The sequence below is a fragment of the Dendrobates tinctorius genome, unplaced genomic scaffold (genome assembly GCF_039654945.1).
Source record: "Dendrobates tinctorius isolate UK_male_01 unplaced genomic scaffold, ASM3965494v1 ptg000208l, whole genome shotgun sequence".
NCBI lineage: Eukaryota > Metazoa > Chordata > Amphibia > Anura > Dendrobatidae > Dendrobates > Dendrobates tinctorius.
Window position 1 is genome coordinate 4,840,251 of NW_027361875.1, and position 121,896 is coordinate 4,962,146.

General features: G+C 46.3%; 1 protein-coding gene across 1 annotated transcript; it reads left to right on the forward strand.

The window, feature by feature from the left end:
- The first annotated feature begins 48,245 nt into the window (after positions 1-48,245).
- LOC141058032 (carbohydrate sulfotransferase 9-like) lies at positions 48,246-114,196 on the forward strand. The gene is made up of 3 exons (XM_073554173.1): positions 48,246-48,373; positions 65,180-65,322; positions 106,272-114,196. The coding sequence occupies exons 1-3, from the start codon at positions 48,360-48,362 to the stop codon at positions 107,114-107,116; spliced, it is 1,002 nt and encodes a 333-aa protein (XP_073410274.1). The 5' UTR covers positions 48,246-48,359; the 3' UTR covers positions 107,117-114,196.
- Positions 114,197-121,896: the final 7,700 nt, after the last annotated feature.

Below are 121,896 nucleotides of genomic sequence, written 5' to 3' on the forward strand. Positions count from 1 at the left end.
AAAAAAATGCATTTGAAAACAAAATGAAAAAACTTAAGTAACCTAATTTACCGTACTTAATAGATGCAGAAATCCTGCAACATCAAAAACTCACCAAAAGCTCATAATGGAAACGCAGCCCAAGGCCAGTGTCACACTACCGTACAATACAGCCAAGTGCTATACGAAAAAATATCACATAGCACTCGGCCCAGTGTTACTCTATAGGGAAGCTCAGATCAGCATATTTTTTCTCAGGTGTATTTGGCGTGTGTACGTGTATATTTTCAGAGATTCGCCAGTGCAAGTCAATGGGTGCGAGAAAAAAAAATTAAAAATTGCACAGCACTCGGACCATGCGAATGCTTTCAGATTTTTACACACCGATGTCCTTTGAAAAAATGGCAATTCATCTACCGTGTTCAGTATAATCACAGCGTGACAGGTTTAAAAATCGCATTGCAGTCTGATGTAAATTGGATGCTAGATGTGAAAAATTGGATTGTACTCGCTTAAAAACCGTGTGACACTTGCATTACACTCGCGCGACTCTCGACAGTGACAATCGGACAGATTTTTTTTTTATACATTTAGTGTGAATTCAGCCTAAGGGGCAAACACATTAGTAAATTTGCCCTGATATTCCTTGATATTTTCACATTTCATTCTTGAATGCATTCTTCTGTTTCACACCTAAGACCAGACGTGATGTATGTCCACAGAAAAAAGTTTATTCCCTGAATGGAAAGTTTGACACATGCACATTTGTAAATGTTTTCCTTCATGCAGGGAATATCCAGTGTTTGCTGCTGCTGCTGCTATAACTTTCCCTTAACTAATGGTGACATGGTGATCTCTGATCTAGTTTGTTAAATACTGTTTGATCAATCGCAAAAATAAAAATCAGCATTTTGCACCATTTTTAAACATTCCTTTCTTACCTTGTGATCCAGGAATATAACTTAGAGCAGATATCAATTCCTTTCACATTAGTGCTGTCAGGACATCGAACAGTCCTTTAAATAATTACATCAATTCATCTGTCCTAGAGGTGTGGTTCTACCTGGAGATATACCCTAGCTGCACTAGGTGGAGAACAGCAGAGGACTGCCATCATTTCTGCTGTACAGGTAAACAAGCCTTTACATCAACGAACAGGCTCTGCTAAAGAAGGTGAGCAATAATATACATACTATAGTACACAGGCTTTTGTTAAAATTTGTTTTGTTTTATTTTTATTTTTCATTTAACACAGTTTGTAATATTAAGTAGTACAAGTGTGATTTTATCAGTTGGAAGTTATTATTGATATTTTATTATATCACCAATGTCAATCTATAAGGGTCTATTCACACTTAAGTGTATATTTTATACATTCATCATGGGGGGGTGGAATACATTCCCACAATGAATTTTTGATGTTGCAGAATTTCTATACCTGTTTTTTTAAATTGGGTTACTTGTGATTTTTCATAGTGTTTTTGTGTGCGTTTTTTAAAATGCATTTTTATCATGTTTTTTGTCTTTTTAGTGTGTCATACTTTAAACACTAGAACTACCGGAGGGGTCATTTTGACCCTTTTGCTATTTCTTTTTCCTATAATTTCTAAAATTTTAACAAATGAGTTCTGACTTTTTGTGACTTTTATTTATTCATGGTAGTGTATTGTAATGGGGTCTACCAAGCTGGGGTACCTCTTTCAGTACCACTCTGTGTTTTCGGAGGTCCGCTCTGCGTTGACTGGAGTCTGAATTAATGACACTGGCTGGAATTCCTTGGTTACATGGGCGCATATCATTGCTTCTCCACGTATTTCCAGTCTGACAACACTTTACTCACAGGACACAGAATATATCACACAGATAAAGAGGGCCGGCCAATAGAAAAGCGGCAGGCCAGACATGCATTACAATAGCCGCAGGTGGTCGGAGTCTGCTGATGTTTACTGTGGAAATTACAAAGGTGGGGGGAGGGCGGACAAAAGGAGAATATCGTGTCCCCTCTGCCCAGGGGTGCAGCTTGTGAACTGATGCATTAGGGACATGCATCTCACATGGAACCTATTATACATACATATAACTGCACAACATATTCTAGGTGCTGAGTGGTTCTGTAACACGTAACACGGTTCCCCCTTTTCAGCGACGCGATCGGCATACACAGTCTGATCCTCAACGGATCGGTTTGGGGATGACCGAAGTTTATGGGGTTGGTACAAGTTCCGTTTGTCGACTTAGTCCATCGGCGTTACCGTTTTGTTTGCCGGGTCTGTGGTAGATGGTGAAGTCCAGAGGTTGTAGGGCTAAACTCCACCGCAGCAATCTGGCGTTGTCTCCGGAGACCCGATTAAGCCAGACTAGGGGATTATGGTCCGTTAGGAGGGAAAACTGTCGTCCATACAAATATGGTTGCAACTTCTTGAGTGCCCATACTACCGCCAGGCACTCCTTCTCGATGGCCGCATAGCTTACTTCACGGGGCAGTAGTTTCCGACTCAGGTAAGCTACCGGGTGTTCTTGGCCGTCCGGCCCGACTTGGCTCAGTAGTGCCCCCAATCCAAACATAGAAGCGTCTGTGTGAACAAGGAAACGTTTAGTTGGGTCGGGTGCGGCCAATACAGGGGTATTGGTGAGGGCGTCCTTTAGTTGGCGGAAGGCTTCCTCACACTCTGATGTCCAGGTTATCTGGCGGGGTTGGTTCTTACGGGTCAGATCAGTGAGGGGCTTGGCTACGCTGCTGTAATTGGGAACAAATTTCCTGTAATACGCCGCTGTCCCTAGAAACGCCATGACCTGGGTTTTAGTGCGTGGGATGGGGCATTTGGCTATGGCCTCAATCTTGGCTGGTTCTGGTCGCTGTTTCTCACTTCCCACCCAATGCCCTAAATACTGAACCTCTGCTTTGCCCACGTGACACTTGTTTGGGTTCAGGGTGATTCCGGCCTGGTGGATCTTGTCCAATACTGTCTCTAGGTGATTTAGATGCTCTTCCCATGTCGCACTGTAGATGGTGATGTCGTCCAGGTAGGCACAAGCAAAGTCCTGGAGACCATTCAGAAGCCGGTCAGCCAGCCTTTGGAAAGTCGCCTGGGCATTCTTCATCCTGAATGGCATAACTCGAAACTGGAATAAGCCAAACAGGGTAACAAATGCCGACTTGGGAATAGCGTCAGGACTAAGGGGAATCTGCCAGTAGCCTTTTCATAGATCGATGGTGGTCAAATACATTGCCCCTGCCAGCCGGTATAACAACTCATCCACACGCGGCATGGGGTATGCATCCGTCACTGTTTTCTCATTGAGCCTATGATAGTCTACACAAAACCGTGTAGGTCCATCCTTCTTGGGCACTAACACTACGGGAGATGCCCAGGGACTATCTGACTCTTCAGTGACCCCTAAACGCAGCATCTCTTGCATCTCTTGTCGCATCCCCTCTCGTACAGACTCAGGGATGCAGAAGGGGTTTTGTCGCAGGGGGGTCTGATCCTGGGTTTCAACCTTCTGCTGTGCCAGTTGGGTGTACCCTGGTCTCCCCGAAAACATCCTCTGTCGCTGCCTCAACAACTCTTCCGCCTGCTGTCTCTCCCGGGGGACTAGGTCTTCACCCAAGTGTACCTGGTCCCATGTTTTAGACTGAGTCCTTTCCCCTAAGACATCCGGCAAGGGAAGTCCGGCTAAATCCTCTGCTTCAGGTGCAAAGATGGCCACTACCTCTTCAGGGCGCTCCCGGTAGGGCTTCAGCATATTCACGTGGAACATGCAGATAACCCTGGGGTCGTCACAATCGGCGACATTATAGGTTGTGTCGGCTATTTTCCCCATTACCTGGTAGGGCCCCTGCCATGCAGCTTGAAACATATTCTGCTTAGTGGGCTCTAACACCAGGACCTTCTGTCCTATTTCCAAAGTGCGCTCTCTGGCCCTCCGATCGTACCATATGCGCTGGTGCTGCTGGGTCGCCTGCATGTTCTCATGTACAGCCTGAGTCAGCTCCTGTAGGCGGTCCCGGAATTCCAGCACATAGGGTACAATAGGTACCCCTTCTATGAGGCCCTCCCCTTCCCAGTGTTCCAGCACTAAGTCTAGGGGTCCCCTTACCCATCTCCCGTATACCAGCTCGAACGGGGAGAACCCCGTGGATTCTTGGGGCACCTCCCGATAGGCAAACAGGAGGTGTGGCAAGAATTTCTCCCAGTCCCTGTATGTCCTGGTAAAAGTCCCAATGAGCTGTTTTAATGTCCCGTTAAAGCGTTCACACAACCCGTTGGTTTGCGGGTGGTACGGGGAGCTTCTAATGGACATTACGCCGCACAGCTTCCACAGTTGGTTGGTCATCTCTGCTGTAAACTGGGTACCCTGGTCCGAGATAATCTCCCGGGGAAATCCAACCCGTGAGAACACCTGGAGCAGGGCGGCCGTCTCTGCCAGTATGTTAGGTAACGCAACCACCTCTGGATACTGTGTGGCATAATCTATCACTCTCAATATATACTTTTCCCTGATGGACTGGGTTTGGCTAACGGCCCTATCAGATTGACCGCTACTCGGCTAAATGGTTCCTCCACAATGGGGAGGGGGCGTAATTTGGCCTTGCATCGATCCCCCCTAGTGTTGAGCGACTTTTGTTTTTTTAGGGTCGAGTTTCGTTTCATGAAACCCGATGTTTTCAAAAGTCGGGTCGAGCAAAATCGGCTGACTATAGGAAAAAGTCGGGGGTCGTCCTGAAACACGAAACCCAATGTAAGTCAATGGAGAATTAAAGTCGGCAGTGAGAGGAGGACAGGAAACACAACAACAGTGCCCATTTGAATGCCAAAAGCATAAATTCTTGTTACTGAAGCTTGTCAACCTTAATTAACTTCATAATACTAGTTACGCACTGAAAAATGGGGGTTATTTGGCTACAGTTGTGGGGGGGGAGGGCTGGCTCCAGGTTTTCGTGGGCCCAGGGCCAAAGAGCGCCCCTTTAACACATACCACAACTCATGATGCTCCGATACGGCAGAGAAATAGCAGTATAGTACAATGAAAAATACTTGACTTCTTACATCTCACGACTGATATCCATTTTAAATTCTCCAATACCTCCAAAAACGGACAGTATATAACTCCATACAGTATTATGGCCAGCGCTTAGTGCGCTATACAGAGTAATGAGGCCCATATATTTCTCCATACGGAATCATTATTCCCATATAATGTTTCAAACCATATATGATGAGCTCCACATAATGCTACAGTATATGTTGGTCCCAATGGATGAAGCACCACTGTCTTATGGGCCCAAATAATGCTCCATATATAATGGGCCCCATTTCTACTGCTCTAGTGTATAATGGGCCCTGTAAATGCTGCTCCAGTGTCTGATGTCCACCTTTGGAATGCTCCAGTGTATGGTGGACCCCATATATCATTCACCAGAGTATAGTGCTCCCCAAAAATTGCTGTCCCAACATTGAAAACAATTACATGTCTCCTTGCTAGGGAATCCCTGCACTACTCTGAACTCCTTGTCGTCACCATCTTCCATCTCACTGCACTTGGCTGTTTAGGCCCTCCCACCGGCAGAGACACTGTTTCGTACTATGCGGTGCCCTGTGCCAGTGCCATCGCCCATGAGTATGCCCCCCCACCTGCTCAAGGAACCTGCACTTTCATCTGCACCTTCCTCTTTGTCACCGTGTAAGGTGGTATAGTATGCGGGAAGGGGAACCTGAGTTTCCTCTGGGTCAGATTCTGGCTGTGTAGAGTGCGAGGGGAATATAGTGGTCTGGGTCAATGTACCAGCAGCATCATCCAGCAGTGACTGGGCCTCAGTGCACTTGTGGCGTCCCCAAGAGTACGGTCGCCACAGTGGCATTGCCTTCCTCCTAGGGAGTGTGTTGTCAAGCTTGGGAGCAACGAAGGATCTCTCTAGCAGTGAAACCAACACACAACACATTTCCCACTCCAGGCCAGCAGGGAGACCTCTGAAACTGACTGCTGAGGAGCTGCTCTCTGTGGTTGGGAGGAGGTAAGTTAGGGCACTCTGTGCAGGGAAGGGGAAGTGTGTGGACGTGAGAAGGGGAGCTGGAGGATGAGCAGAGTTAAGGCTCACTCCTAGCTGGAGTGCATGGTTCGGATTCCGGTCTCCGAGTTTGTAGGGACACTGACGTTCCTGCAGCAGAAACCGGGGGGAAGTAGCAGCTATAAATGCTCTGTACCCAACTAAGGCTCGGAGGCCCCAGGATCGACGTGTGCGAGGCAGAAGGAAAAGGCTACAGCTGTCTGCCATACAAGTAAAGTCTGAGAAACATCTGTTAGACAGGAGGCGTTTCAGTGAACCACGGTCCTATGAGTGCTTCCCCCACAAGCGCTATAAAGGAGTCGTTCAGGAAGGTACATGTTGGCGGAGTGTTGGAAGGGAGCTTTCCATTCTGGTCCCGGAGGTTGGCAGAGGTCCTGACCTGGAGGACACAGCACGGAGGCAGGCATCTGTGTAACCTGCAGACTGTGAGTAAAGCTTTGGAACTGCACGCTCTGGTGTCCTACAGTTATTCCAGCACCGCTACATCTGGGTACCAGCACCTACACCGCCTGTGCCTTTCCCCCATCACTACATCTACACTTCCCTGGGACTCCAGCTCCACCTGTGGGGAGCTTCACCCTCTTTGCTGCACAACACCATCAGTCCCAGAGGATCTGCATGCAGCGTCGGCCTAACATCTATGTTGCCGAACACCACAGGTGGCGTCAAACTATCTACATAAACTCTTTACCATTATACCATGCCATTTACATGGGTGCCCAGGGCCACCGTCTGGGTCACCGCTGCTGTGACACATCCCACTGACACCGGCCCGGTACCGAGTACCCCACAGCCCTGGGAGGGCAACCCATATGCCGACTGCTGATCGGGTGGCGTTATTCCCACGAACCTCCAAACAGCGTCCCTGAAGGCAAAGTTTTTGGTTTCCGGGGGCAGTATGATTGCAAAGCTGAACCTTAAAGGAATGTCCAAAAGGGCACCACCAGGAGTGGAGCCTGTGGCTTAATTGGACTGTACCCGGGAAACCACTACCATACAAGCTACAGAAAAGATGGACAGATTGCAAGCTTTGTCGATTCTGTGTGTGGTGTGGTATGTCCGTTTGTAGTTGTGCTAGCGATTTCTCAGCTTTATTCCGTTAACGACCGAGACTCCGGCATGGCCCCGCGGTACGCGTCAAGCTTACTAGAGGGATACGCGAGGCTGTGGCACGTGAGATCGAGCAATAACAGGTCTAGCATTCCACTACATGTCCGGGGCTGCATGCACGCTACACTGAAAGGACCAGCTTTTGTCGCTTACAGGTGCAGATAACCTGCTGAACTCCGTTAGTGATGGGGATCTGGGATTCAGATTATTCCCCGCGAACGATGATTTCCCAGTAAGTTCAGGTCAACCGCAATTCCGGAGTTAGGCCTAACCGTCATTCCTGAAAAAATTACGTGTCCAAACCACAGGTGCTGTAGCTTGCTTAACAGCTCGGCAGCCGTTCTCAGGCCCAGTATGGATTCAACAACATTGTAGAAAGCTGATAAAGGGTACAGTTTCACCGGATAACACGTATATATGTATATATGTAGCCTAGTATACACATTAAAAATATATGTCTATAGATCAGGAGGCAGACTCAGATGTTCTCAGGCCCAGTAAGGATTTGACCAGATTGTACAAAGTTGAGAAAGGGTACTTTATCACTGGATAGCAGGTATATATAGCATAGTTTAAACATGTAAAATCTCCGTGTTCTCAGTATGGATTACACAGCAATCTAAAAAGTGGAAAAAAAGAAATGCATTTGAGGCGTACACAACTATATACTTTTGGTGTTATTTTTAAATCTTCATATATATTTCTGTCTCAGTAATACAGTCCAGCCTCTCCGCAATAGGAAATGAGATGCATACAATTAGTGACATAAAGGCTATTGATTGCAGAAATCTAGGAATTATTATTCATGGGAAAAACTTCCGTCACAATTCTCATAGGCGATGCTGACCCTCAATTAATTTGTGTGTTGAGACAGTGAAAACATTTTTTTGTGAATAAAGTCTTGCTGTATCGCACTTCCGTTGATTCCATCACTGTTACTCATCTCAATCCAATTTTTATCACAGGGAGCGATGTAAACATGGTGCTCACTGGCTATCATGATCTGTCACGTAACTTTTGAGTGCAAAAGACAGAAGCCACAGACCGTAGGCGATTCTATTTGTCATGAGAGGGCACATTTTGAAATGTGCGCCGGAATGTCACACGTTTGTGAGTAGGAAAACTGTGAAAGCTGATGATAAACCACCACTGCATGTAATTGTGAGTCGACGTCCATAAGAAATGGAAGCCACTGATCATCTGGAGCTAGAGCCCGGCCAGCAGGACAGGGAATAGCTACATCTTAACCATCATCTTTCAGTTCAATCAATTTGTAGTGGCAGTCTCAGTGAAGGATTTGACAGCCCAGACTACACAGCGGAGGAGCAGGGAGAGGTAAACATTGCAAATGCTGGGGCCCTGCCCAAGCAAGGGGGGCACACTCGTGGGCATCGGTACTGGCACTGGGCCCCTCATAGTACGGCGGTGTGTCTGACGGCGGGTGTGCACCACCACTGTCAGAGACACTTGATTGCACTATGAGGGACCCTATGCCAGTGCCCGCGCCCAAGAGTCGGCCTACCCACCTGTCCAGTGCAACGGCACTCGCACGGTTTTGTGCGCTAGGTGGTGACCCCAGCCATGGGGGGGGCCGCCCACTTAGGGAGGTTTACAAAGTAGCATATGTAGATGTGGGTCATTCAGCTGCTGCAAAAGGCGAAATAGGTCAAGTTCGCGGAATAGGAGGAGGACCAAAGCAAGCCATTTTTCTGGCAACCTATGTGTCATCAAGGGAAGGTGGGACAAAATCCTTGGAAACCCATGCATGGTTCATTTTAATGAAGGTTAGATCATCCACATTTTGGGTTGACAGACGGGTCCTTTTTTCTGTCAGGATTGATCCAGCTGCACTGAAGACTCTTTCTGATAGCACACTTGCAGCTGGGCAAGCGAGCTCCTGTAAGGCATATTGTGCCAATTCAGGCCAGGTGTCCAGTTTAGCGGCCCAATAGTCAAAGGGGAATGACCTGTGCAGGAGAACATTGATATGGGAGGAAAAGTAGTTGTTAACCATAGTTGACAACTGCTGTCTCCTGTCACTTTCCATCGATGCAGTATTACCAGTTGTGTGAGCAGTACTTGAAAAATCAGTCCACAACATTGTCATGAAACCCCTGTCTCCAATGCCACTTCTGCTGTGTGCACCACAAACACCTCTGCCAAGCTGCCCCCGGCCGGTACGGCTCATGTGAGAACCATCACCGCTGCTGTGTGCTGGGAATGCCCCAACCAACCGGTTAACTAGAGTTGCTTGTTTAGTAGCCAATATTAGGTCAAGGTTCTCCTGTGGCATGATGTTTTGTAATTTGCCTTTATATTGTGGATCCAGGATGCTGGCCAACCAGTAGTCGTCATCGTTCATCATTTTGGCCATGCGTGGGTCCCTTTTTAGGATCTGCAAGGCATAATCTGACATGTGGGCCAATGTTCCCGGTGTCAATGATGCACTGCGAGTGCTGGGTGGAGGAGCACTTTCTGGCAAATCCACATCCCTCCAGTCACGCACAAACCCTGTACCAGACCTTGCCACGCCAAAATTTTCACTTGCCCCACGAGATGCATCCTCCTCCCCTAAGTAATCATCCCCATCATCATCCTCCTCCTCCTCTTCTTCCTCCACCTCGTCCAGGAGAGGTCCCTGAGCAGACAATGGCTGAATGTCATCAAGGATTCCCTCCACCTCTTCCTCCTCGTCAACATTGGCTGCAGACGCCTGCTCCTTAAGGTGCGTCAAAGTTTGCATGAGCAGACGCATAAGTGGGATGCTCATGCTTAGGATGGCGTCGTCTGCGCTTACCAGCCGTGTGCATTCCTCAAAACACTGAAGGACTTTACAGAGGTCTTTCAGCTTCGACCACTGCACACCTGTCAACTCCATGTCTGCTCTCAAAGTGCCTGGCCGTGTATCCTCCCACAAATGCATTATGGCCTGCCTCTGCTCGCACAGCCGCTCAACCATGTGCAGGTTGGAGTCCCACCTTGTTGCAATGTCGATAATGAGGCGGTGGTTGGGAAGGTGGAGCAATCGCTGCAGCTTCTGCATATGAATGGAGTGTACAGGCAAGTGGTGGATGTGCGCGCACAGTCTTCGCACCTTCTGGAGCAGGGCTGTTAACTCTGGATAATTATTGAGGAAGCACTTCACCACCAGGTTCAAGGTGTGAGCCAAGCAAGGTATGTGGCTGAGTTTTGAAAGGGCTATGGCTGCCACAAAATTACAGCCGTTATCACTAACTACCTTGCCTGCCTCAAGATGTACACTGCCCAGCCATGACTCAGTTTGTCGCTGAAAGTACTCAGCCAGCACTTCGGCAGTGTGTCTGTCGCCCAAACACATCATCTGCAACACAGCCTGTTGACGCTTTCCACTAGCTGCTCGATAGGGGGACACCTCGTGTGCAACAGTGGCAGCTGCAGATGGAGTGCTCGTACGACTGCGCTCTGTGGACGAGCTTTCACTTCTGGAGGAGGAGGAGGAGGGTCGAACGCCTACAGCCAACTGTTTCCTATACCGTGGGCTAGGCAGCACTGTCCCACCAATGCTGTCCCCTGTGGAACCTGCATCCACCACATTAACCCAGTGCGCAGTGATGGACACGTAACGGCCCTGGCCATGCCGACTGGACCATGCATCAGTTGTGAGGTGCACCTTTCCACTCACTGACTGCTTGAGTGCATGGACAATGCGGTCTTTCACATGATGGTGGAGGGCTGGGATGGCTTTGCGAGAGAAGAAGTGGCGACTGGGTAGGTCATAGCGTGGTACTGCATAGGCCATGAGTTCGCGGAAAGCTGCGCTTTCCACCAACCGATAGGGCATCATCTCTAACGAGATTAGTTTGGCAATGTGGGCGTTCAAACCCAGTGTACGCGGATGAGAGACTGAGTACTTTCTTGACCTACTCATAGTCTCTGGGAGGGTGAGCTGGACTTGAGAGCTGCATATGGTGGAACTAGCGGTGGACAGGGCGGACTGAGAGAGGGTTGATGATGGTGATGGAGTTGGTGTTCTTTCTGATGGCCTAGATTCAGTCTTTCGTTGATATAACAGTGGGATTCCCTGACTGCTGTGGCCTTGCAACGACACCTCAACATTTGCTGCTGTGCTAACCGGTGGGCTTACAGTGGGGGAAACAATGTAGCGTTGCTGACTACCTTCTTTGTCATCAGTTGCACATGTGGTACTTAAGGTTTGGTGTTGTGTCCATGCTTGCAAGTGCATGCTGGTTAAATGTCTTAGCATGCAACTGGTATTCAAATTTTTCAGATTTTTCCCTCGGCTAAAGGTCTTTGCGCACTTCTTACAGATAACCTTGGCCTGATCATGAGGATTTTGTTCAAAAAAGTGCCACACTGCACTCTTCCTACTTTGGCAGACATTTTGCGGCCTAGCACGCTGTGATATTTTGACCCTCTGGACAAGCTGTCCAGCAACTCTTTTGATTTTTGGACCCTGTCTTTGGAGTGCTTCGGGCCTGCCATATAATAGCTGTTGCGATGTCGATGTCTGCTGTGGATGCTCCTCCTCCTCATCTGAGCTATTGGAAGCAGCACCCTCTTCCCCCAATGGATGCCAATCGGGGTCAACAACTGGGTCATCCATCACCTCCTCTTCAATGTCATGTGCACCTTCCTCTGTGTCACCGTGTATGGTGGTATAGTGTACGGGAAGGGGCACCTGAGTCTCATCAGGGTCAGAATCTGGCTCTGTACACTGCGAGGACAATGTAGTGCTCTGAGTGAATGTACCAGCAGAATCATCTATCAGTGGCTGTGCATCAGTGCACTCCATGTCAAATTCATCTTGGTCTGGGTAATTCACCATTTCACGTCATAATCCAGGCATGGTATGTGAAAACAGCTCCATGGAGTAATCAGTAGTACGGCCTGCATCATCCTTCAATTTTGGTTGGGGTGAAGGACACAAGGAAAGGTGTGGTTCACGAACATGAGCCTCCAATGACGACTCAGTGCTTTTATTTTTTACAACTTCAGAAGAGGAGGCGATAGAGCTGGAGGCTGAGTCAGCAATGTAAGACAAAACTTTTTCCTGAAGCTCTGGCTTTAAAAGCGGTTTGCCAACTCCTAGAAAACTAAGCCTTCAAGGCCTTGTGGAGCCAGATGATGATGCAGGCTCAACACCTCCTGCATTCGGTCCTATTTTGCTTTTGCCACTACCATCAGATCCACCACCAACACCATCATTACCAGCTGCCAACCCCCGCCCAATTCCACAGCCTCTTCCACCAGCCTTCCTCATTTTTGGTAGCAATGTAGACAAAATCCAACAAACTATATAGTAATGTAAAACAAGGTGCAAGGTGTCTATAGGACAGGGGAGATTTTGAATTTCTGCACACACTTGTGGACACTGGACACTTTTGGATTGTGTGAGGCCCACTGAATATCACAGCGCTATGTCACTGGCTCGATGTCGCAGGTGTGAAAAATGTCACTAGAGGATAACGGAAATTTTGAATTTCTGCACAGACTTGTGGACACTGGACACTTTTGGATTGTGTGAGGCCCACTGAATATCACAGCGCTATGTCACAGGCAGAAATTGGCTAGTGTATGACAAACTACAAGGTGTATATAGATTTGAGCAGAATAGGAATCTCCCTAGAGTGTAGGTCTGTAAGAACGGAACAAGTCCTTGACTTATCCTTACAGAGCGACACACAGATAGCTTCACTGTGGCCGTGATAACAGCCGTTACACGGTACTGAGAGAGGAGCGTGCACGTACACGGCTGTCCGGTGTACGTAAAATTGTCAAGCTCCGTGTTTTTTAAGTATACAGACTGACACACGCTGTCTCTCTATAGTTTTGAATGTGATCAAACAGCAAATATATTTAACTGTTTGAAAACTAGACAAAACTAGAAGGTGCAGGTCTGTAAGAACGGAACATGTCCTCGACTTATCCTTACAGAGTGACACACAGATAGCTTCACTGTGGCTGTGATAACAGCCGTTACACGGTACTGTGTGAGGAGTGTGCAACGCTGTATGGTGTGAAAAAATGCACGCTCAGTACCTCACCAGGACAAAAAAAAATGGGATTGCTTTTAAAAAAGCAGTTTGCAGAGCAGTGGGTAAACAGCAATGCAGCCATCAGGAAGCCTTAGAAGGCAGCCTAACAACCAACACCGCTGATCCAGCAAAATATAGCCTCCACTTGCACTGCACACACAGTGACTGGTGTGTTGTACAGGCAAAATCGCTAGCAGCAGAAGCAGTTTTTGGTGTCTTCTTCCCTGCCTAATGCTCTCCCTACAGAATCAGCAGCAGCAGCTCTCCCTATTCTGAGATCAGCATGAGTAACATGGCGGTCGGCGTGCACGCCCTTTTATACCCCCTGTGACGCCCACCAAAGCAAGCCAATCACTTGCAAGCCCTTCTGAAAGATGGTGGTGACCCCTGCCTATGTCATCATGTTGCCCACAGTGTCCGTGGATCCTGATTGGCTGAAAAAGAGCGCAAAACAAACTTTTGAAACACGACTTTGGCGCTTAAGTCGCCGACCTCGTGGCCGACCTCACCCTAGGGTCGGGTTTCGTTTCATGAAACCCGACTTTGCCAAAAGTCGGCGACTTTTGAAATTTTTCGACCAGTTTCGCTCAACTCTAAGCAGAACGCTTCTGATACAGTAACCTTTTTAGCTATTTAGATTCTGGTGTAATCCATAATGAGCCTGTAAACGTCTGTCTGTTACTCCGGCAATATATTTAGAATTTTAAGGCTGTGTGTACATGCTGCGGATTGTGGTGCAGATTCATCCGCGCGGATTTTGTAAAATCCGCAGGTGAAACCGCAGGTCAAAAGACCTGCGGTTTTACCTGCGGATTGCTCTGCGGTTTTGCAATGCGGTTTTTCATCTCCTCAATGGAGGAGATGGCAAACCGCAGCTGAATCCGCAGAAAGAATTGACATGTCAATTCTTTCTGCGGATTGAAAACCGCAGAAAATCCAACCGGAAAATTCCGCACCGTCTGCACTGCGGTTTTTGATTCCCATAGGGAATCATGGTACTGTACACCGCAGCAAAAACTGCCGCGGGTCCGCAGCGGCCAAATCCGCTGCGGAACCGCAGCAAAATCTGCAGCGTGTATAGTATACAGCTGTACGCTTGTGTTACATAACCCATTTACAGCTTTTCATATTCTTGTGTAATCCATACTGGGCCTGAGAGCGTTTGTGTCTGCCTCCTGAAATGTATACGGAGAATCAGAATGTTTACACTATACTATATATACCTTTTATCTGGTGATACTGTACTCTTTTTCAACTTGTTATTTTATTGGGTAATCCATACTGAGCCTGTGAGTGTCTGTGTATGCCTCATGAAATATATATGGAGATTTACTGTTATCCATAGACTGTATAGAGCTGTACGCTTATGATACAGTACCATATATCTGCTGGTATTTTGGGTCCAATTTCAAAAACATGAGGAAGTATGGTGGAAGAGGATGCGGATGTGGGCGTGGAGGGCCACCTGGTACTGATGGTGGTGGTGGTGCATCTGCTGGTAGTGCCAAAAACACTATAGCAGCTAAGGCAGGAGGTGTTGAGCCAGTGTCATGGTGTAGCTCTGGAAGGCCTGTAAGGCTCCCTTTTCTGGGAGTAGGTAGACTGCTTTTACAGCTGGATTATCAGGAACTGTTTGTGGCTTACATTTCTGAAACAGCCTCTAGCTCTATCGCCTCCTATTCTGAAGTTGTAAAAAATGCAAGCACTGAGTCGTAACTGCAGGCTTCTGGTTAGGAGCAACCCCTTTCCTTACGTCCTTCACCCACATTAAAAGTGGAGATTACTCCATGGAGCTCTTTTCTCATACAGTGCCTGGGTTAGTTAAAAATAGGGCCCACATGTACTGGAGCAATGTAAATGGAGCAGATCACACACTGGAGCAGCATCTAAGGGGCACATTATACACTGCAGCATTACAAATGGGGCCCATTATATACGGAGCATTATTAGAGCCCATCATACACTGGAGCATCATCCATGAGGCCCATGATGTACTGGAGCAATGTCAATGGGGCATATCAGACACTGGAGCAGCATCTAAGGGGCAAATTATACACTGGAGCATTACAAATGGGGCCCATTATATATGGAGCATTATTAGGGCCCATGATACACTGGAGCATCATCCATGAATCCATGAGGCCCATCATGTACTGGAGCAATGTGAATGGGGCAGATCAGACACTGGAGCAGCATCTAAGGGGCACATTATACACTGGAGCATTACAAATGGGGCCCATTATATATGGAGCATTATGTGGAGCTCATCAGATACTGTATGGAACATTATATGTGACTAATTATTTGGTATGGAGAAATATTTGGGGCTCATTATTCTGTATGGCGCACAATGTGGTGGCCATAATACTGTATGGAGTAATATACTGTCCTGTTTTTGAGCTATTGTACAATTTAAAATAGATCAGTCATGTCATGTAAGCAGTGAAGTATGTGTCATTGTACTGTACAAATATTTCTGTGGCGTATCGGAGCATCATGAGTTGTGGTATGTGTTAAAGGGGCGCACTGACACTCTTTGGCCCATGGCACACGAAAACCTGGAGCCAGCCCAACCCCCCCCCACAACTTTAGCCAAATAACCCCCAGTTTTCAATGCGTAACTATTATTAGGAAGTAAATTAAGGTTGACAAGCTTCAGTTATAAGAATTGATGTTTTTGGCATTGAAATGGGCACTGTAGGTGTGTTTACTGTCCTCCACTTCCTGCCGACTTTGCTTCTACATTGACTTGCATTGGGTTTCATGTTTCAGTCGGCCTCCGTCTTTTCCCTAAAGTCAGCCGATTTCGTTCGACCCGACTTTTGTGAAAGTCGGGTTTCATGAAACCTGACTCGACCCAAAAAAAGGCAAAGTCGCTCATCTCTACTAAGGGACTGTGTTAGACACAATAAGCGATAATGTCTTCCTCCACCTCCCCATGTTCCATTATAAGTCCCGCTTCCTCTCATCCCAATCCCACACACCCCTCATTGTCCTCCTCCCCCCACATCCCATTAATGTCCTCTCCCCCACCCCATCATTGCCCTCTTCACCACCTCCATAATTGCCTTCTCCTCCACCACTATCTTTGCTTTCTCCTCTACCACTCCCATCATTTCCCATTACACCACCTCCATCATTTCCTCCTCCTCCACCACCCCCATTATTGCCCTTTCCACCCCCACCATCATTTCTTTTTCCTCCACCACCCCATCGTTGCTCTTTCCACCACCTTCATCATTGCCTTCTCCCCTACCACCCCATCATTGCCCTCTCATCACCCCATCATTGCCTTCTCCACTACCACCCATATCAACCCATCATTGCCCTTTCCACCACCTCCATCATTGCCTTCTCCTTTACCACCCCCATCATTGTCTTCTTCGCCACCACTACCATCATTGTCTTTTCCACTACCACCATAATTGCCTTCTCCCCCACCCCCATCATTGCCCTTTCCACCACCTCCATCATTTCCTCCGCCCCTCATTCCCATCCTTGCCCATTTCACCACTTCCATCATTTCCTCCACCACCATCCCCATCACTGCCTTCTCCATCACTGCATCATTGCCTTCTCCCCATCACACCATCATTGCCTTCTCCCCATCACTCCAATCATTGCCTTCGCCCCATCACTGCCTTCTCCTCACTCCCATCATTGCTTTCTCCACCACTCTCATCATTTCCTTCTCCATCACCCCATCATTGCCTTCTCCCCATCACTCCCATCATTGCCTTCTCCCCATCACACTGTCACGCCGTCTCTGTATACTCACTCGGCCATCGCTCCCACGCTGCAGCCCTTCGCCGCCCGACAGCCAAAGCGGTCACCTCTGACAGGCGCGCGGCCAACGGCGTCTTTGCATGCAATGTGCATGCGCCATAGGCCGCGGCCGCGCCTCCCTTCTGCTTCTTGTGCTCCGGCTATGCCCTGACCCGGAAGCACCCCCTGACCAATGGCAGACCAGACAGGGGCATATCAGGCCACTTCCCTCTGAGGGAGGCGCCTGATTGTTGTGTTTCCTAGCACACTGGGCCTCGCTTCATCGTGTGCTCTCTGCAGTCCTGCAGTCCCGTCCTCGTCTGCTCCCTGCAGCAGCCTCTCAGTCCTGTTATCCAAGTTCCCTGCTGTATTTCCCAGTCCTGCCTCCAGTGTTCCATTTCCATCCTGCTCCAGTCCTGCCGTCCTACTCCAGTCCTGCCTCCAGTGTTCCTGTTCCATCCTGCTCCAGTCCTGCCGTCCTACTCCAGTCCTGCCTCCAGTGTTCCTGTTCCATCCTGCTCCAGTCCTGTCGTCCTACTCCTGTCCTGCCTCCGGTGTTCCTGTTCCATCCTGCTCCAGTCCTTCCGTCCTCCTCTAATCCTGTCCCCTGTGTTCCAGCTCTGTCCTGTCATCTACACTTCAGTCCCTCCACGTTCCAGTCTACAGTCTTACTCCACTCCTGTCCCCTGTGTTCCAGCTCTGTCCTGTCATCTACACTTCAGTCCCTCCTCGTTCCAGTCTACAGTCTTACTCCACTCCTGTCCCCTGTGTTCCAGCTCTGTTCTGTCATCTACTCTTCAGTCCCACAATCCTACTCCAGTCCATCCTGAGCCGCCCCTCTCAGTACCGGCTACCGTGGTACTCAAACCCCTGGGCCTGCTTCTAACGGTCCCTGTATAGGGGTCGGTTCCACCTGGCAGCTCGCCCGGGGCCCCTCGGTGCCACGGCCCAGAGGGTCCACTCCTGGAGATTCCAGCTCCAGACCAGCCATGCTAACACACCCCATCATTGCCTTCTCCCCATCATTGCCCTCTCTCCATCACCCCAATCATTGCCTTCTCCCCATCACCCCATCATTGCCTTCTCCCCATCACCCCATCATTGCCTTCTCTCCATCACCCCCATCATTGCCTTCTCCCCATCATTGCCCTCTCCCCATCATTGCCTTCTCTCCATCACCCCCATCATTGCCTTCTCCCCATCACCCCATCATTGCCTTCTCCCCATCACCCCCATCATTGCCTTCTCCCCATCATTGCCTTCTCCCCATCATTGCCTTCTCCCCATCACTCCCATCATTGCCTTCTCCATAACCCCCATCATTGCCTTCTCCTCCACCTACACACACACAGACACACACACAGCACCATTCACCTCTCTGGATATTCCCCCGCAGCGCTACCCATGCCTTCTCCCCATCACCCCATCATTGCCTTCTCCCCATCACCCCCATGATTGCCTTCTCCCCATCACCCCATTATTGTCTTTTCCCATCACCCCATCATTGCCTTGTCCCCATCACTCCCATCACTGCCTTCTACATCACTCCCATCATTGCCTTCCCCATCACTCCCATCATTGCTTTCTCCATCACCCCATTATTGCCTTTTCCCATCACCCCATCATTGCCTTGTCCCCATCACTCCCATCACTGCCTTCTACATCACTCCCATCATTGCCTTCCCCATCACTCCCATCATTGCTTTCTCCATCACCCCATCATTGCTTTCTCCCCATCACTCCCATCCTTGCCTTCTCCACATCATTGCCTTCCCCCATCACCCCATCATTGCCTTCTTCCCATCACCCCATCATTGCCTTCTCCCCATCACCCCCATCATTGCCTTCTCCCCATCACCCCCATCATTGCCTTCTCCCCATCACCCCCATCATTGCCTTCTCCATCACCCCCATCATGGCCTTCTCCTCCACCTACACACACACAGACACACACACAGCACCATTCACCTCTCTGCATATTCCCCCGCAGCGCTACACATGCCTTCTCCCCATCACCCCATCATTGCCTTCTCCCCATCACCCCCATCATTGCCTTCTCCCCATCACCCCATTATTGCCTTTTCCCCATCACCCCATCATTGCCTTGTCCTCATCACCATATCACTGCTTTCTCCTCATCACCCCCATCATTGCCTTCTCCTCATCACTGTCTTCTCCATCACTCTCATCATTGCCTTCCCCATCACTCCCATCATTGCTTTCTCCATCACTCCATCATTGCCTTCTCCCCATCACTCCCATCATTGCCTTCTCCACATCATTGCCTTCCCCCCATCACCGCCTTCTCCCCATCACCCCCATCATTGCCTTCCCCCATCACCCCCATCATTGCCTTCTCCCCATCACTCCCATCATTGCCTTCTCCATCACCCCCATCATGGCCTTCTCCACCTACACACACAGACACACACACACACACAGCACCATTCACCTCTCTGCATATTCCTCCACAGCGCTACACATGCAAGCACGTACACACACACCACCACTCATCTCTACACACACACATACATACAAAACACACACACAGCACTTCTCACCTGTCTGCAGCATTGCCATTGCTGGCTGCTTTGCTTTGGCACAGCGGCCACTGAATAATGATGTCATCCAGCGGTGCTGCTCTCTGTGTCAGAGACAGGAAGCGCGGGTGCCAGGCAGGAAGCAGAACAGATCCTTGCAGCTCCGCTCCTGCTGTTTTCTCTTGCAGGCAGCGGAGCTGCTGGGATCTCTCCCTGCCTGACGCACATGAGGGCAATCTGGCCAGGGACCCCCCGGAGCCTTGGGCCCGGAGAAAACAGCCAGATTGCACTCATTATTAGCCACCCTGCATGGGCCCCCTGGGGCCTCTGGGCCCCGGTGCAGCTCCACTGGTTGAACCGGCAGTATGTCCACCCACTACCTGTACCTGTGCCTGACCCTGTCTGTACTAAGTCCTATACCTTTGTCTGTTTGTATCCCTATCTGTAGCCTTTCCTATTCCCCTGTGTTTCCTTGTGTTCACTCCTTCTGCTCTTTGCTCCACAACCTGCGGTTCTGCTCTTTGCTCCACATCCTGCTGTTCTGCCCTTTGCTTCGCATCCTGCGGTTCTGCTCTTTTCTCTGCACCTTATGGTGCTGCTCTGCTCTTCACTCTGCTGCTCTACTCTTTGCTCTGCACCTTGCGGTTCAGCTCTGCTCTTCGCTCTGCACCTTGTGATGCTGCTCTACTCTTTGCTCTGCACCTTACGGTGCTGCTCTGCTCTTCGCTCTGTACCTTGCGGTGCTGCTGTGCTCCCGCTCTGCTTCCTGTGTATCTTTGTCTGTCCTGTCTGAACTGGTTCCTAATGGTTCCTGTCTCTCCAGTCTGAACAAGTCCCTTCCTGTTCCTATATACCACTCATACCTGTCTGTGTTCCTGTCCCTTCTGAATCAGTTCCTGTCCCTCTAGTCCGAGCCGTGCCCGCCTGCCTGCCACAGTGCCAGCCATGCCCGCATGCCTGCCTGAGTGCCAGCTGTGCCCACCTCCTTGTCAGAGTGCCACCTGCCTGCCAAGAGTGTCAGCTGAACCCGTCTCTACTTGCCTGCACCTGCTATTGGAGTTCAGTCCCTCAGTGGGATCAGCTGCTACAGCCAGATACTGCCCTGGAGTGGTACCTGGCAGCTACCTGCCGCACATGCCTGACCTCACCATCATAGGCTTCAGTGAACACCAAGATAGCTGCTAGGTCACGCACCTTTCAGGGTAGTCAGGTTGTGGTGCATTGGGGCCACAATCCCACACTCGCGCCATTCAGTCTGGGCGCTAGCGTTACAATTTTTTCTGCACTCAGATTGAATACCTGGGTCACGTTGTTTATGCTGAAGGGGTGAATCCATCCTGAGAGAAAATTGCTTTGATTCAGGACTGGTCCACTCCAGAGATGGTGAAGGATGTCCGAGCATTCCTGGGACTGACCGGGTATTACTGCCGTTTTGTGAAGAATTTTGCCTGCTGAGCCAGACCACTGTTGGAGCTGCTGAAAGGAGTGCCCGCAGGCTCAAAGAGCTCGACTATTCTAGACCTGAAGTGGGCATTGATGGAAACCCCTGTGTTGGCTCATGTGGACTTTTCTCAACCGTTTTTTCTCCACACCGACGGGAGTTTGCATGGACTTGGGGCTATGTTGTCACAGATGCAGGACGGGAGAGAGAAAATGATCGCTTCTGCAAGTCGATCCCTTCACGATTCCAAACATAATCCAGACAATCAGCTATGGTGTAAGGTGCTCGCTGCCATACAAAAGACCCTCAGGGGTTTAATATCAACAATAGCTAGGAGGATTCCCCACTTCATAAAACATAACCTTTAATCAATCCTTAAAAACCTGAGACATCACAAAAAACACAGAAACATATATAATAGTGCTCGTGCAGATTAGTGCTCGTTAAAAAATGGTTTGGACTCACCACTAGTCAGGGACATAACATTCCCGGTCTGTTTTCAGATATATTCTGCCGGGTATTGGATCCACACGGTGGAGCAGGACAGCAAACGGGGAAAGGGATATAGGTATACAATGTTCCCTATCCTCGCTGTCGTGCCCAAATTTTGCTCCTGTCCTCACAACGACAGGCAAGTGGACCCTATAGTGTCACCCCCAGTTATGATAAGGGGTACTGGCTCACTATGCGTTTCCTCCCCAATAACGGGGATTCATCAGGGGAGTTAAACAAATAATTAAAAGGGGGGTTATTTTAGATTTGTCCATATATCAAATAAAGGCCCCGCAGTGGCTGAGTGCCTTATCCAGCAGAGTGACTACCCATGTCACAGCCAGAAGATGAGTCCCATGAACAAATGGTGTAGTTCCCTTAAATGGACCCTGTTGCATATAGGCCCCTGCCCCCAGCATCTGACCTGATAGGGGATAGCCCGCTTTGTGGCCAATAAGGGTCGCTCGGCCATGCGCTAGGATACACTGTATTTTCAGACTGTGAGGAGTGAGTTTCGAAATTTTTGACAGTACAATTCTGCAGAATCTCGACCCTGGCTCAATGCCAACAGGGTCTTTTCAGCCTGATCAACAGCATTAGGTTCGTCATACAACAACCCCAAGGCTTGAAAAAATGCGTTCACATTAGTCAGAATAGGATCATCTGGTTTCAAAGAAAACGCCCAATCCTGGGGATCGCCACGCAGCAAAGAGATGACAATTTTAAACCGCTGCGTGGAGCTCCCTGACGAGTTAGGCTTTAAGGCAAAAAATAATTTACAATTATTTTTGAAATTCAAAAATTTAGACCGATCCCCAAAAAACACATCAGGAGTAGGGATCTTTGGTTCAGCAGCATGTGAATGAGCAAGGTAGGCTCCACACGATTAGACAATTGCTTTATCTCCATTTTGAGAGAAAAAAAATTCCCCCTACGGCCTCAGAGATATAGAGGAAAAAATATACACACTTTTTTTTTTTTTTTTTTACAATTCTTTCCTGCTATTGAGTACCCTAGGATCTGCGGTATGGCTGGTGATTCTGTTATGAATGAGTCACCGTAGGAGGCAAAAACGGAAATACTAGCTAAGTCCAGAAAACCAGAGAAGTTGGCAGCTATCGGATTGCAGACCCCTGAACCTATCAACAACAACTAGCAGTAGCGTGGGGGTTCCTACGGTGCCCTAGACCCCTCGATCATAGCCGAAAACTAAATAGCCAAAAGACAGAAAGGGAAATCTAAACTGCTCCAGAGCAGACCCCAAAGCAATAGGCAGCCCCCAACATATAATGACGGTGAAGCAAGATGAAAAAACACTCACACAGATATAAAGAAAGGCTGAGCAAATGATGGGGCCCAAGCTAACTAAGTAGGACAGGATAGAAAAGCTGCTGTCTGCAATCCGCCAAAACCCTATCAAAACAAGAGCCAACAGACTGATAGGGAAAAAAGCCCTGAAGACGCTAGGCTTCAAAAAGACTATATCAGTACTCAGGTATTTTCTGAAGACAGAGCAAAAAGGAATTCAGCTCACCCCAGCAGGGAATGGCAGAAATCTAGAAAAACAAGGCAAAACAAAACCAAAACACAAATGCTAAAAGCAGAGCAGAAAACTTAGCTTTTGAGGAGCAGGAATCAGACTGGTCTCCTAGAATCCCTCTGAGAAATCACCAGCAAGGCAGAAGGGTGTCAGCTGCCTTATATCCAGTCAGCAATTCCAGTCACCCAGTCATCATAATCCTGCTCAGGTGCTTGGTAATCAGCCTCACTTCCTTCCTTCACCAGAAGAGGGAGTTCATCAGACCTCAATGGTGAAGGAGAAAATGAATTCACAACACGACACCTTGCAGGGCTGCTGGTGATCCTTTCTGCTCTGAGCTCTTGCATCCAGCTTAGTTCCTGTCTACTAAAAGCTAAGTTTTTGCCCTGCTCTTATTCCATGAGATTTTGTCTGGTTTCCTTAGTGTTTGTATGCAGCCAGTCCTGGTTGGGACTGGCTGAATTCCATTTTTGTCTCTGATCAGTTGATCTCTTTGCTCTATTTTCAGAACATGCCTGAGTGCTGATATAGTGATTTTGAAGTCTAGCGACTTCAGGGCCTTTTTCCCTATCAAACGGTTGGGACATTTTTGGTAGGGTTTTTTGCGGATTGCAGCCAGCATCTTTTCTGTCCTGTCCTATCTAGTTAGTTGGGCCCCATCGTTTGCTCAGCCTGTCTTTCTGTCTGTGTTTGTGTATTCATCTGTTTTTCACCGACAATACATGTTGGGGGCTGTCTATTGCTTTGGGGTCTGCTCTGGGGCAGTTTAGATTTCCCCTTTCCTTCTTTAGGCTTATGTAGCTCTCCGGCTGTGACGAGGGGTCTAGGGCACCGTAGGAATCCCCCACGGCTACTGTTAGTTGTGGTGTATAGGATCAGGGGTCTGCAATCCAATAGCTACCAACCTCTCCGTTTTTCTGGACTTAGATTGTATTTTTGTTTTCTCCTCCTCCGGTGACTCATTCATAACAATTCCCCTTTTGCATGAGCTTCTTTACTGACAGAAGATTGATTTCAAGGCTGGAAACATCGAGAACATCCTTTACAGGGATCTTTCTGCTTTGTGCTGAGGAAACTGGACTATTGAGGTAGCTGTCTCCTACTCTTTTTGAAGTTATATAGTGACCATTAGCTAAGATGACCTTTTCTGACTTGCTTTCATTAAGGTCAGTGAAGAAATCCTTGTTATTTGTCATATGGTTGCTTGCACCAGAATCTATGCACAAAATATGGTTTGCAGATGTGCCTATACTGGCATTAAATGCAGCTTCAACACATTCAGAATCTTCCTTTACAGCTGTTTTAACCCTTTGGTTACTGTTCTAATTTTTAAGGTGACTCATTCTTGCTTTCCTAATTCTGCAGTCTGCTGTAAGGTGGCCAGGCTTTTTACAGACAAGTCATTCACCAGTTTCTCTTAGATTGCTCTTATATTTAGGGAAATCCTGTGTCTTTAATGCTGTTTCTGCTTTGGATTCATGACTGCTGCTTATATGCTGTGTTTTTCTCTTGAATTCATCCACAAGTTTGCCTTTAATATACTCTAGTGACAGTTCATCATTTGGCTGTGCATCTAGTGCAGTCACGAGTTTCGTAACTCTCTGGAAGACCACTTAATAGAAGTGCAGCAACTTTAAAACCTTTAACTTCTTCTCCAATACCCCTGAGTCACTCCACAATCTCTAGGGTGATTCTTATATAGTCTTGCACATTCTGTCCATCACTTAGCTTAGACTGATACAGCTTTGTCATGAGATAAAGCTTATTGCTGAGATTTGATCTTTCATGCACTTTCTGTAAATCATCCTACATCTCCTTTGCAGTTGCACACTTGCATATATGCACAATCTGATTATCATCTACACTGAGGGAGATTGTGCTTTGTGATTTCTGATCCTTCTCTAGCCAATCATCTGGTAGTGGATGTGGCACTTGTTCCTGAGTATATTTCCATGTACCTTCTCTTATGAGCAGCATCTCCACCTTGAATTTCCAGGACTGGTAGTTCTGGTTAGTGAGGCTTGGCACTGAGAACTTGACAGGATTGCTGCTATTGGACTTCTTCTCTGTTGCTCTGTGCTGCTTTTGCTCTGGTCTTCTGTTGCTGTGTTACTCTGGGGTTCTGTGTCACTCTGGGCCCACAACCTGTTGGCAGCGGATTATTCAGGATACTCTTCAAGCATGTGACAACAGAGCTTCTTTATTCAAAAGCAAACAGGAACAATATATGATAAGCTTAATAGATCAGGAATAAATCATTTGTGTGTATCTGTGCATCATCTACAGCAGGCTGCTTCTCTCATACACAGACATAGGAAAACACAAAATCCAGTCACATGCTCTCCCTATGTGAGCCTTTGAGTTTTTTTCAACACTCATAGACAGTAATGGAGTTGTTGCACCAAACATATTCCAACATAGATCTTATATAGACAGATGTGTGCCTTTACAAATAAAGTCCTATCAGTTTAATTAAACACAGCTGGACTCCAAGGAAGGAGTAGAACCATCTCAAGGAGGATCACAAGGAAATGGACATCACGTGGCTTAAATATGAGTGTCTGAGCAAAGGGTCTGAATACTTATGACCATGTGATATTTCAGTTTTTCTTATTTAAAAAATTTGCAAAAAATTCTACATTTCTGTTTTTTTACAGTCAAGATGGGGTGCAGAGTGTAAATTAAAGAGAAAAAATGAACTTTCTTGAATTTACCAAATGGCTGCAATGAAACAAAGAGTGAAAAAATTAAAGGGGTCTGAATACTTTCCATACCTATTGTTCTGTCTCCGACATTTAATTCAGCATCTGATTTATTATCTGCTTGTTAATGTTTACAGTGTTTTCAGGCTCCATCTAGTGACCAGAGTCATAACTGCAGTGTTATTGTGTGTTTTAGTTTTATTTTCTATTTCCCTCAGTTCACAATGTATTCTGGGAAGGTTGCAAGGCACCCTGGTAAGTTTTGCAAAGTATTATGGTTAGTCCAGCCCCCCATTTTTAGTTCCCCCTGCTCAGCTAGTAGTGCAGATAATGTATGTTATGTATATTATGTATTCCTATGTACCCTGAATTGACTGAGTGTATTTATATGTTTCACTTGTAATTTCACCACTTCAATATACCACTACATTCAATAAAGCACAAATTCAACCTACAGTCTCCTTATTGGACCCCGATATAGCGGTTTAGCTGCCTGTATAAGCTACATGAATTCCGATTCATTTAGTAAGGACAGAACAGTGAAACAGCAGCTCTCCAGCTAGTGGGAATACAGAAAGAAGAGCCTTCCATCTTGCAGGACTGCAGTAAAACAGCGGCTAGCCAGCTAGTGGGAGCTCAGAGATAGAAGATTCTTCCATTCTGCAGAGGCCAGTTACACAGCGCCATCCAGTTAGTGCAACAGCCCTTCATCCAGCTTGCAGGAACTAGTGAAACTGCAGAAATCCATCTATTGAGATTCAAGTCACACAGAGACTAATACAGCTACAGCAATCTATGCACAGCCAAGCATTCCTCCGAGACACCATGTCCCACAAATCACGCAGGACAAAATCTGCTACATCTGTCTCCTCAAAGACTGTATCCATTAGCAGAGTGGTCGCCATTGCCCGCGCAAATGCTGAAGCCGCCAAAATGCGAGCAAGCTATGCTGAAGAAGAGATGCAACTTAAATTAGAGAAAGCACGCCTAGAAGATCAAGAGAGAAAGTCACGCATAGACAGAGAGATGTCACGCTTAGAAAGAGAGGAGCAAGAGAGAAAGTTGCAGCTAGAGAAGGCACGTTTGGATGCCGCCTTAGAGATCCTAGCAGTAAAAAGAGAGGCTGCTGCAGCTTAGGCCAAAGCAGAATCACTAGAAGCCGCGCACAACCCTGAGCTGCATAGCCGTAGCAGTACGTCAAGTCTGAAGTTGCCATTGCAAGATTCACCACAATGCACATCTCAATACGTTAATGAACTTCTTGATCCAAACTATAACCAATAACACGATACATCCAGTGAAGCGAGTGAGAGTAATCAGGCTCAGCTCCAGGAAAACATGGAGCAAAACAACTCTGCTAATGTCTACCTTGCCCCTCGCCAGGTAACCATTGTGAATCACCTTGCTGACACACCGCACGTCAGACCGAAGCAATATGACACCGGCTGGCGCCACCCTAAGGATACTAACAGGTATGAATGCACCTCACATCACTATCATGGTGACCCATCGCTAGTATACTCTGCTGACAACCGGTTCATAACAGAATTTGCTAAGTTCTTCACACGATGTGATCTGGTTGCCAAGGGACTCATGAAATTCCCTGACCACGCTGAAGGTTACAGAGCTTGGAAAGCTTCCTTCCAAAATGTCACTAGAGACTTGGGACTACAACACAGGGAAGAGATAGACCTCCCTCTTAGTCAAATACCTAGGAGAAGAGTCAGTCAAACACGCAGTAAGGATCAGAGACATTAATATAAATCACCCTAAAATTGGCCTCAAAGAGATCTGGAAGAGGCTGGATGAGTGTTACGGCTCAGCAGAGGTAATAGAGAGAGCCTTGTTCAAAAGAATCGATGACTTTCCTAAAATATCTAACAAAGGTCTCCCAAAACTTAGAGAGCTAGGTGACCTGCTAAAGGAGGTCTTAGTTACCAAATGTGAAGGTGACCTACAAGGACTTGCATTCCTTGACACAGCCAAAGGTGTTAACCCTATAGTCCAAAAGTTGCCCTACAATCTACAGGAGAGGTGGCTCACACGTGATTCCACGTACAAATACAAGCACAGTGTTCCATACCCTCCCTTCTCCGTTTTTGTAGAATTTATACACGAATAAGTAACTAACAGAAATGATCCCAGCTTTGATTTTGCAATGTCATATGCCACACCGTCACCGGCTGCAAATCCATGCAGAACATATGTGGCAGTGCACCAGACTTATGTTTCTTCTCCAAGATCCAATTACAGGTCTGCTGGCTGCTCTCAATCAGAGACAAAGGTGCAGGACCCTGACAAGTAGTGCCCACTTCATCAGAAGCCTCATCCTCTCCTGAAATGCAGAGTCTTCAGGGGAAAATCTATGTCAGATCACCAGAAGCTTCCTGAAAGAGAATGGTATCTGCTACAAGTGCTGCTCATCCACAACTCACCTTGCTAAGGATTGTAAGGTCAGTGTAAAATGCACAGAATGAGGCACCACAGATCATAACACTGCCCTACACCCTGGCTCAGCTCCATGGAGTGCACAAAACACGCCATCTGACAGTGAGCATGGCGGGGAGGAAAGGAGCACTGATGCAGCTACGCCAGAGATCACTTCACAATGTACTGAAGCCTGTAAAGGGACAATAGACAGTAGATCCTGTTCAAAAATATGCCTCGTCAGAGTGTACCCAAAGGGTCATAGAGACAAAGCTGTGATACTGTATGCTATCTTGGATGATCAAAGTAATCGATCCCTGGCTAGATAAACATTCTTTGACCAATTCAACATCAAAAGGCCAAGCACCCCCTACTAATTAAAGATATGTGCAGGTACTGTGACAACAGCAGGTAGGAAAGCTACTGACAACCAAATTGAGTCCTTAGACGGACAATTCTGCCTACCACTACCTACAATCATCGAGTGTAACCAGATCCCAGACAATAGGTCTGAAATTCCTACACCAGATGAGGCAATCCATCACGCTCACTTGAAACGCATAGCACACCTTATACCGGAATGCAACCATCAGGCACAGATAATACTGCTGTTGGGAAGAGATATCCTGCAGGTCCATTAAGTGAGAAGTCATATCAATGGACTCCACAATGCTCCCTATGCCCAAAAGCTAGACCTAGGATGGGTCATAATAGGAAATGTGTTGTGAGTTCATTTTCTGGTCTACCAGTTGTGAGTTCTCCTTCCAGGCTCCCTCTGGTGGTAACAGGAGGTAGTGAGGCTGATTTCATCAGTGGAGATCTGCCACCTGATAAGGAGGATGACAATTGGACCTCTGGAATCTCAGACTGGATTTGACAGCCAACGCCCTATTCTGGTGCTGGTGTTTCCGTCTGGATTGTCAGGTCTTGGTTCTCAGCTCTGTTACAGTCAGCTCAAGCTAAGTTTTTCTGCTAATGTTCACAATTGATTTTTTTGGTCTAATCAGTTTTTTGTGTGGTCAGCCAGCCCCGGCTGGGGCTGTGCTGAATTTCCACTCTTATTTTTCTGTATTTGCCAATTTGCTTTTTGTCCCTTATTAGATTGGCCTCTTTTTGCTCTGTCACAGAATATTTCAGAGTGCTGATATAGTGGGAGAAGTCTAGTGACTTCAGGGTTAGTTTTGTTATCAGAAGTGTTGGACATTATTTTTGTAGGGTTTTTGGCAGATTGCAGACAGTGTCTTTCCTTTCCTGTCCTTTCTAGTTAGTTTGGGCCTCATCGTTTGCTCAGCCTATTTTCCTGCCTGTGTTTGTGTTTTCATCTTGTTTCACCGTCAATACATGTGTGGGGGCTGTCTTTCCTTTGGGGTCTGCTCTGGGGCATTTTTCCCCTTTTCTTGCTTTATGCTTATTTAGTCCTCCGGCTGTGACGAAGCATCTAGGTTCATCGTAGGAATGCTCCACAGCTGCTGCTAGTTATGTGGTTAGGATCAGGGATCTGCAATCTGCATAGTTACCAACGTCTCTGTTTTTCTGTGACTTAGCTTGTTTTGTTTTTTCCTCCTCGGTGACCCATTCATAACAGAATCACCAGCCATACCGCAGATACTAGGGTACCCAAAAGCAGGAAAGGGTTGTTAAAAAAGAAGAAAAAAAAAGTGTCAGAATTTTTTTTTTTAATGTATTTTTTCCTCTTTTTTTTCTGGATGGAGATTAAGCAATTGTCTGATCGTGTGGAGCAACTTGCTGCTGAAGTGCAGGCAATTTCCACCTACTTCATTCAGTCACATGCTGCTGAACCTAAGATCCCTACTCCTGATGTGTTTCCTGGGGATCGGTCTAAATTTCTGAATTTTAAGAATAATTGTAAATTATTTCTGGCCTTGAAGCCTAACTCATCGGGGAGCTCTGTGCAGCAGGTTAAAATTGTCATCTCCTTGCTGCGCGGCGATCCCCAGGATTGGGCTTTTTCTCTGACACCTGAAAATCCTATTCTGACTAATGTGGATGCATTTTTTCAAGCCTTGGGGTTGTTGTATGATGAACCTAATGCTGTTGATCAAGCTGAGAGAACCCTGTTGGCATTAAACCAGGGTCAGGATTCTGCAGAGTTATACTGTCAAAATTTCCGAAAGTGGGTGGTCCTTACTACATGGAATGATAGTGCGTTGGCAGCTCTCTTTCGGAAGGGTTTATCACAGACCGTAAAAGATGTTATGGTGGGATTTCCTGTTCCCTCTGGTCTGGATGATTCTATGTCATTAGCCATTCAAGTTGATCGGCGTTTACGTGAACGTAAAACTACACGGGAGGCGCTGCCACCTTTTGAACAAACGTCTGAACCTATGCAATGTGATGGGGTTTTGTCTAGGGCGCAATGTCAGGAGTTTGGAAGGTGTAATAAGCTGTGTTTTTTTTTGTGGAGACACCTCTCATACTATTTCTGTCTTCCCTAAACGAGAGAAACGTTTTGCACACACATTTACTGTGGGCAGTGTACAACCTAAGTTCCTTTTGGCATTTACTCTGATCTGCTCCTTATCCACGTTTTCCATTAAGGCTTTTGTGGATTCAGGAGCAGCGTTGAATCTGATGGATTTGGACTTTGCTAAACGTTGTGGTTTTTCTATGAGGCCTCTGCGGACGTCTATTCCTTTGAGGGGTACTGATGCTACTCCTATGGCAGAGAATAAACCTCTGTTTTGGACCCAGGTGATAATGCGAGTTGCCCCAGACCACCAAGAATATTGTAAATTTTTGGTGCTGCATAATTTGCATGTTACTATTGTTCTGGGTTTTCCCTGGTTGCAAACTCATAATCCAGTTTTGGATTGGAAATCTGGGACTGTGGTGAGTTGGGGTTGTCAGTGTGTTCTTAGGGACGCTCCTGTTTTCTCCACCTCCCCTCAGTCTCATGATATTCCTGATTATCTGGCCGATTTTTCTGATGTATTTAGTGAGAGTAAGTCTGCATCTTTGCCTCCTCATAGGAGTTATGACTGTGCAATTGAGTTGATGCCTGGGTGTAAATTTCCCAAGGGTCGGCTTTTCAACTTATCAGTACCCGAACATGATGCTATGCGATCCTATATTAAGGAGTCGTTGGAGAAGGGTCATATTAGACCATCCTCGTCACCTTTAGGTGCTTGTTTTTTTTTGTGGCCAATAAAGATGGTTCATTAAGACCGTGTGTTGATTATCGTTGCCTTAACAAGATGACGGTTAAATATCAGTACCCGTTACCTCTGATGTCTGATTTATTCTCCAGTGTTAAGAGTGCCTGCTGGTTTACTAAGCTTGACCTCAGGGGGCGTATAATCTTATTCGCATCAAGCACGGGGATGAATGGAAGACGGCGTTTAATTCTCTGGAGGGATATTTTGAGTACCTGGTGATGCCTTTTGGGCTCACTAATGCCCCTTCTGTCTTCCAGTCCTTTATAAATGATATTTTCCATGACTTTGTGGATAAGTTTTTGATCATCTATCTGGATGATAGTTTGATCTTTTCTAGTGATTGGTATTCTCATGTGGAACACGTCCGGACTGTGGTCCAGATTTTGAGGGAGAATTCCCTGTTTGTTAAGGGATCGAAATGCCCCTTTGGTGTACAGAGGATTTCATTTTTGGGATTTATCTTGTCTCCGTCGACTATTGAAATGGACCCGGCCAAGGTACAGGCCATTTATGATTGGGTTCAGCCTACTTGTTTGAAGGCACTCCAGAAGTTTTTGGGTTTTGCTAATTTCTATCGTAAATTTATAGGTAATTTTTCTGGCATTGTCAAACCACTGACTGATCTGACCAAGAAGGGCGCTGATGTGCTGAATTGGTCTCCTGAGGCTGTCTCAGCATTTCAGGAGCTTAAGTGGAGATTTACTTCAGCTCCTGTTTTACGGCAACCTGATGTCTCACTTCCATTTCAGGTGGAGGTAGATGCTTCTGAGATTGGTGCAGGAGCTGTTTTGTCTCAAAAAGACCCTGTGACTTTTAAGATGAATCCCTGTGCCTTCTTTTCTCAAAAGTTCTCCCCATCTGAACGCAACTATGACGTGGGGAATCGGGAATTGTTGGCCATGAAATGGGCATTTGAGGAGTGTAGACATTGGTTGGAGGGAGCTAGACATCAAGTTGTGGTCCTCACCGATCACAAGAATTTGATTTATCTGGAGTCGGCCAAACGCTTGAATCCTAGACAGGCTAGATGGGCCTTGTTTTTCACGCGTTTTAATTTTGGGGTCTCTTTTCTTCCAGGCACTAAGAATGCTAAGGCAGACGCACTTTCTAGGAGTTTCTTTGCCGATTCTCTTAATGTGACCGAGCCTACTACCATCCTAGGAGAGGGGGTAGTTCTTTCTGCCATTTCGCCTGATTTGAGATGCGCCCTGGAGGAATTTCAGGAGGATAAACCTGAGCCTTGCCCTATGGGAAAATTGTATGTTCCTGACCAGTGGAGAAAGAGAGTGATGTCTGAAATTCGTTGCTCCACATTGGCTGGTCATCCAGGTATTTTTGGTACCAGAGATTTGGTGAGTTGGTCTTTTTGGTGGCCCGCCTTATCTCGTGATGTCAGGAATTTTGTACAGTCCTGTGTGACTTGTTCTCGGTCTAAACCCTGTTCTCGTTCTAGTGGGTTGCTGATGCCCCTGACGATGCCCAAGAGGCCATGGACCCATATCTCAATGGATTTTATTTCTGATCTTCCTGTCTCTCAGAGAATGACTGTTATCTGGGTGATTTGTGATAGATTTTCGAAGATGGTCCATCTTGTACCACTCCCAAAGTTGCCATCTTCTGCTGAGTTGGTACCCTTGTTTTTACAACAGGTGGTTCGGTTACACGGGATTCCTGAGAACATTGTGTCCGACAGAGGAGTCCAGTTTGCTTCCAGATTCCGGAAAGCCTTTTGTTCCAATCTGGGAATTCAGTTATCCTTCTCCTCCGCATTTCATCCCCAGACCAATGGAGAGACTGAGAGAACAATCCAGACCTTGGAGTCTTATTTAAAATGTTTTATATCTGCTGATCAGGATGATTGGGTCTCATTTTTGCCCTTGTCCAAATTCTCGCTGAACAATAGAGCTAGTTCTGCCACTTTGATGTCACCCTTTTTCTGTAATTTTGGGTTTCATCCTCGATTCTCTTCAGGGCAAGTGGAATCTTTGTCCTGCCCAGGTGTGGACACTGTGGTTGAGAGAATGCAGCAGATATTGGACCAAGTGGTGGATAAGTTTTCACTCTCTCAGGAAAAGGCCCAGCGATTTTCCAACCGGCATAGGACCATTGGTTCCCGGTTTAAAGTGGGTGATAAGGTTGGGTTGTCATCTAAGAATATTCCTATGAAGGTTGCATCTCCAAAATTTAAGCCAAGCTTTATTGGACCTTATAAGATTTTGGAGATTCTTAATCCTGTTTTTTTTCGATTGGCTCTTCCAGTTACGTTCAAGATCCATAACGTATTTCACTAATCTCTGTTGAAGAGGTTTGTTGAGCCAGTGGTTCCTATGGCAGCACCTCCTGACCCTGTGTTGGTTGAAGGCAATGTGGAATATGAGGTAGAGAAAATATTGGATTCTCGTTTGGTTAGACAGAGACTCCAGTATGTGGTCAAATGGAAGGGTTATGGCCAGGAGGATAATTCTTGGGTCTCTGCCTCTGATATTCATGCCAATAGATTGGTTCGTGCTTTTCACCGGGCCCATCCTGATCGGCCTGGTGGCGTGGATGAGGGTTCGGTGACCCCTCCTCAAGGGGGGGGTACTGTTGTGAGTTCAGTTACTGGTCTACCAGTTGTGAGTTCTCCTTCCAGGCTCCCTCTGGTGGTAACAGGAGCTAGTGAGGCTGATTTAATCAGTGGAGATCTGCCACCTGATAAGGAGGATGACGATTGGACCTCAGGAATCTCAGACTGGATTTAAGACAGCCGACGCCCTATTCTGGTGCTGGTGATTCCTTCTGGCTTGTCAGGTCTTGGTTCTCAGCTCTGTTACAGTCAGCTCAAGCTAAGTTTTTCTGCTAATGTTCACACTTGATTTTGTTGGTCTAATCAGTTTTTTGTGAGGTCAGCCAGCCCCGGCTGGGGCTGTGCTGAATTTCCACTCTTATTTTTCTGTATTTGCCAATTTGCTTTTTGTCCCTTATTAGATTGGCCTCTTTTTGCTCTGTCTGAGAATATTTCAGAGTGCTGATATAGTGGGAGAAGTCTAGTGACTTCAGGGTTAATTTTGTTATCAGAAGTGTTGGACATTATTTTTGTAGGGTTTTTTGGCAGATTGCAGACAGTGTCTTTCCTTTCCTGTCCTTTCTAGTTAGTTTGGGCCCCATCGTTTGCTCAGCCTATTTTCTGCCTGTGTTTGTGTTTTCATCTTGTTTCTCTGTCAATACATGTGTGGGGGCTGTCTTTCCTTTGGGGTCTGCTCTGGGGCAGTTAGTTTTCCCCTTTTCTTGCTTTAGGCTTATTTAGTCCTCCGGCTGTGTCGAAGCATCTAGGTTCATCGTAGGAATGCTCCACGGCTGCTGCTAGTTGTGTGGTTAGGATCAGGGATCTGCAATCTGCATAGTTACCAACGTCTCTGTTTTTCTGTGACTTAGCTTGTTTTGTTTTTTCCTCCTCGGTGACCCATTCATAACAGAAATGTATGCTTGGGACATATGCATGCCCCATCTTCTCTGACAAGTATGCTAACAAATTCATTGGAGAAAGGATGCCAATCTCTGTTTCAACCTTGCAACAACGAGTTCCATGTCAAGGAACTACCACACGGCATCCAACTACCCAATCATTTAATAGACTTTACTCATGACAGCAGTATGGTGTCAGGAAGCTATGAGGATCAGTTGGGGTGCACAGTCTTCCAGAGACTAAGCAACCAAGTAGCAATGTCGGTAGAGGACAAGTTGTTCTTAGAGACCAATAGCTGGGTCGCACCTCTTCTCTTCAAAGCCCACAGACCATGTCTACCAAACAACAGAAATCAAGCATTAAAATGCTTCTCCTCTCTCAAACATAATCCGCAAAAGAAGCCAGAGATGAAAGATCACTTTTTCTCCTTCATGTCAAAGATTTTTGAGAATTGTCATGCAGAACTAGCTCCTACCCTCAAAGACCCTGAAGAATGCTGGTTCCTACCCATGTTTGGCGTATACAACCTTAAGAAACCGAGCCAGATTAGAGTGGTGTTTGACTCCAGTGCTAAGTTTGATGATGTCTCCCTGAATGATGTTCTACTGACAGGACCAGACCTCAATAACAAACTGCTGGTAGTACTTGTGCACTTCCGTAAGGATTCCATTGCTTTCATCGCTGACATCCAGCAAATGTTCCATTGTTTCCTTGTGAGAGAGAGAGACAGGAACTTCCTAAAATTCTTCTGGTACAGAGACAATGATCCTACTAAAGAGGTCACAGAGTACTGCATGAGTGCACATCTTTGGCAATAGTCCTTCTCCTGTAGTCGCCATATATGGTCTCAAATGGTCAGCTCAAGAAGGAGAAACAGAATACGGATCAGATGTTAGACAATTCATAGAAAAAGACTTTTATGTTAATGACTGTCTGAAAGCCATGCCTTCTAATGAGACTGCCATCAGTCTTCTCAAGAGAGCCCAAGAGATGCTTGCTTGCTCTAACCTCAGACTTCACAAAATAGCCTCAAACAGCCAAGAACTCATGGAAGCATTCCCTTCACAAGACTTGTGTAATGGTCTCAGAGACCTGGACCTGGGGTCAGACCCCACACCAATGCAACGCAGCCTCGGGCTTCTCTTGAATATACAGTCAGACACTTTTACCTTTCAGGTCAGCCAGGAAGAAAAGCCTTTCACACGCAGAGGTGTCCTGTCTACCATCAACAGCCTGTACGATCCTTTGGGTTTCGCAGCTCCTGTTACTATACAAGGCAAAGCCTTACTAAGAGACTTAACTAAGGAAACATCTGACTGGGATGTACCTCTACCACCTAAGAGAATCTAGTGGGAAGTATGGAAGAACTCTTTAGCAGTCCTCTCCAACCTGAATGTTCCAAGACCATACACCCCTGTGCCATCTACAGAAATACAAAGCCAAATACTGTATGTATTTACAGATGCTTCTGTCAAAGCAATTGCTACTGTTGCCTACCTCAAAACTGTAGACTCCAAATGACAGAGCCACATTGGATTCGTTATGGGGAAGGCCGAACTTGCTCCACAACCAGAGCACACTATACCAAGGTTAGAGCTCTGTGCTGCAGTCTTAGCCATCGAGCTAGCAGAGTTCATCACATCCGAGATGGACATCGACCTGACACAAGCCAAGTTCTACTCAGACAGCAAAGTAGTCCTGGGATACACACACCTGTTGTGAATTCGCTTTCTGGCCTACCTCTGGTTACTGATAAAGGTGGTGGAGCTGGTCAGGTTGACGGAGGGGTTGCTAGTTCTCTTTCTGTGCTCCCTCTGGTGGTTACTAGAGGTAATGGAGCTGATTAACAGAGGCTTGCCACCTGATAATGATGATGATGATGATTAGAGATCTGGGGTTTCAGACTGGATTTCAGACAGCCGACTCCCTCTATCCCTGCTGGTGATTTTTTCCTGTCTCCTGAGGTCTTAGTTTCCAGCTCAGTCCCTGCATGCTTAGCTAAGTGTTCTTTTGCTTGTTCGTTCACATTTGATCTGGTTTTGTCTATTTCAGTTTTGTGTGGGTCAGCCAGCTCCGGCTGGGGCTGTGCTGAATCACCATCCATATGTTACTGCTTGTGCCAGTAGTTTTTTGTCCCTTATTAGATTGGCCTCTTTTTGCTCTGCTTTCAGAATATACCAGAGTGCTGATATAGTGGGCGAAGTTGTGCAACTTCAGTATTTTTGCATCAGACGTGTTGGACCTTTTTGCAGGGTTTTTTTGTGTGATTGCAGACAGTGTCTTTCCTTTCCTGTCCTGTCTAGTCAGTGTGGGCCCCATAGTTTGCTCAGTCTATTTTCCTACCTGCATTTGTGTTTTCATCTTGTCTCACCGACAATATATGTTTGGGGGCTATCTATTCCTTTGGGGTCTGCTCTGGGGCAGTTTAGATTTCCCCTTTCTTGCTTTAGGCTTAGTTAGTTCTCTAGCTGTGCCAAGGCATCTAGGATCATGGTAGGCACGCTCCACGGCTACTGCTAGTTGTGTGGATAGGATCAGGGGTCTGCAATCCGCTTAGTTACCAACCTCTCTGGTTTTCTGTGGCTTAGCTTGGGCTTGCTCTCCTCCTCGGTGACCCAATCACAACACCCACCATTCAAAACAGTGGCATTACATTTGCACGGACCAAAATCCTGCAGAACACGCAACTAGAGCAGTTGACGCAAGTCGACTATGGAGCACAACATGGCTCTCAAGGCCAAAATTATTGTACACTGAGGAACATTTTCCAGACACCTTTGAGCTAGTGAGAGAGGACTCAGACGGTGAAATCCGCCCTCAGTTGTCTAAACTTCAAACATTGATTCCAGCTACTCTCCTTACCCACAAAACAGGACTATCCAATGCCCCTTCAGGAGGATTTGATGCTAAGGACCTCTACAAGCGCCAATTGAGACAGGTACAAAGTATTACCAATACATTCTGGGACAGGTGGCACAAACGGTATTTGTCTGCCCTGCAGCCACGGACAAAGTGACTATCTACCAGGCCTAATCTGAGGATTGGTGACCTCATCCTTGTGAAAGACTGTCAGGCCCATAGGAACCAGTGGCCACTTGGGCTAGTGACTGCAACATTCCCGAGTAAGGATGGCAACGTCCGCAAAGTCGAACTTAGGATGGCCAGGGGGAATGAACTTAAGACATCCTCCAGACCAGTGACTGAGCTGGTCCTATTGTTGTCTGCGGAGAAAAATAGTGACATCCGTTTGATGCCAGACGGGGAGTGTTCTGTCTCTGACATTTAATTCAACATCTGATTTATTATCTGCTTGTTAATGTTTACAGTGTTTTCTGGCTCCATCTAGTGACCAGAGTCATAACTGCAGTGTTATTGTGTGTTTTAGCTTTATTTTCTATTTCCCTCAGTCCACAATGTATTCTGGGAAGGTTGCAAGGCACCCTGGTAAGTTTTGCAAAGGATTATGGTTAGTCCAGCCCCCCATTCTATGATTCTATGATTCCCCATTTTCCCTCCAGTTCTCCATTTTCTCTCAACCTGCATCCTGAAAGCATCTCATTCCTCTCCTCCCCTTGTGTCAGCATTGTTGGTATGTAAACATGCTTCTTGTATCTAATTCCTGTCTCAGATCAACCTGCTCAGTTAGTTCCCCCTGCGCAGCTAGTAGTGCAGATAATGTATGTTATGTATATTATGTATTCCTATGTACCCTGAATTGACTGAGTGTATTTATATGTTTCACTTGTAGCTTCACCACATCAATATACTACTACGTTCAATAAAGCACAGATTCAACCTACAGTCTCCTTATTGGACACCCGGTATAGCAGTTTAGCTGCCTGTATAAGCTACATGAATTCCGGTTCATTTATTGAGGACAGAACACCCACTGTATGTATGTGTGGCGCTCCTGAGGCTCAGTCGCCACAGAGGTAATGCACCTTCTCCTAAGGTGTGGTGACCCACCATCCAGGTAGGTTGGAGGCTCCTGACCATGCTCCAACACTCGCACCCCACACAATAGAGTAGTTCAGCAAAACCACATTGCGGCTCCTTGCTTAGAGAGAAGAAGGCCCTTGGGTGCACCACGGTCGCAGCGGCTGGCCAGGTCGTGCTAGATTTGGTCTGGGCCCGGGATACCAGTCCCCAGGGGGGAACACCGGAACCCCTGAAGGTGGCGCCGCAGTACCAAACCAGCCTGGATCGGTCCCGGGAGGAGTGGGAGGATGATAACTGGGCTAGTTGTCAAGCTACCATCCGGCAACTGGCAGCTGAACACTGGGAGAGGGAGCAGCGCCAGCAAGCGGTACTAGGCCCAGATTTGGACCGGATGGAGCGGGTCCGTGATGGTCATTATGGTCCCAAAGATGCGGCAGGTTGGGGCCATGTCCTGAACGTGAACCATAAGAGGGGGTTCGGCTTTATCCATGACCCTAGCCGAATCTCCAATCTGTTTTTCAACCGGAGAGACGTGGAACATCAGTTAAGGAAAGGACACCCGCCAGGAACCTAAGCCCGGGAGACCATGTGACCTTCACCAGACATGAAGGTCTGCGAGGCTGGTATGCCATGAACATCAGGTGAGTCCCAGAGGATCTCATCCAGACCTGCAGGCAGAGACCACCTGCTGCCCCCTTGTACCAAGATGTGTCAAAGGTACAGAAAGCCACAGGTTTCACCCCACTGGAAGAAGAGTACCTGAAGACTGCCCATGCGTTTTTTATATCTGGTAGCAGTTCCCAATCAGCAGCTTCCAGAACCCCAGGAGGGGACCAGCACTAGCAACCACTAACTCTCGTTACCAAGGAGGGTTTATTTGAACCATTGTGCCTTTTGTTCTATTTTTGACCATCATGGTTTAGTTTTGTTTTTCCAGAGTTGCCCTGTTTTATTGGCAGCCTTTACATTTGAACTGAGCGATCATGAAGTTGGAGTGATCCAAAAACTTTTGTTTGTAAATAGTTGCACCTCTTTAGGTGCCCTCTCTTGGTTTTACATATAGACAATTTGCGAAGATTACGTCTACCTCATTTGGAGCATGACTCCAATCAAAGGACACTGCAAGAGATCCCGGCTGGGAGCGGTGTCCAGCACTTACAAGAATTATTGAAAAGTTTTAATGTGAAGTATTTGATGATGTGTCTTATAAGAGTATTGGTAAGGCCTCTTTCACACATCAGGTTTTCGGCGTCAGGCGCGATCCGGCGCTTTTGACTAAAACCGGATCCGGCGAAATGCAATGCCGGATCCGGTTTCCCCCCCATTGACTTGCATTAGAGCCGGATCGAGCCGGATGGCCATGCGTTTCATCCGATTTTCGCCGGCAATGTGACGCGATCCGGCGTCTGGAAAAAACGGCTACTGTAACGTTTTTTGTCTCCGGCGAAAAAGCCGGACACGCCGGATCCAGCGTGTCCGGCTTTTTCATACAATGAAAGCCTATGAGCGCCGCAATGCGCCTGATCCGGCGACAGTCGGATCCGGCGGCCGGATCCGGTTTCTTTGGTCTGAGCATGCTCAGTAGCTCTGCCCACAGGACATATATAAAAGCAAGACAATGGGACCCTCAGCCACACCCAACATGCCACCCAAGCCAAGAACCAGGAGCAGGAGAAGGCAGCAGACATCTGCAGCAGCAGCACCATCAGCACCACCCCAAATGGAGCAGCATGCTGAACAACGGGAGGGGAGTCCAGCAGCAGATGAGAGACGGTAATTATCAAATCCCCCATTCCTCCAAACTAGGGCTATTGAATATCAAGATATTCATTGGCCCTTTGTTTCTCTTTATTCAACAGCTGCCCAATAGATGCAGCAGCAGCAGCAATGGCAGCAGCAGAAACACCACCCACAGCCATGGAGTCTGGCCATGAGGAAGACAGCACATCTTCTGGGAGCCCTCCCTCGCATCGTCAGCGTTTGACGGTAAGTTTTTATTTCCAAAATCCATCATCTCTGTAATTTATGTGTATTCATTGCCTTTTATTTCAAAACAGGAATCACAAGATGAAGAGGAGCTCCCAGAAGAAGAAGGAAGGGGTGGACAGACACTTGGAGTGGGCTCACAATTGGTAAGTTTTTTGCATCAAACGCAGAAACACAACATCACACTACACACAACACATAGAAAACAATGTTCTGCAGACCACACACAGCAAACAAATGCCTACATCCAAAGACATAACATTTTTTGTTTTCTTCTCTAGTGTTCCCAATCTGGTGCTCGGCCAAGAGGTCCTCGCAGTGCCTCCCAGGGTCGTCGGCGACAGCAACGCGGCGGTCACCAGCGTGTAAGTATAAATATTTTTGCTTTGTTTTTTTGCACTTTTTATTTCATTTCTTTTGTGGAAGCTAATTATGTTATTTTTGTCTTTTTCTTTAACAGCCTTCACAGCGTGCTCCCGACTCTGACGGTGAGGATGGAGGGATTGATGTGGACCGCCTCATCGATCTCGTCAGAGAAAGGGAGCCGCTCTGGAATATGGCTGACCGCTGCCACGCTGACCTGATCGTTACCCGACGACTCTGGGCGGAAATCTGTTCGCTCCTTGTGGACCGCTGGGAGGACCTCGAAGCTCGGGCCCAGATTAAAGAGCGTAAGTATATACAGTACCGGTTGCTTGATTTAAACCAGTGTTTCCCGAACTCCAGTCCTCGTGGTCCCCACGGATCATGTGTTCAGGATTTCTATTTACTTTGGAAATCCTGAAAACATGACCCCTGGGGACCATGAGGACTGGAGTTTGGGAAACACTGATGTTGTATACTAACCACTTTGTCCTTTCTCGTTTCAGGGGAGAGAATTGTGAAGCGGTGGCGGTCTGTGAGGGATCGTTTCAAGAAGGAGTTCAATAAAGAGATGCGGGCCCCGAGTGGATCTGGAGGACGCAGGAGCAAGTACAAGTACGCACGAGCCCTGTCGTTCCTCCGGGAGACAATGCTCACCAGAAGGTAAATATTACACACCACATGTGACAAAAAAATGTTTACATGTAACTTTTTTTTTTCAGCCAGGGCCATACCATGTCACTATTTTAATTGGTTTTTTTTCTCTTTATTCCACAGCACGGTGAGCAGCACTCGGGAGCCTGCACGATTGGACCCTTCTGAGGCGATCCCTGAGGAGACCGGCACCGAGGGACACTTCGACCGCCCTGGTACATCTGCACCTTCCCAGCCTTCCCACACATTCGACCCATCTGTCCCATCCACCAGCACCAGCACAGGAGCATCGTGGCCGCCTACATTACATGAAGCTGCTGGTGAGGAGATCGCTTTCCCTTTACCCCACCCTTCTGCCCCTGCCACCTCTAGTACACCTGCGGGTACTGGGCGGCAGCGGCAGAGGGGTCAGGAAAAGAGTTATGCTCCAGAGTTCTTGCATCTGAATGCATCTTTCCAGAACTGTCTAAAAGTCTTGTCAGAGCAAATCTCCGCAGACTTTCAGCAGATCAACTCCAGCATTCTGGAGGTGAAGACACTTCTGCAAACCATGCATTCAGAAGCAAGATCTTCGCCAAACCACACCTTTTTCAGGTCTGTTGTGGAGCGCATGGCAACACTATCTCCTACCCAGCAGATGCATGTAATGCATTCGTGCCACGGTGCTCTACAGCAGGTTACCTCCCAACCTCCACCTCCCACCACTGTAGTTCCTCCACCTGCACCCCCTCCAGCCACTTTCCATCCTCCCCCTCCTATTACATCTGCACCCCCTCCAGCCACTTTCCATCCTCCCCCTCCTATTACATCTGCACCCCCTCCAGCCACTTTCCATCCTCCCCCTCCTATTACATACCAGCAACCTCACCAGTACCAGCAACCTTCCCAGTACCAGCAACCTCCCCAGTACCAGACATCTCCCCACTTCCAGCAACCTGCCCCGTACCAAACTCCTTCCCCGTACCAAACTCCTTCCCTGTACCAAACTCCTTCCCCATACAACTTTCCATCAACATCATCTGCTCCTACAGTCCCTGCCCAACCCTCCACTCCACCGCCCACCACCTCTTCTGCCTCCCACATGTCCACCCATTCTGTAGCTTTTTCCACACCATCACCTCTAACTGTTCCTTCCCCACCACGATCCCAGTCCTCTCTCCACACTCCCATTGTCGAAGTGTCCCGCAACCCCTACAGCAGTATTTCCACCCCACACTACACCGAGTTATAATGTTTTTTTTGTAATAAAAATGCCCATTTGGTTGGTTTCAAACCTTTATTAAAAAAGTTTTTTTAACTTTAAAAACAGTTTACACAAAAAAAATATTTTAAATAAAAGTTAAATTATTGTTTACACTGGTTGTCTGTCATTTCTTTCTGCGGCGAAATATGTTTTAAAAAAAGGTTAAATACAGGGTATTTAAAAGGTAAAAAGGTATTCAAAACCAGGTATATAACTGTGGGTAAATTTTAGCTTTTTGCCACAGTTGTGTTCCTGGTTGTGTTTGAAGCAAAGTATTTCACCTAAAAAGTTGTGTTTATTGTTGGTGATTTCCTAACAATGTACACAACTTTTGTTAAAAGGTGAAATACTTTGCATAAAACACAACCAGGTACACACCTGTGGCCTAAAGCTAAAAATAGAGACCATGACAAGATAGCCAACTTTGGTTGGCAAAGGTATATACTGTTGGTACAGAAGGTACACAAGTTTGGTTAGGGCACAAATCTTTCACACTCTGTCATCCTGCCAGTGTACTCTGCCTTGAGGTGACATAAAGTATAGTGCAAAATTGTCCCTCATTACTGAAACCGTCACAGAACTTCTAGTGGTAATGTCATGGTAATCTTGCAAGGTGGTTTCTTCAGAGGTGTCCTCAATGGAAATGGGTTCCTTGCAGATAACAAAATTGTGGAGTACCACGCACGCTTTGATCACCTCGTCCACAGTTTCTGTCTTGAGGTTGATCGCAGTCAATAGGACCCGCCATTTGGCTGTCAGAATACCAAAGGTACATTCAACCATTCTTATTGCTCTTGTGAGGCGGTAATTAAAAATGCGTTTTGGTCTTGTCAATCCTCTGCTAGAGTACGGTTTCAAAAGGTGTTCTGACAGCTGGAAGGCTTCATCCCCTAAACAGACAAATGGCATAGGTGGACCAGATGTTTGCGGCAGCGGTCTAGGTGGTGGGAACTGGAAGGTGTTTCCATACAGTTTACGCCCCATGGCAGACAGTTTGAAAACTTGAGAGTCATTGGAGCGGCCATAGGCCCCAATATCAACCGCAATAAATTTGTATTCCGCGTCAGCGATGGCCATGAGGACAATTGAAAAATATTTCTTGTAATTGAAATATTCCGATCCCGATCCAGCTGGCTTTACAATGCGGATATGTTTCCCGTCCACAGCGCCCAAGCAGTTGGGAAACTGACATATCTGTTGAAACTTGTCAGCAATTTCAATCCACCTCTCTGTTGTGGGCTCTGGTAAAAACTCTTCAGCTAAGGAGTCCCACAGTGCACGGCATGTGTACTTCACAATTCCAGATATGGTGGAAATCCCGAGTCTGTACTGGAAATGCAGTGACGAAAGGGATTCTCCAGTTGCAAAAAATCTGTGGGGAATTAAAAAACAATAAATTAGTTTTAAATCACAGCATTACATACCAAAACTGAGCTATAACACTTGGAGATACAAACTACCACCAACAAGATTGCAGTGAAAGTGTGCTCTGATGCGATCACATCCAATAAATGTGGCTTACCTTAAAGTCACCATCAGACGCTCTGCGGGTGAAACAGAGAAGCGGCAATAGGTGTCCGCTTTTCTTATGATGTGTGCAATGCGATCCACCAAGTAATCAAAATTCTCCATTTTCATCCTAACATATCCAAAAAATTTATCCGGGTTTCGTCGAAGGTCCATGCAGAGTGTAGAATAGACCCCACGCGTCATTCTCTTGGCTGTGATGGGGTGGATCCACAAACGTCGTCTACGATGCCTGATGCGCTGCTGTCTCGCTCTCTCCTTCTCCAGAACAATCACCCTCAAACGATTCGCCTCCGCTATAAAATCCGCCAAATTCTTCAAAATATTTCCAATGACAACATCCATCTTCGCCAATAACTTGCTCTTCTCTCCAACCTGCACTTTCTCCTCTACAACCTGTCAAAGAAGGGCTGTAGGAACATGCTATATATAGTTTTCCAGTAGCCAATCCCGTTCGGAAGGCCACAAGGGTCAATTTTAAAAACCGGATCCGGCGTAATCCGTCGAAAAACGGATAGAAAAACGGATGAACCGGATGAGAAGGATCCGGTTTTGTCTGTCAAGAAAAAGACGGATCCGGCAGAAAACCGGATCCGTCACATCCGGTTTTACTAAACATTTGCCGGATCCGGCGTTCCGGCACGACGCCGGATCGCGCCTGACGCCGAAAACCTGATGTGTGAAAGTAGCCTAACTAGGAAATGGTTTTTATATAGAATTAAGAATGTTTTGATACAGAGATGAGAGATTTGAATAAAGAATTGAAAATGTATATGATGAACCAGGCATCACGGTTATCACTCAGAGTTGAAAGAAAGTAGAAAATGTGCACTAAAGAGAGAAAAGAAATGTGTTGATGAAGAACACTGAAGTGATAGAGAGTAACAGATAATAGCACTTTGAATTAATTAATAACTGTTTGCAACGTTCCAGAACTTTGTTTACTGTGCAGCCCGCGGACGTGCTGTGTTTAATGGGGGGTATGTGGCACCCCTGAGGCTCAGTCGCCACAGAGGTACTGCACTTTCTCCTAAGGTGAGGTGCTCCACCATCCAGGTAGGTTGGAGGCTCCTGACCACGCTCCAACACTCGCACCCCACACAATAGAGTAGTTCAGCAAAACCACATTGCGGCTCCTTGCTTAGAGAGAGGCAGAGCACTGTTGTGAGCTCATTTTCTCATTCACCTTTGATGTCCGATGAACTCCCTCTGCTGGTGAAAGGAGGTGGTGAAACTGATTTAGATGGGAGAAACCTGTCACCTGAACAGGTGGATTGCGATTGGACATCCAGAATCTCTGAGTGGATATAAGGCAGCCGACGCCCTGTAGGGTTGCTGGTGATTTCTCTGCTCTGAGCTCTGGCCTCCAGTTCAGTTCCTGTCTTCTGAAGCTAAGTTTTGCTCTGTTATTGTTCCATGAGATTTCGTCTGATTTGCTTAGTTTTGTGTTCTGCCAGCCCCGGCTGGGGCTCTGCTGAGTTTCCATTTTTGTCCCTGATAGGTTAAATCTCTTTTGCTCTGTCTTCATAATATATTGGAGTGCTGATGTAGGGATTTTAAAGTCTAGTGACTTCAGGGCCGCTTTTCCTATCAGACGTGTTGGGACATTTTTGGTAGGGTTTTTGCGGATTGCAGCCAGCATCTTTTCTGTCCTTTCCTATCTAGTTAGTTTGGCCCCATCGCTTGCTCTGCCTGTCTGTGCTTGTGTTTTCATCTGTTTTCACCGACAATACATGTTGGGGGCTGTCTATTGCTTTGGGGTCTGCTCTGGGGCAGTTTAGATTTCCCCTTTCTTTAGGCTTATTTAGTTCTCCGGCTGTGAAGAGGCGTCAAGGACCACCGTAGGAACGCTCCACGGCTACTGTTAGTTGTTGTGAATAGGATCAGGGGTCTGCAATCCGCTAGCTACCAACCTCTCCGGTTTTCTGGACTTAGCTTGCATTTTTGTTTTTTCCTCCTCCGGTGACTCATTCATAACAGAGCACCTTTGGTGGTTCCCTTCTTGGAACACTAGACGTGCTGGAAGGTGGGTGGAGTTTAGCATACATAAATGAGCGGGATGGTTTAGGATTACAGGTCAGTCGGTCAGGAAGTCAGAAGGAGAGTAGGAGAGAGGAAGCCACTCAGGAGGAGTGGGGATCCCTGGAAGAGGGATGGAGGAAGGAGTGCTGCAGCTGCCTCAGTGACCTGAGCCAGCTGGCAAGGGAAAGGAAAGAAGGTGAAAGACATTGAACTGAAGCCTGAGCTTCCATAGGAGAGAAAGACAAGTACGGAACGTAGGAGTAAAAGGGAACACAGAGGACGTGGGTTAGAGGAAGAACCTTGCCTAAAAGTTCTAAGCACAAGGCCGGGGCCTGGTCCCCGAGGTTGTATGGACACTAATGGTTCTGCAGCAGACACTGGTGGAGTAGTGGGCTGTAAATGCACTACTCCCATCTAAGACTTGAGGGCACAACAGCAGCACAGATAGAGAGCCGGGACTTAGGAGTAGAGAGTCCCCGAAGCAGGCTACAGCTGTCTGCCATGCAAGTAGAGTTCTTGGGAACATCTGACAGGAGGAACTCCAGTGTAACACAGTACTAGGAGATCTTCACACTTAAAGGCGCTATAGAGGAGACGTTCAGGAAAAGCACATAAGTTGGCGGAATGTGGAAGGGAGCATTCCATCTTGCCTGGAGGTTGACTGAGTCCCTGACCCAGAAGACACGGCACAGAAGCGGGCACTACAGACTGTGAGTAAAACTTTGGAACTATAAGCCCTAGTGTCCTCCATTCCTTCCTGCGTCCGTCTGGCTGGCACTGCTACATCCCCTGCGCCGGACACTACACCATCCAAGTGTCTCCACATCTACACTGCCCTGGGATAACAGCCTTGCCTGTGGAGGGCTATACCATCCTTGCTGTAACACACCATCTGTCCCAGAGGATCTGTCTGCAGCGTCGGCTTAACACCTCCCCTGCCGAACACCACAGGTGGCGTCACGAACTATTCATTCAAACCATTACATTCCCCCATTACTTGGGCACCCAGGGCCACGGACTGGGTCCCCGCTGCTGTGACACATCCTGCTGATACCGGCCCGGTACCGAGTACCCCGCAGCCCTGGGAGGGCGACCCATATGTATACACTGCTCTGGCAAAAATGAAGAGACCTCTGCAAAATTTTCAGTTTGTCTGATTTTTCTCTTTGTAGGTAAATTTTTGAGTAAAATGTAAATTGTCTTGTATTATATAAACTACTGACAACATGTCTTCGAATTTCTAAGCACTATATGTTGTGTTTATTTTCAGAAAATGAGAAATGGTCAAGATAACAAAAAAATGCAATGCTTGCAGACCTCAAATAACGCTAAGAAAACAAGTTCATAATCATTTAGAAACAACAATACTAATGTTTTTAACTCGAGAAGAGTTCAGAAATCAATATTTTGTGGAATAACCATGATTTTTAATCACATCTTTCATACGTCTTGGCAAGCTTTCCACCAGTCTTTTACACTGCTTTGGGTGACCTTATGCCACGCCTGGTACAAAAATGTAAGCAGTTCTTCTTTGTTTAATGGCTTGTGATTATCCGCCATCCTCTTGATTACATTCCAGAGGATTTCAGTGGGGTTCAGGCAGTAGCGTAGCTACTGGGGGGGCAGAGGGGGCCATTGCCCCGGGCCCAGTCACATGCAGGGGCCCACTGGGAGACATGGCCAGTATCTGAGGTGTCAGGGAGAGAGAAGCACAATGCCGGCTCCCCTGTCTCACAGACTGCACAGCGGCAGGTTGCAGAGCCTGTCTGTGCAGTGTCACCCAGGAACTCATTCCTGGTCAGAAATTTCTGCCCTGCAGGCTCTAAATGTCTCAGCCACACTGGGTCCTAGTTCCCTCTGTGTGCATACATAGGACACTTCCTGGTCCAGTCTCAGTCGCTGCATGCAAGCTTCATGGTAAGTGGGAATGGAATTTATTAAATTCATTCAGCTTAGGCATGTCATGGTCACTGTGGGGTGAATATGAGAGGATGGGGGTATTAGGAGGCAGAGGGGACAGCACTGGGTGTTGTTAGAGAAAGTCCTGATTTGGAGAGTTGGAAGAGCCGGGAAGAAGGTCTGAGACGATCTCTTATCAAGCTGAGGTCGAAGTTTATTCGGAGATACACGGCAAAACAGAACAGAAAGTCAGAGAAGTTGAAATATGCGGGCAAAAACAGGAATTCAGATGGGCAGAGATTCGCTAGGATGTCTGGCGATGAAAAGGCTCTGTGCCCTGGCCATGGTGAGGTACAGCAGCATGATGGCGATGGAATGGCCCCGAGCAACAGTAGCAGGGGCTTTTTATACATTATGCAAAAAAAAGGAAGCTGTATACATATTATAGCAAAGGGCGTATATGCTTACATCATATCTTTTTGGACAAAGGAAGAAGTGGCACAACATTACATCAGTAATTAACTTTTCACCAAACCATATTAAAAGCCACATAAATCCAATATTATCTCTAACTACTGTCATTAATCTTATTACTGCTCTTAGACTAAACCCATAAATTCATACATTTGACAATTGTAGAAATCTGTTTCCTACTATCACTGTCATAAATACACATATTTACCATATATTCATTGGTTTTATTTTCTCATTGCCCTGAGGCTGATCCTATTTACCTGTATGCACATCTACTAAATTGGTTAATGGACGTGATCTCATTTTACATCCTCCATCTGCTTTTACAGAGTACATCGTATTATTTCTATTGTAAAAGTTGAATATATTCTTTCCTAACTTTCATAAAATGGCTGCCTGGTTGCTCATGGCAGCTCAGTATATTATAGCTGACCATTCTCTTACAGGTGTTAATGTAATGTGGGGGCTAGGGCACTGGGGTTACTGTGAGAGGATGGGGTATTGTGAGGGCTGAAGTAGGGGAGGGGCAATAGGGAACGGAGGGTGAATGTGAGAGGATGGGGGTATTGTGGGGTCAGGGGGACAGATCACTGAGGGATGCATGTGAGAGGATGGGCTTTTTTTACTTGTGAGCTTGTTAATACTTTAATAATATATTAATATTTCAGTATTAGTATAACAAGGTATAACAAGTGCACAGACAGATGGCCGTATAACTCATGCGAGGGTCGCACCGCAATCTTCAGACTGGCTGGTACCGCTCCTGACATGAGTGTGACAGCGTGATGTATTACAATGCAGTTGTCACATTCAGGTGTGGAGAACTGACGGTCAGTCTGAGGATTGAGATGCGATCCTCGCTCGAGAAATACGCCCGTCTGTCTGCCCCCTAATAAGTATAACCATACAGTAACCATGAGCTGCATTCTATGTAATAATTTAATTATAGGCAATTTATTATTATTATTACTATAAAGTTATTACAGGCTCGGGATAATTGTCTGTAGTCACTCTGAGACTACAGACCGCAAAATCATGATGGGGTGCACCCTGACGTCATGAGACACCAAGACCACTGGTGCAATCAGGCGATCATACGACTACGTTTGCTATTTGCATGTTTCGACTAGAAAAGTTTGACTTCACTCAATAGAAGATAATTGGGAGAAGCCAAAAGAGTCATCACATGACCCCCTGCTCACATTAGCCATGCTGGGGCCATTACTACTGTACATTGGGGGACTCAGTTAAATATTCAGTGGGCACTTAAGAAGCATTAACATTTATAGGGGCACCAGTAGGGTAACTACCGGGTGGCAGACGGTTCTGAGGCAGCTGTCAGTCAGTGCCGAGGTGAGGTTACAGCTGCCACTCTCTTTACACAGAGTAGTGACTGAATCCTTGCCAGCGTAACACCTATGACTGGAAGAGCAATGCTGCCGGGAGGAATAAAGTTAATTTCCTCCCTGCAGAAGGGCTCTCAGTGCAGGCGCCGCCCGGTGTCAGAACGCTATTAACTATTATACTGTGCATTGGAGGAGCAGTGGGGACATCATTCTATGTGTAGGGGAAGCCTGGGGGACATCATACTGTATGTACAGGAGCTGCAAGCCCATCATACTGTATGTATGTGAGCTTTGGGCACATCATACTGTATATAAGGGTGCTGTGGGCCTACCATACAGTGTAAAGGGGAGCTGTGGGATCATCACACAGTGTAGAGGGGAGCTGTGGGATCATCATACTGTGTATAGGGGAGCTGAGGGATCACCATTAGTTTTGAGCGATACTTTCCAATATTGGGAAATATCGGATCGGATTGGATCGGACCGATACCCAAAAAGTATCGGGTATCGCTGATTCCGATACCGAAAACCCATGCAAGTTAATGGGACAGAAATGTCGGAATTAAAAAAAACCCTTTCTTTACTTGCACATCCAGTTCGGGAGGGGGGAACAGTGTGGGCGGTGTGTGGGCGGAAACTGTGCATGTCTGTGTGTGCGGGTGGGGTCTGTAGGGCCTCTCGGGGGTCTGTGCGGGCTGCCGGGGGTCTGTGTGGGCTGCCGGGGGTCTGTGCGGGCCTGCCGGGGGTTGTGTGTGGGCTGCCGGGGGTCTGTGCGGGCCTGCCGGGGGGTTGTGTGTGTGTGCAGGCATCGTCCGATGGGGCTACATCATCCGGCTAACGTGTTGAATGTAAAAAAAAAAAAAAAAAAAAAACATACATACTACATACATACTATATTCATACAACATACTACATACATACTTCATATATACTACATTCATACAACATACATACTACATATATACTACATTCATACAACATACATACATACTACATACATACTTCATATATACTACATTCATACAACATACATACATACTACATATATACTACATTCATACAACATACATACATACTACATACATACTTCATATATACTACATTCATACAACATACATACATAGTACATACTAAATATATGCTACATTCATACAACATACTACATACATACTACATGCATACAACATACATATATACTACATACATACTACATATATACTACATTCATATAACATACATACATACTACATATATACTACATTCATACAACATACATACATACTACATACATACTACATATATACTACATTCATACAACATACATACATAGTACATACTACATACATACAACATACATAAAACATGCCACAGACATACAACATACATACTACATACAATACATTCATACATTCATACAATAGATATAGACATACAGTACATATAACATAGAATACATACTCACCGTCACTTTGTTCCCCGAAGCCAGTGTCATCTGTAAAAAATATTAAAATAGCAAACAACCGATATACTCCCTGATCCGCAGAAATCCATGAGTGTCCCACGACGATCTTCTGTGGAGAACAGCAGCATCAGCTGATGCCACCGCTCTCTAGGGGCCCCAGGAATACAATGAAGGGAGGTAGGTATCCTTCCGCACTGTATTCCTCCGCCACTGTAAAAAAATAGTCCCTAGTCTCACTTTTGCAATTGCTGTGTGAGAAAGTTCCCACGCAGCTTTTGCCATAAAGAGAGACCAGTGAACTATAGTAACCTCTCAGTGATGCACTGCAAGAGATCGTCGTGAGACACTCGTGGATTTCTGTGGATCAGGGAGTATATTGGTTGTTTGTTATTTTAATATTTTTTACAGATGACACTGGCTTCGGGTATCAAAGTGACAAGTGATGGTGAGCATGTACTCTATGTTATATGTACTGTATGTCTATATGTATGTATTGTATGAATGTATTGTATGTAGTATGTATGTTGTATGAATGTAGTATATATGTATGTAGTATGTATATATGTTGTATGAATGTAGTAGATATGTAGTATGTATGTATGATGTATGAATGTAGTATGTATGTAGTATGTTGAAAAAATGTAGTATATATTTAGTATGTACTATGTATGTATGTTGTATGAATGTAGTATATATGAAGTATGTATGTGTTAGGGTTCTAGGTAGAAACCCGAGAGTGGACCCTCTGGGTCGTGGCTCCAGAGCCCCCGAGGGCGAGCGGCCCAGGTGATGACCACCCCCTATACAGGGAGTGTTAGGGGCAGGCCCAAAGGGGATGGGACCACGACAGCCGGAACCAAAGGGACGACCCGGGGAGTAAACAGAAGAGCAGATCAGAGAATGAGAGGGTATATGAGGAATTGAGTGGGCCCGGGACAGGAGGAGACAGGCTGCGGGAACTGGGCAGGATCAGGACGGAGCCGGGACCAAAAGCTGGAATGAAAGGACACAAGGAGATTAGGAGACACTGGCCTAGGGGTTCGGGCAGGACACCAGATAGGGGAAGGAAGCGAACTATGCCGGAGACAGACAGTTACTGAGGCAGAGGACCAGGCGGGGAACAGGCACCGGGGAATACAGGATGGCGAAAACAGAGGACCCGGGGAGAGGGGTAGGAGGACAGAATGAAGAGGAAGGCAACAGCAGGGAGAACTGGACAGGGATCCCAGACGGAAAACAGGGCAGAGAGCAGAGCGCAGCAGGGGGTGCGCAGGGACCTGAGAGTCGGGGGTGACGCTGCGCAGGAACGCTAAGAGCCACGGATCATGACAAACAGGCGTCTTACCTGTCAAGGCGCCACGCAGAAATACTCGGTGGGCGCCGCCATGATGGGGCGGAGCCACCGGGTCACGTGCTCCCAGGATGCCCAGCGGTCGGTGACAGGCGAGCGCGCATGCGCGGGCCTCTGACGCGCCGTGACCCTGGAAAGCTAGACAGGGGACGGCGCGAGACCGAAGAGGGAGGGAGCCGGGAGGAGGAGGACCCCAGGTGAGCGTCAGGGAGCGTAACAGTACCCCTTCTCTTACTCCCCTCCTTCAGGCGGGACAAAAACCTTCTCATGATATGAGGAGCATTGATGTTCTCCCGGGGCTCCCATGACCTCTCCTCAGGGCCGAACCCTTTCCAATCAATAAGAAAAAAGGTTCTACCCCTGACAGTCTTCTTTGCCAAGATGTCCTTGACATCAAAGAAGTCTTCAGCGGTGCTAGGTTGAGGAGCATGGGACGAAGCTGGATGAAAGTGATTAAACACTGCAGGTTTGAGGAGCGAGACGTGGAAGGAGTTGGGAATCCGCAGAGAGGCAGGTAGTTTTAGTTTATAGGCCACATCATTGATGCGACTCAAAACCTCAAAGGGACCAATGTAACGCGGGCCCAATTTATAAGAGGTGATCTTAAGTCGGATGAAGCGCGAGGATAGCCAGACCCTATCACCCGGATGATTAGGAGGGGCGTCCAGGCATTTCTTGTCGGCGTACCTCTTCATCCGATCACTAGCTCTCTCAAGGGCCCCTTTCGTCTCCTCCCAAATTTTAGAGAATTCCGAGGACAAGGAGTCCGCCGCCGGCACGCCCGAGGTGGGGGAAACGGGAAGAGGAATGCCCGGGTGTTGCCCAAAAACTACAAAAAAGGGAGATTTGGAGGAGGATTCGTTGGGGCGATTGTTGTGGGCGAATTCCGCCCAGGGAAGCAGCGAGACCCAGTTGCTCTGGTGTGCATTAGAAAAATGCCGAAGATAAGAGGTTAACACTTGATTGATTTGCTCCACTTGGCCGTTGGATTGCGGGTGGTAGGCAGAGGAGAAATCCAGGGCTACCCCCATTGAGCCACAGAGGGCTCTCCAGAAACGAGAGGTGAATTGAACACCACGGTCAGACACGATGAGCTGGGGAAAACCATGAAGTCGGAAAATATGATGCACGAAGATCTTCGCCAACTCGGGCACAGAAGGCAGACCAGGCAGAGGGATAAAATGAGCCATTTTGGAAAAACGATCCACCACCACCAAAATGACAGTGCAGCCGGAAGATGGAGGTAGATCCGTGACAAAATCCATGGCGATGTGGCTCCAGGGGACTGACGGTACCGGCAAGGGATGTAAGAGACCAGAGGGTAACCGTCTTGGAACTTTGTTTCGGGCGCAGGAGGAGCAAGAAGCGGTGAACTCCAAGACATCCTGGTGGAGTGCCCGGCGACCTTAGAGGAGTGTCCCCAACGCAGAACCCTTACTCTGTCATGGTCCAATACCACTGTCTTGCCCGGTGGTGGATTGACCAAACTTAGAGGAGCTAGGGTGACGATCTTTGCTGGATCGATGATGTGGGCGGGGCTCTCCTCTTCATCGGTAGGGAGAAATGACCTTGATAGAGCATCTGCTTTGGTGTTCTTATTACCCGGCCGAAAGTGGAGCTCGAAATCAAAGCGTCCAAAGAATAAGGACCATCTGGCTTGCCGAGGGTTGAGCCTTTGAGCAGACTGAACGTAGGCCAAATTCTTATGGTCAGTAAATATCGTGAAGGGATGGACGGCTCCTTCGAGAAGGTAACGCCATTCTTCTAAGGCCAGTTTAATTGCAAGTAGTTCCTTGTCCCCAATGGAATAATTGCGTTCGGGAGGAGAAAAGGCTTTAGAGAAAAAACCACATGTGACAGTTCGACCAGTGGAAGTTCTTTGCAAGAGAACTGCTCCTACTCCCACGGATGATGCATCGACCTCGAAAATAAAGGGTCTATCGGCATCTGGACGGTGGAGAACAGGCGCTGTAGAGAATTCTTTCTTCAGAGTTTGAAAGGCGTCTTCTGCCTCTGGAGGCCAGAGGCGGGGATTGGCCCCTTTGCGTACGAGAGCAGAGATAGGCTTGGCTATGGTGGAGAAATGAGGAATAAATTGCCTATAATAATTAGCAAAGCCGAGAAAGCGTTGAATGGCTTTGAGACCAAGGGGACGAGGCCAGTCCAGGACAGCGGACACTTTCTCGGGATCCATCCTCAGACCAGACCTCGAGACGATGTACCCTAGGAACGGCAGGGACGGTTGCACGAAGACGCATTTCTCCAACTTGGCAAACAGGTGGTTCTCCCTTAGACGTTGTAACATTTGCCGTACGTCTCGCCGATGGGTAGAGAGATCTGGAGAGAAGACAAGGATGTCGTCAAGATATACCACGACACAGGAGTAGAGGAGATCTCGAAAAATATCGTTAACGAGCTCCTGGAATACTGCTGGTGCGTTACAGAGGCCGAAAGGCATAACCAGGTATTCATAGTGACCGTCACGGGTGTTGAACGCAGTCTTCCACTCATCCCCGGCGTGAATTCGGACCAAGTTATAGGCTCCTCGAAGATCAAGATTGGTAAATATTTGTGCTCCTCTAAGGCGATCAAAGAGTTCGGGGATGAGGGGTAACGGGTACTTCTTCTTTATCGTGATGCTGTTCAGACCTCTGTAGTCGATGCACGGACAGAGCGAACCGTCCTTCTTCTTGACAAAAAAGAAGCCTGCGCCCACAGGGGAGGAAGACTTCCGTATGAAACCCTTGGCAAAGTTCTCTTGAACGTACTCCGACATGGCTTGCGTCTCTGCCGGCGAGAGCGGATAAATCCTTCCCCTCGGAGGGATGGCTCCAGGGATGAGATCGATGGGACAATCATAGGGTCGGTGCGGCGGTAGATTCTCGGCCTCCTTCTTATCAAAAACGTCCGAAAAAGAGCTGTAAGCGATGGGCAACCCGGAGGGCATGGAAGGGGGACGGGAACCACCCACGGGACGCACCAGCAGCAGACACCTCGCCCCACAGGACTCCCCCCAGCGCAGGATATTGCCCTTATGCCAATCCAAGGTAGGCCCGTGGGCTCATAACCAGGGAAGACCAAGAAGGATAGGATGAGAGATGCCTGCTAGGACATAAAAGGCAATCCTCTCTTTGTGCAAGGCCCCTACCTGGAGTTCTACCTCGTGGGTGACTAGGGTAATGGCCTCTTGAAGAGGTTTACCGTCCACGGAAGCGAGGATCCGTGGAGTCTCTAAGGTCTTGACGGGGACCGAAAATTTAAGGACCTCCTTGAGCCTAATAAAATTTCCTGCTGCGCCGGAATCCACATAGGCTGCCAGAGAACAACGTTTACCACCAACGTGCAACAAGACAGACAGAGTGAGGGGTAGAGAGGTATCACATACACCTAGGGAGGCCTCTCTTACCTGACCTAGGCGGAGGAGTTTTCCGGACGTTCCGGGCAGGTACGGACCAGATGGGAGTCAATGCCACAGTAGAAGCAGAGACCGTGGGTGCGTCTCTCCTCCCGGCGTTGTCCAGATAGCTTAAGCCGGTCTACCTGCATGGGTTCCGGCATAGAAGCTGAAGCGGATATTCCGGACCGAGGGCAGGGCGGACCACGGATGGCTGGGGAAGCACGAGGAAGCCTCCTCTCACGAGCACGTTCCTGGAATCGTAGATCGATATGGGTGGCCAGCGAAATCAGATCTTCTAAGGCGGTGGGAGTATCACGCCCAGCCAGCTCATCCTTAATTCGACCCGCGAGACCTCGCCAGAAGGCCCCTAGCAATGCCTCGTTGTTCCATCCCAAATCAGAGGATAGGGTCCGAAATCGGATGGCATATTGACCCACGGTTTGGTACCCTTGGTGGAGGTTGAATAAGGATTCCGTGGTAGAGGCCAGACGGCCCGGCTCGTCGAACACTCGACGAAACATCTCGAAAAAGGTACTTAGCTGGGAGACCACAGGATCAACCTGCTCCCAGAGAGGGTTAACCCAAGCCAAAGCATCTCCCACAAGATGGGAGACAATAAAAGCCACCTTGGCCCGCTCAGTGGGATATTGCTGAGGCAGGAGTTCAAAGTGGATGCGGCACTGGTTCAGGAAACCCCGACACAGCTTGGGGTCCCCGTTGTAACGAGGCGGCTTAGCTAGACGGGGCGGTGGGTGAGGGGCCAAAGCTGGGACGGGAGCTGCGGCGACCGACTGCAGGGAGAGTAGGCGGTCGTCTATAGAGGCCATATAACTGAGGATATGGGTCTGGGTATCTCTTTGCTGCGCCAGCTCTTGCTGCAGGCCAGCCAATTGGGAAGCGTTCCCAGGATCGGAGGACTGGAGTGCGGAAAGACGAGAATCCATGGATTTCATGAAGGCCATGATACGGGTTTGATTCTCCCGCAAAAACAGCAACTCATTTTGAGCCGCAGCGGCTCCAGCGGGGTCCATGGCCTGTTTGTTCTGTTAGGGTTCTAGGTAGAAACCCGAGAGTGGACCCTCTGGGTCGTGGCTCCAGAGCCCCCGAGGGCGAGCGGCCCAGGTGATGACCACCCCCTATACAGGGAGTGTTAGGGGCAGGCCCAAAAGGGATGGGACCACGACAGCCGGAACCAAAGGGACGACCCGGGGAGTAAACAGAAGAGCAGATCAGAGAATGAGAGGGTATATGAGGAATTGAGTGGGCCCGGGACAGGAGGAGACAGGCTGCGGGAACCGGGCAGGATCAGGACGGAGCCGGGACCAAAAGCTGGAATGAAAGGACACAAGGAGATTAGGAGACACTGGCCTAGGGGTTCGGGCAGAACACCAGATAGGGGAAGGAAGCGAACTATGCTGGTGACAGACAGTTACTGAGGCAGAGGACCAGGCGGGGAACAGGCACCGGGGAATACAGGATGGCGAAAACAGAAGACCCGGGGAGAGGGGTAGGAGGACAGAACGAAGAGGAAGGCAACAGCAGGGAGAACTGGACAGGGATCCCAGACGGAAAACAGGGCAGAGAGCAGAGCGCAGCAGGGGGTGCGCAGGGACCTGAGAGTCGGGGGTGACGCTGCGCAGGAACGCTAAGCGCCACGGATCATGACAAACAGGCGTCTTACCTGTCAAGACGCCACACAGAAATACCCGGTGGGCGCCACCATGATGGGGCGGAGCCACCGTGTCACATGCTCCCAGGATGCCCAGCGGTCGGTGACAGGCGAGCGCGCATGTGTGGGCCTCTGATGCGCCGTGACCCTGCAAAGCCAGACAGGGGACGGCGCGAGACCGAAGAGGGAGGGCGCCGGGAGAAGGAGGACCCCAGGTGAGCGTCGGGGAGCGTAACAGTATGTAGTATGTATGTATGTTGTATGAATGTAGTATATATGTAGTATGTATGTATGTTGTATGAATGTAGTATATATGAAGTATGTATGTAGTATGTATGTATGTTGTATGAATGTAGTATATATGTAGTATGTATGTAGTATGTATGTATGTTGTATGAATGTAGTATATATGTAGTATGTAGTATGTATGTATGTTGTATGAATGTAGTATATATGTAGTATTTATGTATTATGTAGTATGTATGAATGTAGTATATATGTAGTATGTATGTATTATGTAGTATGTATGTATTATGTAGTATATATGTAGTATGTTGTATGAATGTAGTATATATGTAGTATGTTGTATGAATGTAGTATGTATGTAGTATGAATGTAGTATATATGAAGTATGTATGTAGTATGTATGTATGTTGTATGAATGTTGTATATATATAGTATGTATGTTTTTGGTTTTTTTTACATTCAACACATTAGCTGGATGATGGGACTACTACTGTCCCATCATTGGCTAATGTGTCAATCACTGTCATTGTAGCAGGCATAGCCCGATGGGACTTGTAGTCCCATCGGACGATGCCTGCACACACACACACAACCCCCGGCAGGCCCGCACAGACCCCCGGCAGGCCCGCACAGACCCCCGGCAGGCCTGTACAGACCCCCCGGCAGGCCCGCACAGACCCCCGGCAGGCCCGTACAGACTCCCGGCAGGCCCGCACAGACCCCCGGCAGGCCTTCACAGACCCCCGGCAGGCCAGCACAGACCCCTGGCAGCCCGCACAGACCCCCGGCAGGCCCGCACAGACTGCGCATCATGATGTGCACAGACCGCGCATCATGATGACATCATTTCAGCAGCCAATCACAGCCACAACACTGGCTCATTGCATTATGGGAACTTCCGATTTCGGTATTCGATATTGTAAAAATATCGGTACTCGTTATCGGAATTCCGATACAGCGAATATCGGCCGATACCCGATATTTGCAGTATCGGAATGCTCAACACTAATCACCATACTGTGTAGAGGGGAGCTGTGGGTCCAACATGCTGTATATAGAGGAATTATACATGGGGAACTCAGGGGACTTTATTAAATGTTAAGTGGGCACTTAAATTATTGTTATAGGGGCCGTCAGTATTGTGACCATCAAAGTTGCACATGGAGTATTATTACTTTCTTGGGACAAAATGTGGAGGGCACATGCACAAGTAATTAATATTTTCTAAGGGGCAATTTTACCATCTATAGAGCACAAAGGAGACATTATTACAATGTAAGGGGCACAGAGGTGGGCAGTAAGAGGAGCTCTGTTTTTGTACCACACAGCAGGTGCAGTAATAGGGACACATACGGCAGCAGCGGCTCAGTATTGGGGTATCGGCAGGATGAGGAGTTTGTGCTGGTTGGGAATATGTTTGCACATGGAAACAATTGAAGCAATGGAATGAAACTGAAAGGAAGAAGATACAGATTAGATATTAGAAAAAAACTTTTTGACAGTGACCCTGATTAATGAGTGGAACAGGCTGCCACAAGAGGTGGTGAGTTCTCTTTCAATGGAATTGTTCACACAGAGGCTGGACAGACATCTGTCTGAGATGGTTTAGTAAATCCTGCATTGAGCAGGGAATTGGACACGATGACCCTGGAGGTCCCTTCCAACTTCAACATTCTAGGATTTCATGATTCTACATGTGAACGGTGCTGGAAATATGAGAAGACAGATATGTCTTTGCTGTATTCTCTGCAGATGAGTCCTGGCTGGAGAAGTCGACATGTCAGTCTTGGCCAGATGGAAAAGACAGGAAAAGTGAATGACTCCACCAGAAAAAACGTCCTGTGTAAGTCACCATTTATAACTGTGCAGTAATCTCTATATGTCCTGCAGGATCGGTATCTTCCACTATATGTCACCATAAGGCGGTAATATCAGTGCTGGTCTTTGTATAGACTTTTATTTTCAATAAGAGTGCGGTCATCTCCTGAGGTTCCCCTATACCACCATAGTTATAATCATGATTACCTGGTTTGGGGCCACAGGCGGACACAGACAGAAACTTTTATTACCTTAAAGGAGTGCTTCGTGCACTAAGCACTGCCACGGTAACAATGTACCAGCAGGATGGGCGGCTTGGAGCCTCTCCAGACGGCACTGCCCCACAAGCACAAAACCACAGCAACAATGGCCGCCATACAGCACCACAAAATAAAGGAGCATTGAAACTCCCCTTCTTCAAGCTCTCAAATTAGAGCAAAATTAGGTTGAACCTCCTTTACAGTCTTCTAATTAAAATCACCTGTGCCAAATAGGAGGAGTGCACATCCAAAAAAAAAGGACAGATCATGAAGTCCATTATGCAATCAGAATCCAAGGTACCAACAAATAAACTTTTCAATGCCTTATTGTGAAGCACAAATGCACATGGCAAAAATGTTTCAGCACACAGACTGTTCTCACGCTGTAAAACCACTCCATAATACATTTCTCTACAATAACACATAAAAGAAATGTCCTTCGGTGACTTTAAATCTTATTATATATTGGTTGTGTTCTCTATGTAATCTTTTTATTTAATGTATATTGATTGCTCACCACATCGATATTTTATATATTCAGGGCCAGCGTTTGGGAAGGCAGACAAGGCAGCTGCCTAGGGCCCCCACCCACAAAGGGGGCCCCGTGCATCTGCAGCCCCTTTATCAAGTGCACAGAGAGTTAACAATGCTGTGCTTCCTCTGTAGTTCCAGATCATCTCTCCCAAACCCTCCTTCAAACCCCCTCTCTCCCTGCAGTGTCCAGTTAGAAGTTGAAAGTGAGGAGGGGGGAGGTCTCACAGCACAGCAGAGTTCATAGCCCTCGCAGGAAGATGTCTGCAGCCCTGTGTGTCTGTATCCCCCTCCTCTTCATCATGGCTGCTCCTAAACAGAAGGACCTGGTAAGTATACATAGGGACCAGCAGTTTATGTCTAATGCCTGTTTTTTACGTTAGGGCCTGTTCACACTGTCTTTCTTTACTGCACCCGGTGGGCTCTGTCTGAATCCCCTATAGAACCATAGATTGCAATGACAGGAATGGAGCTCAAATCAATTCCACTTGTGATATTTTTTTTTCTGAAAGTATCCATCTGTTCCAACAGCCACAGAAAAGTGGACACTTTTAGATGGAAAAACACAAAAAGACTCTGAGGATAGGTGCACACGATCAGTAATTACTGCGGGTTAGATGCTGTGTACTTGTGCACGGTCCAGATGTTACAGCATAGTGGGTGGGACTTCAAGAAATCCCATGCCCACTATGTGTCCAGAGACTTCTGCGGCACACCCATGGAAATTGACATGCGGCGCCTCTTTTCAGACCACAGCATGTCAATTTATCTTTGTGGAGATGCGAGTCTCCGCAAAATAAATTCCACCCATATAATGTATTGGACTCGGTGAATCCACACGGTTCAGTGAACACAGAGGAATCAACCTATGTTCAGTAGATGGCAGCGGACATGTGTTGCATCCAAAGCGCTGCCAATTCCTGACCATGTGCTCATACCCTAAGGCTAATTTCACATTAGCGTTTTCTTGAGCAGCGCATCGTGCGCAATACAAACGCATGCAAAAAACGCATCATGCGTTTTTGCGTGCGTTTGCATTTTTTATGCGCATTCGTTCTCTAGGGGTTAAAACCAGTGTCTACACATACAGTATTTATGCCAAAAACGCATGCGCACAAAAACCCAGACGAACGCATGTCCATGTGCACGGTTGCGTTCCCATAGATTGTAATGCGTTATTTTGTCGCATTCCGTGCGCAAGCGTGCACATGCGTTTTTTGACGCCTTTCAATGGGCCCAGAAATGCAACAGGTTGCGTATTGCGCTCCTAGGCGCACACGACGAAAAAACGCATGCTCACGAAAACGCAGACAAACGCGTGCAATCGCAAGACCATGCGCACGCCATGTTAAACATAGGTACGCATGACGCATGCGCATGGATGTGCACGATGTGCTGCGCAAAAAAACGCTAATGTGAAACCAGCCTAAGAAAATAAATCAGTCAGTTTCAGGAAAAAAAAAATTCATTTGACTTCTGCTTGTGCCAGTGCAGTCTGTGGCTCTGTGGGATATTTATGTCAATCCTATTTTAGGGGGATTCAGTTATAGCCTCCGGACGCACAGCGGAATCGCAGTGTGAACAGGGCTTAATATCCTATTGAGTGGAATAGTGCCATCTACTATACTATTCCGCACTGTCCCAGTACAGCAGACAGACATGGACATTGGCCACAAGACACTTTTTTCATAAATCTTTTTCTGTCATTTTTGAGCATTTCTGTAGTGTTTTTTTTCCCTATTTAAATCAATGGGACACAAAAATGCAAATGAAAAGGTTGTGAAAAAGTAGAATATTTCCTGTCAACACTGTAGATCAATCCACAGCAAAAATGGTGCGTCTGAACAGACACTACAGGAGGTTTCTAAGAATGTAAAAATAATTAGCATGACATGATAAATCCCCCGCGATTCCAGCACCTATGCTCTGGGGGTCTCTGCCAGTTTTAAAACTGGGCTGCAGTGGTCGTGTGGCTTTGGGGGTCTCTGCCAGTCTCAACACTGGACTTCAATGGTCTTGTGGCTGCACCTTAAGGCCCTTTTACATTTAGCGATGCACCAGCAATCCGGCGAGCGATCCGACCCGGTCAGGATCGCTGGTGCATCGCTAAATAATCGCTAGTGAGCTGTCACACAGGCAGATCTCACAGCGATGCAGCAGCGACGCAGCGCACGATACTCACCTTTCACACACAGCGATCCTGACGTCCTCCCGCCCGCCTCCACGCGTCGCTCGTCTCACACAGCAGGAAGCCCAGCAGGAAGCGCCCGACGAGAAATGGAGCCGCCCGATCTCGCGCGATCAGCGATGGACAGCGGGGGAGCCGGTCGGCGGTAAGTATCACACATAGCGATATCGGTAGCAATATCGCTATAACGTCACAAAATCAGTGACGTTTTAGCGATATTGCTAGCGATATCGCTATGTGTAAAACCCCCTTTATACTATAGCTGCAAAGTGAATATTAATGACAATCAGGGATCCCGAAACATCGGTCTCGGAGCCAGAGGGGATTTAGCAGAGTAGTTTGGGGAGACATGTAGGGCTTTTTTAATCACTTTTTGTTCTGCTGCTTGTGAGGTAGGATGTAGAAAAAGATGGCAATTCTGCTAATGTTTTCTGTTATTTGACTCTACGACCCCTGTCACACAACCGTGTATCATGTTTTTCATGGATGCCACGTTTACCCTATTTAACCTATGGTGATGCACTCATGTCCGTGTTTTCTCAGCTGCAAAGATGACAAGGGCCAATACAAGTCTATGGGTACGTGTAAACATGCTGTCCATGTGCTGTACATGTGCTGTACATGTGCCCTCTGTGTTTCATATGGAAAGTATGTGAGAAGCTTTGTAATTTCATTTCCAGTATCCACACCGGAAAAACACAGACGACACACTGATAGAAAACACTGGTGACACCGATATCAGTGTAACATGTATGTGTTTTATATGGACATGTGAAGGGGGCCTAACAGTGTTGTTTACAGATGAGCGACTTTACCTTTTTTAGGGTCGAGTCGGGTTTCATGAAATCCGACTTTCTCAAAAGTCGAGTCGAACGAAATCGGCTGACTATCGTGAAAAGTCGAAGGTCCGACTGAAACACGAAACCCAATGCAAGTCAATGGGGACGCAAAGTCGGCAGGGAGTGGAGGACAGCAAACACACCTACATGCCGGACCGCTTTTTTAAAGTGCGCGAAATGTCTCTCTGTCCCCGGACACTGCACATGTCATATCGGTGCCCACAGTATACATCCTTGCTCAGTGGCTGAAAAAAGTCACGTGCAAAGTGCAACCATTCTGGGAAATCCGACTTTGGCGATCGTTTTGCCGACCGCATGGCCGACTTCACGGCCGACTTCACGCTGTGGTCAGGTTTCGGTCGGCGAAACCTGACTTTGCCATAAGTCGGCGACTTATGAATCTGGCCGACCTGTTTCGCTCAACTCTAATGTTGTTGGTGGATTGGGGGCCCCACTTTGAATTTTGCCCAGGGCCCCAATTTGTCTAAAACCAGCTCTGTATATATTGTATGATATAAACCAATATTAAGGATATGGTTAGAGAAGGATTGGTGAGTAATAAGCAATGCAAAGGAAGCGATGTGTATAGGAAACAAGCGCAACAGACTAGGAATCTGTCACTTTATTCACACATCTAGTGCTGCAAACACCAAAATAATTGTACAAAAATGAACTCATTTACTATGCTTTAGTGGCCAAGTATTTATTACTTTTCTATTTTTAATAGTGAAGGGGACTACAAAACCTTAGAGGAGGAATGATATGTCTTTTACTGAAGAATATTATACTAATATTAGTTTTTGTGTGTTTTTAAGTCCTTTGCTAAAATATTTATTTAATTTAGTGCACTGTAAAGGTCTTAAGCTGGAGTCACACATAGCAACTTACCAGTGATCCCGACAATGATATCAACATGTCAGGATCGCTGGTGAGTCGCTATGTGATCGCTAGTGAGCTGTCAAACAGACAGCTTCACCAGCGATTAGCACAGCGATGCCGAGCGCCCGGCATCGCTGTATTCGTTAGCGCTGATGCCATATTCATGTCAAAAATAGAATTAAAATAAAAAATATAGTTATTCTCACCTTCCGACATCCCGTGCAGTATTCCCACCTCTCTCCAAAAAACGGCCTATAAAAAAATGTATTGACTTTTCCTGCAAATTATTTTCACAGAAAGAAAACGTAAAACTTTTTGTTTTAATTATTACTTATTCAATTAAAATGTTTTTCTATCATTTTAGGGTTCAGCGCTGGAATAATTTGAATATTTACCATCACATCAATATGAGAAAAGTGCAACAAAAAGTAATTCTTCTTATCATGTCTTCTGCTATTTTTGCCCTTTTTTTACATTATAAACAAGGCAAACTTAACTTTCAAAATGGTAAGTGTTTCTTGTCTCATCAATAAGTGTTTCTTGTGATAAAAAAAAACGGGTGAGGAAATTATTGCACCGATGGCTAGGGCATGCATACTATAGAGCAGTGGTCCCCAACCTTTCTGACCTTGAGAACCACATTCAGGTTAGAAAGAGGGTCGTGAGCCACATTCAGCACTGAGAGAGGGTCACGAGCCACATCCAGCTACCACCTCCTTCAAAGCAGTGTCAACCAAAGCCCCCCATTACAGGTATAATGATAACCAAAGGTTTTCCACGAAATCACTCCAAAGCAGTATACTGAGATCTAGGAGCTCCTACCATGTCCCCATTCAGTATTCTCCCATCAAAGACTCCCAACACACTGTCTCATCCAGCTTTGAGCACCTCCTCTAACAGGTAGTACCATCCTCCAGCGTACCATACCTAAATTATCTCTGAACCCCTAAGACCAGTAAATGTGCATCCAGATCTCCACTTCTGTGCAGGGCTACAAAATTCACCATTTTGAGATGTTGTCTTCATACCTGTTTGCTAGACCTGGACCTAATAAACCAAGCTGGCAGACAGCCGCGAGCCACAATTCATGGGATCATGAGCCACATGTGGCTCCCGAGCTACAGGTTGGGGACCCTTGCTATAGAGGTAAATCATGTGGTTTTTTTTATGTCAGAAAAGGGAAAAGTCCTGATTGGTTTTATCTCCTATGTTTTGGCTTATGTGAATGTGGCGCCCCTGAGGCTCAGTCACCACAGAGGTACTGCACCTTCTCCTAAGGTGTAGTGCCCCACCAACTAGGTAATTTGGGAACTCCTTTCCACACTCCAACACCTGCATCCCACACACAGGATAGTTCAGTAGGTCCACCTAGCAGCTTCAGGCTGGGGGTAGCAGAGCACCCTTCGTTGAACCCTGCTTCATAACACGAGATGTGCTGGGAGGTGGGTGGAGTTAGTATAAAAGAGAGGGAAAGTTGAGGATAGTAGGTCAGTCTGGGGCGAGTCCCAGTGAAGTAGGAGTTCAGTTCTGAAGTTAGTTTTGAGTTCAGTTTTGAGTTCAGTTTAGAAGGAGTGCTGCAGCTGCCTCAGTGATCTGAGCCAGCTGGCACGGGAAATAGAAGAGAAGGCGAAAGACATAGAAATGCAACCTAAGCTTCCATAAGAGAGAGAAGGAACAGCACGGAATGAAGGAGTAAGAGAACAGAAGAACAGAGAGGAGTTGTGGGTTGGAAGAGGAACCCTGCCTATAGGTTCTCAGCGCAAGGCCGGGGCCCGGTCCCCGAGGTTGTATGGACACTTTTGGTTCTGCAGCAGACACCGGTGGAGTAGTTGGCTGTAAATGCACTACTCCCATCTCAGACTTGGGACACAACAGCAACCGATTTGCGAACCAGGACTCTGAGAGGAGTCCCCAATAAAGGCTACAGCTGTGTGTCATACAAGTAAGGTTCTAGAAACATCTGACAGGAGGAATTCCAGAGAACTATGGTACTGGAGCTCTTCACATTAAAAGGCGCAATAGAGGAGTCGTTCAGGAAAGGCACATGTTGGCGGAGTGTTGGAGAGGAGAACCCTGACTTGCCCGGGAGGTTGATTGAGTCTCTACCCCGGAGGACACGGCACGGAGGCGGGCACCCGTGGGTACCACGAACTGTGAGTAAAGCTTTGAAACTGCAAGCCCTGGTGTCCTCCATTCATTCGCCGCTAACACCTTCAGCACCGCTACATCTGGGTACCAGCATCTATACCATTCTGCGCCTCTCCTCATCCATTGCACCTACACTGCCCTGGGAATACAGCTCCACCTGTGGGGAGCTATACCATCTTTGCTGTACCACACCATCAGTCCCAGCGGATCTGCATGCAGCATTGGCTTACCATCTACCTTGCCAAACACCACGGGTGGCATCACGAACCATTCAATTAAACCTTAACACCATTAACATCACCGCCATTGATATTGAGCACCCAGGGCCAATGACCGGGTCGCTGCTGCTGTGACACATCCCCCTGACACCGGCCCGGTACCGAGTACCCCGCTGCCCTGGGTGTGAGGGGCGACCCATGAATATGAATGGTAAGGACTCCCCTGTTCAGAGGAAAATAAAATTCACTTAAAGGGAACTTGTCTCCATGAAAATGCAGTCTAAGCTGCCAACAAGATGTTATGGAGCAGGGGGAGCTGAGCAGATTGATATATAGTTTTCTGAGAAAAAAATCGGTATAAGTTGTATTTTCATTATCTAAACTTCTGCGCTTTCTGCGATATTCCATTTTGTGGTGTTGAGGAGAGCCATAAGATCAAATACTTAATTAACCTCAAAACGTAAGAGATTGAGAGAAACTACCCATAAAGTGCATTAACCTTACATGAGCTTGTTCAGATCAAAGTGTGACACTAAAGATGGCTGCCATTTCCTGTTTCACCACACACCATGTGCTGGTATCCAAGATGACGCCCGCCTTGTTGACCTTATGGATCCGCCCATGATTACGCCCACTCTGATGACTTCATGGATCAACCCAACCTGATGACCTCATGGATCCGGCCACGGACTAGCTCATTGCCCAACCCACTAACCAACGGAATACATCCAATCACTACCATTTTGGAGCTAACTGAGCCCCATTACAGTGGATATATAAACCTATGTTTGGATTAATAAGCTCTCTTGGAGCTGTGCCATAGATTGATCAAAGAGAGGTTACATCCGACTGTGTCTGGTGTGATTCCTTTAGGGCGCACTTGATCAATATCGATTGGGCCAGGAGCAGGCAACTAGTGAACATTTCTTATTGTTCAACGTAACATTTTTGGCTGTCCAACATGGGGCCAGCAGAGGAAGAAGCCCTAAACCCTGAGGACCAGCAAATGGAATGGCAGGACGCACTGAATGCCCCGAACCAGGAGACATCACCTCATTATCAGAACACGGTAAGTCTGCTGATTTTTTATAATCTGTAGTCTTTGCCTGTGTCCTTCGGGGTATCCTGTGCAGATTGCCTGACTGTGTCCGGTTTTCGCTGTATCTGTAAGATGGCAGAAGGGTCTCTCCACTGCTGGCCATTTAATTGCAAGAACCGTCAGTTGCTTGCTGCCTGTTATGTGTTGTGTTGACGGGAGATGACTAGTAGGAAAGCGAGTGGGTTTTTCAGCAGTGTCTGAAGAAAAAAAAACGATATTGTCTGTAGTACAGTACACGGTTGTCGCCTGTGATACGATTTTCAGTTCTGGATAGGAGAAAGTAGGTCTAGAGTGTGTGACTCGACTTGGTAGGGCCACATGAATTAGAGTGAGTGACTCAGCACATAGCCTAATAAATTGAGGTTTGCCACATGACTTAGAGTGAGTGACTCAGCACGGGGGGGCTTTTAATTTAATTAATACGAGGTGTATTTTTAAATTGAGTTTTGCATGTGACTTAGAGTGAGTGACTCAGCACGGAGCTAATAAATTGAGGTTTGCCACGTGACTTAAGGGGGTTTTACACATAGCGATATCGCTAGCGATATCGCTATAACGTCACCGATTTTGTGACGTTATAGCGATATCGCTAGCGATATTGCTATGTGTGATACTTACCTCTGACCGGCTCCCCCGCTGTCCATCGCTGATCGCGCAAGAATGTCCGGCTCCATTTCTCGTCGTCAGCTTCCTGCTGGGACTTCCTGCTGTAATGACGAGCGATGCGTGGAGGCGGGCGGGAGGACGTCAGGATCGCTGTGTGTGAAAGGTGAGTATCGTGCGCTGCGTCGCTGCTGCATCGCTGCTGCATCGCTGTGAGGTCTGCCTGTGTGACAGCTCACTAGCGATCATTTAGCAATGCACCAGCGATCCTGACCAGGTCGGATCGCTGGTGCATCGCTAAATGTAAAGGGGCCTTTAGAGTGAGTGACTCAGCATGCAGGGGACTGGTAACTTGATTAATTAAAACCGTTAAAGGACAGGTCCATTTTGCAAGGTGGTGAGAAAATCTCACCATACGGATGCAATACGGATTACATATGGATTGCATAGGGATGCTTGCATGCGCAAAATACGCGACCACACCTTGATTATGGATGACATACGGAGCACTATTTAGGGAACATTTCTCTGTATTACGCATGTAAAATACGGACCGTATTTATCGTTGGTTAGTGTGACCCCAGCCTTACACTGTCTCCCCATACTACACCCCCACTACTCAGTTTCTATTCTGTGCCCATTCACTTTACTCCCCCCATACTGTCTCCTCACACTATTCCCCTCCCTCCTTATAATGTCTCCTCTCACATCCCTCCTGTTCACCATACTGTCTCATATATTTACCCACTCACTTTTTATACTACCGGCTCACACATACCCCCTCATATATGCCCTGCATCTCCCCCTTTGCTCCTCATTTTGTGTTCTCAAATCTCCCCACAAACATTAAATCCCCCATCCCCACTAGAAATCTCCTGACACATTAACCCAGCCATCCCCATTCCAAATCTCCCCACACACATTAAATCACCCCATCCGCACTGCAAATCTCCCCACATTCATTAAATCCCCCCATACCCCTCCAAATCTCCCCACCCACATTAAATTCCCCATCCCCATTCCAAATCTCCCCACACACATTAAATCCCCCATCCCCCTCCAAATCTCCACACACATACTAAATCCCCCATCCCCCTCCAAATCTCCACACACAATAAATCCCCACTCCAAACCCCCCCAAATCACCACCCACACATTAAAACTTCTCCCCCCATGCACTTAATCTTCGGTGTCTTCAGCTCCACTGGAGCATTTACCACCGATGTGTGCCTCTGTGGCGCTGGCGAGTGACGTCAGCAGCGTGATCATATGATCTGATCACACTGCTGGCATCGCTCTGACCCAGCGGTCAGAGCTTCAATTGTACTTGCGCCTGTAAGATGCGAGTACAATTGATCACAGCGGCTGCAGCTTCTCTGTGCTGGCTGTCAGCTTGACAGCCGGTACAGAGAACAGCTGACTCCCAGTCCAGGGGGCGGCAGAATGCAGCTCCGGGGAGACACTGCAGACTGCCGCATTAGGTGGCCCAACTGCGCCCACCTGCCGGCTGCGCCCGGGGCACATTTCCCAGCTGCCCCCCTAGATACGCCTCTGCTGTCACATGACTGTCATTCCCAAAACTGACACAGGAGAATCCTCACAGCGCAAAGTGCATGCACTGGGAGTATTCACAAGTCTGCAGTCGCATGGAATGCTGCAGACTTGTCATTTTAGACCAGACAACAACTTTAACCCCTTCACAACATATGATGTAAATATATTATATTTGTTGATAAGGAAAAATGTTCCCCAATTATTGACATTGTTTTAATAAATATCAAGGTGGGCCAACAACTTTATCCAAGTTTTTAATTTTGGCCCTCTATGTATTTGAGTTTGACATCCCTGATCTAAGGCAAAGAGGCAAATGAATAGTCAAAAGGTATAGTTCAAGGTCAGGCAACAAAGATCAGAATAGCAGAATTCTAAGCACAATGTACATATGTAGGATTCGGCCAGGACAGTACTCGTGGCCGAGGACACCAGGGCCCTGGTGTCCTGACCTCCTCCCACAGAAAAATTGTCAGCTTCTGCCAGCATGCCTATTCGGGGTTCTGGTTCACCATCAGGGATCCCACTGCGATGCTGCATCACTCCTTTACACTCAGTTTTGGTGGATAGGGTGGAAAGAACAGACACAGAAACCAGTTCAGTTGCCAAACAAATTACTTAACATTTCTCTTCAACGGTCCCGAGCACATCAGTAGCATTACAGTCCACACAGCATTTCTCCCGCACTTTCCCTTTCCTCAATTCTTTGTCCTCATGCACATCACGGGGTAGTAGTGCTCTAGGCAGTACCGCAGCATCACTTCTGTAGGACCTCAAAACATAAGGGATCTGGCTCATCCATTTCACCTCAGACTTACGGGCTTCAGCCATAGTCAAAATCTGCCACATTATGACTATTCTGTGCCCTGCACGACTCTTGGACCATGTAATTCTCTCCTTCACTCGCTGCTGTAATAAACCGTAACTCCCCGGGTGCTCCGGTCTCATCCAGCACCCTTCTGACTGTGCCCGTGCTTTTTCTTCTTTAAGAATGTTACATTGCTGCTATGTCGTCCTGGGTCTAGAGCCCTTGTGGACACTTTGGGCGTGCTTGCCCTTCTAACCTGTTCCTATATCTTACACTCACTTATCCGATATCAGCTCCTCCTATGTGGTTAACCCCTACTTAGCTCTTGTTACTGACTATAACTAATATAAACTAGAATGCCCACCATCTAGTGGCCACCTATTAGAAGTACACTCTCCCTATGCAACATGGTAATACAAAGGTTCACACATTTTGTTAATACATCTTAAGATGTAGCAGTACCATTGAATAATTACATCTGTACATTATTTCAACATATTTACATTAGGACTTCTTAAATGGGGTGACATTAAAGGGCATCTTCCTTCAATCCCCTTTATTCCCCTTTTCCTTGAATTTGGTCAACCCCGACTAAACATAGCCACATTATACACATTCATTGTTTTTCTACATAGAAAACAATTTGAAGAATCATTATATATATAAAATAATGCACCACAGTCCGTGCTCAGAGGGTACAAATCTGGCTCACAGTCCTCCAGATTAAGTCCACTGATAGATATATTTATATATAACACATTTAAAACATATGGCCTGTTTTTCAGGAGCCATCAGTCTCTTTGAGGTAGGGCTCCCCCTTTCCTTAATGGGAGCAGGCTTTCCCATTGGTAAGGAAAACATCATTTTTCACAAATGATGCGCCCGAGGGGGCCATGGGATACTCGGTACCGAGCCTGTTAACTTTAATGGGAAATGTCACAGTGGCGGTGACCTGGTCCGTGGCCCCAGGCGGTCATGTAAAAGGGGAGTATTGATTAGGGATAAAGTTTATGTAGTGATTCGTGACGCCAGTTGGAGTGTTCGACTGTAGTATAGCTGGCACTGCAGATGATCCCTGGGGGAGTAGATGGTGATGGCAGTGCAGATGTTAAACCCTCTCCAACCAGGGCCGACCCCCAGAGATTGTGATGGAAGTAGAAGGCACGAGTAATAAGGCAGGAGACAAGGACAGTCACTTTATCATTAACTGTTGTTCAGGTGCCGTTCAGAGGAGATATTACAACTCTCACCAGGTTACAGTCTGCTCTGGAGAATGGGAGTTATCTTTCCCTGCTGTGACTCAGTGTAACTTCCTGCTATTCTAATCCCTTCTGGGACCAAGGCTTCCCAGAGTTTAGAACTTCCCAGTATTGCCTCTACTCACTGTGTATTTCGCCTTCAGCAGTTTTCAGCTTGAATCCTTTGTGAAGCAGCTCAAGTTCCCACTTGCACTATCCTTCACTGATTCTAGGTTGTTGCAGTATTTCTGAGGGAAAACACTTTTCTGCTGGTTGTATAATCCCACGCAGTCTCTCAGCTTACCACCCTGCTCTGAAAGCATGGATGGTCTAGGGGCTGATTCCCTGATGCTTCTTTGCTTTGCTCCTAGAGGGACTACATGTCATCATGGCCAGGGGCTGGCTGGCACTTTTCAGCCTGAGGGGCAATCACAAGGCAGTGACAATCGAATTGTGGTGGCCCACCTCTGCCCTGCTTATCTCTGGCCGCTGCATTAAAGCAGCAGCGATGACAAGCTTTAAAGACAGGCTGGTACATAGATATGGGAACAGAACAAAGCTTGCTGCATAGATATGGGAGTAGAACCAAGCTTACTGCCTACATAGATACTGTAACAGAAGCAAGCTAACTACATAGACACAAGAACGGAACCAAGATTACTACGTAGATAAGGGAACTGAAACGAGCTTACTACAGAGATAAGCGAGTAGAACTGAGCTTACTCCAGAGCTATGGGAGCAGAACCGAGCTTACTAGAGAGATATGGGAGCAGAAATGAGCTTACTACAGAGATATGGGAGAACAGAGTTTACTACTGACATATGGGAGCAGAACCGAGCTTACTAGAGAGATATGGGAGCAGAAATGAGCTTACTACAGAGATATGGGAGAACAGAGTTTACTACTGACATATGGGAGCAGAACAGAGCTTACTCCAGAGATATGGGAGCTGAACCAAGATTACTAAGTCTACTACATAAATACGGGAACAATACCAAGCTTACGGCATACATATGGTACCAGAATCTAGATTACTACATCGATACAGTACCAGAACCAAGCTTACTGCTTAGATATGGTACCATAACTGAGCTTACCTTCAAACATACAACTCCATAAACACGGACATGTAAACACACAGTATGCAGGGGCGTTGCTAGGGTCCTAAAAGACCAGGGGTCCAAGCCCCAAAGTGCATGTTTCCCCATATGACCCCCCATATATCCATATAAAATAGCATCTGAACATATGTAATTACAGTATATCACTGTTGCTAGCCAGCAACACACAATGCCAAGACCAATATTATCAAAATGACTACTACAAAAGACCAAACAATATGGCTGCACAATGCCCACTACTATCACCACCACACCGCGAATACATAATAATATGACCATTACCTCTACATAACAAAACATTCTATACAAAAACCAATGATACCACAATACACCTTCTACTACATAATGACTGAAACACATTAACCTGTTACTAAATATAAAAATAAAAACACTACTAAAAAGAGCAATATTACCACCTTACAGTAACCGTTTATTGGTAGATACCAGTCCCACAGAACATACACGTGATTACAGTACAGTTTAACTTACACATGATGTTCTTTCTGATTCGGGTTGTTCACTTTTCCAGTCTTTTCCATCTGGCTCAGACCTCCATTACCACTTCTCCAGCAACAGCTTGTCTGCACAGATTACAACAAAAACACATTTAAAGCGACATTGCCATCTATTTCCACCCTATAAAAACTCCCCACTCTGCGTGCACTTGCGGTGTGGAGCACTGACCCCAATATTTAAAAAATTGTGCCATTATTAGGATTACTCCCTCCCCAAAAAATTAAAGTGTCCCATAGAAAGTATTAATGCCCCTACTGTGCAAAGGCCTGTATTCTATATAATATCCCAAGTGCCCCCTTCCAGCAACAAATACCCTTCAGTGTCCACTTAAAGTTAATAATGTCCCCCCAACAAAAATAAATAATGGGACCTGAGTGCCCCTATCAAAACTAATAATGTCCCCTTTTCTAACAAATAATGTCCTCTGAGTACCCACACAGCTCTGCATATACAGAATGATAGTCCTACAGCCCTCAATACACAATATGATGGTCCCCAAAGCCCTTTATAATACATTGAGGACCCCAGAGCTCCCTATATATAGTAAAATGGCTACATAGCCCCTATATACAATATGATGTCCCCACTGCCCCCTATAGATAGTATGAAGGTCGTCACTGTCCTATACGTATTATACAGTGGAGAAAAAAAAGTCAGCCACCAATTGTGCAAGTTCTCCCGCTTAAAAAGATGAGAGAAGCCTGTAATTGACATCATAGGTAGACCACAACTATGAGAGTCAAAATGAGAAAACAAATCCAGAAAATCACCTTGTCTGATTTAGCAAGATTTATTTTGCAAATTATGGTGGAAAATAAGTATTTGATCACCTAAAAACATGCAAGATTTCTGGCTCTCACAGACCTGTAACTTCTTTAAGAGGCTCCTCTGTTCTCCACTCATTACCTCTAGTAATGGCAGCTGTTTGAACTTGTTATCAGTATAAAAGACACCTGTCCACAACCTCAAACAGTCACACTCCAAACTCCATTATGGGGAAGACTAAAGAGCTGTCGACGGACACCAGAAACAAAATTGTAGCCCTGCACCAGGCTGGGAAGACTGAATCTGCAATAGGCAAATAGCTTGGTGTCATGAAATCAACTGTGGGAGCAATAGTAAGAAAACGGAAGACATACAAGACCACTGTTAATCTCCCTCGATCTGGGGCTCCACACAAGATCTCACCCCGTGGGGTCAAATTGATCACAAGAACGGTGAGCAAAAATCCCATAACCATATCCCAGTGAATGACCTGCACAGAGCTGGGACCAACGTAACAAAGTCTACCATCAGTAACACACTACGCTGCCAGGGACTCAGATCCTGCAGTGCAAAACGTGTTCCCCTGCCAGTACATGTCCGGGCCCGTCTGAAGCTTGCTAGAGAGCATTTGGATTATCCAGAAGAGTATTCTGAGAATGTCATATGGTCTGATGAAACCAAAGTAGAATTGTTTGGTAGAAACAAAACTTGTCATGTTTGGAGGAGACAGACTGCTGAGTTACATCCAAAGAACATCACCATACCTACTGTGAAGCATGGGGATGGCAACATCATGCTTTGGGGCTGTTTCTCTGCAAAGGGACCAGGATGACTGATCCGTGTAGATGAAAGAATGAATGGGGCCATGTATTGTGAGATTTTGAGTGCAAACCTCCTCCCAACAGCAAGGGCATTGAAGATGAAACAGGGATTGGTCTTTCAGCATGATAATGATCCCAAGCACACCCCCAGGGCAACGAAGGAGTGGCTTAATAAGAAGCATATGAAGGTCCTGGAGTGGCCTAGCCAGTCTCCAGATCTCAACCCCATAGAAGACCTTTGGAAGGATTTGAAAGTCCGTGTTGCCCAGGGACAGGCCCAAAACATCACTGCTCTAGAGATTTGCATGGAGGAATGCATACCACCAACAGTGTGTGCCAACCTTGTGAAGACTTAGATAATTCGTTTGACCTCTGTCATTGCCAACAAAGGATATATAACAAAATATTGAGATGAACTTTTATTAATGAACAAATACTTATTTTACATGATAATTTGCAAAATAAATCTTGCCAAATCAGACAAGGTGATTTTCTGGATTTGTCTCCTCATTTTGACTCTCATACTTGTGGTCTACCTATGATGTCAATTACAAGCCTCTCGTCTTTTTAAGTGGGAGAACTTGCACAATTGGTGGCTGACTAAATACTTTTTTCCCTCACACACATTATGAAGGCCCTCTCCCCCACCATTTCTCACACAGCACCTCATCATCCCCCCATCCCCCACACAGCCCCTCATTATCCCCCCATTCCCCACACAGCCCCTCTTCATACCCCTTCTCCCTACAGCCACTTATCATCCCTCCTCCCCACAGCCCCTCATCATCCCCCCTTCTCCGCACAGTCCCTCATCATCCCCTCTTCTCCCCACAGCCCCTCATCCCCCTTCTCCCCACAGCCCCTCATCATCCCCCCTTCTCCCCACAGCCCCTCATCATCCCCCCAGCCCCTCATCATCCCCTCTTCTCCCCACAGCCCCTCATCATCCCCCCTTCTCCCCACAGCCCCTCATCATCTCGCCACAGCCCCCCTTCTCCCCACAGTCCCTCATCATCCCCCCTTCTCCTCACAGCCCCTCATCATCCCCCCTTCTCCCCACAGCCCCTCATCATCCCCCTTCTCCCCACAGCCCCTTATCATCCCCCTTCTCCCCACAGCCCTTTATCATCTCGCCACAGCTCATCATCATCCCCTTTCTCCCCACAGCCCCTCATCATCCCCCTTCTCCCCACAGCCCCTTATCCCCCCTTCTCCACACAGCCCCTTATCATCTTGCCACAGCCCCTTATCATCTCACATTCTCCCCACAGCCTCTCATCTCCCCACAGCCACTCATCATCCCTTCTCCCCACAGCCCCTCATCATCCCCCTTCTCGCCACAGCCCCTTATCTCACCACAGCCCCTCATCATCCCTTCTCCCCACAGCCCCTTATCATCCCCCTTCTCCCCACAGCCCCTCATCATCCCTTCTCCCCACAGCCCCTCATCATCCCTTCTCCCCACAGCCCCTCATCTCACCACAGCCCCTCTGTTACACCCACAGGGCGTGAAGATGTATAGTGGACCCACTAGACCACTGATGGTGCAGTGGTAGCTGTATACCCGATACACAAGAGACAGGAGAAGAGCATCAAATAAACTAAAGATGTTTATTAAATAAAGCAAACAAATGGACAAGATGCCTGAGGGAAGAACCCTCTGGACCACGACACAGAACCACGTAGTGGAGCACCGGGCAAGGTGTACCCCTATACAGGGGCTCCCCCGTCGCAACACCAGATGACCTTAATGCCGCGATGCCCGGACCAGAGGGACGACCCAAACAGACCGTATAGAGAAGGTGGTGAGAGACCTAGATGGTCTGAGTAATCACAGAAAGGCTGATCTAGCCTGCGATGGTCACTGGAAGATTCCAAGAGGAAAGCCTTGGTCAGTCTGGGGTAGGAACCGGAGTGTCCAGAGGGATCCAGGAGCGGGAACTGCCAGCAGAGGATTCTGAGGAGACAGAGATAAGGGTAACCCGGGTAAGGCTGCAGGAGGACGCGGGCTTGAACCAGGCCGTACGGGTACGAGGCAGTGATTGTGACAAGACTGACCCCATCGAAGGACATCTCCTGACTGCCAATCCAAGACAGGTTCATGATGGCGCAGCCACGGAAGACCTAGTAGAAACGGTGGAGAAAGATTCGGTAACACAAAGAAGGCAATTCTCTCCGATTTGAAGCTCCACCTCTTTGGTGATACCAAGAATGGGATCTTTCAGGGGTCTTCCATCTACGGAGATGATGTGCCGGGATGGCTGCAAAGGAGTGATAGGGATCCCGAACTGCATGGCCACTGCTTGCTGGATGAAGTTTCCACCCGATCCAGAGTCCAGATAGGCCGTCTCGGAGAACCGCACCTTTCCGAAGATCACCTGTATGGATATAGTTAGTGGAGGTGAGGAATCTTTCTCACCTAGGGAGGCCTCTCTTACCTGTCCCAGGCGGAAGAGTTTCTCCGGCCTCTCCATTCCACTGCATGGACTGGGAGCAGGGCATCCAACATAACGATGCGGATTCCTAGCGGACATTTTCTCCTGCCTATTCCTCTTCACCTTAATGTGATCAAGCTCCATGAGTTCATTCTTAGAAACCGGAGCAGGACAAGGCGGAAACCGAGGTTTCGGTGAAGATGCAGGACGATGAAATCGCTTCTCGAGAATCCTCTCCCTGAAGCGCTCCTGGAGACGCAGGTCAACTTGAATGGCGAGGGATATGAGATCATCCAGGGTCTCAGGTAGGTCTCTGACCGCCAATTCATCCTTGATTCTTCCGGATAATCCTCGCCGAAAGGCTCCGACCAAAGGCTCATTGGTCCACTGGAGCTCTGAAGCCAGGGTACGGAAACGGATGGCATACTGACCGACAGAGAGAGAGCCCTGTTGCAAATTGAAGAGAGACTCCATAGCAGATGTGGAGCGACCAGGCTCATCGAATATCTTGCGGAAGGTGTCCAGGAATACCTGCAGATCAGACACGATGGGATCATTCCGCTCCATTAGGGGGTTGAACCAGGCTAAAACCTCTCCCTCCAGGTGTGAGGCAAGGAAAGCCACCTTGACCATGTCAGTCGGAAAATGCTGAGGCAAAAAACAAAAATGCAACAAGCATTGGTTGAGAAATCCTCTGCACAACTTGGGGTCACCATTGTAACGAGGAGGTTTGCAGAGACGAGGACTGGGTCCTGTAGAGGTCACAACCATAGGATGCAGCACTGGGGGCTGAAAGACTGGGTATGCAGCAACTGGCAGTACTTTAGTTAACTGGTCCTCCACGGAGGTCATGTAGTCCAACAAGCGGGTCTGCATCTCTAGTTGGTGAGTGAGTTCCAGATGGAGCTCTGCTAGCTGGGTGGCGTTGGTGGGCTCGGCAGCCTGTAGAGTAGACAGATGGGTATCCAAAGTTTACATAAAGTTTACCCGATACACAAGAGACAGGAGAAGAGCATCAAATAAACTAAAGATGTTTATTAAATAAAGCAAACAAATGGACAAGATGCCTGAGGGAAGAACCCTCTGGACCACGACACAGAACCACGTAGTGGAGCACCGGGCAAGGTGTACCCCTATACAGGGGCTCCCCCGTCGCAACACCAGATGACCTTAATGCCGCGATGCCCGGACCAGAGGGACGACCCAAACAGACCGTATAGAGAAGGTGGTGAGAGACATGGAAGGTCTGAGTAATCACAGAAAGGCTGATCTAGCCTGCGATGGTCACTGGAAGATTCCAAGAGGAAAGCCTTGGTCAGTCTGGGGTAGGAACCGGAGTGTCCAGAGGGATCCAGGAGCGGGAACTGCCAGAAGAGGATTCTGAGGAGACAGAGATATTTAGAATATTGCAATGGCATTCAGAACGCAGAGCAAAAGCAGAGTGTGGCCTGAGTGGGAGGCAGCGATCCCACAGAATGAACACATTGTTCAGGCAACTCCCTCTTGAGGGAGGATGCCTTTTATGCACAGAGCATCACAGCACAGACAGCCCTAATAGACAACAGGTGCCCTGCTGTTTTAAGTATGTGCAGGAAGCGGGGCGCGCCTCCTAAGAGCATAACCAGGAGACCTGCCAAGAGGATGCAAGTTCTTAGCAGAGAAAGGAGCCGCTGATTGTCTGGAGCCACGGACAGGGTGAGTAGTAGCAGTGGAGCTGCGAGATAGGTGCCGGTCTCCCTGCGCAGCAGAGACCGTGCCTGCGGCTGAGGGCATGACACCCTCATCATCCCTTCTCCCCACAGCCCCTTATCATCTTGCCACAGCCCCTCATCTCCCCACAGCCCCTTATCTCACCCCAGCCCCTCATCATCCCTTCTCCCCACAGCCCCTCATCATCCCCCTTCTCCCCACAGCCCCTCATCATCCCCCTTCCCCCACAGCACCTTATCATCCCCCTTCTCCCCACAGCCCCTTATCTCACCACAGCCCCTCATCATCCCTTCTCCCCACAGCCCCTTATCATCTCACTTCTCCTCACAGCCCCTTATCATCTTGCCACAGCCCCTTATCTCACCACAGCCCCTCATCTATCCACACCCCCTCATCATCCCTTCTCCCCACAGCCCCTCATCATCCCCCTTCTCCCCACAGCCCCTCATCATCCCTTCTCAGCACACACAGCTCCTCATCACCCCCCCTTTCTCCCCACAAAGCCCCTCATCATCCCCCCATTCTCCACACTGCACCTCATCACAATCTTCCCTTTGCAGGCCCACTCAAGTAGCATCAACCCCTTTCCAAAATACATCCTCAGGGTCCTCACACCAAATCCTGCATCCTCACTCCCATTTGCAGCACCTCAGTCCTCTCCTCACAGAGCTCCATGCTGCAGCCTCTCAATTTCCTTCTCCAGCAGCCTTGCCAAAACACAGCTTCACTTCCTTCTATTGGATTGTCACTGGACTGAAGAAGGCACCGCCCCTTCCAGTGACATCCTTACCTGAAGAAATCAACTCCGATCTTCTAGACACAAACCCTGCTGCCAGCCGCATCACACAGACAGTACCGTGCAGCACAGCAGACACGGCCACATGCAGTTTGCTGTGTGCAGCCATCAGGAGGCCGGACCTGCACAGCTGCTGGGTGACTGGCCCGGGGGCATTTGCCTCCCTGCCACCCGGCCCAGCCCGCCCCTGATCATGGCTGCCAGGAGCGTTCACTTCCTTCTTCTTCTTCCCTGAAACAACAACTTTTGACTCCTCCCCCTCCCAGTTAGGGTATGTCTGCAAAGCTCTAAGCTTTAGACAAGTAAAGGAGTGGTGTAAATTGTGTGTGTTGTTGCCTTTAGCAGAGAAAGCATAACTCCCATTGCTCACAAAGCACATACAAAACAGTACATATTTAACCCTTTTGTGGCGGTAAAGACGCAGGGCGCCACACAAACGTATGGCCTGTGGTTCAGGCCGTCCAGTAGTTTCCAGATAGTTTCTGCTTTTCCAGCAGAAAGGGCACAACAGGTGCAACAAAAGCAAGGAAAATAAAACAAACGGTTTCTTTATCGCTCATGTTGGCCATCCGGCCGTGCCCTTCCCATAAAGTGGGGCACTATCACTGTAGAGACGTGGAACAGTCCCACTGCAATTTTTTTTTGTGCAACCTTTGTTTTTCTTTATAGGGACAGTACTTAATGGCAGACGTCCCGGTCTGTCGCATTCGTAGCCGAATCCCACTGTCGGTAGCTTCCGGTGGATGACTCTGCAGCCACAGAGTCGTGGCTCATCCAGGGGAGGGATGCAGCGCGGGATGCAGATGGTGATGGGGCAGCCTGCTCTGGTTGTGGATAAAGCCCCATGTCACCCTCACTTAAGAGGGTTACGGCTACCGCGTAGTTCCCCTGTAGACAGTCCTCTTTAAAAAAGGACACTTCATCGTCCTCCTCTAGGGCCCTGCCAAAGTTAATGGAGGCCGCGTTCATGTAGACCTTCGCATTGGTCCCGTCTTCACTTATGAAGCCGTACCCCGCTCGATGTCCACGTATGCCAATCAACCCCAGGTACGCCGACCTGCCAGGGCGCTTCCACCCTGCCGCAGCTTGGCCCACACCTTATTTTCCCACTGCTTCTTCTTTTTTATGATATCCTCCACCCAGGCAGCCTGCCTGGGGGTGGGGTAGGGCCCCTCCGATGTGAGGGAGAAGTGAGGAGTGCCCAGGCCTGCAGTTGCGGAGGGTACTGTTGGAAACACTGCCGGGCAGGGGACGTAAGTAAGGGGGCGGTGAGCAGGACCATCCCTCAGGGGTAAGGGGCCGAGTCTTACTCACCCTCTCCGAGGGCTGGACAGTGGTCGCACCCGTGCCGGGCCCGCTGACTGCTTTGGCTGACGCTCCTCCATCCGATGTCAGCTCCGCTGGCTTGTGCTCCTCTGGCTGCAGTTCCTCCTGGAGTGGACGCCTTTTCCGGTCCCCATTGAGTCAATGACGAGGATTCCGGCACACAGTGTTCCTCCTGTCAACGTTGTCCCAGAAGCTCCACATGCTGTTCCGCCATCCAACTGCGCCCAGCTGAATGTTCTGCACTCCGGGAGCCCATGGTCTTCACTGGACACTGACTGTGACCATTCCATGGAGCTGTCCCGGTCGCAGCCAGGGCCTCTGCCAATTCTTTCCAGGGCCTACTGGGCCATGTCTTCTCATCCTCCTTCCTCCAGTGCTAATCTATCTGGCCCTCACCTTGACAATTTCGGGTGCAAGAGTGTTCCATCACGCCTGAGTTGCCATCACTCACTGGTACCGCACCACTGTTCCCAGGATCTTCTGTGAGGACACATCCGTTTCAAGGTGGGCACTCCCCTGTCAACTCCACCCAAGTGCAGGAATTCTTTAGGGGAGGGCGAGGTTTTCTTTTCTTCAGCCATTCTCACCAGGGAAGGGCCAGGGTGCGATGACAGGCAACTTTTGACGCCAAGGGGGCATGGAAACACATACGAAAGGTGAGGACTATGTCATCTTCTTCATCCTCGGCGCCATTTCCCGCAAATCTATGGCCGCCGTTTTTGTCAACACAACATCAGGTTGAGGCACAGTGTCAGTCCAATCTGTTATGTCAGTCATATCCAGTGATACTAAATTTTGCACAATTTCTTCTTTACTAACCTTCAGGGGCACATCTTTCACCCCCACATCATTCTCTACTTTACTCTTCGCGGGTACCCCGCATTATGAGGTAACCACATCCTGCCGACTACGCCAAATGTAGGATTCAGCCAGGACAGTAGTCGTGGCTGAGGACACCAGGGCTCTGGTGTCCTGGCCTCCTCCCACAGAAAAATTGTTAGCTTCTGCCAGCATGCCTATTCGGGGTTCTGGTTCACCATCAGGGACACCACTGCGGTGCTGCATCGCTCCTTTACACTCAGTTTCGGTGCATGGGGTGGAAAGAATGGACACAGACACCAGTTCAGATGCCAAACAAATGACTTTACTTTTCTCTTCCACGGTCCCGGGCACATCAGTAGCATTACAGTCCACACAGCATTCCTCCTTCACTTTCCCTTTCCTCAATTCTTTGTCCTCACACATATCACGGGGTAGTAGCGCCCTAGGCGGTACCACAGCATCACTTCTGTAGGACCTCAAAACAGAGGGTATCCCGCTCATCCGTTACACCCTGGACTTACGGGCTTCAGCCCTAGTGAAGATCTGCCATATTATGACTATTCTGCACCCTGCACGACTCTTGGACCACGTAATTCTCTCCTTCACTTGCTGTTGTAATAAACCATAACTCCCGGGGTGCTCCTGTCTCATCCAGTACCCGTCTGACTGTGCCCGTGCTCTTTTTCTTCCTTAGGCCTCTTTCACACATCAGGTTTTCTGCTTCAGGCGCGATCCGGCGCTTTTGACTAAAACCGGATCCGTCGAAATGCAATGCCGGATCCGGTTTCCCCCCCATTGACTTGCATTAGAGCCGGATCGAGCCGGATGGCCATGTCCGGCTTTTTCATACTATGAAAGCCTATGAGCGCCGCAATGCGCCGGATCCGGCGACAGCCGGATCCGGCGGCCGGATCCGTTTTTTTTGGTCTGAGCATGCTCAGTAGCTCTGCCCACAGGACATATCTAAAAGCAAGACAATGGGACCCTCAGCCACACCCAACATGCCACCCAAGCCAAGAACCAGGAGCAGGAGAAGGCAGCAGACATCTGCAGCAGCAGCACCATCAGCACCACCCCAAATGGAGCAGCATGCTGAACAACGGGAGGGGAGTCCAGCAGCAGATGAGAGACGGTAATTATCAAATCCCCCATTCCTCCAAACTAGGGCTATGGAATATCAAGATATTCATTGGCCCTTTGTTTCTCTTTATTCAACAGCCGCCCAATAGATGCAGCAGCAGCAGCAGCAATGGCAGCAGCAGAAACACCACCCACAGCCATGGAGTCTGGCCATGAGGAAGACAGCACATCTTCTGGGAGCCCTCCCTCGCATCGTCAGCGTTTGACGGTAAGTTTTTATTTCCAAAATCCATCATCTCTGTAATATATGTGTATTCATTGCCTTTTATTTCAAAACAGGAATCACAAGATGAAGAGGAGCTCCCAGAAGAAGAAGGAAGGGGTGGACAGACACTTGGAGTGGGCTCACCATTGGTAAGTTTTTTGCATCAAACGCAGAAACACAACATCACACTACACACAACACATAGAAAACAATGTTCTGCAGACCACACACAGCAAACAAATGCCTACATCCAAAGACATAACATTTTTTGTTTTCTTCTCTAGTCTTCCCAATCTGGTGCTCGGCCAAGAGGTCCTCGCAGTGCCTCCCAGGGTCGTCGGTGACAGCAACGCGGCGGTCACCAGCGTGTAAGTATAAATATTTTTGCTTTGTTTTTTTTGCACTTTTTATTTCATTTCTTTTGTGGAGGCTAATTATGTTATTTTTGTCTTTTTCTTTAACAGCCTTCACAGCGTGCTCCCGACTCTGACGGTGAGGATGGAGGGATTGATGTCGACCGCCTCATCGATCTCGTCAGAGAAAGGGAGCCGCTCTGGAATATGGCTGACCGACGCCACGCTGACCTGATCGTTACCCGACGACTCTGGGAGGAAATCTGTTCGCTCCTTGTGGACCGCTGGGAGGACCTCGAAGCTCGGGCCCAGATTAAAGAGCGTAAGTATATACAGTACCGGTTGCTTGATTTAAACCAGTGTTTCCCGAACTCCAGTCCTCGTGGTCCCCACGGATCATGTGTTCAGGATTTCTATTTACTTTGGAAATCCTGAAAACATGACCCCTGGGGACCATGAGGACTGGAGTTTGGGAAACACTGATGTTGTATACTAACCACTTTGTCCTTTCTCGTTTCAGGGGAGAGAATTGTGAAGCGGTGGCGGTCTGTGAGGGATCGTTTCAAGAAGGAGTTCAATAAAGAGATGCGGGCCCCGAGTGGATCTGGAGGACGCAGGAGCAAGTACAAGTACGCACGAGCCCTGTCGTTCCTCCGGGAGACAATGCTCACCAGAAGGTAAATATTACACACCACATGTGACAAAAAAATGTTTAGATGTAACTTTTTTTTTTTTCAGCCAGGGCCATACCATGTCACTATTTTAATTGATTTTTTTCTCTTTATTCCACAGCACGGTGAGCAGCACTCGGGAGCCTGCACGATTGGACCCTTCTGAGGCGATCCCTGAGGAGACCGGCACCGAGGGAGACTTCGACCGCCCCGGTACATCTGCACCTTCCCAGCCTTCCCACACATTCGACCCATCTGTCCCATCCACCAGCACAGGAGCATCGTGACCGCCTACATTACATGAAGCTGCTGGTGAGGAGATCGCTTTCCCTTTACCCCACCCTTCTGCCCCTGCCACCTCTAGTACACCTGCGGGTACTGGGCGGCAGCGGCAGAGGGGTCAGGAAAAGACTTATGCGCCAGAGTTCTTGCATCTGAATGCATCTTTCCAGAACTGTCTAAAAGTCTTGTCAGAGCAAATCTCCGCAGGCTATCAGCAGATCAACTCCAGCATTCTGGAGGTGAAGACACTTCTGCAAACCATGCATTCAGAAGCAAGATCTTCGCCAAACCACACCTTTTTCAGGTCTGTTGTGGAGCGCATGGAAACGCTCTCTCCTACCCAGCAGATGCATGTAATGCATTCATGCCACGCTGCTCTCCAGCAAGTTACCTCCCAACCTCCTCCTCCCACCACAGTAGTTCCTCCACCTGCACCCCCTCCAGCCACTTTCCATCCTCCCCCTCCTATTACATCTACACCCCCTCTAGCCACTTTCCATCCTCCCCCTCCTATTACATCTACACCCCCTCCAGCCACTTTCCATCCTCCCCCTCCTATTACATACCATCCACCTCCCCAGCACCATCCACCTCCCCAGCACCATCCACCTCCCCAGCACCATCAACCTCCACAGCACCAGCAACCTCCCCAGTACCAGCAACCTCCCCAGTACCAGCAACCTCCCCAGTACCAGCAACCTCCCCAGTACCAGCAACCTCCCCAGTACCTGCAAACTTCCCAGTACCAGCAACCTCCCCAGTACCAGACATCTCCCCACTTCCAGCAACCTGCCCCGTACCAGACATCTCCCCACTTCCAGCAACCTGCCCCGTACCAGACATCTCCCCACTTCCAGCAACCTGCCCCGTACCAGACATCTCCCCACTTCCAGCAACCTGCCCCGTACCAAACTCCTTCCCCATACAACTTGCCATCAACATCATCTGCTCCTACAGTCCCTGCCCAACCCTCCACTCCACCACCCACCACCTCTTCTGCTTCCCACATGTCCACCCATTCTGTAGTTTTTTCCACACCTTCACCTCTAACTGTTCCTTCCCCACCACGATCCCAGTCCTCTCTCCACACTCCCAGTGTCGAAGTGTCCCGCAACCCCTACAGCAGTATTTCCACCACACACTACACAGATTTATAATGTGTGTATTTAAATAAAAATGACCAGTTTTATGGTTTCAGTTTTATAGTTTCAAAGCTTTATTAAACAAGTTTATTAAAATTTTAAAAAAGTTTACTAAAAAAAACATTTTTCAATAAAAGTTAAATTATTTTACACTGGTTGTCTGTCATTTCTTTCTGCAGCGAAAAAGGTTAAATACAGGGTATTTAAAAGGTGAAATGGTATTCAAAACTAGGTATATAACTGTGGGTAAATTTTAGCTTTTTGCCACAGTTGTGTTCCTGGTTGTGTTTGAAGCATAGTATTTCACCTAAAAAGTTGTGTTTATTGTTGGTGATTTCCTAACAATGTACACAACTTTTGTTAAAAGGTGAAATACTTTGCATAAAACACAACCAGGTACACACCTGTGGCCTAAAGCTAAAAATAGAGACCATGACAAGATAGCCAACTTTGGTTGGCAAAGGTATATACTGTTGGTACAGAAGGTACACAAGTTTGGTTGGGCACAAATCTTTCACACTCTGTCATCCTGCCAGTGTACTCTGCCTTGAGGTGACATAAAGTATAGTGCAAAATTGTCCCTCATTACTGAAACCGTCACAGAACTTCTAGTGGTAATGTCATGGTAATCTTGCAAGGTGGTTTCTTCAGTGGTGTCCTCAATGGAAATGGGTTCCTTGCAGATAACAAAATTGTGGAGTACCACGCACGCTTTGATCACCTCGTCCACAGTTTCTGTCTTGAGGTTGATCGCAGTCAATAGGACCCGCCATTTGGCTGTCAGAATACCAAAGGTACATTCAACCATTCTTCTTGCTCTTGTGAGGCGGTAATTAAAAATGCGTTTTGGTCTTGTCAATCCTCTGCTAGAGTACGGTTTCAAAAGGTGTTCTGACAGCTGGAAGGCTTCATCCCCTACACAGACAAATGGCATAGGTGGACCAGATGTTTGCGGCAGCGGTCTAGGTGGTGGGAACTGGAAGGTGTTTCCATACAGTTTACGCCCCATGGCAGACAGTTTGAAAACTTGAGAGTCATTGGAGCGGCCATAGACCCCAATATCAACCGCAATAAATTTGTATTCCGCGTCAGCGATGGCCATGAGGACAATTGAAAAATATTTCTTGTAATTGAAATATTCCGATCCCGATCCAGCTGGCTTTACAATGCGGATATGTTTCCCGTCCACAGCGCCCAAGCAGTTGGGAAACTGACATATCTGTTGAAACTTGTCAGCAATTTCAATCCACCTCTCTGTTGTGGGCTCTGGTAAAAACTCTTCAGCTAAGGAGTCCCACAGTGCACGGCATGTGTACTTCACTATTCCAGATATGGTGGAAATCCCGAGTCTGTACTGGAAATGCAGTGACGAAAGGGATTCTCCAGTTGCAAGAAATCTGTGGGGAATTAAAAAACAATAAATTAGTTTTAAATCACAGCATTACATACCAAAACTGAGCTATAACACTTGGAGATACAAACTACCACCAACAAGATTGCAGTGAAAGTGTGCTCTGATGCGATCACATCCAATAAATGTGGCTTACCTTAAAGTCACCATCAGACGCTCTGTGGGTGAAACAGAGAAGCGGCAATAGGTGTCCGCTTTTCTTATGAGGTGTGCAATGCGCTCCACCAAGTAATCAAAATTCTCCATTTTCATCCTAACATATCCAAAAAATTTATCCGGGTTTCGTCGAAGGTCCATGCAGAGTGTAGAATAGACCCCACGCGTCATTCTCTTGGCTGTGATGGGGTGGATCCACAAACGTCGTCTATGATGCCTGATGCGCTGCTGTCTCGCTCTCTCCTTCTCCAGAACAATCACCCTCAAACGATTCGCCTCCGCTATAAAATCCGCCAAATTCTTCAAAATATTTCCAATGACAACATCCATCTTCGCCAATAACTTGCTCTTCTCTCCAACCTGCACTTTCTCCTCTACAACCTGTCAAAGAAGGGCTGTAGGAACATGCTATATATAGTTTTCCAGTAGCCAATCCCGTTCGGAAGGCCACAAGGGTCAATTTTAAAAACCGGATCCGGCGTAATCCATCGAAAAACGGATAGAAAAATGGATGAACCGGATGAGACGGATCCGGTTTTGTCTGTCAAGAAAAAGACGGATCCGGCAGAAAACCGGATCCGTCACATCCGGTTTTACTAAACATTTGCCGGATCCGGCGTTCCGGCACGACGCCGGATCGCGCCTGACGCCGAAAACCTGAAGTGTGAAAGTAGCCTTAAGAACGTTACATCGCTGCTATGTCATCCTGGACCTAGAGCCCTTGTGGACACTTCGGGCACACTCGCAGTTCTAACCTGTTCCTATATCTTACACTCACTTATCTCACTTATCCCATAGCAGCTCCTACTGTGAGGTTAACCCCTACCTAACTCTTGGTACTGACTATAACTAATATAAACTAGAATGCCCATCATCTCATGGTCACCTATTAGAAGTACACTCTCCCTATGCAACATGGTATTACAAAGGTTCACATATTTTGGTAATACATCTTAAGATGTAGCAGTACCATTGAATAATTGCATCTGTACATTATTTCAACATATTTACATTAGGACTTCTTAAAGGGGGTGACATTAAAGGGCATCTTCCTTCAATCCCCTTCATTCACACCACTGAGCGAAGCTATGACTGGCAATGTTCACTCTGGCTGGGCTGTCACATACAATATTGGATAAAGCAGAATTTAGGTTTAAAGATTAACTTTTAATATCGTAAAACTAAAAATCAATAAACACAAAGGTGAAGCCAAACACTCAGAGTGCAGCAACAATGCACACAGACAATAAAACATACCAGTATGCAGTATGTCAGAAAATGTCCACACCCAAGCACTCCTTAGTGTGAAATATGGGGAGTAAGGGATGTATGATGCAGGGGTATTTCAAACCAGTGGTTTATACAGGCCATTCTATCGGTAAGATACCTAAACCTATTGTCCCCTAACAAAAGAGGGTACTGACAATCACCAATTTATTGCACAATATTATTGACATCTAGACCACCATTAAGTACAGACAGTATGGATCTCAATATTACATGATAGCCATGTGATTAAGCTGATGGCTTCACTTAACTTTGTTAGGGTCGTTTGATGATTACTGGGACGCATACTAACCTGTACATTTTTTGCTGCATTAACTTTGGGTCTGCACGTACCCCAATACTACTTATTTGCACAGGCTTCGTATGCAGGAATCCGTACCAGACTAATCATCAGAGTATGTGGTTTCTAAGATTGGCTGGTACCCCATTACTGCAGTAGTATTGTTTGCAAATTCTGGTATATTACATCACTATAAACTTATTAAACAGTATATATTTCCTGTAGGATTCTGATTGGGGTCTCTACACTTGGCCCTTCAGACCTATGCTGTCTGTACCTAATGGTGGTCTAGATGTCAATAATATTGTGCAATAGATTGGTAATCGTCAGTTCCCCCTTTTGTTAGGCGACAATAGATTAGTGTATCTAACCAATAGATTGGTCTGTATGAACCACTGGTCTGAAATACCCCTGCATCCTACATTCCTACTCCTTGCATTGCACACTAAGGAGTGTCTGAGTGTGGACATTTTTTGACATATTGCATACCAGTATTTTTATTGTCTGTGTCCATTGTTGCTGCATTTTAAATGTTTGGCTTTACATTTCTCTATATTGAGTTTAGTTTTACGATATTAAAAGTTAATTTTTAAACCTAAATTCTACTATATCTGATACCATACTAATTGGGCTACCACAATAATAGCTTCCTTGATCACTTACAATACTGACAACCCAACATGCCCCTGATTTTATAGAGTGGCTGAGCTGTCACTCACTGTGTCCCTAGGACACCGTAAATGCTAGAATTGTGACAATAAGCACCTTGAGTGTTTGAGTGGTTATTAAAGGATAAAGTTCATGTTCCATTTTTTTATTGTGCTATTTGTTATAACATCACAGAAAAAAGCAGCCTTACTTGCCAAGACATGGTCACAACACCAATGTACTACAGGATGTAGATGGCCACCACAATAAAACTCAGATGTAGCACAGGCACAAAATATTGATGAAGCACTTACTCACCTATCATCTATAGGGGCTGTGGTTTAACTCCTTTACTCCCGAAAGTGGTTTGCACGTTAATGACCGGGCCAATTTTTACAATTCTGACTACTGTCCCTTTATGTGGTTATAACTAGTGTTGAGCATTCCGATAATGCAAATATCGGGTATCGGCCGATATTTGCTGTATCGGAATTCCGATACCGAGTACCGATATTTTTTCAATATCGGATACCGGAATCGGAAGTCCCCATAATGCAATGAGCCACTGTTGTGGCTGTGATTGGCTGCTGAAATGATGTCATTATGATGCGCGGTCTGTGCGCATCATGATGCGAGGTCTGTGCCGACTGTGGGGGGTCTGTGCCGTCTGTCGGGGGTCTGTGTCAGCTGCCGATGGTCTGTACGGGCCTCTCGGGGGTCTGTACAGGCCTGTCGGGGGCCTGTGCCGGCTGCCAGTGGTCTGTACGGGCCACTTGGGGACCTGTGTCGGCTGCCGGGGGCCTGTGCCGGTGGTCTGTGCGGGCCTGCCGGGGGTCTTGTGTGTGTGCAGGCATCGTCCGATGGGACTACAAGTCCCATCGGGCGATGCCTGCTACAATGACAGTGATTGACACTTTAGCCAATGATGGGACAGTAGTAGTCTCATCATCCGGCTAATGTGCTGAATGTAAAGAAAAAAAAACATACTACATACATACTACATATATACTACATTCATACAACATACATACATACTACATACATACTTCATATATACTACATTCATACAACATACAAAGATACTACATACATGCTACATATATACTACATTCATACAACATACATGCTACATATATACTACATTCATACAACATACATACATACTACATACATGCTACATATATACTACATTCATACAATATACATATATACTACATACATGCTACGTATATACTACATTCATACAACATACATACATACTACATGTATACTACATTCATACAACATACATACATACTACATACTACATACATGCTACAAATATACTACATTCATACAACATACATACATACTACATACATGCTACATATATATTACATTCATACAACATGCATACATACTACATACTACATACATGCTACATATATACTACATTCATATAACATACATACATACTACATACATGCTACAAATATATTACATTCATACAACATACATACATACTACATACTACATACATACTACATTCATACTACATGTATACTGCATTCACACAACATACATACTACATACATGCTACATATATACTACATTCATACAACATACATACATACTACATACATGCTTCATATATACTACATTCATACAACATACATATATACTGCATACATGCTACATATATACTACATTCATACAACATACATATATACTACATACTACATACATGCTACATATATACTACATTCATACAACATACATATATGCTACATTCATACAACATACATACATACTACATACATACTACATATATACTACATTCATACATACTACATACATACTACATACATGCTACATATATATTACATTCATACAACATACATACATACTACTTACATGCTTCATGTATACTACATTCATACAACATACATACATAGTACATACTACATACATACTACATACATACAACATGCTACTGACATACAACATACATACATACTACATACTGCATACATACTACATACATACTGCATACAATACATTCATACAATACATACATAGACATACAGTACATATAACATAGAGAACATACTCACCATCACTTGTCACTTTGATCCCCGAAGCCAGTGTCATCTATGAAAAAATATGAAAATAACAAACAAGCCATATACTCCCTGATCCGCAGAAATCTACGAGGGTAGCACGCTGATCTCTCATGGAGAACAGCAGCATCAGCTGATGATACCGCTCTCTAGGGGCTTCAATAATCCAATGACGGGAGGTAGGTATCCTTCCGCACTGTATTCCTCCGCCACTGTAAAAAAAATAGTCCCTAGTCTCACTTTTGGCATTGCTGTGTGAGAAAGTTCCCACGCAGCTTTTGCTATAAAGTGAGACCAGGGACTATTTTTTTACAGTGGCGGAGGAATACAGTGCGGAAGGATACCTTCCTCCCGTCACTGGATTCCTGGAACCCCGGAGAGAGCTGTCGCATCAGCTGATGCTGCTGTTCTCCACGGGAGATCGGCATGGGACACGCGTGGATTTCTGCGGATCAGGGAGTATATTGTTTGTTATTTTCATATTTTTCCACAGATGACACTGGCTTTGGGGATCAAAGTGACAAGTGATGGTGAGTATGTACTCTATGTTATATGTACTGTATGTCTATATGAATGTATGTATGTAGTATGTATGCAGTATGTAGTATGTATGTTGTATGTCTGTAGCATGTTGTATGTATGTATGTATGTAGTATGTATGTACTATGTATGTATGTTGTATGAATGTAGTATATATGAAGCATGTATGTAGTATGTATGTATGTTGTATGAATGTAGTATATATGTAGCATGTATGTAGTATGTAGTATGAATGTAGTATGTATGTAGTATGTATGTATGTTGTATGAATGTAGTATCTATGTAGCAAGTATGTAGTATGTATGTATGTTGTATGAATGTAGTATATATGTAGCATGTATGTAGTATGTATGTATGTTGTATGAATATAGTATATATGTAGCATGTATGTAGTATGTATATTGTATGAATGTAGTATATATGTAGCATGTATGTAGTATGTATGTATGCTGTATGAATGTAGTATATATGTAGTATGTATGTATATTGTATGAATATAGTATATATGTAGCATGCATGTAGTATGTAGTATGTATGTACACTCACTGGCCACTTTATTAGGTACACCTGTCCAACTGTGTGTTAAGACTTAATTTCTAATCAGCCAATCACATGGCGGCAACTCAGTGCATTTAGGCATGTAGACATGGTCAAGACAATCTCCTGCAGTTCAAACCGAGCATCAGTATGGGGAAGAAAGGTGATTTGAGTGCCTTTGAACGTGGCATGATTGTTGGTGCCAGAAGGGCTGGTCTGAGAATTTCAGAAACTGCTGATCTACTGGGATTTTCACGCACAACCATCTCTAGGGTTTACAGAGAATGGTCCGAAAAAGAAAAAAAATCCAGTGAGCGGCAGTTCTGTGGCCGGAAATGCCATGTTGATGCCAGAGGTCAGAGGAGAATGGGCAGACTGGTTCGAGCTGATAGAAAGGCAACAGTGACTCAAATTGCCACCCGTTACAACCAAGGTAGGCAGAAGAGCATCTCTGAACGCACAGTGCGTTGAACTTTGAGGCAGATGGGCTACAGCAGCAGAAGACCACACTGGGTACCACTCCTCTCAGCTAAGAACAGGAAACTGAGGCTAAAATTTGCACAAGCTCATCGAAATTGGACAGTAGAAGATTGGAAAAACGTTGCCTGGTCTGATGAGTCTCGATTTCTGCTGCGACATTCGGATGGTAGGGTCAGAATTTGGCGTAAACAACATGAAAGCATGGATCCATCCTGCCTTGTATCAACGGTTCAGGCTGGTGGTGGTGGTGTCATGGTGTGGGGAATTTTTTCTGGGCACTCTTTGGGCCCCTTGGTACCAATTGAGCATCGTTGCAACGCCACAGCCTACCTGAGTATTGTTGCTGACCATGTCCATCCCTTTATGACCACAATGTACCCAACATCTGATGGCTACTTTCAGCAGGATAATGCGCCATGTCATAAAGCTCGAATCATCTCAGATTGGTTTCTTGAACATGACAATGAGTTTACTGTACTCAAATGGCCTCCTCAGTCACCAGATCTCAATCCAATAGAGCATCTTTGGGATGTGGTGGAACGGGAGATTCGCATCAGGGATGTGCAGCCGACAAATCTGCGCCAACTGTGTGATGCCATCATGTCAATATGGTCCAAAATCTCTGAGGAATGCTTCCAGCACCTTGTTGAATCTCTGCCACGAAGAATTGAGGCAGTTCTGAAGGCAAAAGGGGGTCCAACCCCTTACTAGCATGGTGTACCTAACAAAGTGGCCAGTGAGTGTATGTTGTATGAATGTAGTATGTATGTAGTATGTTTTTTTTTTTTATTACATTCAACACATTAGCCGGATGATGGGACTACTACTGTCCCATCATTGGCTAATGTGTCAATCACTGTCATTGTAGCAGACATCGTCCGATAGGACTTGTAGTCCCATCGGACGATGCCTGCACACACACACAAGACCCCCGGCAGGCCCGCACAGACCAACGGCAGCCGGCACAGGCCCCCGGCAGCCGGCACAGACCACCGACAGCCGGCACAGGCCCCCGAGAGGCCCGTACAGACCATCGGCAGCCGGCACAGGCCCCCGGCAGCCGACACAGGCCCCCGAGAGGCCCGTACAGACCATCGGCAGCTGGCACAGGCCCCCGACAGGCCTGTACAGACCCCCGAGTGGCCCGTACAGACCACCGGCAGCCGGCACAGGCCCCCAACAGTCGGCACAGATCCCCGAGAGGCCCGTACAGACCACCGGCAGCCGACACAGGCCCCCCGACAGTCGGCACAGACCCCCGAGAGGCCCGCACAGACCCCGCCCGCACACACAGACACGCATAGTGTCCGCCCACGCACCGCCCACACTCTTCCCCCCTCCCGAACAGGATGTACAAGGCAAGAAAGGGTTTTTTTAATTCCGATATTTCTGTCCCATTGACTTGAATGGGACTTCCGGTATCGGAATCGGCGATACCCAATACTTTTCGTGTATCGGGCCGATCCAATCCGATCCGATATTTCTGAATATCGGATGGTATCGCTCAACACTAGTTATAGCTCCAGAACGCTTCAACGGTTCTTGGTGATTCTGACATTGTTTTTTCATGATATTTTGAAATTCATGATAGTTGTAAAATTTATTTGCTATGACTTGCGTTTATTTGTGAAAAAAAATGGAAATTTGGCAAAGATTTTGAAAATGTTGCAATTTTCCAACTTTGAATTTTCATACCCTTAAATCACAGCGATATGGCACACAAAATAGTTAATAAATAACATTTCCCACATGTCTACTTTACATCAGAGCAATTTTGGAAATTTTTTTTGTTAGGAAGTTATAAGGGTTAAAAGATGACCAACGATTTTCATTTATGCAACAAAATTCACAAAACCATTTTTTTGGGACCACATCATATTTGAAGTCACTTTGAGGAGTCTATATGATAGAAGATACCCAAAAGTGACAACATTCTAAAAACTGCATCCCTCAAGGTGCTCGAAACCACATTCAAGAAGTTATTTAACCCTTCAGGTGCTTTACAGGAATATTTGGAATATGGAAAAAAATGAACATTTAACTTTTTTTCACATAATATTTACTTCAATTTCAAATTATTTTTTTTTTTTATTTTACCAAGGGTAACAGGAAAAAATGTACCCATCAAGTTGTTGTGTAATTTCTCCTGAGCATGGCAACACCCCATGTGGGGGAAACCACTGTTTTGGCGCAGTGCAGAGCTTGCAAGGGAATGAGCGCCATTTGACTTTTTGAATGTAAAATTACCTGGAACAACTGGTGAATGCTATGTCACGTTTGGAGAGCCTCTGATGTACCTAAACAGTGAAAATCCCCGAGAAGTGACACCATTTTGGAAACTAGACTCCAGAGGGAACTGATCTAAATGTGTGGTGAGCACCTTGAATACTTCACAGAAGTTTATAATGTTTAGCCGTAACAATAAAGACTGTCCCCACAAATACGTTTTTTGCCCCAAATTTTGCAATTTCATAAGGGTAACAGAAGAAACTGCACCATACGATTTGTTCTACAATTTCTCCCGAGTACGCTGATACCCCATATGTGTGGGAATACTACTTTTGAGGCACACTGAAAAGCTCAGAAGGGAAGAGGCACCATATTGGAGTTCAGATTTTGCTAGAATGGTTTGAGGGTGTCATGTCAAATTGGCAGAGCCCCTGAGGTGCTAGTGGATCGCCCTCATCCAGGGCGGCGGGGTACTCGGTACCGGGCCCGTGGAGTTCAATGGGAGATGTCACGGTAGCTGTTACCCGGTCCGTGGCCCTGGGCGTCCATTGTAAAAGGGGAATAGAGTGGATGATGATGTTTAAAGTTTATAAGTGAATGATTCGTGACGCCACCTGTGGTGTTCGGCAATGAAGGTGTTAAGCAGACGCTGCAGACAGATCCTCTGGGACAGATGGTGTGGTGCAGCAATGATGGTGTAGCCCTCCACAGGCAGGGCTGTAGTCCCAGGGCAGTGTAGATGGGGAGAGAGTGAGGGGAGCGTAATGGTGCAGTGTTAAGCACAGAGATGTAGCGGTGCTGAGTGGGTTGGCGCAGGAATAAGCGGAGGACACCAGGGCATGTAGTTCCAAAGCTTTATTCACAGTCTGTTGTGCATACAGGTGCCTCCTCGGTGCTGTGTCCTCCAGGTCAGGAGCTCAGTCAACCTCCAGGCAAGATGAAGTACTCCGTTCCAACACTCCTCCAACATATATGCCTTTTCTGAACGTCTCCCTTCTAGCGCCTATTTGAAGTACTCACAGTACTGAGTTACACTGGAGTTCCTCCTTTCAGATGTTCTTTGAACTCTACTTGTATGGCAGACAGCTGTAGCCTGCTTCGGGGACTCCTCGCTACTAAGTCCCGGCTCACTCTCGTTGCTGTTGTGCCCCCAAGTCTTGTGTGGGAATAAAGTGGTGACAACTTCTATTCCTCCGGTGTCTGTCGCAGGACCATTTGTATCCATACAACCTTGGGGACCGGACCCCGGCCATGCACTTAGAACTTGAGGAAGGGCTCTGCTCTAACCCTAATCCTTAGTTCTCTTCTTCTCCTTACGTTCCGTACAAATCAATCTTTCTTATGGAGAATTAGGCTTTCTGAATATCTCTTTCCTGTGCCAGCAGACCCAGGTCACTGAGGTCTGCTGCAGCACTTCCTTCAATCCATCCCACTCAGGGGATCTTCTCTCACAGACTGACCTAGTCAGACTGACCCAGTCATAATGAGCTCCCGCTCTCTTGTGCAGACTAAGCTCCACCCACCTCCCAGCACTCTTCGTGTTCCAAGCAGGGAGCCACCAAAGGTGCTTTGCTACACTACTATGTTGTGTGGGATGCAGGTGTTGGAGTGTGGTCAGGTGTCTCCACCTTACCTGAATGGTGAGGTACCACACCTCAGGAGGAGGTGCAGTACCTCTGTGGTGACTGAACCCTCAGGGGCGCCACACTAGAACAACAGAATCCCCCTCATTTTACAAACTGCATTCCCCAATAAATTCATCTAGTGGTGCAGTGATCATATTGACACCACATGTGCCTCACAGAATTTTATATCACTGAGTGGTGAAGAAAGAATAAATTACATTTTTACCACTAAAATGTTGTTTTAGTTCCAAGTTTTTATTTTTTTTCTAAGGGCTAATACGAATTTTTTTTACAACAAACTGAGATCCATTTTTTCCTGAGTGTGCCAATACCTTACATGTAATCGGGAAATATTTTTCAGGCACAGTGCAAAGCTCAGAAGGCAAGGAGCGCCAGATTTTACTATTATGGTTTGCAAGTGCTGTGACCCACTGCGAGAGCCCATGAGATGCCAGAACAGCAAAACACCCCATAAGTGACCCCATTTTACAAACTAAGCCTCTCAATGAATTCACCTCGGGGTGCAGTTATCATATTGACACCATGGGTGTGAAACAGAATTTTATACCATTGGGCAGTGAAGAAAAAATACCGTTTTTTTTCAGATTATAAGACGCATTTTTTCCCCCAAATTTGGGGGGAAAATGGGGGTGCGTCTTATAATGCGTATATATACCTTACCGCTACTGTGGCTGCAGGCCACAGGCTGAGATGAGGGGGTGTCCGACAGTGCTGTGGGTGCCTGGCGCTGTGATGGTGTCGTGCAGTGCTGCCCGGTGCTGCTGCTGTGTCTCCGGTGCTGCCTGGGCTCTGCTGACATTTTATGGAAGGCCAGAGCCCTGGCAGTTCCATGGTTTCCTGTGTGGTGGACTATGGGAAAATGGCTGCCGGGGGTGGTGCAGATGGAGATCTTGGCACCAAGATCTCGGGAGATGAGATCTCAGCACTGAAATCTCATCTCCTGAGATCTTGGTGCTGAGATCTCGATCTGCGCATGCGCCACCCCTGGCAGCCATATTCCCAGAGTCCACTGCACAGGAAACCATGGAACTGCTGGGGCTCTGGCCTTTCACAAAATGTCAACAGAGCCCCGGCTGCACTGTAGCAGTACCGGGCCGCACTGCCCGTCACCCCCGCAGCGCCTTACACCCCCGTAGCACCACCGGGCACCTTCAGCAGCACCGGAGACGCCCGCAGCAGCACCGAGCGGCACCACCGGACACCCACATAGCACCGCAGGGCACTCGCAGCACCGGAGACACTCACAGCAGAATCGAGCAGCAGTGCCGGATACCTGCAGCAGTGCCGGACACCTGCAGCATCACCAGACACCCGCAGTGGCTTGTCGCACATCGGAACACCCCCTCATCCCAGCATGCGGCCTGCAGCATCACCCCACTCCTTCCTCCTCCAGCAGTGACCCTGGGAACATGCTTCACCACAGCCACCAACCACGGTAAGCAATAAGACGCATAGATTATAAGAAGCACCACCAACTTATTAAAAAAAAAAATTCCTATTTTTCTCCTCATTATTTGGGGTGCATCTTATAATCCGGAGCGTATTTGTAATCTGAAAAATACGGTATAATTTTACCACCAAAATATTGTTTTCGCACCAGATTTTATATTTTTACAGAAGTAGTGGGTAAAAATGGCACCAAAATTTGTCCCATAATTTCTAATGAACGTGACAATACCCCATATGTGGCTGTACAGTACTACTTAACCAGACTTGGGAGGAACAGAGCGCTATTTGCCTTCTGGAGTGCAGATTTTCCTAGAACACTTTGCAGACTCCATATAAAGGGTGGGCTATGTATATGGATACACCTAAATAAAATGGGAATGGTTGGTGATATCAACTTCCTGCTTGAGGCACAGTAGTATATTGGAGAGGGAAAACTTTTCAAGATGGGTGGTGACCATGGCGGCCATTTTGAAGTTGGCCATTTTGGATCCAACTTTATTTTTTCCACTGATAAATTCCCCAAGGGGTAAAGTTTCCAAAATGGGGTCACTTGATGAGGGATTCTGCTTTTCTAGCAATTAAGGGTGGGCCATGTATAAGGATACATCTAAATAAAATGGGAATGGCACTAAATTTGCAGAATGGGCAAAACAGAAATTGGAACAGGACCCTCAGTTTACACAGAACATTATGTTCAGTGATGAGGCAACCTTTTTTGGGTGGGCCACTTATATGGATACCCTAAATAAAATGGGAATGATGATAGTTTTCTTGCGTAGGGCGTCTTGCATTGAAATCTGCTGCAATGACCTGGGGACTGCCATACATCAACACAATTTCTATCTGCTCCTCACGTGTTAACCTCTGCGACATGTCAATGGCTGTAAACAAAGAGAAACTTGTAAATAACTCATGAAAGAATAAAGTTACATTAAAACCAAGCACACCATTGTTTTTCTTGTGAAATTCTCAATAAGCTTGATGTGTCACATGACCCTCTTCCTATTGGAAAAAATAAAGTCGGATCCAAAATGGCCGCCATGGTCACCAGCCATCTTGAAAAGGTTTCCCCCTCCCATATACTAATATGCCAAAAAAGGAAGTTGATATCACCAACCATTCCCATTTTATTTAGGTGTATCCATATACATGGCCCACCTTGTACAGACCCCTTAATTGCTAGAAAAGCAGAATCCTTCATCAAGTGACCCCATTTTGGAAACTATACCCCTTGGGGAATTTATCTACAGGTGTAGTGACGGTTTTGACTCCATGGATATTTTCCAGAAACTAGAAGCAATTAATGTTGTTGAGTGAAAATTGCATACTGTCATTGTAGTGACCAGTATGCTGTAGTGACCAATATGTTGCAGTCATCATTACGTTATACCCAGCCTGTGCTTCAGGAGACATACACCCATAAGTTAGGTGTCATCACTTCAGAAATGCTAAATGACGATATATATGGTTTAGGTACACTGTAGGGCTCAGAAGGGAGGGGGGCATTTGGATTTGGGAGCAGAGAATTTGCTGAATTTCTTTTTGTGGGTGAGGAGCCATTTCACTTTTCCAGAGGCTTTGTACTACCAATAAAGTGGAAGCCCCCTATATTTAAGGTAGCAGATGACAGACCTGAGTGGGGACTTGCTTTTTTGTGGATTGAGTTGAAGTTTTATTGGGAACATGTTACATAATATTTGGGATCACATTTATCCAGCACTCTACGATGCGCACTTACTTTGTGATTTCCATCTAAATCTCTGAGTGACGTGATTCAGATGAAACCGCCGAGAGATCCATTCACAATAGTGAGGCAGCAGAATTTCTCTGGACTCTGTCTGGCCTCTGTTCAGTGGTGTTCTTTTCAGAAGTGCACAAAACTGTGGCCAACAGCACTTTTATGCAATCCTGAAAAGACGGGCACCGCCGGATCACAGGTCAGACGGCAACCACAGTGCCTCCATCTGCCTCATTATAGGGAGTTTTCCACCAAGGTTGCCTCTGAATCACATATTTCAGAGATTTACACAAAAACCCCGGTGTAAGCGTTCAACGCAGAGCGCAGGATAAATGTGTATGGAGCCTTACTGTGATCTTTGGAAGGCAGGATGAAAAAATGAACAGCATGTGAAGAGATGGTTTTATTTATTCTTTACGCCGTTCCTCATGCGGTATAAGTGATTGGGTGACTTTATTCTTCGGGTCGGTGCGATTACAGCGATACAAGATTTATATCGGGTTTGTAAGTCTGGCTGCTGTCACACACTAAAAGACGCTTTTTATAGCAAAAAATTGTTTTTGCATCACCATATTTTGAGAGCTCTAATTTTTCCATATTTTGGCCCACAGAGTCATGTGAGGGCTTGTTTATTGCGGGACGAGTTGACATTTTTATTGGCACCTTTTTTCGGGCACATGACATTTTTGGATCACTTTCTATTCCGATTTTTGGGAGGCAGGATTTCTTTTGGTGGGGGGATTTATGCTGTTCCGTGCGTGAAAAATTAATAAGACAGTTTTATTCTTTGGGTCAGTACGATTACAGCAATGCCTCATTTATATATTTGTTATATTTTGGCATCTTTACACAATGAAAACTATTTTATAGAAAAAATAATTATTTTTCCATTGATTAATTCTGAGAGCTATAACTTTTTTTATCTTTCCACTGATGGAGCTTTATGGTGGCTTGGTTTTTGCGTGACAAGATGACGTTTTCAGAGGTACCATGTTTATATCCGTCTTTTTGATTATGTTTTAGTTCACTTTTTGCTTGGCGGTATGATGATAAAGCAATGTTTTTTGCCTTGTTTTTTATTTCTTTTTTATAGTGTTCACTAAAGGGGTTATCTAGTGGGACAGTTTTATAGGTTGGGTCATTGTGTACGCGGCAATACCAAATATGTGTACTTTTATTGTTTATATTGTTTTTTTATAAAAATATTTAATTATAGATACAATATCTTGACTTTTTATTATTATTTTTTTAAATATTTTTTATTATTTTTACAATTATTTTTTAAAAGAAAAAACAACTACTTTTTTTTCCTTTGTCCCAATATGGGACTTTCATTTATTTGCAGGCTGATCACTTGTACAGCATGGAGATGCGCTGATCACGCCACAGAGTCTCCGATCCAAAGGAGAGGGTGTTGGTGCTAAAATTTGTTGCCCTATTCTGCCAATATATATTAGCGTACCGGGTGTTATACACTTTCTAAATATAAATTAGCAGGAATACTGCTTAAAATAACTGCAGACTTCTGAAGCTGATTAGGGACAAAACATTTTATACCCTTTGTATAGTCTTTATTTTAATTAACCCTGCTGTTATGTTCGGTCAAAAATGACCGTTGTTGAACTTTGATATTTTTTAAAAAATTCATTATGCGGTTCTGAAACTTGTGGCTACTTCTATTTTCCTAATTTGAGGGGTTCTTTCTAAGGGTACTTTTTTTTTTTTTTTTTGGTTTAGTTTTTGCGCCACATTTTTTTTTACACTTGTACTGTTCCGGTCAAAAATGACCGAATAGCATTTTATGCTAATTTCAGCCATTTTTTGAGTAAAACAAATGAGTTATAATTTCTTTTGAGACTACTTATTGCATCTACTATTGTTTATGAAGTAAACAGTTGCTTTAGGTGCAGATTTACACATGCTTTCAGTGCAAACCATACGCATTGGCTTTCAGTACAGTTCTGTGCATTTTTTTTTCTCTGTATGTTATTTACCCTGCTTTTTTACCCTGATTTACTGAAAAAAACTGATTTTTTAAAAATTATTTTTACTATTTTTTTGAAAATGTTTGCACGCATTTTATACTATAGTTAATTTTAGTTATAGTTATAGTTAGTTATAGTTGCTATAGTAGTAGTTGTTTTAGTTAGTTAAGCTCAAATTTGTAATTTCTGTGCAGAATTCAATAAGCCCTTGTAACCTTTATAAACACAAAATAAATAAAATTGAGTTTTTTTATGTATTTTTTTTTTTTATAATGACCAACCATGTTCATGTACAGTATAATAATGCAACAGGTATTCCAAAAAAATTTTTTAAGTAGCTAAAACAGCATTTTAATAGGTCCGGTCAAAAATGACCGGAGCAGTACAAGTGTATAGTGGAAACGAACAGAACAGCAGGGTTAATACAAATAAAAGTTACATTTTATGGTCTTCTAGTGAGGGTTTATTTGTGGTTCTCCTCAATTTGGAAAGTATCAAATACTTATTTTTTTAACATAAAATGCATAATAATTATGTAAAAATCATAGAATGTGGTATCCTGGATTTTTTTAAGATTCTGTCTCTGACTCTTGAAGTTTACCTATGATAAAAATTTCAGATCTCTCCAATCTTTGTAGGAGGGAAATCTTTCAAAATCGTTAGTGTATCAAATACTTATTTTCCCCATTGTACACCATATTGGGGTCTGTGACTGCTGCATACACTAATAGAGGTTCCATCTCAGCCAGGATTCCCTCAGGTCCTGGAGATGTGGGAAAATGATAGCGTGTCCAGAGACGGCGTGCACACAGGGACACAAAGGAAGTTTGGGATGCCGGGGACAGAACACAGCGTGAAGTTCGCCCACAGAGAAATGTCCTGACGCTGGGATTAGCCATTGTTAGACCTGGTATCAGCCATTTTTATCCCTCGGAAAAAAAAGTTGTGAATACGAGCATACACATTCACTGTCCGCATGCACAGAGCTGACGGTCAAGATTTAAAGGGCTCTGTAGCTGAAAAACGGGTCTGGAGGGCAACTTTTTAGGTCAGTGCGGGAATTTTCCCAGTTGGACACGTGGCCATCCGAGGGTCGCATCCATGCATCGCTACAGGAAAATAAGGAACTTGGCTGGGTGTGTATGCTGTTATCTTGGCGATACGCCACTACAGACTACATAATACCACTTGATATGGAAGGCCAGGATCTGATGAAGTTGTGAAGAATGAGAGCGACCAAGGTGAAAAAATAAACTGATGAGGAGTATAAACATCAGATAGCAAGCACAACAGTTAAAGAACACTTTTCTGCACAAGGGCTGGTATATTACTGACACGCCCCCAGAGGTCATGTGGTACTCGATGCCGGTCCCGTTGATTTCAATGGGAGATGTCACAGTGGCAGTGACCCAGTCCGTGGCCTCAGGCGGTCAATGAAAAAGGGGTAGAGTGATGGGGATAAAGTTATTGAGATGATTCGTGATGCCACCTGTGGTTTCTGGTCAGTTTGACCAGCGCTGCAGGGTTGCTTCTCTGGGACAGATGGTGTGGTGCAGCAATGATGTTGAAGCTCCCAACAGGTGGAGCTGTAGTCCCAGGACAATAGTAATAGGTGTTGAGGGTGCAGTGTTAGGCACAGGGATGTAGCAGTGCTGAGTGGGTTGGAGCAGGAAGAAGGCAATGAGACAGCTGAGTGCAGTTCCAGTTCTTTTACTCACACTCTTGGCACATGCCGCGGTCTCCAGACAAGGGGCTCAGCCAACTCCCAGACAGATGGATTCAACCTTTCCAGCACTCCCTTTCATGTGCCTGTTCTGAATGTTTCCTTTCTAGCGCTTATCTGAATGTACTTGCAGTACTGAGTTACACTGAAGTTTCTCCTGCTTGATGTTACTCAACACTCCACTTGTATGGCAGACAGCTGTAGCCTGCTTCGGGGACTTCTTGCTATCATGTCCCGGCTCACACACGCTGCTGTTGTGCCCCCAAGTCTTAAATGGGAATAAAGTGGTGACAACTTCTATTCCTCCGGTTTCTGCTGCAGCAACATCAGTATCCATACAACCTCGGAGACCGGACTCCGGACCATGCGCCTTAAACTTGATGAAGGGCTCTGCTCTCACCCTTGTCCTCAGTTTTCTTCTCCTTATGTCCTGTACTAATCTCTCTTCCTTCTGAAGAATCAGGCTTTCTCTTGCTCTTTCCCATGCCAACAGCTCCAGATCACAGGAGTCTGCTGCAGCACTTCCTTTCATTCCATCCCTCTCTGGGTATCTTCTCTCACCAACTGACCACTTCCTAACATTCTCCCGCTCTCTTGTGTCATCTCAGCTCCACCCACCATCCAGCACTCTTTGTGTTCCAAGCAGGGAGCCACAAAGGGTGCTCTGCTATTCTAGAGTGTTTGTGTTGGATGTGAGTGGTGGAGTCTGGTCAGGTGTTCCATCTTACCTGGAAAGTGGGATACTACACCTCAGGAGGAGGTGTAGTACCTCTGTGGCGACTGAACCCTCAGGGGCACCACATTACTTCTGTTACATGTTACATTAGACCAGCAAAGCACCACGGGAATTTCCATCTTCCCTTTGTATGAGAACCTCATCGGCTGAGGTGCATCACTACAACTCCTTAGTATTATTCTAAAAGTTCATATGATGAGGGTCACATGCTTGTTAGACTGCCATTGCATCATCAGTTTTCCCATAAGAGAACATGTGTCCCAGCATGGCCATCTTTGCCTCTATGACACTCACCTCTGGCTTTTCACTTGCCTGAGATAAGGAATCCTTCTGCCACTTAATCCTTGCTTACTTAAGATGAGCTATCCCAGTATTCTCCCCTTCTTTGCACACACTTGTTTCAATGCAGATCTGCTAGCATTAGTATCATAGGTCTGTCTACTTTTACCACTCTTCCCTATCTGCCTACAGAAACTGAGTTTCCTTCACCCAGGCAACTCCTCCCCCCATAGCTGACTCCAACAGTCAACCCTGTCTTTAGCTAACCAATTGCTGCAGGCCACAAAACAAACAAATCAACATTTTAAACATGGCAATGCATTATATAACCACAAGTTCTTCAAGGGTAAGTGTCGAAAGCTTCTCCACTCCATCAAATAAGGCGCTGATCACATGTGTGTGTAAAGAAGTTGGAATATGTATGGATACCACAAGTTTTAATTATTTTGATTTTTTTTGCAGTTAATCCACAATATTCAGTCACAGAGGCTCAGGAAAGCAGGAAGGCAGCTGTAAGATCTGTCTGCAAAAGCAACAATCTCTCCAGTTCATCCTTTGCGCTAGACCGTAAAGTAGCAGCTCAGCTATATGTGGATCACAGCCATCGGTTTATATACTGTGAGGTTCCCAAGGTGGGCTGCTCTAATTGGAAGAGAATAATCTTATTACTGAATGAATCTTTTGGCCACACTTCTTATGAGCTTCAACATTACCAAGTTCACAATTCAAAACAACTCAAAAAGTTAAGCGAATATCCTCCATCTGGTCAGAAAGAGTTTCTAGCAAATTATACTAAAGTGATGTTCACCCGAGATCCCCTAGAGAGAGTTGTTTCAGCCTACAGAGACAAGTTTCTTCATGAAGATGATGTTTACTACAGAGAAAACATTACAAAGCTGATCAAAAAATCACTTGGGATTCAATCTAAAACAAACATTACTTTCGAACAGTTTGCCAACTTCATCACTAAAGAAAATCCTTACTATAGAGACACTCACTGGAAGCCAATGTATCAGCTCTGTGAGCCATGCAATATTCAATATGATTTCATCGGCAAGTTTGAAACTTTAGCAGATGATGCAGATTTTGTTTTGAAAATTATAGGGGCTCCCAAAAAGTTGAAATACCCCACAATGAAACATCACGCTAATGAATCCCGCACAAATTATGACATAAGCATACGTTACCTGGAAATGCTTCCTCCTGTACTGTTTAGGAAACTTCTCAGCGTTTACAGCCTTGACTTCTCCATATTTGATTATAGTTATTATCAGACTACTATTTCTAAACTCCCTAAAACAACCTAAGGCTATAGTTTTTCCAATGTTTTTTTTTCTGCACCCAAAACCAGAAAGATGGCAGGAAAAATTCTGCATATAATACATGCGTTTCTTTTAGTGTCTTTTTTACTGTTATGGGTGAAAAGCGCTGCAAAAATGCTGAGAGAATTGACATACTGATTCTTGGCAAAAAAGCAGCAGGGTTCAGAAACAGATCACCATAAGACAGAAAAAAAAAAGAAATGCATAAGAGAGATATAAGAATGTAATGTTAGGAGTAGCCAAATAAACAGTTTGGTACAATCTGCTGGAAAAAAAAAAGAGTGCACTAGTGAGCTTGGGAAAGCAAAAAAAAGCCTGGACGTCCACAGTGGTGGATGATCGCAGGATCCTTTCCATGGTGAAAAACCTTTCACAACGTCCACCCAAGAGAAGAACACTCTCCACGAAGTAAGTGTTTCAGTATCTCAGTCTACCATAAAGAGAAGTCTTTATGAGAGCAAATACGGAGGGTTCACCACAAAGTGGAAACCATTAATAGGTCTTAACATTGATAATTCAGATGAGACTTTGCTAAAAAAAAAAAAACATCTAAAGAAGCCAACCCAGTTCTGGAAAAGCATTATTTGGACAGATGAAACAAAGAACAACCTGTACCAGAAAAAGATGGGAAGAAGAAAATATGGAGAAGGCTTGGAATGGCTCATGATCCAAAGCACACCAGATTTTCTGGAAAATATGGTGGAGGTAGTGTGATGGCATGAGCATGCTTAACTTCCAATGGAACAGGGTCACTAGCATTTATTGATGATGTGACTAATGACAGAAGCAACGAGGTGAATTCTAAAGTGTGCAGGGCTACATATTCTTCTCACATTCAACCAAATGCAGCAAGGTTCCTTGGACAGCACTTCATAGTACAGATGGACAATGACCCAAAACATATTGCGAATGCAACCCAGAAATGGGGTTACCACGACAGTGTGGAGCCAGAAGACCGCAGCGTCTGATTGCTCCTACTCCAGCGCTGAGAAGAAGCATTTCTCCTTCATTTTAATGGTGTTTATTCCTTTTGGAAGAACAGCTGTTAATCTGCCATTTTGGAAAACTCTGAGCTTGCAGCTGAGCTCAGTTAGCCCCTCCCTTCCCTTTTATAAATTTGGCTCAGATACAAATCTCTGGTCAGAGCTAGCATTTGCTGCATGGCTTCAAGAGGAAGAGGTATTCATGTGAGAAGGAGTGTTGGAGGAGTTATCTGTGATTGTTGCGTTGTTTGTATGTGTGGTAATTCCCTTCCATTCTCTACTTTAGTTTATTCCCCATCCGCCACTTCCTGATGCATTCCTCTGTTATATGTGAGTGAATATTTTGTATGCCTGGAGTTTTCTGTTAACCCTTGTTTGTGTAGTCTTGTCTGTCTGGTTGGTGCACTATGGTGCACAATAGCACTCCTCTTCCCTGGGTGGGGGAAGAGAACAGAAGGAGAGCTAACTCAGGAGATGAGGCAAGGGTCGAGGCCCCGGCATCTTCACTTTCAGAAGTATCCCAGGGAATAGGGCGAGCTAGAGCGCCCCCTAGTGGTAGGGTCAGAGAAGGAGCCCCTGGTCCCGGGTCACCCAACAGCTGTGTTGTGACAGGCCGAGTCAATCACCAGATCTCAACCTCATCTAACAGTATTCCACATGCTTAAAACAAAACTTAAGGCAGAAAGACCCACAGACAAGCAACAACTAAAGTCAGCAGCAGTAAAGACCTGGCAAAGCATCACAAAGAAGGAAACCCAGTGTTTTGTGATGTCCATGGCTTCCAAACTTCAGTCAGTCATTGCCTGCAAAAGATTTTCTAGTATGAAAAATTTACATTTTCTTTATGGAAAAGTAAATTTGTCCAATTATTTTGAGCCCCTGAAATGAGGAGGCTTTGTAGAAAAATGGTTGCAATTACTAAACATTTCACAGGATATTTTTGTTCGACCCCTTTAACTAACCTCAAAGTCTAAACTTCAATTGCATCTCAGTTGTTTATTTTAAATAAAAAATAGTGGCATGCAGAGCACAAATCACAAAGATTCTGTCACTGTCCATATATTTCTGGACCAAACTTTACAGCACCAGATTGAACATAGGAGGGACAAGGGAGAATCTATTTTGGATTATAGGACATCTCTGTCCACTCCTGGAATGTGCCTCCACCCTTGCATCCCCACAGGCCATAAAAGGCAATGCAATGTTTTGCTTTAATTAAAAGAGCTAGGAAGAAACTCTTTGAAGCTCTTAAAACAAGGGTGCAAACTTTTTTTGCAGCTGCAACCAGCTGGCTCTTTTGTCTGACTGAAGCACATGGAAACCCCATGGTACAACAAGTCTCAGCAGGCTCTGAAGTATTGAGTCTGGAAAATGACCTATAATAACAGAATGCAATATCTCAGAGCCTAGCCGAGCACATTACTGGAATCGGCATTCCTTTCTCCACACCCCATATTATTTAGCCACCTCTGGAACCCTGCATTATGGAGTTATAAAGCATAGCTAACAGGAATTACATACGGTAGGCATATTTGGTCTCTATGTGCAAATAAAATCCAGAGGAACCCAGTGGCAGCACAACCAACTCAGAGCTTTGGGCGCAAAGTTATGGGCCATCCACGATTCTGAACAGAAAATCTTATTCTCAGACATGGGAGGAGGGAGGAAGTCCAGCCCAGGGGTGGCAGCAGAGTGTGGGAGGGAGCAGCCTAGAAGATATAAGACAGTCCCTCATTTTGGACTGAGTTTTCTAATGGCAGGAAGATACATTAGCTGACGCAGCCAAGTCAGACTGTAACTAAGATTTAGACCTGTGATCCATCAGCACCTCCCTGTGGTCACATGCTACATAACATGGTAATTGCAACCTATCTATACCCTACCCTTGTACTACACTTGTGACTGTATACCTGTATATTGTTCTTGTAAATATATACCTGTATATTTCTAGTGTGCGTCTCACGAACCCCCACGTCGACACGCTCGGTTGGTCACTTGTACGCTACACAGGTTGGTTTCTAACCCGATATAAGCCTGTTTTCGGATGGGGCTTATGTCGAATGAGGAACTGGTGGCAGAATACTGTATTGATTTAGTGAGGAACTCTGGCAGTGATGGCCGGGAGGTTTAAATATATATCCCCAGCCTGGACTGGTGATATATATCCACCGTCACTGGGAGCGGCTCACTAACTCGTAGCTATAAGGGAAGCCTTTCCGGTGACTATTTGCCCTCGGTGCAGTTCCCTGACTGACCTGGAGCAAGTGGTGGTGCTGGAGAGCCAATCCCTGTGGGTCCTTCTCTCCCCTCCCCCGAGGTGAGCGAAGTCAACGCCCCCCTTCCCCTGTGAGATCCCTCACAGAACACAATAATGAAACACATTTTTTTCTTACGGACAATAAATCAGACACAAATAGAGGCAGCAGATGACCACACACACTTTTATGCATGCCATATCACAACTGTTTACAGCATGGAGTTTATACCGAGTGGATATATGACCATGTACATACCGCCTTACAGTTTTATTTACTCTTTGTGTTTATTTATGTATTTGTAAACAGGATGACCTAATTTATTTTACATAGTCAATTTAGTAAAAATGAATACAAGGTGCACAACAGATAAAAGGGTTGTTTACTTTGCACTTATTTTTGTTAAAAAGGTCTTCGGGCAAAAAAATGAAAACATTGCTGCTGGCACTTTCACTGATTAGCACCCATCCAGGGAAAATTAAGAGTTTCCACTGAAACTGGCCATAAACAATGTAAAAGGTCTTTTAGGCTATGTGCACACATATGCAGAATATTTCTGCATAAAAACCAGACTCCTTCCCAGAAAACGTGCGATTTCCCCCCCCGCGCATTTTTACAGAGATTTTTGCGCGTTTTTGCCACGATTTTTTCCGGATTGTCCCCAAACACATAGAAAATAGCCAGAAATGCGGAATTTACCACAAAATTAATGAGCATGCTGCGTTTTTTTTACCGCAAAGCGTTTTTTTTTGCGGTAAAAATGCATCAATATGCACTAAAAGTGCAAAATGCATTAAAATGAATGGGAAGCTTTTTTTAGGCGGTTTTTGAGTGGATTTTTTGGTAAATCCGTGGGAAAAATGCAAAAAAAACCGCAACGTGTGAACACAGCCTTATGCTGCACTTAAATCAAAAGTGTCACGACTCTTTTGTTGGGTATCCCAGGACTAGGGGTTCCTTCCCTGTCCCTAATGAAAGGTTTGCATTAGCTTGCCCAGTTCCCTGGGTTACTTCTGATGGTGAAGATGATGAGGCCATGTACCTTAACTTAGCATCTGAATCTGCCCTCAACCTGTACCACTCCCCCACCCAGGGAAGAGGGGAGTAGTAGTGTACCGTAATACACCAACCAGACTAACAAGGTAATACAAGCAGAGATAAAGGAAAATACCAATCATGCAAATATACTCACACAAACAACAGAGGTATACACTAGAGAGTGGAGAATGGGGTCAAATCAAAGTAGGAGAATGAGGGAAACCTAGCAAACAGTCTCTGATAAATACACCAAACGCCTTCTCAAACAACAACGTTCAACCACCATCCTATTAACCATGCAATATGAGCTAGCTCTGGCTATAAGTACTTCCCAGGGCCCAGATTATAAAAGAGATGGGAGTGACTAACAGTGAACATCTGAGAGCTAGCTCCTCTCTATTGCAGTAAACTCGTGACAGTACCCACCCTTCTACAAGGGACTTCTGGGACCTCAGATCCGTGTTTATCAAGGTGTGCTAGAAGTAAGTACATAATCTAATCCTCCTGAATCTCAGACACAAAATACCTAAGATAAGTCGCAAGACTATGGTTAACCTGTTTAGTTTGCCCATTAGACTGCAGGTGAAATGCTAAAGAAAACTACAAATGGATCCTCAAACGAGTGCAAAATGCCCTCCAAAATTTGGAAATAAATTGGATTCCCCAATAAGAAACAATATCGGTAGGAATCCTCATACTGTCCACCATCACCAAAATTACAGTATTTCCTGCTGACATGGGTAGATCAGTGATAAAATTGACCTATAAATGAGTTCAAGGTCTAATGGGAATCGCCAATGGTTGGAGAGACCAAGACTGATGAGTATGAGAGGTTTTAGAACGCATACAGAAGCTGAAGGAAGCTGCATACACCCGAACATCCTGATGTACCCCTGACCACCAAAAACGAAGAGTAAGAAGATCTGTAGTGGCTTAATTACCGGGAAGTCCAGCCAAGACTAAGTCATGATGTTCACTAAGAACTCTTAGACGAAGATTCACAGGTACAAACAGTTTACCTTATGGAGAGGCAGCAGGGGCATCCCCCTGAACCTCAACAACCACTTTCTCAAGATCGGAGCATATAGACGCAATAACCACCCTTTTTGAACTGGTTCACAATTATCTCCACCCACAGGAAAACAATGAGATAAGGATCCACGTTCATGTGCCCCAGCCTATAAGTGACAAAAAAAGTTAAACCTGGTGAAGAACAATGCCCATCTTGCCTGTCTAGGCATTAGACGTTTTGCAAAACTCGAGAGACACCAGATTCTTATGATCCGTGATTACCATAATCGGATGAACTGCCCTCTCCAGAAAATGAACCCACTCTTCAAAGGCTCACTTGATTGCTAGAGTTCCCTGTTACCAATGTCATAATTTTTCTCTGCAGATATTTTTAAGAAAAGTATGCACATGGACACCATTTACCAGGAGATTCACCCTGCAACAATACAGACCCCACCTCCACTTCAGACCTGTTAACTTCTACAATAAATGGCTGAGAGACATCAGACTGTATGAGAATCGATGCAGGTGCTAAACACTTATTTATGGTATCAAATGCCTCCCTGGCCAGACTGGACCATTTGGAAAAGTCTGTCCCTTTCCTGGTCATGTGCATTAGATGTTTGGCCACTACCGAAAAGTTTTTGATGAACTTACGATAGTAGTTGGCCAAACCCAAAAACCTTTGTAATGCCTTCAAATTCTCAGGATGATCCCAATCTAGTACCGCCCGGACTTTCATCGGAAAGATGCAAAAACTGGTGAACGATAAAAAATATCCTAGAAAAGGGATTTCCACAACCAAGAATAGAAGATGGGAGTGCCAACAGTGAACAGCTGAGAACCTCAATGTAGGAAAACTTCCAAGAGCTCTCAACTGAGCAGATTATCTCCTGCACTGCTAAAAGAAACCAGCACCATTTAATATGAAGGTGATGTGCTTCTAGTCAGTGCAGTAGTAGGAGAAATCAGATGCTGTGGTGTTCTGGCTCCTCTCTGTCGCGGTAAACCTGTGACAGGTATACTGAGATACTGAAACAACTAGTTCCTGGAGAATGGTCTTCATTTCGGTGGATGTTGTGAAGGAGTTTTTCTTCACCATGGGAAGCATTCTGCAATCATCCACTACTGTTATTTTCCATGGACGTCCAGGCCTTCTTGAGTTCCCAAGCTCACCAATGCGCTCCTTTGTTTGGAGAATGTATCAAGCTATTTATTTGGCCACTGAAAACATTCCTGCTATCCAACTGATTTATTTCTTCTTTTTTCAGACTAATAATTGTCTGTTTCTCTTTCATTGAGAGCTCCTTTGACTGCATGTTGTGGGTTCAAAGCAGCAGCTTCCAATTGCAAATGCTACACGTGAAATCAGCTCAATACCTTTTACCTGCTTAATTGATGATGGATTAATGAGGGAATGGCACATGCAGCCCGTTAAAGAGCTTTTGAAAGAATTGTTTAATGAAATAGTTACAGCTACATATTGAAGAGCTGTAATTCCTAAACCCTTACTCCAATTAGGATGTGAATACACTAAAATTTAAGGTGAGAGTCTGCATTTTATGCCCATATTTATTATATAACTGTATCTTGAATATGTTTTAGTACACAGCTAAATTGTGAAAACTTTTGTCACTGTCCTAATATTTCTGGAACTAACTGCATATGTTTATGCTATTCTTTTCTATTTATATATTATCCTCATATAGAGTATCCAATGGAACACAACAATGAAACATATTTTTTCTTATATACAATAAATCAGTCATAAAAAGCCAGCATAGGACCACATGCACTTTTATGTATGACATATTGCATCTCTACACAGCTTGGAGGTTAGATAGAGTCATTAAACGGCCCTTTACATATCGCCTTCCAGTTTTATTCACTCTTGCATTCATTTCTTAGTAAATATGATGACCATATGTTACAAAACTTTCTTAACTAAATGCATTTTAACCCCTTAAGCCCCAAGGGTGGTTTGCACGTTCATGACCGGGCCAATTTTTACAATTCTGACCACTGTCCCTTTATGAGGTTATAACTCTGAAACGCTTCCGTGGATCCCGGTGATTCTGACATTGTTTTCTCGTGACATATTGTACTTCATGTTAGTGGTAAAATTTCATTCGTATAACTTGCTTTTATTTGTGAAAAAAATGGAAATTTGGCGAAAATTTTGAAAATTTCGCAATTTTCCAAATTTGAATTTTTATGCCCTTAAATCACAGAGATACGGCACACAAAAAACTTAATAAATAACATTTCCCACATGTTTACTTTACATCAGCACAATTTTGGAACCAAAATTTTTTTTGTTAGGAAGTTATAAGGGTTAAAAATTGACCAGCGATTTTATTTTTACAGACCACATCACATTTGAAGCCACTTTGAGGGGTCTATATGATAGAAAATACCCAAAAGTGACTCCATTCTAAAAACTGAACCCCTTAAGGTGCTCAAAACCACATTCAAGAAGTTTATTAACCCTTTACGTGCGTCACAGGAATTTTTTGAATATTTAAAAAAAAATGAACATTTAACTTTTTTTCACAAAAAAAAATACTTCAGGTTCAATTTTATTTATTTTACCAAGGGTAACAGGAGAAATTGGACTGCAAAAGTTATTGTGCAATTTGTCCTGAGTACGCTGATACCTGATATGGGGGGGAACCACTGTTTCGGCACACGGCAGACCTCAGAAGGGAAGGAGCGCCGTTTGACTTTTTCAATGCAAAATTGGCTGGAATTCAGATCGGACGCCATGTCGCGTTTTATTGTGCAATTTGTCCTGAGTGCGCTGCTACCTCACATGTGGGGGTAAACCACAATTTGGGCACATGTCAGAGCTCGGAAGGCAAGCAGCTCCATTTGACGTTTTTGGCTGGAATTGAGATCGGACACCATGTCGCGTTTGGAAAGCCCCTGATGTACCAAAACAGTAGAAACCCCCAAAAATGACACCATTTTGGAAACTAGACCCCCCAAGGAACTTATCTAGATGTGTGGTGAGCACTTTGAACCCCCCAGTGCTTCACAGAAGTTTATAACGCCAGGGCGTGAAAATACAAAAATCGCATTTTTTCCCACGAACATGATCTTTTAGTCACCAATTTTTTTATTTTCCCAAGGGTACAAGGAGAAATTGGACCCCAAAAGTTGTTGTCCAATTTGTCCTGAGGATGCTGATACCCCATATGTGGGAGAAAACTACTGTATGGGCACACGTCGGGGCTCGGAAGGGAAGTAGTGAAGTTTTGGAATGCAGACTTTGATGGATTGGTCTGTTGGTGTCATGTGCGTTTGGAGAGCCCCTGATGTACCTAAACTATTGAAACTCCCCACAAGTGACCCCATTTTGGAAACTGGACCCCCCACGGAACTTATCTAGATGTGTGGTGAGCACTTTGAACCCCCGAGTGCTTCACAGAAGTTTATAACGCCTGGGCGTGAAAATAAGAAAATCATTTTTTTCCACAAAAATGATATTTTTGCCCCCAATTTTTTATTTTCCTAAGAGTAACAGGAGAAATTGGACCACAAAAGTTGTTTTGCAATTTGTCCTGAGTATGCTGATACCCTATATGTGGGGGTAAAACACTGTTTGGGCGCATGGCAGAGCTTTGAAGGGAAGGAGCACCATTTGACTTTTTCAACGCAGAATTGGCTGGAATTGAGATCAGACGCCATGCTGCATTTGGGGAGCACCTGATGTGCCCAAACAGTGGAAACCCCGCAATTATAACTCCAACCCTAACCCCCAACACACCCCTAACCCTAATCTCAGCCCTAACCCTAGCCCTAACCCTAACCCTAGCCCTAACCCTAACTCTAATCCTAACCCTAATGGGCAAATGGAAATAAATACATTTTTTTTATTTTATTATTTTTCCCTAGCTAAGGGGGTGATATCGAGGGGTTTGATTTACTATTTATGGCGGTTTTTATGCTTGGCAGCTGTCACACGCTAAAAGACGCTTTTTATTGTAAAAATAGTTTTTGCTTCACCACATATTGAGAGCTATAACTTTTCCGTATTTTGACGCACCGAGTCATGTGAGGTCTTATTTTTTGCGGGACGAGTTGACTTTTTTATTGGTACCATTTTCGGGCACGTGACATTTTTTGATAGCTTTTTATTCCGATTTTTGGGACGCAGAATGAACAAAAACCAGCGTTTCATGAATTTCTTTTGGGGGGGGTGCGTTTACACCGTTCCGGGTGCGGTAAAATTGATAAAGCAGTTTTATTCTATGGGTTAGTATGGTTACAACGATACCTCATTTAGGTTGTTTTTTATGTTTTGTCGGTTTTATGCAATGAAAACTATTTTATAAAAAAAATAATTATTTTTGCATTGCTTTATTCTGCGAGCTGTAACTTTTATATTTTTTTGTGGATGATGCTGTATGGCAGCTCGTTGTTTGCGGGACAAGCTGACGTTTTCAGCGGTACCATGTATATGTATATGCGTCTTTTTGATCGCGCGTTATTGCATTTTTTGTTCGGTGGTATGATAATCATTATTTTTTGCTTCGGTTTTTATTTTTATTTTTTAAGGGGTTCGCTAAAGGGGTTAACTAATGGGACAGTTTTATAGGGCGGGTCGTTACGGACGTGGTGATACCAAATATGTGTACTTTTATTGTTTTTTTTTATTTTCAAAAAATGAATTTATTGGGGAATATTTTTTTTTTTAACTAATTTATTTAGCGATTTTTTTAGAATTATTTTTACACTTTTTTTTAACTTTATTACATTGTCCCAGGTGGGACATCATTGTCCTGTGACAGATCGCTGATCTGTCACAGGCACTGCTACAGACTTCCTCATGCCTGCGCTTTGCAGGCAGTGAGGAAGTCAGCTCCCTACAGGCCCCCGAAGGTCCCCGATGCCATCTTTGATCCGGGGGCCTGTAGGGAAAGAGCCCCTGCAGCAGCGCTGCACATTGCGCTGCTGTGGGGGGCTCAGGGAAGCACGGAGGGAGCCCCCTCCCTGCCGATGCTTCCCTTTAACCCCTGGTACACCGCAATCGTGTTTGATCGCGGTGTACAAGGAGTTAATGTGTCGGGGGCGATCCGTGACCATCCCTGACGCATTGTGCCGGGTGTCAGCTGATCTCTATGACGTACTATCGTGTCCCTGGGAATTAAGTACGTCTGATGGCAGAAAGGGGTTAAAATCAATGCGTCAGAAAATCTATACTGAGTTAAGAACCAGTTGAAAAGCTGCCTAAGGCTGTGTCCCCACGTTGCGTTTTTTATGCGTTTCCACCACATTTTTGCCGCAGCGGAAACGCTTAAAAATGCTATTAAAACGCACCCCCATGGAATCCTATGGAATTCCGCAGTTGCTGTACCCATGCTGCAGATTTTACCGCTGCGGAATCTCATAGTGGTAAAATCTGCAGCATGTCCATTATTTCTGCGGAATCGCGGCGATTCCACCACCATAGGATTGCATTGAAATGCTCACTTTACGCATGTGGCTATATCCACCATGTGTAAAGTCAGCGCTTCATGTGCGGATAGTACCCAGGGTCTGGAGGAGAGGAGACTCGCCACCATGCCCTGGGTACCATAATCCTGTAAAAAATAGAATTAAAATAAAAAAGTGATATACTCTAGTTCTGATGGCCCCCGGAGTCCTCCCGCTTCTCAACCACGCTGCCAGCATTGCGCGAATCACCTGAGATGATGTAGCGGTCACGTGACCGTGACGTTACAAAGGTCCTTCGCGCAAAGCATCCCTGGGAACGGAACGTACCGGGGGCCATTGGAAGGTGAGAATAACCATATTTTTTTACATTTTTTTACATTCTATCTTTTACTATTGATGCTGCATAGGCAGCATCAATAGTAAAAAGGTGGTCACACTTGTCAAGCAACTATATAGCAAAAAATTACCAAGGTTCAATCTTTATATATAAAAATGAATGTGTGTGCTTGTGTATCACCAACCAATCACGAAGCATCTTTCATTTCACCAGAGCTGTTCAAAAGAAGCTGAGCTGTGATTGGTTGCTATGAGCAACAGTTTTCCTTGCAACCAATCACTAAGCATCTCTCATTTCACCAGAGCTGGTTAAAAGAAGCTGAGCTGTGATTGATTGCTATTAGCAAGTTTTCCCACTTGACAACAACTCAGCAGACACTGACATGGTGGGAGAAATCTAGCATCCCTGGGAACATAAGCTCCCAGCCATTATCTGTCACAAGAAAGGAGCAGAGAGCACATGACAGAAATGAATCCCCCCTCCCATGCCCATATACCCATCACACATCCTCTATCCCATAGGCACATCTTCCCTCTTAAAGGGATCATTGGTATGGAAGTGAGAGCAAATCCATCCAGCGCTTTGATTTTGACCCCAGGACTCTCTTAAACGGATCCCTGGTATGGAAGTTAGGACCGTTCCACTCAGCTCTGTGGTTCTGACCTCAGGGTCTCTTAAAGGGATCATTGGTATGGAAGTTAGGGTAAATCCACTCTGCGTTTTGGTTCTGACCCAAGGCCCCTCTTAAAGGGATCTCCGGTATGGAAGTCAGGGCAAATCCATCCAGCGCTGTGGTTCTGACCCCAGGCCTCTCTTAAAGGGATCCCCAGTATGGAAGTCAGCGCAATTGCCTTCAAATGCTCTGGTACTGAACCCAGGCTCTCTTAAAGGGATCTCCTGTATGGAAGTTAGGGCAAATCCCTCAGCGCTCTGATTCTGACCTGAGGGTTCTATTAAAGGGATCATTGGTATGCAAGTCAGGGCAAATCCATTCTGCACTCAGGTTCTGACCCCAGGCTCTCTTAAAGGGATCCCCGCTATGGAAGATAGGGCAAATCCACTCAGCGCTCTGGTTCTGACCCAAGTCCCCTCTTAATGGGATCCTCGGTATGGAAGTGAGGGCAAATCCACTCTGCGTTTTGGTACTGACCCCAGGCCTCTCTTAAAGGGATCTCCGGTTTGGAAGTTAGGGTAAATCCCTCAGCGCTCTGATTCTCACCCCAGGCTTCTATTAAAAGGATCATTGGTATGGAAGTCAGGGCAAATCCACTCAGTGCTCTGGTTCTGACGCCAGACCTCTCTTAAAGGGATCCCCGGTATGGAAGTTAGGACCGTTCCACTCAGTGCTCTGGTTCTGACCCCAGGCTGATGGGATGATGTGGGATATTAGGGGGAGTAGTCCAGTGGCTCTGGCTGATGAAATGATGTGGGATATTAGTGGTAGTAGTCTAGGGTCAGAATCAGAGCACTGAGGGATTTGCCCTAACTTCCATACAGGAGATCCCTTTAAGAGAGCCTGGGGTCAGTACCAGAGCATTTGAAGGCAATTGCCCTGACTTCCATGCCGGGCCCTTTAAGAGAGGCCTGGGGTCAGAACCACAGCGCTGGATGGATTTGCCCTGACTTCCATACCGGAGATCTCTTTACCGGGTAGGATCCCTGCCCCTGCCATGATCCTGGTATTAGGGACTGCTCCCATGGACAGAAATGGGCCCGTGAATGCTTGGATATCGAGTGGCAGCACCCAAATTGCACCATGCCAGCCGCAACCGGAAGCAGCACTGCTAACTGTGGTACCACCTGAAACTGGGGAACATCATCCACTTGTACCAGCTGCAACTCCTGCAGAATCACTGGCAGCAGAGATATCACCAGCAGCAGCTGAAGTGTTACCCCCAAAGGCAGCAGTTACTCCCGTTGCCATTCCATCTACACAGGCAGATACCAACCTCACTTCTTGGGAGAAGGAATACCTGCAATTTGTGGACAGTCAGCAAGAAGAGGAGGCCCTTCAGTTTTCCCCTGGAAGCATTCCAAGCAACCAGCTTCCACCACCCCAGGAGGAGACCACCACTAGAGAAACAATCCCCAAGTAACTAAACTGTTACCCAGGAGGGTACAGGCATTGTTATGCCTTCTTCATTTTGTTCATCATGTTGTTTTTCTTTGATTCCAGTTTATTTTGTTTGCCTAGTTGCGTTGGCAGCCCTTTTATATTTGAACTGCAGAGATCTTGGACAATGAGTGATCCAGAACTGTCCTCTAAATAGTTGCACCTCTTAAGGTGCCCTCTCTTGGTTTTACGTAGGTCTTTTATGGATAAGGTCTAATTCATCTGGAGCATGGCTCCCACCTAAGGAACACTGCAAGAAATCCGGGCTGGAGCGGTGTCTAGCACTTACAAGAATTATTGAAGTTTTGATGTGAAGTATTTTATAATGTGCCTTATGAAAGTATTAACAGTTATAGAACAGCTTTTATATAGAATTTAATTGATAGTAATAACTATTAGGAATGTTTTAATAAAGAGATGAAGGATTTGAATAAAGATAAAGATTTGAAAATGCAGGTGACGAACCAGGCATCGGCGGTTGTCACCTAGTGTCTAAAAGTAATAGTAACAAGGCGAAAGAAATGTGTTAATGATAATACTTGAACTGGTAGTGAGTTTACTGCTAATAGCACTTTGAATTAGGTACTATATTTCGACATAGATAGTTAGTTAAAATGTTTGTAACGCTCAAGAGTGAGTACCTCCCACATTGGGAAGTTTAGATAAGTATTGTTCGTTAAGCATTCAAAAATTTTTTGTATGTTCCTTATTTGTTTCATCTTTGTTTCACTTGCAGCCCGTGGACGTGCTGTGTTTAATGGGGGGTATGTGGTGCCACTGAGGGTTCAGTCGCCACAGAGGAACTGCACCTCCTCCTGAGGTGTGGTGCCCCACCATTCAGGTAAGGTGGAGACACCTGACCATGCTCCAACACCTGCATCCCACACAACATAGTAGTGTAACAAAGCACCCTTTGGTGGCTCCCTGCTTGGAACACGAAGAGTGTTGGGAGGTGGGTGGAGTTTAGTTAGCATCAAAAGAGCGGGAAGAGTTTAGGATTTAGTCAGTCTGACAGAGTCAGAGGAGGAGTGAAGATCCCCTGAGTGGGATGGATGAAGGAAGTGCTGCAGCCGACCTCAGTGACCTGAGTCCGCTGGCACAGGAAAGGAACATTGATAGAAAGCCTGACTCTCTCCATAAGAAGGAAGGATTAGTACAGAACGTAAGGAGAGTAGGACTAAGGATTAGGGTTAGAGCAGAACCCTTCCCAAGTTCACAGCGCAAGGCCGGGGTCCAGTCCCCAAGGTTGTATGGATACTAATGGTCCTGCGACAGACACCGGAGGAATAGAAGTTGTCACCACTTTATTCCCACACAAGACTTGGGGACACAACAGCAACGTGAGAGAGCCGGGACTTAGTAGCAAGGAGTCCCCGAAGCAGGCTACAGCTGTCTGCCGTACAAGTAGAGTTCTAAGAACATCTGACAGGAGGAACTCCAGTGTAACTCAGTACTGAGAGTACTTCAATATAGGCGCAAAAGGGAGATGTTCAGAAAAGGCACATATGTTGGCGGAGTGTTAGAACGGAGTACTTCATCTTGCCTGGAGGTTGGCTGAGCCCCTGACCTGAAGGACACGGCACGGGTGC

What these genes read in the sequence shown, in the direction of transcription:
- LOC141058032 (XM_073554173.1), top strand. An exon ending in CAAACTTAACTTTCAAAATG is followed by an intron (nt 65,323 to 106,271) that starts GTAAGTGTTTCT and finishes TTTTTTTTGCAG; the next exon opens with TTAATCCACAATATTCAGTC.